The following is a 110,447-nucleotide window of genomic DNA, read 5'->3' as shown; positions in this document are numbered from 1 at the left end:
GGAGAGCATAGAGAAGAAACACTATGGTGCACGTGTAGCAGCAAAACTGGATGCCATCATCTGCCCCACCTGCAATAAAATCTGTTTCTCCCGTATCAATCTCTACAGCCATAGCAGCCACTGTAACTTTCCAATAGTTTGACTTTACCCCTGAAGGCACACTCTTCCATTGTCTCCTGAGACAGACAGATGCCAACAACAACAGTCTGCAGGAATGTCTTTTGACTGATCTAAATTATAATCTTGAAACTTGTAATTTGTTATGAATGCATATTATACTATTACGCACAGCTTGCATTCTGCAAGCTTAGATATGTTGTTGCCTGATGCCAAGAACTGCTTCTCCACTTCAGGATTATTCCTTTATTTATTACACTTATCTCCCACTTTTTTCTCCAGAGAACACAAGGTGGTGCTTATGCTTCTCGCCCTTTCTTTTTAATCCTCAAAACAACCTTGTGAGGAAGGTTAGGCTAAGAAATAGTGAGTGGCTTCTCCATGGGGAATGCAGAAGGCACGAGTCAGGCTAGGTCTGTTCTCATATGCTAAACCATTGTCTGAACACAGCCACTATATAGTGCTTACAGTCAGATATTTAATACACAACATGTTACAGTAATTCTACCTCTTGATGTATTTTGCTTTGGCAGCCATGTATGGGGGGATTTGGCTGTGGACATGGCATATTGGTGCTATGGCACCAATGTCTAAAGAAGGAACTTCCTGGATCATTTTGAAGTCCGTTTTAGGCCTTCTCTGTTTGTCTATATAGCACTCAACAATCAGAGCTGAAGCTGGAAACACTGGCTAAAAACACAAAAGGGTGGGAATGGGCTCATGCTTCATAATTTCATAGCTTTCTTCATTACTTTCATTCTGTACATGGTACCATCTTCCTTTTTTATTGTTATTGGAGTCTGCATCCTCCTCTCATTGGTCCTGGTCTTGTGCAGATATACTCCTATACCCCTCTCCTGGTGGCTCTGTTTGGATACCTTTAAGTTTACTGTGGAAGTCAGTACAGTCATACCATGGGTTGGGATAGCTGCGGGTTGCACGTTTTCGGGTTACAGACGCGCCAAACCCGGAAGTACTGCGCAGACGTGACGCTGCAGGTGTGAACGCTGTGGGTTGCGAACGTGCCTCCCACACAGATCACATTCGCAACCCGAGGTTCCACTGTATTATAATTGCAAACAACAGAAGGGAAGAGTTCATCACATTTATGTTAAATATAAAGCAACTTTAAACTGTTTTGTTGGCAATTATGCTCAAGAGAGAAATGCAGGCATCTTGCTTCTTCTTTGTGCTTGAACAATCTTGAGAGGGTGCCTTTGTACATAGAAAACAGCAAATTCAAGAGCCAGAAATGATTTTGCTGGAAGTGAGAGGTTGATGAAGAGTGGCAGGACAGTGGAAGTAAGATAATACTTGCTTAATTAGGATGCGGAACAAAGATCTAATTAAAAAGAATATCACTGAAGATCTCTGCATAGTAAAAGTATCTAGCACTCTATGTTCTGTTTTCCTATTTATGTTTCTATAAAAATAGGTACTTGTGCCACAGAGGAAAATTCTAAAGGTTATCTGTATAAGCCTCTCATCAAATTATCTCTACACTGCATCAAAGAGTGCAATGATGATGGTTGTTTATGCAAAATAGAACTTCGTAGGGAGGGGAAAACAAACCATCCAACTTGGAAAATGCTCACTCTTCAGATAAGGTCAAGAACAGCAATACTTTCCTCCTCCAATATAATTTATAGAATATTTCCTGAGCATGAATGTTGAGGAGAACTTGTCTTCTCCTCTTCCTACTCCCCCTGCTCTCTCAAATATTGGTATGTAAAACCAACCAACAAAAATCTCAGCATAGGTAGCTCAGCATGTCATCAGCAAAGAGTAAGCCAGGCTAGACTTTTGGAAACCGACTGTTGTGCCAGACAGTTGATTCCAAACTACAGCTTCTGATCCCGATCCTGGATGTCCCATTTTGGCTCCTGTGGTCTGGCCACACAGTCAGTTGTCTCGCGCCAGAGCGCAGGATAAAAAAACAGAATGAAATCTTACATTGCCCCTGCATGTCACCACTCTTCTTCCTACTTTCTGTGTGGTCCCAGCAGGGGAGAAGGCAGAGGCTTCCCCCTTGCTGAGGCTCCCCCCTAGGCCAGCATGGTGTTTACCAAGGCTGTGGAGGGGGAGGAGGAAGCTGCAGATAAAGGTAGGAGGGGGGGAGGCAGTGGTGAGCAGGCAAGGGTGGGAGGGGGGTGCCTCGATTTATTCTCCCAAAATGTTGGGAGGTATGCACTGACCTTAGGTTAAAGTCGTTATGTTTTTCATGCCATGCTTATTAACCAAGTTGTGGCCCATTTTAGTTCCAGTAATGTTTTCTCCCTCTATTCCCACAAGCAGGACATCAGCTCCATTGTTTACAGACTCTGCAGTGCCTTAAGAACACAGTATGGATGTATGTATATATGTATGTATGTATGTAATGCAGATTTCAGGGATCGCATGAGGAAAGTATAGAACCCACTAGGGGACACAATGTTTTGCATGTGAAAAGTCTCCATTTCAGTCATCTCCACTTCAAAGTGTCTCCTCAGGCTTTCAGAGGGATTTGGGACTAGGGAAACAAAACCCCGAGAGCCCAAAGAGCTACGGCCAATTAGGGTGGACACTATAGGATGAGCAGGTTGTACCACTGACTTATATCTGCACAAATATACAGAGAATGTCATGCAAATAGTGTGCGTAAATGTACCATTGCTCTCTTATTTATGCTACGGTCCCAAAGCATGTTAACAATTGAGCAGCTTTAGTTTTTGGGGTTGAGAAAATGTTCTGAAGGCACATGATATAGCAAGCGGTCTCCTGGGTGGCAGACAACCCAGGAATCCCTTGCAAGCTGTTTGGAAGTCTTTGGAGGATGAGCAGTGTATAAGGGTATAAATAAATAATAACTTCTGAATGGGGAACATTACTACAAGCTTTTCCATCGTCCTCCTGTGGGAAATACCCCCCCCCCCCAATGCACATTCATGTGCTCAGACTGATATTTCAGCATGCCCTGGAAAATGCTATCTTTCTATTGTTTTTGCATAATGTAGGTAACTATGCATTTCATCACAAGGGGCTGCATTCAGAAGAAGGGATAATGAAAGCCGGGAAACAACAACCTCTTGTGCTACCTTATAGTGATATTTTGCTGTTCCAAATAAGGAGGTAACTTAAACTTCAGACTTGGTTTGCCTACACTGGTGTCATGAACTGGCAGGACACTGAAGAGGAGGAAGAAGATCCTGGTGAGGCCATGATTGGTACACACTGGGACCAGGGGCGGAGGAAGGGGGTTGGGGCAGGCTGCCCTGGATGTCACCACTGAGGGGGGTGACAAAATGCCAGGCAGCATTCACTGCGGGGCCTGCAGCGTGCCTGAGCCATGTGTCTACTGGGAATGACACGGTGACTTGGGTGCCTGCTGGCTCTGTGCTGCCCCAAACAGTCTGCCTGCTGCCTCCCCCTCAGCCGTAGGGCAGTTGAGTGGGAGGATGCAGGCGGACTTCTCGGAGGCTCTGCAGAGCATTCTGCCCCGGCATGCCCTGCCCCGTAAGTGGCTGACCCTGCCCCTGGGTGCTGGGCATGCACTACCCCAGGTGCCCGATCGGCTTGCTCTGCCACTGACTGGGACAAGCTGAAAATGGGGAAGAGGAAGTTGGGGGCTTAGGAGGTATTCAGTGGACTTCAGAAGATGTTGAAGGGGCAACTGATAGTTCATGGGGGCCAGAGGAAGTCGAAACATCCCCAGAACTGGAGGTGACCCCTTCTTGGCAAACATGATGGGCTCTAAGGTGTGGTAAGTATGCTTTAAGGGACTGAGGCAGGCAAGAGCTGATGAGGTGAAGATTATGGGATTTGTTAGGTCTAGGAAGAGGTTTGTGATCACTCAGGTTGTTTAATCTCAGGGCAGGTGACAATCACAGGCTTTGTTAAGTGGAGAGACACAGCTACTCAGCTGGAGCAAGCTCAGGTGCCTCCAATAAGATTGGGAGGAACAAAAAGAGAAGCAAGGCAGAGACTCTGCCTGCTCAGTCTTTGCCATTGATAGACCACAGCTTGACTGTTTTGGGAGCTCCACTGGACTGCGATTTTGGGACTGACCCTAAGATTCCAACCCTGGATCTTCTTCAGAGATGGGAACCTGGCCTTACGGTTTGACTTTGAATCTTTCTCCTAGTATTGGACCTGAATGTGCATTTGATCACTGGAATGTCCGACTCCTCTCTAGCATTGTCCTTGGGACTGTTGTCATTAGCACCTTCTGCTTAGACTATGCGGCTTGCTGTGTGCACCATCAGGACTTATTTCTGACTACTCCCTTCCATTACAAGGTGCCCCTTTTATTTATCCTGCAGCTTTGATCTCTCAACCTCTAGTGGATGTTCAAGCTCATTTGATGGGGTCAAATTAAGCTTTCCTTTTTAGTAAAGGTAAAGATAAAGTGACCCCTGACCATTAGGTCCAGTCGTGGCCGATTCTGGGGTTGCGGCGCTCATCTCGCTTTACTGGCCGAGGGAGCCGGCGTACAGCTTCCGGGTCATGTGGCCAGCATGACTAAGCCGCTTCTCGCGAACCAGAGCAGTGCATGGAAATGCCATTTACCTTCCCGCTGGAGCAATACCTATTTATCTACTTGCACTTCGATGTGTTTTCGAACTGCTAGGTTGGCAGGATCAGGGACCGAGCAACGGGAGCTCACCCGGGGATTCGAACTGCCGACCTTCTGATCAGCAAGTCCTAGGCTCTGTGGTTTAACCCACAGCGCCACCCGCATCCTTTTTAGTAATGGTTTGCAATTTGCAATTTACATTCTGCATTGCTGCCACTCCAGTAATTTTGAAGGAACATTGAAAATTTGTAAACCAACACTTCCCAGGCTGCAGAAGGCCGCTTAAATATGTCACTAACCATTTGTAAACGTCATTGTGGGTGTATCCTTTCATACGCCCACACAGACGATTGAGTGATCACTGTCCCCCACCCCCTTAGTATAAGAAAATGTGTGCTTTCTGGGCAATGATTATTTTCTTCTAAAAGTGAATTACAGTAAGTTGAACAGATGTTTCACCAACTGTGTATGGAACTCATCTGAAAAAAGTGTATGAACCAGTATTTTTATTGTTTTAATAAAGCAATCATTATACCCACCGGTAAGGTTTGAAACTGGATTCTTAATAAGGGCATGTTCAACAGGCAAGGAGTAGATGGCATCACATGGTGCATTATGTTAGCATAATGAAAAATGTATCACTTAACATTGTTTGCATTATTCAGAGTTATACACATACAAGTGTCTGCTATAATCCCTTGCCAATATGTTGTCTTGGTAACCGGTTACCTGAACACCAGCTCAGCAGCTACAAGGAAACAAGTGTGGATAGTTATTGGCCACATTTAGTACAGAAATGGAAAACAAGCAATCTAACAAAAGATTAATATTTAATACACTTGCATATTCACTAACTTTGGTGTGCAAGTTTTGGTTGTATAAAGTAGAGCAGACTCTGCAATATGCAATACTTCCTTTCTATAAAAACATAGTCTGATTTGTAGCCAAGAGTTCCTTAAATGTATGATGAAAATTTTCTGGTAATGTGCATTTTAAAACCACCTTATGGTAAATTATCAAGAAAGCAGATTTTCCCCCAGTCCTTAGTAAGAATAGTGCAGCAGTTGCATTAATTTCTGTCCTTAATTAGTAACTGAATTCTGAGCCAGCAACTAGACTGGGTAAAGGAAGGGAACTTGCTAGAGACTAAAAAGCTTCTCTACTGGTTTTGAATTGACTTAACTTGCTGCTAAATATTTACCTCATGGCAGACAAATGGCCGCAAGTCACTATTAGCCAAGGCAAAACTTTCCCACATTAATAAAGCTGACATTATTTGAAATCTTCTTCAAGGAGATTTCAGAACTGACTGCTGAGGAAAAGAAATATTTCATTAGTGCATTTAAAAGCAAACTTTGGGAAAGACTGAGCTTAACAGTTTGCTCAGGATATGTGACCTTGGATTGTGTGTGCATGGGACACAGTGCCAGACCTTGCAAACATGGTCAAGGAGAGTATTTCCTGTGGTTCTGAGTAAGGTGCTAAAGATTAATGTGTCAGGGGGGCCACTAGGGGGCGCATCAGAAGATGGCTGACAATAACATCTCTCTGACCTACACGAGGTAATTTGGAGGCTGTGATGGGAGTAAATAGCCTCCCTACCCCCCCCCCAGGATTGTGGGGTGGGACTGCCCTTGCCTGCTGTGCCCTATACCACCCCCGAATTTGTGGGGATGGGGGCACTAGGCACAATGCCCTCCTGTGGGATTTCGGCACTCCTGGACGCCGTCTCTGATCCGCGCCACTAGCTGCAAGAACTTCAAAAGAAACAATTTGGATGAAGCGAATGCACATATTTCAAGGAAGAAGGGGGAGTAAAGACTGCTAACAGAAGAGATCTCTGATAAAACAAAAAGAGTCGAAGGAGCAAGTATAAATCACGAGAAGATACGCAAAGACTCGGTATGGCAAAGGGACTGATGGGGGAGGGGGAAAAAACCTTACTTTCTTTCTTATATGTGATTAAACAAGAACCCCCCCCCCACAAGTCAGAAATGTCGTTTTAAGGACTTAAGCTGTGGATTTAAGGCTGTGTGGAGATAAACTTTCAAACCAAAACATGTTTTGAGAAGAGCGTGGAATGTATAAGGGCTTTGGAATGACGCAGTTAAAAGTGCCGTCGCCATATTGGGAAGTTCTGTCGGAGGACTTAAGTCTGAGAGGAGAAATAGAGAAATAGAGCTGTTTTTATATTGTGGGTGAAATTCCTCAGTGGGACTTAAGAACGACAGTTCTGTAATTAATGATGGAAAGAGCGCTGTTATCTATGAAGGAGATGATATATGGAAACCATCTTGATTTGAGGATTGGAAGAACGGAAAAATTCACACAGGATTATTATTGGTGTTTATCGGCTTAAGGAGACTATCAGAAGAGATCATAAAGAAAAAAGAGAAAATATATGAACAAGAGGTGATGTGGAAACAGCAAGATAAGACTGGATAGAATTATGAACTTTGTTTGGACTGATTTGGACATTAACGCAGTAGCAAGAAGATGATCAGAATCCCCCTTCGGATCTTGAAATATGGGTCCCCTCAACAAAATTTAAAATTCGGCTTTGTAATTCGGAATTTATGTGATGTGATTTGATTTGATTTGATTGGCCGGTTAATAAAAATTATTTTAAAAAAAAGATTAATGTGTCACTGAAGGAGGAGTGAAAATACACCAACTAAAAATACTATTTCGGACACAGCACGTGCACATCTTGAGGCCACCTAGACCTTTTGACATGTAGTTTCGTGCTGATTGTTGCTAAGCAAATAGCCTGCGGGGGGCAAACTGGGCCAGAACCATGGTGCAGGGGAAGGGGGGGCATTAACACTTTGCCCCCACTGCACTCCTTACACTTGCTAGTCACAATGGGATGCAAGCTCCAATTCGTAGCAAGTTACGTGATGGCATCCTACATGACAATTTGGTATGCAAGCTACCCTAAGGAAAAACAAACATGACCTCCCTCATCGGTTGTAAACAGAACACAGGACTGGGTATTGACCCTTTAGCGTTAGTAGAGGGAAACCAGTGATTGGCAATACTGCATTTCCATCAGGACTGGAGAAAGGCTCTATATACAGCGTTGAAAGCCATTGCAAGGCAGCAAGGTGGTGGCATAGTATACACACATACTGTGCAGTGTCATGGGGATTAGTCCCAGGCACCCTAATGCCTACAAAATGATCTAGAGATGATGGGGGGGGGGGAGGCAGATGAGTTTTGAGAAGCTGGTTATGTCATTCCCAATAGGTCTGCCCAGTGCTTTTTTTCTTTTCTAAAAAAATGTTTAGGGCTACTCTCATTTTCCTACTCATATTGAAATACTGCCCCTCAATGAGGCCAAACTTAGATTCACAATTTTTTTAGGGATATGAGTACCCCTGTGTCCCCCCAGAAAAAAGCACTGGGTCTGCCCCACTAACATTGCAGAAGATGCTGCTGCTGTTGTCATCAGGGTACAGCCTCTCCCTGTGTCACAATGAGTGCAACATGTGTGAAGGCTCCCCTATGTAATACTGAATGCAAGTGAAGAGGGAAGGATGGGGGTGAGCAAAAGTTAAGGATGGGGGTTTGAGAGAGGACATTGTCAGTAAACAGCGCAGAGGGGAGCCATTTGTGGAATTTTCCACTGCAGAAAGAGAGGTTTTAAAAGGAGGTGAGTTTGCTAGAAAGAGTATTGAAGGGTGTTCAAGGTAAATGGAAAACACAGGATAGTGGCAAAAGGGAATACTGGGATCCAAATACGCAATAGGTTTGTGAAAAATTAGAAAAGGAGGAAAGAGAAGAAATACGGTAGTTCAGAGAAAGCGAGACCACCGCAGATGACTTCAGAGAAGCAACAACAGAAAAGGAAGGCTGGTGAGCGATTAAGCAATCAAATAAGGTTTTAGCAGTGAATAAAGGTGGGAAAAGGGGGAAATGCCCCAGTTTGTTGGGGGAAGAAAAGAGTCAGGATGACATACTGGAGAGGCATTGACCACAAGAAATGGTGTGTGTGTGTGGCTGCAGCTTGTGGGCGTATTGAAAGGAAAGATGAGACCTGTGCCTTTGCCATTCTCAGGCTGAGACAGAACATCCTAATGGGAATGCAAAAGAAACAGGGCGATGAAGGTGAAAGAGCAAGAGAAGTTATTAACATAAAGGTGACAGTGCGAAGAGAGGAGCACATATGAGCACCACCAGGGTGAATGCAGAATGGGAAACGCCGAGAGAGAGAGAAATAATGGGACTGTGCAGGACCATGATGCAATTCAGAAAGATGAAGATGAAGTGACGCTAAAATAGAAAAGGAATGGTGGCTTCTTGCCCTCTGCTTTCAATCATGCTCAGACACCCTCCTTCCCATTGTGGGATGGGGCAAAATGCCTCTGGGGTCTCACCTGCAGCATCCTTTGCAATGCATTCAGCCACCCTGTAAGCAAAGTCAAGTCACACACGATGTGCATTATATTGCCAAGAAGTAGAGAACTGCATGTAGAAAACTTTCCAGAAAACATCTGCCTATTTTAGAGATGGGAACATAACACTTAAACTTCAGAGATGTAATTATATATATCACCTACATATTAAAAAGCCTGAAAGACTGACTTACTGAATTCCAGGTGTGAGTTACAAGCAACAGTGAGATGCGATTAACTTTATGTCCCACTTGTAAACTTCACAGATGTATTTTAATTGATCTATGTTTCTATCTTGCTCAGTCTTCAAGGAACTCAGGGCAGTGTTCAAGGTTTTCCCTATGACTGCTTCAACTTCCTCAAACCAGTCTTAGGAAGTAGGTTAGGCTGCAAGTGAGTGAGTAGCTTATAGTCACCACCAAGCTCTACTGCCTTCCCTGCCACCACAGTCACTCCCCACACCGTCAGGAAGCTTACCAAGTGTTGGGTAGTGAGGCTTTTAGTCAAAAGGACTTTAGGACATTTGTTGTTGTTGTTCCTTGCCTTTTCTCCTGACAGGGACTCAAGGTGGCTTACAGATAAAATAGAAACAGTTAAAAACCTAGAAAAAGAAACCATAATTTAAAAATGTGTTTAGGTGGCTGGTTGACCCATTCTTTATTAGCTATAAATTTGGTATAGATAAGAATTAAGTTGAAATAATAAAATATTTTTTCTTTCTCTTTAGAAGTTCCAAAATGTTCAGGATTTTATGGACTCTAGGCTGGTTATAAACAACCTCTGCCTCTAATTGGATGTAGGCTTGTTTCTGTTCCTCAGATGCTGTGCTTAAAGTTATAGCAATACAGCCTGAAATGAGGTTTCAAATTTCTGTATGTGTGATTTTCTTTCTTTAAAAAGAGAATACTTCAAACAATGTTTGCAAATTGCTTGCTTAAAAAGCTGAAACATGCTCCAGGTCAACTGCTAGAGCAATTTCCCTTGTATTTTTTTGCCTCATGTATTTTGCCTAATTTCCCCTAGCTAATGAGGTTATGTGAGATTCCATCCTTCCCTGTATTTTCATTCTGGATCCAGAGCCTTGTGAGTGCTTGGATGTGCTAAATACATATGCACAAAGACCTCTGGGGTTTTTAATTGACATTTTGGAGTCTGAAACTGAAACAAGGAGAAATTAATTTTCTATGGAAATCTGTCTTCCTGGCTAGGAAACAGATTTAGTGAAATTAATCCTGCAGGTTATGCAGATCCCTGTCATGGCCAACCATACAGCCATTATAGTTCATACCTATGTTCGGGCTGAAGTGGGTAGCTGAAAGATGAAATGTTTCAACAACTTATTGGAGTGGTGCTCCCAATTTACCATTGCTAAACTTCTTTCTCCCCACCCCCCAACAAAGGGTATTTTCTGTGGGGTTTTTTTGGACCATCACTTCAAGCAACAGTGAAAACAACAGTATTAGCCTCCTGGTCACGATTTAGCACCCCCACATTGCCCTGAACTTAGCATTGTTCAGGGACATTGCAAGGAGCAATGTCATGGAAGCGGTGTTTCTTAAGATGAAAATGTGATGCTCCCTTGTTGTTTCTGCTGCTGGTTGCTGCATGTTGTTTCAGTAATCTGGTTATATTTATTGTATTGGATTGTGGTGGTTTTTTTTTTAAAGTATGTTATCATATTTGCTATTGTTTTGTTATAGTGTTATGAAATTGTTTTTTTACAGTGTTTGAAATACATCCCTGTTCCTTTGTCGCAAACCACTTGGAGCATGATTTTGTGTGTGTGGAAAACCAACTTCCAGATAAATGAACGACTGAGTGGGAAAATGGCGACCCCCACAAATAAAAAGCAGGGAAATTCTTATTTTATATATATATATAATATTTATTAAGGATTTTTTAATTACAACACACAAAACAAAACATACAAAAATGTCACATATCATAACATATTTTCTTGTCCTCTTTGGACTTCCTCACATCTCCCGCTCCTGCGTTCCAAATTTATAATAATTAAACCAGCAATTTATCGCCTTATCCTCACCCTGCAATCAATTTTTCCAATGTTATATCTTAAATTTTAGATATGTTTATTTCACTCTTTAATACATTAAACTTAGCCTAATAGTTATCTAAAAGTTTGATTTTTTCATGAATTTAACTTATCTTCATAATTCACTTCATCTGTTTTGATGGTGCCAAATTGTTTATGATCAAACATCCTGCTTAACATTCATACAATTTACAATATTTCTGCAAATAAATCTTAAATTTTCTCCAATCTTCTTCCACCGTCTCCTCTCCCAGGTCTCGGATTCTGCCCGTCATCTCGGCCAGTTCCATATAGTCTATCAGTTGCATCTGCCATTCTTCCAGTGTGGGTAGATCTTGAGTTTTCCAATGCTTGGCAACGAGTATCCTTGCTGCTGTTGTTGCATACATAAAAAATGTTCGATCCTTCTTTAACACCCCTTGGCCAACAATACCCAAAAGGAAGGCCTCTGGTTTCTTAAGGAAGGTATACTTAAATACCTTTTTCAGCTCATTATATATCATTTCCCAGAAAGCCTTCACTCTAGGGCAAGTCCACCAAAGGTGAAAGAACGTTCCTTCATTTTCCTTACATTTCCAACATTTATTATCAGACAAGTGGTATATTTTTGCAAGTTTGACTGGGGTCATGTACCATCTATATATCATTTTCATTACATTTTCTTTCAAAGCATTACATGCAGTGAAATTCAGCCCAGTAGTCCACAACTTTTCCCAGTCCTCAAACATAATATTATACCCAATATCCTGTGCCCACTTTATCATAGCCGATTTAACCGTTTCATCTTGTGTATTCCATTTTAACAGCAAGTTATACATTCTTGAAAGTACCTTAGTCTTAGGCTCTAACAGTTCCGTTTCTAACTTCGATTTTTCCACCTGGAATCCTAATTTTTTGTCAAGTTTAAAAACTTCTTTAATCTGAGCATAGTGTAACCAATCTCGCACTTTGTCTTTCATTTTCTCCTGACTCTGCAATTTCCAGTTGTCTCCGTCTTTTTCTAATATTTCCCAATACTTCGGCCATTTGGCCTCCATATTGAGTCTTTTCCGGGCCTTAGTTTCCAATGGTGAAAGCCACCTTGGAGTTTTGTTTTCCAATAAGTCTTTGTATTTTGTCCAGACATTAAACACTTCTTTTCTGACAATATGGTTCTTGAAATTCTTGTTAATCTTGACCTTGTCATACCATAAATATGCATGCCAACCAAACGCATTGTCAAAACCTTCCAAATCTAATACATCAGTGTCCTCGAGGAGCAGCCAATCTTTCAACCAGCAGAAAGCTGCTGATTCATAGTACAGCCTTAAGTCTGGCAGGGCAAAGCCCCCTCTTTCTTTCGCGTCAGTTAATATCTTAAACTTAATTCTGGGCTTTTTGCCCTGCCAGACAAATTTGGAAATGTCTCTCTGCCACTTCCGGAAACACTCTGTTTTGTCCACAATCTGTAATGTTTGAAATAAAAAGAGCATTTTTGGCAATACATTCATCTTTACAGCAGCGATTCGGCCTAACAAGGAAAGTTTCAACCTTGTCCAACTTTCTAAGTCTCTCTTAATTTCTGCCCAGCATTTCTCATAATTATCTTTAAATAGACTCAGATTTTTTGCTGTTATGTTTACCCCTAGGTATTTTACTTTTTTAACCACATTTAACTCTGTCTCTTTCTGAAACCGTTCTGACTCTGTAACTGTCAATTTTTTTCCCAATACCTTAGTTTTCTGCTTGTTTAGTTTAAATCCCGCTACCCGACCAAACTCTTGAATCAGTTGTAATACTTTTTTCGTACTAGATTCTGGCTCCTGTAGGGTCAAAACTAAGTCATCTGCAAACGCTTTAAGTTTATATTGCTTCGCTCCGACCTGAATTCCTTCAACCAGCCGGTCCCCTCTAATCATGTTCAAGAGCACCTCCAGGACCGAAATAAATAACAATGGGGAAATAGGACATCCTTGTCGTGTTCCTTTTTCAATTTTGAACTCTTCTGTAATCACATTGTTAACTATCAGTTTGGCCTTTTGTTCTGAATAAATTGCATCTATCCCATTTCCAAAACCCCGTCCCACTCCCATCCCTTCCAAATTTCCCTTCATAAATTTCCAGGAAATATTATCAAAGGCCTTCTCCGCATCTATAAAAATTAACACTGCTTTTGTATTGATATTTGTTTGCAAAAGTTCCAAAATATCAATAATGTTCCTTGTATTAGCAAACAAATGTCTGCCCGGGAGAAAGCCTGCCTGATCCTTGTGAATTACCTGATTCAAAACTTTTTAAAATCTACTTGCTAAAATGTCTGCAAATATTTTGTAATCCACATTTAGAAGGGAAATGGAGCGGTAGTTCTTAAGTTGAGTCTTTTCAGTTTCCAATTTTGGTATCAATGTGATAAACGCTTCTTTCCATGATTCCGGCGCCTTCTTCCCCTCCAAAATTTCGTTGCTAACCTCCAACAATGGTTGTATCAAATAGTCTTTCAATGTCTTATAGTACTTGGAGGTGAGCCCATCTGGCCCTGGAGATTTGCCCAATTGCATGTTCTGAATGGCTTGTTCAATCTCTTGTCGTGTTATTTTAGAGTTCAGGATTACTCTATTTTCTTGTGACAGTTTTGGTAGTCCATTCTTTATCAAAAATTGTTTTATCTCAGCCTCATCTTGCGGCCCTTGAGTATATAGTTTTTTGAAATATCTCTGGAAGCATTTTCTGATATCCACAGGGTTCTGAATGTTTCTTCCTTCAATCTCTAAATTTGTAACTGTGTTTAGTTTTTGTCTCTTCTTCAACTGCCATGCTAGCAGTTTCCCACATTTATTCGCCGATTCAAATGTTCTTTGTTTCATTAGTTTGACTTTCCACTCTATTTCCTGGTTTATCAATTTGGAATATTGAAAAAGCAGGGAAATTCTTTTTATGGGGGGCAGGGAGTTGAGGGGAAACAAATTGCAAAGAAATTATCAGAAAAATGACCTCTGAGTAATGTTGTCTCAGCTCATAGGATAAGTATTCCGATTACAGGGTGTGATTCCTCCTCATAGGCCTGAGCCTTTGGCACCTCTTGTTTCGGGGAAATAAGCACTAACCTTGAGGCGGGGGGAGGGGAATCATCATCACAAAATGTTGATGCTGATGGATGCCTTATTTATGTGCACTGTTGTCTTATGTAAATCTAGCTACAGCCCTTAATGGTGTGGTGCCACTTTGATTTACACTGTGAAAGCGAGTGTGTGGGAGTATGGCAGTGTTAAAAACTTTCTGGTAACAAACAGCAGGTTGCCTTATGTTACCAGCATTAGCATTTGAGTTCACTGCGGCTGAACTCAATTTGTATCAGTGGAGATTTATATCAAGCAGTGGGAAGGCAGGTCATATCCCACTGCCGTCTGGCAGAATTAGCATCAAGAATCTAGACCATTACAGCAACAAATAAAAGGTAGTTAGAGGAATAAGTCATGTTCTATCAACTCCTTGTAATGGTCATTCTAATGCTATGGTGTCTCCTAGACCTATTACTTTAGTTTTCAGAGAAAAATCAATCTCTCCAGATTATTTCATTATAACTTTCTTTTCTTTTTTCTTTTTTCTTTAAACAGTTTGGATCATGAAACTTCTTCACCGCTTATAGTAAAATGCCTTTAGGTTTAATTATCATGATGGAAGTACATCTTTATACTTTTTTATATATCAGTAGGAGTTAGTGTTCAATATTTCTTTTCTATATTGGGCAGCTTATCAGCTAAGCATTTTTTCAAATATGTGTTTATGATCCAGACTATATTTTATATGTATTCATTACATTTGTAGCCTATCTTTCATCCTAATGCATATAGGTTTGTACCTCCCCAAAGCCTCATTTAAGCTCAAAACATTCAAGATTCCCGTATGGACTCCTTATTTACCAGTTATAGATGTGAATAAAGAAGGATGTTTAACACTGCAATCCTATACATGTCTCTCAAAACGAAACCCTACAGAGTTCGATCGGAGTACTTAAAAATTACTTCAAGTGTTCTTCAGACTACAATATCTACTCAACAAAGTAAATAAATAGATCAGCAAAGCCACACAGTTTTCAAGGAATAATATACTACAGGGTAGACTTAGAAAAGAAAATGAGAGACCACCACTTTTCACTTACCGCTTCCAATTAAAAACACTCAAAACTATAATTAATGACCTACAGTTCATCCTGGACAATTTCCCTTTCACATACTGTGCATAGACCCAGATGTGACTCTGTCCCTATGTCTACTCTAGTAACATGATTGCAGAACCTAATAATGTCATCCAAAACATTGATCACTCACTTGTCTTCCATTCCTTCCTCTGCCAGCGATGTCCTTTGTCATTCTACATAGCACAAACTAGCCAGTCTGTACGCAAAAGAGTAAACAGAAACAAGTCTGGTATCAAAAATGGCAATACCCCCAAACTGGTGGGTGAATATTTCAGCCTCTTGGGATGCTCTGCAACTGACCTTAAGTTGGCCATACTGGAACAGAGGAACTTTCACAGGAGATTACCATGTGAAACTGCTGAATTAAAGTTACAGATAGGTAGCCGTGTTGGTCTGCCATAGTCAAAACAAAAAAAATTCCTTCCAGTAGCACCTTAAAGACCAACTAAGTTAGTTCTTGGTATGAGCTTTCGTGTGCATGCACACTTCTTCAGAAGTGTGCATGCACACGAAAGCTCATACCAAGAACTAACTTAGTTGGTCTTTAAGGTGCTACTGGAAGGAATTTTTTTTGTGCTGAATTAAAATTCATCAAGAGATTCAGTGTTATCTCTTGTGGATTGACATAAGTTAATTGCCTTAGCAATGACAGAATGTCTGTGCTAATTCTGCATTACAAAGATTTCTGCAAATGTGAATGAAGGCTGGCAATATGACCAGAGGAGGAATGACCACTGGGAGGAGCACAGAGAGAAGAAACGCTATGGTGCATCTTTGTAGTACCACAACTACTGGGCACCTTCATCTGCCCCAACTGCAACAAAACACGTCTCTCCCATATTGGTCTCTACAGCCAATATGGTCTGTGTTATTAGCAACAACTGGCTTGTGTGCGTGTGTGTTAACTAGTCACTGCTAATAATGTAATATCACTGTCTATACTTTTCCACAGGGACGCAGATGGCGCTTTGGTCTAAACCACTGAGCCTCTTGGGTTGGCCAATCAGAAGGTCGGCGGTTCAAATCCCTGCGACGGGGTGACCTCCCATTGCTCGGTCCCTGTTCCTGCCAACCTAGCAGTTCGAAAGCATGTCAGAGTGCAAGTAGATAAATAGGTACCGCTCCAGTGGGAAGGTAAACGGCATTTCCGTGCGCTGCTCTGGTTTCGCCAGAAGCGGCTTAGTCATGTTGGCCACATGACCCGGAAAAACTGTGGACAAAAGCCGGCTCCCTTGGCCTGTAAAGTGAGATGAGCGCCACAACCCCAGAGTTGTCTGTGACTGGACTTAACTGTCAGGGGTCCTTAACCTTTTTTAAAAAACAAAAAACAAAAAACCCAAAAACTTTCCCACATTTCCTTTCCTTCTGACTTCACTGTTTACAATCCCCCACCACATACACCTGCAACTTTGGATAATGGCTCATACATCTGGTGAAGTATACTGAAGTCCTCAAAACCTTATGTCACAATAAATTGTTTAGTCTTCAAGATGCTACAATACCATTTTTTTTCTGCAGTAGACTAACACAATTACAGTAGTCTTATGGAGACTAATTCAGAAGTAAGTATTCAGTTAGACTTACTCCTAAAGAAAATGTGTATAGTACTTCACGTTTAGTCTAGTTGGAGTTTATCACATGCTATCTTGAATTTAACATTACAGGGAGATTATATGAAGGGCAGAAGATACATTTTATGGAGAGAATCCTAGTAATTATTTTGCCTCAACCACTTATGCAACTTAGAAAGAAGCTGGATAAAATTCTAATTATGAAATTTGGAAACCTTTTTACTTGGCTGTGGGGGAGGATTCAAAAGAAAAGTATAAATATGCATGATATTTAGTGTCCATTAACATCATCCTACACCTGTCTAATTTACTGTAGCAATTATTATAGGTAAACTGAAAAAACCCTTTTTTTATAAAAAAAATAGTTATTAAAATTTTAAAGGTTACAGAAAGAAAAAGTGAAAATACCACATTAAACAAAAACAAAACAACACATCACAATATTAAAAAACAGAAAAATAAAATCCATTAAACAGAAACAAAAACACAAAGAAAAATACAGCAAATCTTCTCATTACTTATCTTTCATTAGCTTATTTCCTTGACCTCCTCACACCTCCCTTTTTTGTATTCTAGATCAATTATCCATTTCAGCAAATCCTTTCCCTCTTTTAAAATTTTAGTCCTGTAAATTATCTTAATATAATGTAACTTTACTTTTCCTCCTTTCACCAATTAACAGTCAGTTATTCCCAAATCCTTTATAGCATTCCTGCTAAAATCATATAATATTATTCCAACATCCTTCTAACAGTTGTTAATTTTACAATGTTTCTGTATATAGTCTTTAAATTTCTTCCAATCTTCCTCCACCAACTCTTCTCCCTGGTCTCGGATTCTGCCAGTCATTTCCGCCAGTTCCATGTAGTCCATCACCTTCATCTGCCATTCTTCCCGGGTGTGTAAATCTTGTGTCTTCCAGTACTTTGCAATAAGTATTCTTGCTGCTGTTGTGGCATACATAAAGAAAGTTCTGTCCTTCTTTGGCACCAATTGGCCGACCATGCCCAGGAGAAAGGCCTCTGGTTTCTTCAGAAAGGTATATTTAAATACCTTTTTCATTTCATTATAGATCATCTCCTAGAAAGTCTTAATCCTTGGGCACGTCCACCAGAGGTGAAAGAATGTACCTTCGGTCTCTTTACATTTCCAACATTTATTATCGGGCAGATGATAGATTTTTGCAAGCTTGACTGGTGTCATGTACCACCTGTATATCATTTTCATTATATTCTCTCTTAAGGCATTACATGCCGTGAACTTCATACCTGTGGTCCATAACTGTTCCCAGTCAGCCATCATAATATTATGTCCAACGTCTTGTGCCCATTTAATCATAACAGATTTCACCGTTTCATCCTGAGTATTCCATTTCAACAGCAAGTTATACATTCTTGACAAGTTCTTAATTTTAGGATCTAGCAGTTCTGTTTCCAATTTTGATTTTTCCACCTGGAAGCCATTTTTTTGTCCAAATTATATGCCTCCATTATCTGGTAATAATGAAGCCAATCTCACACTCTATTTTTTAATTTTTCAAAACTCTGCAATTTTAGTCTGTCTCCCTCTTGTTCCAAAATTTCCCAATATTTCGGCCATTTGGCCTCCATATTGAGCTTTTTCTGAGCCTTCACTTCCATTGGTGACAGCCACCTTGGGGTTTTATTTTCAAGCAAGTCCTTATATCTTATCCAAACATTAAACAGTGCTTTTCTGACAATATGGTTTTTAAACGCTTTATGTGCTTTGACCTTATCATACCACAAATATGTATGCCACCCCAAAACATTGTTAAAACCTTCTAAATCCAACACGTCAGTGTTCTCAAGAAGCATCCATTCTCTCAGCCAGCAAAATGCAGCTGATTCATAATAAAGAGGGCAAATCCACCTCTTTCTTTAGCATCAGTTAATATCTTAAATTTTATTCGAGGCTTCTTGCCCTGCCAGACAAATCTAGAAATATCTCTCTGCCACTTCTTGAAACACTCCATTTTATCCAAAATTTGCAATGTTTGAAACAAAAACAACATCCTTGGCAATACATTCATCTTTATCGCAGCAATTCGGCCTAGCAATGATAGCTTCAGGTTTGACCATATTTCTAAATCCTTTTTCACTTCCATCCAACATTTTTCATAGTTATCTGTCAGGGAACTGCCATCGGAGCTTAAGGTGGTGGAGAGGCTCTCGGATGCTGGGAGACCTTCTGATGCTGAGGAGGGAACCAGCAGGGGGAGAGGGAGAGCTTCCGCGGAAGCAGGAGGGGAGGCGGAGGAGACAGAGTCGGAGGTGAGGCTCAGAGACGCTTCCAGCGAGACCAGTGGGGAGAGCTCAGGACCTCCCCTGGGAACGCCTACTCTGCGCAGAAAGCTGTCATGTAGGGAATCAAGGAGGAGACTTTCTGTCAAAGAACTTTTATGCTGGAAGAAATTCAGGAAATGCCCACTGACGGATCCTGCCAGCGATTAAGGCAGCCATGCACTGATGGCTGCGCGGAGAGGGAGAGTTTTAAAACTAACTACAAAACTGTGAGAGTTTTAGCGCTCACGCACAAGCAGCCCCCCTTATCCCATTACATTATCCTTAAATAAGTTCACATTCTTAGCAGTCATGTTAACCCCTAGGTATTTCACTTTCTTAACCAGTGTTAATCCTCCTTCTGAAACCTCTCTCTCTTAGTCGCTGTTAAGTTTTTCTCTAAAACCTTAGTTTTCATCTTGTTCAACTTAAAACCCGCTACCTGGCCAAATTCTTGAATTAGTTCCAGTACTCTTTTAGTACTAGATTCTGGCTCCTGTAATGTCAATACCAAATCATCAGCAAATGCTTTCAGTTTGTACTGTTTGGCTCCAACTTGTATACCTTTAACTGTTTGGTCCCTTCTAATCATATTTAAAAGCACCTCCAGGACCGGTATAAAAAGCAATGGAGAGATTGGGCAACCTTGCCGTGTTCCTTTCTCTATCTTAAATTCTTCCATCACTACATTGTTCACAATTAATTTAGCCTTTTGTTCTGAATAAATTGCACCTATACCATTTTCAAAACCTTGACCAACCCCCACCCCCTGTAAATTTTTCTTCATAAAACTCCAAGAAATATTGTCAAAGGCTTTCTCCGCGTCCACAAATATCAAAACTGCTTTAGTATTGATATTCACTTGTAACTTTTCTAAAATGTTAATTATGTTCCTCGTGTTGTCAGACAAATGTCTGCCCGGGAGAAAGCCTGCTTGATCTTTATGAATTTCTTCTACTAGTACCTTTTTTAATCTTTTGGCCATAATATCTGCAAAAATTTTATAATCCACATTAAGCAAAGATATGGGGTGGTAGTTCTTAAGCTGTGTCTTCTCAGACTCTGTTTTCGGTATAAGTGTAATATAAGCTTCCTTCCACGACCCTGGTTCCCTTTTCCCTTCCAATATTTCATTACAAACTTCCTTTAATGGGTGTATTATCAATTCTTTCAGTGATCTATAGTATCTTGAAGTCAAACCGTCGGGTCCTGGAGATTTGCCTAATTGCATATTCTGGATGGCCCATTCTATCTCTTTCTCCGTTATTTTGTAATTCAACAATAGCTTATTTTCTTGAGAGATTTTTTGTAATCCATTTATTTTCAAGAAACGATCAATGTCCATTTGTTTCTGGGTTTCCTGTGTATATAGTTGTTTAAAATACCTCTGAAAGCACTTTCTAATCTCCGCTGGATTCTCTATATTTTTTTTCTTCTACTTCCAAATTTGTAATAGTGTTAAGTTTCTGTCTTTTTTTCATTTGCCAAGCCAGAAGTTTTCCACATTTATTTGCCGATTCAAATGTCTTTTGTCTCATCTGTTTAATTTTCCATTCTATTTCCTGGTTCATCATTTTCATATATTGTACTTGATGCAACTTTATCTCTTTCAGAATCTCCTGCGACTTTGGTTTTGCTCTCAATTTCTTCTCTCCTTCCTTTATTTTCTCCAAGATCTTATCTTTTTTCTCATTTTGAACTCTCTTTTGAATCGTATTCTGTTGTATCAAAAATCCCCAAATTACTCTTTTTTCTACAGTAGTGTTCATATTTATCTCAAAATAGTCTCTCAGATTTTTTTGGGCCTTCTTAGTCACTTCTTCATTCCTAAACAATGTGTCATTCATCCTCCATCTGAAGGAACCAATTGGTGTTAGTTTCAATTCCACCTTTACAGCATTATGGTCGGAGCAAGTTTTAGGGCATATTTCCACCTTTCTAGTCTTTGGAGCCAGCCCTCTAGTTACCCAAATTTGATCAATTCTTGTCCATGTCATTTTTGCCTCGGAGAAGAAGGTTCCCTCTCTTTCCAGAGGGTTTTTAATTCTCCAAATGTCAACTAAATCCATATTGTCAGTCATGTCAAAGAAAGTCTTTGGTAATCTACCATCCTTAGTGACTACCTGTCTCTGTGCCTTGTCCATGTTTGTAGACACCACTCCATTCATATCCCCCATCAAAATCATATTATAGTCCATATAGTCCATCAGAGTCTCATGTAACTTCTTAAAAAATTCCGATTTCCCCTCATATGGTGCATAAATGCCTAATATCAAAAATTTCTCTCCTTGTGATTGGATTTCAATTGCTACAAATCTTCCTTGGTCATCTTTAAAAAGAAATTTCGGTGATAGGCTCTCCTTTGCGTAAAGTACTACTCCTCTTTTTTTAACTTTGTCTGATGAAATGAACTCATGTCCCAATCTTTTATTTATCAATATTTTCCTATGTAGCCTTATCACATGTGTTTCTTGTAAACAAATTAAGTCCAATTGTTCTTTTTTTAATACATGAAAGACTCTTCATCTTTTTTCAGGGGAGTTCATCCCATTAACATTCCAACTTAATATTTGCAGTGCCATGATCTAGTTACTTTAAATCTCCTCCAACTGCGCCCAGTGCTTGCTGTTGTTCTGTCGGTGGTGCTGATATCCCTTTCACTGGGCAGTCCAGTCCAAAAGATAGCTTTGCTATGTCCAGTATAGGTGATCTTCTGTCCAGTACTCTTTGCTCTAGTCCTCTATCTGGTGATCGTCTGTCCGATACTCCTGGTTCTTTTCCAAGTCCCTTCCGTGGTTGCTCAGAAATTTTTCTTTGTCCTCAACTGATCTTATTTTTATTTTCCTTCCTTTAAAGCTAAAGGATAGGCCTTGGGGAAATTTCCATCTAAAGATGATTCTGTTCCTTCTCAGCAGAGCAACCAAATCTCCATAATTGGACCTAAGGTCCAAAAGGTATTTCGGAATATCTTTAAATATTTCCACTCTTGTCTGCAGTATTTCCAAAGTCTTCTGAAAGTGCCAACCCAAAATTTTATCTCTCTCTTCTTTAGATCAGAGGGTAATCAGTCTCTTACTCTATTCTTCTTCCCTCCTCTTCCAAGCCTAAAGGCACTCACAATTTTCACTCCTTCTTGTTCCAAATCCAAATTCCAAAACTCTGTCCTTCTCCAATTAAGGTACAGCTCTGATCCTCAAGTTCGTCTGTTTTTCCTTGAGCTCAATCATAGAAAGAATCAGCTTATGGTCCTCAACTTGTCTCTGTATATCTGGGACTCTCTTTGTTTCTAATTGAATTACCTTGACTTCCACAGCAGCCACTTTTTCCTTAGTTTCCTCTGCAATCTGACGGGTCGAAGCAGATTCCTGTATCAATTTCTGTATAGCTTCTATGTTGGTATTCACCTTTTGTCCCAAACTATTTATACTTTCTGTATTTATATCAATTTTGGTATTTGCAGCATCCACCTTCGCATTTGATGCATCCACTTTTACATTTGTCGCTTCTACCTTCCTGCTAAGATTTTCCAAAGCTTCATTTATCTTACCTAATGCAATCGCTAAAGCTTCTTCTGATGTCATTCCTCTTGGTTTAGGTTGTGTTGGTACAGCTGCAGGTGAGGCAGAAGGACCAGATGCTGACGCTCTTCGCTGCTAAGACTTCCCAGATCTTGTTGTTTTTTCTGGGAGTGACGAGTCTATTTTTTCTTTCCCATCTGCCATAACACTCAGAAAATCCAAGGTCAGTCCCACAGTCAAGCAGTTTTATCTTTCTAATGGAAAATTCCCCTGATCCAACTCTTATAACAGTTTCCAAAACTTCCTCTAGGGGGAAACCGTTACAATCCGTACTTATATTGATCCAAAATAACTCCTTTTAAAGCATAACTTAAGCAGGAGATTTAGTTTCAATTTTTAGTTACTTTCTTTCTCCCTTTAAAGTCAGAGGGGGACAGTTAGAAACAGTTGAATACAATGTATCTCTCTTTGGCAGCTAACAGTCAGATACAGCAGCCTTATTGTCCTATTTGCAGCCCGTTCCCAGGTTCTGAGCAATGGAATTTTAGCTTCCTTCCCTCTCTCTCACAGGTATAAATAGTCTGAAACTCCCCCCCTCTTCTCCTGCTTCCAGGGGGAGATTTACTATTTTTGGAGGTTGAAATTAATCCTTTCCAATCGGCTTTCCAAGACTCTAGCTTGCAGCCTCTTTGCTTTGTTCTATTTACAAAAGCGGAAGGCGGACTTCCTGTTTATGTCTCCCCGCTACAATTCCGAATTGAGTCTTTCTTCTGTTAAAAGTTTCCAATTTGTTCTACTCACGGGTAGTGTCTTTTAGAATCCAATTGTTCACAGGAAAAAGTCAGCGCTCTCCGGCAACGGCTGCGTGGCTTCACTCCGTGGGAAAAGCAGTCGATTCACAGCACCGCGCTGCTCACCCCACTTCACTCCGGAGACCCGAAAACGGGTTTCCCCGTGAGTAGGGGAGGCGCAAAGGGTGCCCGCCAAATCCCACGTTCACAGGCTTCACTCGCCTGTGATTTCTGAAGGGTCTCTGCCTTTGCCGTGACGGCTAGACCCGATTTTCACGGAGTAAATTCCTCCTAGTCAGAGGAATTCCGCCATTACCGATGGCGCTAACCCGGAAGTCGGTAAACTGAAAAAACCTGACCTATTGATTCTTACACCTTTTAGCATCCAGAAATAAATGAATAACATTTGAAAATGTTGAAATGTCTTCGTTTTTCACTGGGTTGCTGGGCAGTTTCAACAGTGGCTACATCTGGAAGATAGTGCTGTATTTCTCAAAAATATATGTTTTCTATTTTTTTCTGTTTTAAGATGCACATTACCAAGTTGCTTATATTGATTTGCTGGTCAGATTTAGGAAACCAGCTAATCTCGTTTCATAAGAACTTTGAAAAGGCCATGCTGTCACAAGACATCTAAATCAGCAATTCGCCGGTGACAGTGACCACTGCTATATGCTTGTGAGCTATCACAACTATCAGAATCATAAACTTTATAGACACACTGGACAATATACAAATGAGGCTGTAGTTTTTGTTCACTTTGCCTAAGACAATTTGCTCATCATGTTGTCCTAAGGTTTGTCTGGCTTGGTTTTGATACGGTTTTGATACTGTTTACCCTGCAGGTCTAACAACATAGAATCATTGGATTAAAGTTGGAAGGGGCTCTGGTGGTCCAACGCCACTCCAATGCCCTGCTCAATCTAGTAGTTTTACAGGTACAGCATCTCGTGTCTTAGATAAAAGATATACTGCTTTCGACAAAATGTCCACAGATGTGCTCTGAAGGCACCATCCAATATTGAAACTTCAGCTTCAGGGCCGGCAATCCCAGAGGAGCCACAGAAGCAACTCTAGTCCACATTGCTTAAAATTTTGGGGTCTAATAGACCCAATTTGAGTGGCATGACTCAAATTGATTAATTTTTTGGGGGGTATATATTTCAACAACCCCCAAGTTTGACAGTTAGTAGTACAGATGCTGTAAAGGTGTGGTGATCTGTCATGGAACAACCCCATTGAAGAAGATAACAGTGGTTACCCAGATCTCATTGCTGGTTGCGAAGGGGCCTTCATAAGAGTTCAAGATTCAGGGCCCCAAAAATGTAGGCTTGCCACTGCTCACCCCAACTGGACATCAGCCGTCCTCTCATACCATTCCCATTCTGTCACACTTCTAGGGATCATCACCAGCTTCACTCTTCCCTTGCTGTTCTTCAGCAGTACATCCACCCAAGGTGGTAGTGGGCAAAAACAGCCTTATCCACTGGAATAGAAATTCTGCACCTTTCTAAAAAGGCTTTCTTAGAAAAATGCCCTGGTAGCACACATTCACATGCACACATGTGAATTTTGGAAGTATTTTCTCCTCCTCCTCTGGGTTATACATAGGACAACAGGTTCATGTGCTACGCATCTTACAATCTAAAATTCAACACAGAATTATATAATTATAACACAGAAACTTGTACCCCCTAAAGAAAAGCACTATACAAAAATATTATTCTGCCCTGCACATCCTCTTTAACCACCCCACCCCTCTTGCCACTTTATTTGTGATTTTTCTGCCTTCTAATGTATTACATAATAAGTACCAACTGCAATGCTGAGGCAAGAAGTTTCAATACAATGTCACACTTTGTTAATTAAACAGCAAAGAGAAAATATAATTAGGTATGTTCTCTTACTTGGCTAATTAAGAATGATCCAGAATGCGAAATAATGATTTTAAACAACTGATGAATAGGGAGGAAAGTAATTTAGTTCAAATGGCAAAGCATGTGTCAGCCTTTGAACAGAAAGTGAGGTATTCAAGACAGGCTGACTTGCTTCTGTCTGCTTTGACATTTCTCATCTTGACTGTGCAAGGTTTCTTCAGCTTTTATTTCTTAAATAACAATGGATATAGAAGCAGTGATACTTGAAGTGGAAAGCTCCATGGAGAATCTCTAGCGTATTTTAATTGCACTTGTTTTAATATCTCAGTTAATAGTGGAACACAACGACTGTGGCGTGGTGTCCCTATTTACCAGGAATGTTCTGGATTTAGAGAAGTCATCCCGGTTTCTGAATTGATCCCGGAATGTCAGGCTTTTCCTTAGGACATCCCTATTTTCATCAGAGAAACGTTGGAGGGTATGGTAGGATGTCCCTATTTTCACTGGAGGGTATGGAGTTATCCAACCTCGAAGCCGTCTGACAGCAATCCTGTATATGGAAGTTTTTTTAAAAAATGTTTAATGTTTTATTATGTTTTTACATATGTTGGCAGCTGCCCAGATAGGCTGGGGCAACCCAGTAAGATTGTGGGGTATAAATAGTTAAATTATCATTATGGAATGGGATGTCCCTATTTTCATCAGAGAAATGTTGGAGAAATGCACTCCCCACATTAACCATGATCTAAAACTAAAGCTTGTTCTATGGCTTACAGCTTGTGGTTTGTCACAGAGGGCTAAACCATGAGCTGGAATTTGGATGACATGTTAAGCCAAACCATGACTTCGTGCAGCAGAAAGACTGGAGAGGAACAAAGTGGTCATAGTTTCCTCTCCTAGAATGTGTACGGCCGTGTGTCTGCACTATGCCATGGTTTGGCTTAAGTATAATGTGCAAAACAGGTCAATGTCTTTTTCCTGAGATATTAAACATACCGAACTCATTTGTCAAACATAATCAAGCAGTGGCACCATTATGCACTGAAAAGGTTTCAGTTGAAAGGAAATAATCAACAGATATCTTCTAATTTCTCGTTGGCTCTGATTTGGTGTATATCGATCAATTACCTTTGCAGATGTAGCCTAATTATTCAAAGTCACACAGGCCTTCCTGGATGTTAAGACTGATTTTCTTTACTGACAAAATGTCTAAAGATCACCAGGAGGTGCAACAACAACAAAAAAAATCTATTGTTCTACTGCGTTCCAATCCTGTTAAATCAACTTGCTGTTCGTGATAAATTAAGCCTGCACTGCAGGTCAGTGAATTTCTATTAACTGCTTATTATGGGAGAAAGTAAACTAGCACCATCAAGAACTTTGCACATCAACCAAGGCAAGCTGTCACTCTGTTTAACTTTTACAATAAATGCCCCTCAGACTCTCACATGTGAAGTAAGAAACACTATTTGGCATTTAAACTTTAGTTGCCAGCACACATTAAAGCAAATAATCAACGTGGATTGATTACACCTTCTGACATCAAAAGGTCAGAAATTGCTATGGTGCGTGCGTGTCTTAAAGTGATATATACTTAGTTGATTTATAAACCAATTGCTTTAAAGAATAATTTCCCCAGTTGTTTAATTTATATAATGAGCAGCCTCCTAAGATAAGAAGCAAGCAGCATTACAAATTGAAGCTACTCTTTTTACTCATTTTTTCTTCCTGCTAAATTCTTTTTTTTTTTTAATAATTTTTATTAACTGGCCAATCACATCAAATTAAATCACATCATATAAATTCCGAATTACAAAGCCAAATTTTTAAATTTTGTTGGGGGAACCCATACTTCAAGATCCAAAGGGGAATTCAGATCATCTTCTTATTACTGCGTTAATGTCCAAATCAGTCCCAATCAGTCCAAACAAAGTTCATAATTCTATCCAGTCTTATCTTGGTGTTGCCACATCATATCTTGTTCGTATAATTTCTCTTTTTCCTTTACGATCTCTTCTGTTAGTCTCCTTAAGCCGATAGCAAGTGTAATAATCCTGTGTGGATTTCCCGTTCCTTCTTCCTGCTAAATTCTTAACTGCTTCTGCTGTTACATATAAAATAAAAAATGTAAGAATTATGAAACTTATATAGAAACCCAAAATAATCCTGTTATTCATTCCAATTGGCAATGTTTTATGTTTTCTCTCATGTGTGGGGAATGGAAATAATTTAGAAGGTGATACAGCCATGCCTGTAACAGTGCCAGAAGCTAGGCAATAATCCTATATATGTCAATTTAAGTAAGTCGTAGAGAATTCAAAGGGACTTACTTCTAGGTTAGTGGATAAAGGTTTGCTACCTGGAAATATCTTACTACTGATAGCTGCTTCTCAAATGGAACATTACAAAAGGAAGCCTGAGATTCTATGAAAATGAAAATGTAGATCCTTCTTTATTGATTTTTTTGATCATTATTTGACTACACCTTTCAAGTTCTATAAAGTATATAAATAACCATACCCAATCTCGCATTCACCCCTTGCTCCTGTTTATGTATAAACTTGGAGTCAGGCCAAGCCAAGTTATATATTTTTAACAGTGTGGCTTGAACCTGAATTTGGGATGAAGACAGACAGATGTTCTAAGTCTGCAACACTATGCACATTTACCTGGGTATAAACTACCAGAAACAGTGAGGCTCTGGGCAGCAGTGTCCATTGAGGTGGTTCTCTGGTGGCCACCATTTGCCACCAATGCCTGTTCCAAGACCATCAAGAGGAGAAGGGCAAGCCCACACTTTCTAACAACCAATGGCAACAGAGTAAGCAGGGATTGACTCAGTCATCACAATGCAACATGTGGTTGCTGACTGGATGGAAGCTCCTGGCATGAGCATGGGCTGTTAGCTAATCAGCTAGCCAGTAACCAGCCACCAGTCACTACTGCAGGGCAATTCAAGTCCGCCCTCATCTGTCATCTTCCCCTCTACCTCCCAACAGTTCTGATATGGGCATGTTCCTTCCCTGCACCCTTCATTACAATACTGTGGTAATAGTGGTTCCAATCCAAGAACCAGCTCACCAGTGACAGAGGTTGCCAAGGTGATGGTATGTGTGTGACAGGAAAAGAGTGTATTTGGCAGCAGTGGCGCTGCTAGCCGCTCGGGTGCCCGGGGCGGCGCACGCACCCGGCACCTGGGGGCGGGGAGAGTTAGGGCAGGGCACACTGTGCAAAGCCTCTCCGCTGCTGCTGTAGGGCAGCTGAGGGAGAGGCGGTGAGCAGACGCAAGCCCCACGCTGCTGTTTCAGGCAGTGTGGAGCCTGCAGGCGACCAAGCCACCATGTCACTCCCAGGAGAGATGTCTGGCTTGGGCACGCTGCAGGCCCTGCAGTGTGGCACCCAGTGCCAGCCACGTTTTGTTGCGCTTGTTGACTGAACTAAAAAGTTTTGCAAGCCCATTTTTTTTTTAAAAAACCCAACTTCATATTTTTGCCATTTTGACACTCCCTCATTGATGACACCCGGTGCGGTTGACACCCACCACACCCACCCTTCCTACACCACTGTTTGGCAGGAGCCTTGAGTCTTTAGCTGGGAACAAGAGAGGAGCACCATTTCCGGCAGGCTGGGAGAGATGCCTTGGATTCCAGTGCAGCATTGCTCTGTGGAACAAGCCGTTCTTGAGAAGACCATGCTGTAAGATCTGTACCCCCTCCATCTAGTTTCAGGTGTAAATATATGAACAAATCATATCACTTAAAGCTACAACAGCCTCCACCAAGTCTTGATTCTCGAAAGACCACAAACCCTGGGTAAGTGCCTGGAAGTCATCCCCATATATTGCCACAGCTCAGCAGAGAGTGGGGATGGCACCCAACCTTTGTAAGAGTGTGTAAAAACTGGCATGATGCAGTCTGTCTATAGTCTGGAAAGAGGAAAGATGGATCATTGGCAATCCCTACAGGAGGACAGATAATGTCTTCAGTGATTTGAAAAACTGCACTGTGTTGCAGGAAGTTGTTTCATATAGAGAAGGACAAACAAGGTTATTCCGTTTTAACAAATGAACTTGTTTAGAGCTAAACAGTCAGGCAAACCTCATTTGCTAGCTAAGACATTTTGAGCCGCAGGCTGAAAACATAAGCGAGTTTCAAGGTACTTTTCCTCTGAGAGTAAACCTAAATGCATGCCTTTTGGTAATACGTACAACACATTCCCACTTACTCACCAGAGTAGCATCTTCCTGAAATGCATAAAAGTTCTTATCAGTAGATCTTTGTAAGATAAGAGAAAATACTGCCCACAACCGCCAGCATGATAATTATTTTGAATACACTATATGTAACTTGAGCTGCTTGTAGGTAATAAAAATGTATTCCTAGTAGTAGGTGCAGTGTAGCTTTGTGGAATTCAGAATTGTACACCTTCTCTAAATGCAGAAAGTCCATTGATTTCCATAGGAAAACATGGAGCAACTGAGTAATGAAATAAAAATGACATGTATAGGTTTGACTGTTGTTGAAATACAGCCATTATCCAAAACTATGCTTAGCTCTGATAGACATATAAAACAATTTGTACAAATTGAGTAATGGTGGGTTTGAATTGCTCCCTTACCAGAAATAGCATTAAAAAGCAAAAAGAGTCATGTTGTTCTATAGAAAAAGATCAAAAACCCACAGTTTGGGAATATCTTTGTTGGGATTGAGCAAAATGTCACAAGATAGTGGCACATCAGACACAGACACACAGAGGAAGAGAGAGAGAATGAGAGGGTGTTGGGGAAGACTGTTTTTGCTACTTCTGTCCAAATAACTTTTCTTTTTGTACTTCAGGTACTTTTCTTACAACTGGTAGAAATTAGATAAGACTTCCCTTACTTTAAACTTATCTATTTGTCTTTGGAAAAGTAATAAAACCCTATTTCCTTCTTAACCTGGTTTATGAAAGCACAGCTGTCACAATCACCTAGTATTAATAGTAGACTTTAATAAAAGAAGGAAGAGAGATGTTTGCTAGAAGTGTGCAATAGGCCAGGTAATTTGATTGTTAACTTTTTTGTACACTTAATTTTTTGGGAGTACTTTTTAATGCATAGCAAATTATGCATAACAACTTTTACTGCAGAAACATATATGCAATTATGTTGAAACAATTAACAAGTGGTAAAAGGGTGGGAAGAAGGATGTTAGCTAATCCATATTTAATAGGGAGTGGTGGTAAATATTTTAAATGAAACCATACTTTGAATTATGAACCTTTGTTTTTCCATGCTGCAGGATTATGAAATATTGTTATAATTGCAGATATAGTTTTGTTGCAATATTTTTCATGATGATATATAATTCCTGACAAATATATCTATTTCCAGGATATAATGACTGCATTAAAAACTGCTGAAACAATGTCATGTGAAATTCAAGGAAGCTGATGCATAATATTATTTCTTTAAAAAATATTCCATTTTTATCCCACTCTTTCTTCCAAGGAGTTCAGGATGACCTACAAGGGCTTTTCTTTCTCTCTTTTATCTTCACAACTGTCCTGTGACTGAGGTTGGCCAGGCTGAGACAGAGAATACTTGGTCCACAATCACCCCATGAACTTCATTGCTGAGTGAAGATGTGAACCTGGGTCTCCCTGCTTTTAAGTGCAGTATTCTCACAACTCTGCCACCCTGCTTGGCTGTGGATGCAAAACTGAAGCAAGCACACCACACTGGTAGAGTGAACAGTGTTACTAAGGTGTAGGTGGGTTCCCACAAGGCAAGACAAAGTGATAACAGCAAGAACCTTTACTGAATTATGGAACTGAACAACAGGGACAAAGCAACTGCTTATATACATTTCTGAAGGACTGGGCCACTCCCACTCCCAACATGATTGGCTGTCTAAACTTCCAAGCTGTGAATCATGAGTTTAAGGGCCAATGGCAGAGGCCCAAATCCTGAAATGTTTTGTGATTGGATATCATGTATCAAATCAGAACTCAGGAGCCCAGATTCCTTAGTCCAGACTCAAGCTCAGGCAGACACAGACCACTGAATACATAACAGTTACAGGCATATCAGAGAACATCAAATTCAATTTGATGCACATAGGTTTATTTAACATGAATCAGTCCCAGTGTGGTTTAAGCCAGATATGCTTCTTTGAGACAGTTTCAAAATCAACCAATAATATGTGTAGAATGATTTGTTTATACTGTGCTAAAGGAAAGTTCCTGGCATTGTTTGGAAAACAGGGGAGGGGGGGAATAGTGCGGTTTTGGAATCAGAGGTTAAAATCATTGCAGTTTTGAAAGGTTCAGTCCACTGTCTTGATTCAAAATAGCATCCAATTGTATCCAAATATAGACAAAGACCTGCTCTGTTATCTCAAGGACCAACACGCAGGATTTGGCTATAATATTTTAGGTAAAGGGTAAAGGGACCCCTGACCATTAGGTCCAGTCGTGGCCGACTGTGGGGTTGCGGTGCTCATCTCCCTTTATTGGCTGAGGGAGCTGGCGTACAGCTTCCGGGTCATGTGGCCAGCATGACTAAGCCACTTCTGGCAAACCAGAGCAGCTCATGGAAATGCCGTTTACCTTCCCGCTGGAGCGGTACCTATTTATCTACTTGCACATTGACCTGCTTTCAAACTGCTAGGTTGGCAGGAGCAAGGACCGAGCAACAGGAGCTCACCCCGTCGTGGGGATTCAAACCGCCAACCTTCTGATCGGCAAGTCCTAGGCTCTGTGGTTTAACCCACAGTGCCACCCTCGTCCCCTATAATATTTTAAGAGGGCTCTAAATGCATGGTGAACAAAGAGACAAATAACTTTCCAAAATATATAGTAGGCTAATTCAATGAAAATGTCAACTTCCAGACTTATTTGTCATGTTCATATACAGGTTCTATATTATTTAGAAGATAATTTCCTAAAGTTTAATTATCTGGCAAGAGTTTTTCACAATGGCATTTTACATGTGAGGAAAACAACCAGAAGCATGAGATTCTATGAAAATGAAAATGTAGATCCTTCTTTATTGATTTTTTTGATCGTTATTTGACTACACCTTTCAAGTTCTATAAAGTATATAAATAACCATACCCAATCTCGCATTCACCCCTTGCTCCTGTTTATGTATAAAGATGTATCAGAATTTATCCAAGTTCTTTGTTTCAAACTTTGCAGATTGTGGACAAGATGGATTGTTTCAAGAGGTGGCAGAGAGATATTTCTAAATTTGTCTGGCAGGGCAAAAAGCCCAGAATAAAATTTAAAATACTAACGGATGTAAAGGAAAGAGGAGGGTTTGCCCTGCCAGACATTAAGCTTTATTATGAATCAGCAGCATTCTGCTGGTTGAAAGAATGGCTACTTCTTGAGAACACTGACATTTTGGATTTGGAAGGTTTTAATAATGCTTTTGGGTGGCATGCATATCTATGGTACGACAAGGTTAAAGCTCATAGAGCATTCAAAAATCATATTGTCAGGAAAGTGGTGTTTAATGTCTGGACAAGATACAAAAACCTATTGGAAAGCAAAACCCCAAGGTGGTTGTCACCTTTGGAAGCTAAGGCTCTGAAAAGACTCAATATGGAGGCCAAGTGGCCAAAATATTGGGAGATACTAGAACAAGAAGGAGATACATTGAAATTGCAGAGATTCGAGAAATTAAAAGATAAAGTGCGAGATTGGCTTCATTATTATCAAATAAGAGAGGCCTACAATTTGGATAAAAAATTGGGCTTCCAGGTGGAGAAATCGAAATTGGAAACAGAACTGTTAGAACCTAAAACTAAGATTCTTTCAAGAATGTATAACTTGCTGTTGAAATGGAATACTCAGGATGAAACAGTTAAATCAGCTATGATTAAATGGGCACAGGACATAGGTCATAATATTATGTTTGCTGACTGGGAAAAGTTGTGGACCACCGGTATGAAATTTACGGCATGTAATGCCTTAAGAGAGAATATTATGAAAATGATCTATAGGTGGTACATGACCCCAGTCAAGCTTGCTAAAATTTATCATCTGCCTGATAACAAATGTTGGAAATGTAAAGAAACTGAAGGTACATTCTTTCACCTTTGGTGGACGAGCCCGAAGATTAAGGCTTTCTGGGAGATGATATATAATGAACTAAAAAAGGTATTTAAATATACCTTCCCTAAGAAACCAGAGGCCTTTCTCTTGGGCATAGTCGGCCAATTGGTGCTAAAGAAAGATAGAACGTTTTTTATGTATGTGACAACAGCAGCAAGAATACTCATCGCAAAGTACTGGAAGACACAAGATTTGCCCACTCTGGAAGAATGGCAGATGCAAGTAACGGACTATATGGAATTGGCAGAAATGACTGGCAGAATCCGAGACCTGGGAGAAGAAGTGGTGGAAGAGGACTGGAAGAAGTTTAAGATTTTTTTGCAGAAATACTGCAAGGTTTATGAATGTTAAAATGATGTTGGATATAAAAATAATATGGCATTGGTGATACAGTGTTAAAAAGTATGCAAAAATGTAATAGAAAAAGGGTGAAAGATTAAAGTTATATTATGTCAAAAGTAAACAATATATTAAAGGTGTTCAAACACAAGGAGGAAAGATCGGAGACATAATAGAAGTGATTTTAATAATTAGAAATGAGTTTTGAAAGAGGGTAAGGACTTGCTGTATCTGTTTGGACAAAGAGGAACACAGAAAAGGGAGGCGGGTGGAAGTCAAGGAAGATTGCTATGTAAACATGAATTTAAAAATTGGAGTTTTTATTTTTAATTTGTTTTTTTGTATTCTGATGTATGTTTGTGATTGGCTTTGTGGTTTTGAAATTCTTTCGCTTTTTGTAAAATCAAATAAATATATTTTTTTTAAAAAAGAATTTATCCAAGTTCAGTTAAATACCTCTCCAAGAAAGTAGACAATGGGTTAATAAATGTTTATTATATTGATAGTTTTTCTTTCTCATTTAGTGAATTGACAAAAAAACTTTATGTTAGGAACAAAATCCCATAAGTTTAGGACAATAAAACTTATGTTGGTTTAGTGTGTTATATCAATCACAAAACAAATGAAAAGAAAAATCTCTGTTTTAACTTTATTCTCTTCTTTTTATACATTCACGTACTCCTTTAAGTGGCCTGGTTCCCAAGCAGCTTAGGGCTTCAAAAATAGCCATAGTAGCATTTTAATTTGGGCATCAAAAGGCACTAGCAACCAGTAAAATAATATAACTGATTTATTTGCTAGTAACCATATAGCATTTGAATTCCTTCATGGTAGAACTTTGCATTCTCGCTCCCCTGCTCTGCTTGCCAGACAATGTTTGCCTCTAATCATTTGTCTTGAAAAAAGCTTTCCAGTCAGGCAGAGGCAACAGAGAACAGGTAGTGCTATTGTTTGGCATGATATTTTTCACAAAGAGAAATGACCATGGGAGTGAAGAATGAAAAGAAGAGGAGGATAAAGAACGGAAGGAATCAACAACTAAATAAAAAGAAGACTAGAGTCTTAGCAACAAACTGGGTTCAAAAGAGGTCATCACTATCGATAGTCTGGAGGTCACCAAGAGACCTATCCATGGTGTGGGAAGAAGGAAGGTGATAATTCTTTACTAACAGCTCAAGACACAGTGGGGGGAAAGGAGTTTATTAGAAATGGTTTGCTATAGCACCAATGACCAAACTATTAAAGTGTAATTTCATCAGCTACATACTTGGGAATTTGGAAAGAGAAAGTTATCCAGGTAGAAAAATGGTTTTTTGGACAAAGGCACTGTGCTGCTTTCTCCTCTGGGTACAAGACAGAAGCCATGTTTCAAGAAGTGATCCTCTTTAATAATGCCTTTTGCAACTCTGCTTTGATGCATTAAAAGTTTTCTGTAAGAGTTATTTGCCAAACAGTAGCAAGCCATGTAACCACAGAAGTTTTCCAGTATTTGGTGGATCTCTGCTCTGCCAGTGAGAACAGTATTAACTCCTTGTTTGGGGCCTGTTTTGATCCAGATTTACCCTTCCTTCCTTCCTTCCTTCCTTCCTTCCTTCCTTCCTTCCTTCCTTCCTCCCTCCCTCTCTTTCTTTCTTTCTTTCTTTCTTTCTTTCTTTCTTTCTTTCTTTCTTTCTTTCTTTGTTTTTTCTGTAGTTCTGCCCCCAGTTGTAGATTTGCAAATCTTTTTTATTATTGTTTCAAGAGACAGATACACACTATCTGTGAAAGTCATCCCATTGGATGGATGGGGTGTAGCCTGCTCTGGGTGGGGTTACATTCCCTCTGAAGGAGCAGGTAGCCTGGGGTACTTCTGAATCCCTTACTGGGACTCAAGTAGCCTCGGTGGTGCATAGTGCCTTCCATCAGCTTCGACTGGTGGCCCAGCTGTTCCACTATTAATTAATTTTATAATGAATGATTTTAGAGTGTTGTTTGTGCTGTACTTTTGTACTGTTTTATTGTTGTTAGCCGCCCTGAGCCCGGCTTCGGCTGGGGAGGGCAGGATATAAATAAAATTTATTTTATTATTATTATTATTATTATTATTATTATTATTATTATTATTATTTGGACAGAGACATCCTAACTACACTCTGGTAACCTCTAGGTTGGATTACTGCAATGTGTTCTTTGTGCGGCTCCCTTTGAAGATGATTCAGGATCTATAGCTGGTGCAGAATCGGGTGGCCAAATTGTTGACAGGGGAAGAATGGTCCCGACATATAGCACCTATTCAGGCACAATTGCACTGGCTACCAATTTGTTTCCATGCTGTTCCCCATTTCCACACTGTTCCCCATTCTCCCCCACCCCCACATGCAGCTAAGGACTCTGTGATCATCAACTGAGGCCCTTCTCTGCGTGTCCCTTCTGTGGGAGATCCAAACAGTGTCAACATGAAAATGCTCCTTTCCAGTGGTGGCTCGCTGCTTGTGGATTTCTCTTTCCAGGGAGGTACAGTATACTTGTCACAATCCTTATCTCTTTTTTTATCTATTTGTAGGCAAAAACATTTCTTTTTACCCAAACTTTTGGCACTTAATTTGAAAGGTTTGAGGTATTTGTGGCCTCTTTTTGCAAAGCAGGATCTGTAAGACCAGTCTTGTCTGTTTAGATGTGTTTTTAGACTTTCATTGGTTCTGTTTGTTATAACTGGTTTTAGTATTGTTTTTGTAAGTTGGCTTGGGTCACTTCTGTGAGAAAAGTGACTAATAAGTGTAATAGTAGTAGTAGTAGTACTATTTCCCAAACCTTTTGAACCCCTTTCTAGAGTTACTCAACTTTCTGGGCCCCTAAAATTCAGCACCTATGCAAATCCCTCCATGTGTTGAAAGCATGTTCATAGAGCACTTTGAGGACTTGCACTCACTTCCACACATCCCTGATGTCCTGCTGCCTAGTTTGGGTCCCTCCTTGTGTGTGGTGGTTTTACTCAAGCATCTCTCTCTCTGTGAAGCTCCTTCTGATGTCCACTGAACTGCCAGACAAGGAAGCATGAAAGTGGGGTGGACTAGCAGTGGCTAGCCCACTCAAAGGCAGTATGCAAGTTCCCACGACCACTTCTATGCAAACTCTCAAGGAGATTTGCATGAACCACCCACCTATAGTTGGTGCTGAACTGCGGGGGTCTAGAAGGTAGAGTAACTTTAGAAAGGGGTACAAAAATGACAGTGTGATGGACAGACATCTGTCCCTAGAAACAAAAGTGACAAAAATTTGCAAAACATCCACGAAGGACCAGGACTGAGTCTAGAACTGCACATCAAAGGTTTTGAAAAAAGAACAAGCAAACTCATTTTAAAAGCAAAATAAAGGGAACATTAGAAGAGCGGGAGCCGGGGGGGGGGGGGACATGCCACAGACATGATTAATAGTTTGAACACGTTTTGCTGTCATTTATAAGCACCTCGTGTTCAGCTGTTGCACTTTTTTTCCCCTTGAGTGTCATGATTGTCTTGCTCTTTCAAGAAAAATGATTTTTTGGGAAACACCGAGTCTTCATGCAAGGGAATGAATGTCATACATTTCAGTACATCTTTCATTCATGCCATGGAAACATTTGTTGCTTGTGGAATTTAATTGCTTCATCTTTATTTCGCTGTCTGCCTGCTTCTTGTTAGATGGCTTCCTCTCCACCTCCCAGAAACACAAAATAACTCCCCAGCACCAACAAGCAGCACATTAAGTACCAGATCCACACATCTCATCCTGCTTCATTCCTTGTAGTAAGCTATTGGCTTGGTGTGGCATTTGCTCCTGGCCCAGGAAAAGGGTTCTCTAAATTTGGAGCAGAGCAACATGTGGTATATAGGTTATTTGGTATAATATTGTTGGATTGTAGCACCCTGAATTGTAGCACCTCAATTCCATAGAGTTGGCAACAAACATGCCAGGACCAGAGCTGTTGTAAAAAATTCCCCTTCATTGATTCCAAGGTGGTGGTAGGGAACAAGGCATTTGACCTGTTCTCAAGCTGTTTTTCTTATTTATTTTGTAATTCTTTTTTGATTTGTTGGAAGCTGCCATGAACATTGTGGTCCCAATGGAAAGGCTGGTTATGTTGTTGTTGTTGTTTAGTCATTTAGTCGTGTCCAACTCTTCGTGACCCCATGGACCAGAGCACGCCAGGTACTCCTGTCTTCCACTGCCTCCCGCAGTTTGGTCAGACTCATGTTTGTAGCTTCGAGAACACTGTCCAACCATCTTGTCCTTTGTCGTCCCCTTCTCCTTGTGCCCGCCATCTTTCCCAACATCAGGGTCTTTTCCAGGGAGTCTTCTCTTCTCATGAGGTGGCCAAAGTATTGGAGCCTCAGCTTCAGGATCTGTCCTTCCAGTGAGCACTCAGGGCTGATTTCCTTAAGAATGGATATGTTTGAGCTTCTTGCAGTCCACGGGACTCTCAAGAGTCTCCTTCAGCACCATAATTCAAAAGCATCAATTCTTCGGCGATCAGCCTTCTTTATGGTCCAGCTCTCTATGGTCCAGGCTGGTTATACATTTACTTAAATAAACACATAAGAGTAAAGATTAACCTTAAAGGTTTTCTGCACACACACTTCCTTACAAGTAATTATTTTTGTAGTTCATAGGGATCAACCTTCATAAGGATCAATATGAATTTCAGCAAGGGTTTCATGGGCAGGAAGGCTAGCATTACGGAAGTTTTGTGCATATGCCTAGGAACAGCCTGATCAGCTGCTTGCTTGCCACCTGTGCGCATAGGCTCAATTTATATTCATAGCTCAATAAGATTTTATGGGTGGAAATGATATATGATTCACAGCACAGCCAATGTTACAAGCTGGACAAGCTATGATGCGTATTGTGGATGCCCAGGCAATTATGAATTTTGGTGCCATTTTTGTTTGTTTGGTTAATAAGTAGGATAAAAGCACGACATCCAGTCTTTACGTTTTCCAACCACTGTGGCCTATGCAAGACAGAAATTAAAAAATAAACACACAAATTCCTCTTTTTATGAACTTTGCATCATTTCCATGTCTCATGTAAGAAGCCTGAAATGCATACTTATTAAAAAAAAGAGGTATATTTAAATAATAGGTCGATATAATTATTCTCTATATTTCTTAAGATAACTGGTCATGAGTTTTTTTTAAAGAAATGTCCCAAACTAGCATTTTGCAATCCATTATACAGGAGGATCACGTTAGCATCCTGGTCGCCCTATGTATTTTAATGAAGAGGACAGATCTCTATGTGTAAAGAGAAGTGCAAGTGGATTCTGCTTTCTTTCCTGATAAGAGAGGCTGCTTCATTTGGAACTGGTTGCTAGATACAGGATAAAAGTCTTTGGCAATGCAGACGTTTACTCAGAATTAAGCCTCATAGACATCACCTTGCCAACAAAGGTCCGTATAGTTAAAGCTATGGTTTTCCCAGTAGTGATGTATGGAAGTGAGAGCTGGACCATAAAGAAGGCTGATAGCCGAAGAATTGATGCTTTTGAATTATGGTGCTGGAGGAGACTCTTGAGAGTCCCATGGACTGCAAGAAGATCAAACCTCTCCATTCTGAAGGAAATCAGCCCTGAGTGCTCACTGGAAGGACAGATTGTGAAGCTGAGGCTCCAGTACTTTGGCCACCTCATGAGAAGAGAAGACTCCCTGGAGAAGACCCTGATGTTGGGAAAGATGGAGGGCACAAGGAGAAGGGGGCGACAGAGGACGAGATGGTTGGATAGTGTTTTCGAGGTTACCAGCATGAGTCTGACCAAGCTGCGGGGGGCAGTGGAGGACAGGAGTGCCTGGCGTTCTCTGGTCCATGGGGTCACGAAGAGTCGGACACGACTAAACGACTAAACAACAACAACAAATTTTCGATGAACCTTCTGACCAGGTAAATGTGTACAGGATTGCAGTCTGATTTTCTTTGTTGTCTCAATCTTGTGCCTTAACTTGTAGAAAGGGGAGTGTGGAGAGGACTGCATTGGCTGCTTCACATTCTGCACAGGAGGTCACTGAAAGCAAAATTCAAACCAGGAACATGCCTCAGAGTGAGCATATTATCTCCCCCCCCCCAATTTTTAAAATTAATTTTCCAAATTATTACAAATCCAACCAAATTACTTTAATTTAATACAGTGTCTTAAAATCAGGTTTCCTGCCCCTGTTGCAAACATATGTTGATCGTTTCCTCCCAAAGCAGCATCATTTCTTATTTAGGGTTCAGTTGTCATCCGTCAATCTTCGTTACATCATTCTTGCAGCTGACCACATCTTCCTTCTTACAAACAGCACCTCTGTTACATCTTATAAGTATAAAATCCATTACACACGTTTAGTCCTTCATATACATTGTTGTTTCAGACCTGGCGTGCTGGGAGAATTAATTACTATCTTCCACTGTTCAGTTCTTTGCAGTGTTTATCTGGATGGTACAAGGTAACACATTCCATTAGAATGAGCATATTATCTTCAGGTACAGCTCATGTGAAGAATGGGGCCATAAAATCTTTATTTGCTGGCGACATTGCATAAAAACACTTGTGTATGTGTTTACATACACACATGTACATACATAGTGCTTTTTTTCTGGGGGGGATGCAGGGGTACATATACCCCTAAACATTTTGTGAATCTTAGTTTGGCCTCATTGAGGGGCAGTTTTTCAATATGAGTAGGAAAAGAGAATACCCCTAAACATTTTTAAAGAAAAAAAGCTCTGTACATACATACATAACACAAACAATAGCTTTTTTGGGGGGAGGGGATATTGGACAGGAAAAATGGCACCAGGAAAAGCTTTAAAGAGACATGGCCACCAGTCTAAGCATTTTAAAAACAAATGTGCTTAAATTATGTCCAGATTTGCCCTGTAGCTGCCTACAGCAAGTAGCACCCAGCCAGGAAGCACATAAAAGCACATAAAGGCACATAAAGGGAAGTAAGGGGTGTCCCCATCATCTGTTATTGGACTGTCATGGGACAGTCCACTGCCATGTGGCCCTCCAACTCCCCTCCCCCCAGTAGAATGAAAGGTGCTGGAAGAAAATGAGAGGAGTTAATGTACAATTGGGACGCAGGTGGCGCTGTGGGTTAAAGCCTCAGCACCTAGGACTTGCCGATCGAAAGGTCGGCGGTTCGAATCCCTGCGGCGGGGTGCGCTCCCGCTGCTCGGTCCCAGCGCCTGCCAACCTAGCAGTTCGAAAGCACCTCCGGGTGCAAGTAGATAAATAGGGACCGCTTACCAGCGGGAAGGTAAACGGCGTTTCCGTGTGCGCCTCTGGCTCTGGCTCTGGCTCTGGCCAGAGCAGCGATGTCACGCTGGCCACGTGACCCGGAAGTGTCTCCGGACAGCGCTGGCCCCTGGCCTCTTAAGTGAGATGGGCGCACAACCCCAGAGTCTGTCAAGACTGGCCCGTACGGGCAGGGGTACCTTTACCTTTTAATGTACAATTATTAGAGGATTGCGGATTGGGAAAGCAGTATCGAGCATACACAACACAAACACAGTAAGCCTCACAGAAAGTACAGGGAAGAAATGTGGGAATGTTAAGGATATTAGGCGAGGCTATATTGATTGAATATTATCCTTCCTTCACTCACGCTAGTGAGTCATGTAGCAGAGCAAATTCTCCTCAATACAGCAGGAAGCTAGTTTGCAGCTTCGTTTGAATCTCTTTAGTGAAGATTATTCCTGGTGTCCCCTTTTATCCCTCTTAACATAATAAAGACATAAGAGTCTTTCCTTAAAAGTAACAAGAAGTTTACTAACATTCGGTTCAGAGTATGATCCCTGAGGGCAGGCTTTAGCTAGTAGTTACAGAACAAATTGTGGGTTCATCCCATATGGGGACTGAGCCCATGAGCAAAATACATTAAGAGAACAGCATCAAGAGAAAAAAATGGCTTCAGAAGAGCAGCATGGCATCAAGAGAGACAGATGGCAGTGTGACTCGGCTCTTTTATGGAGTCAGCCAGGGTTGCGCCCATCTCCCTGGTCACATGCTGCAAGGGAAGGACACTCCAGACCTGTGAAACAGGAAGTTATACTGACTGGAGTAACATCCCCCTGCCTGTGTCCACTCTAGGGAAACAAGAATGTTGTATTTGACTGCTCCAATGGATTACATCCCACAAGAAAGACCATGAGAAAAAAAGCAGGGGCAAAAGAGTTGATTTCCAGCTTCCCAGAATATCATGTGATGTTTTCAGAAGTGGCTTTAGGGCAGTGTGACTGGTTCAGCTGCACTGGGTGCCATTACCAAAGGGGTTGGTGTAGAAATGGTGTCAAATTGAGCATGAGAAGCAAGGGGGCAGCAGCAAATTTTAGCATCGCATAGGGTGCTTTTGAAATTTGCGAGTCTGCCATTGATAATTTGCCCTAACAGTTCTTTCCGCAGGATCATTACCCTCCTTTTCTATCAAAGGCAGAAAGGGGAAGAGAAAACAGGCTGCACACTGCCTCTGAAGTGAGTTCTATAACCCTTGTAATGATTGCTGCTATTGACCCAGATCATATAATTTTTAATAACGTGATCTACCCTAATGTCTGATATTAAGCTATTTAAAGATTAATTCAGAGAGGACTTGCTTTATCTTAATTAAGAGTAGAAAATAAGTTGAGCAGGGCACTTGGTAATTCATTTTGCAGTTGACTCTGGTAAGGCTTGCTTTCATAAATTTGGCATATCTGAGAATTTATTATCTGGGTAGGAAGCAATCTATAGAGTTCTGCTCTCTTGTGAGCAATAAAATATTAGGTTCCTTTCAGCATGCACAACATTTGGGATGTTCAGTGATATAGCCTACATGTAAGGGAAGAGGTTCCTCAGCAAATATAGACTGGATTCCCCTAATTTCATGCCTTTGGCTGTGGCTAATGTAGTAAGTGGGTGCCACGTTATGGAAAGTTCATATTAGCACTGATGGATAGCTCAGCTCAAAGAGCATGTGACTCTTAATCTCAGGTTTGTGGGTTCAACTGCCACTGCAGGGAGTTGGACTAGATGATCCTCATGGCCCCTTTCCAACTCTACAATTCTATGTTTATGTCTATGAATGACTGCCAAGAGAGAGGTGAATTGGTCATAGAAAACCTAGGAGTTTGCTTTTCAGAAAGTAACCCAACATGGTTAGCAATAAGGTTTTCTTTCAGACAGTAGCACACTTGTTAACTCGTTTTGAGAAGTTACTTGTTTCAACCTCCCAACATGTTACAAAAATTGGCACTTAAAAATTGGCACCTGCGGCACTTCTAAAGGAATAAAATCCATTTGGGAATCTGGCAGCAGTTGAACAATATTTTTTTTAATAAACCCCAGTGGGGTGAATGTTTCCGTGTAGACCTATGAAATCCATTATTGCCAAGAGTTGAAGGTATTAACTAGCTAGCACCTTTAACCCTGTCAAGTTTCAAAAACTTATTCAACCTGTGATCCAACAGTTTGGAGTCGATATGGGGCTTGTATCCACATGTGATATTCATGTCCAGTTATTAATGTTATTGGAAGGCAAATGTTGAGGCTGAACATCACAGAACAAATAACTCATATGGATCTTAGAGGAGCATTACTGGATGGTTTTCCAGAAGACTAAGCAGAAGCATCATACAAGGAACTAGTTTATCATCTCCCCACAGAGCAGAAATCGCTGCATACTGGAAAGACCAAAACACAGCACAGGGATTCAATCGTGGTGCAGGCTATAATGGGGCCATCTTGTTATGGAACAACTAACTCACCATCAAAAATAATTTCTAAAGTCTGTCGAATACAGGAGTGGGAAACCTGTGGCCTTCCGGAAGTTGTTGGCTCCACCTCTTATCAGCCCTAGGCAGCAGAGACAAGCTGTCCATGAGGAGAAGTGAAGCAGCCTACCTCAGGCAGCGGAATCCCACATGGCAGCACCCCATGGGCACCTTGCCCACCCCCGTCACCACTGCCAGAGTTGCTTCTGGCAAGATCTCATGGAGCTCTGCAAGGTGCTGTGAGAGTTCTGTGAGACATCATGGAATCCCACTGGAAACTACCACATGACCCCGGTAAGCAAGACTTTGGTGATGGGGTGGCAGTGGGTGTGGCACCTTTCTGTTTTGCCTCAGGCAGCAAAACAGGTTTCACCAACGCCTAAGTGTGCCTCTGGCTTGGTGTTGCTTGGAGGTCCAGGCCAGGGGAAAATAGTTAAGCAGCACATGACAGATAATAGCAGTGAGCCCAATGGTGCCATGTGCTGATGCGCTGCTGTTTTCTTGGCACAACAGCAAGGAATAAGCAATCCCTATGCAATCTTAAGCCCTATGCAATCTTAAGCCCTATGCAATCTTAAGCCCTATGGAATCTTAAGGAAATCAGCCCTGAGTGATCACTGGAAGGACAGATCGTGAAGCTGAGGCTCCAATACTTTGGCCACCTCATGAGGAGAGAAGACTCCCTGGAAAAGACCCTGATGTTGGGAAAGATGGCGGGCACAAGGAGAAGGGGACGACAGAGGATGAGATGGTTGGACAGTGTTCTCGAAGCTACCAACATGAGTTTGACCAAACTGTGGGAGGCAGTGGAAGACAGGAGTGCCTGGCGTGCTCTGGTCCATGGGGTCACGAAGAGTCGGACACGACTAAACGACTAAACAACAACATGCAATCTTTCTTTTTTCAGGTGGGAGCGAAGGTTAGAGAGCTGGTGTAGCATTGAGGGTTGAAGGGAAAATGAAGATTGATGGGTCTGGGGAAGCCAGCCTTTCCAGGCTACTTTTGATTCCTGTGAATCATAAGAGATCATGTGCTTCCTTTGTAAACTTAAATATCAATATAATATCTGTGTTTTCCTTTGGCTGTTTGAACATGCTTATTAGCATTCTTTATCCTCCTGACTTTTCCTTTCTCTCTGACTCATGCACCTTTCAGAATTAAAGTATCTGAAAATTTGATATGAGCTTATGCAAGATAATTAGCTCCCATCGAGGTTAAGAGCAAGAAATTATTATAATTAAAAACAAAAAAAGCTTATAGTGTACTCTGAAGGGGACTAGGTGCTTATTTTCCTATTTAACACAAGGTGAATCAGGAATACTTCTGTCAGTTTTGAGAGAAAGCCTACTTGGAAATTGTATGTTGCGTTTACTTTTCCTTGTTCGCTGAGAAAATTACAACACATTTCCTGGATTTGCAGTGACATTATCATACAACAAATATAGGAACACCCACACAAAGGCATCCTTTGGAGTCCTGCACCTTGAGAAAAATATTACAATAGCATCTCTCCCCTTGACCTCCCCACAAAAACCCAAAGCTGATGATCCTGGCCTGAAAACTCCTCCTCCATCATTTGGCGAGAGTTGTATCTGCCTCCCTGTTCTTGCAAATTTACCTATCAGGTGCTCTTGGGGTGACTCCTACAATTCTTTCTTTTAGGATGCATTGCAGAGCACTTTGGAAGGTGATCTTATCTATGATTCCTCCAGTCAGAGTGCAGTCTGCAAGTTCCTCCTGGGATGTATCAGAGGAAAACACACTTTGTTGCATAAATTAAACATGCATTTTAAAAATTACATTAAATGCCAAGTCTGTTTCTGGCAACTTATTAGGATGCTGTTGTGGTTCCATATTCTGCTACAGATGATGAAATGTTTTTTTTTATTTTAAGGTTTAGTTCTCCCACCTCTGTTTTATATGCATTGCAGAAAAGTGCTTTTCAATGTATTTTGGAAAAACATTTTAGCAAAGGAAAACAAATTAAGTGTGTTACAAATGTTCTGCAGTCTTAAGCACTGTGGGGGTGTTTTTATTTCTTAACATAAATGTTTGGTCTTTAAAATCCACATTCGTAAAGTAAAGCTGTTTTGCAGTTTCCCATATTTATTTCATGCTGCTGTTTATGATCCTGTGAGAAGAAAGGATGAAATAAACAACAAAAAATACAAATTTGGCTTTAAAGAAATCCTCTTAGTTTTTTGGTTTTTTTTAAACTACCTCCAGTTCAGAACAGGGATGGGGGATTGGAAAATTAAGGGGAGGAGCCCTTCTGTGCAAAGGGGCCATTAGCATACTGGTGTATGTGGGGGGATATTTTCCCACAAAATATCAGAAATTTATGAACAACAGATGAATAATTCAGGATTTCTAAAACACATTATGTGACAATTTCATTTAACACCGCCCGCCACCCCACAATGATATCTGGAACGTTGTCCGGAGGAATTTGAAAAATCTGCTTACTAGAGTGTTAAGAACGGCTTTTTTTCAACCAGAACTCACCAGAAAGAGTGTATATTTGATGCTCAAAGGACAGATGTCATCATCCCTATTTAAAGTCATCCCTGCTTATTTTACTTAATGAACATTAATACCTTTAGCTTCTCGGAATACTTTACTGACACTTAGTGTTCTGTCCCAACATAAGTACTGGGTATCCTTGGGAAGTTATGGGGGTTATAGCTCTCCAGAAAACTCAGTCACGTACATCCCCCCTCACACCAATCAAACTCTTTCTGGTGTACTGATTAGCAACAGGCAGGTAGGATTATTTTCCATTTTAATTATCCTCAGTGCTTCAGAACAACACAATAGGGAGCCCATTGGGGTAAGTTAAAATGGTGCCACGGCTAAGAAGTTTAGGGCAGTTTGGAGTACAGTGGTACCTCGGGTTAAGAACTTAATTCGTTCTGGAGGTCCATTCTTAACCTGAAACTGTTCTTAACCTGAAGCACCACTTTAGCTAATGGGGCCTCCCGCTGCTGCCGTGCTGCCGGAGCACAATTTCGGTTCTCATCCTGAAGCAAAGTTCTTAACCCAAGGTACTATTTCTGGGTTAGCAGAGTCTGTAACCTGAAGCATCTGTAACCTGAAGTGTTTGTAACCTGAGGTACCACTGTACTGCTGTCCACTGCCAGTTAAGTCCACCGGGGCCCCCCAATGGCAGAGGGGTCCCACCAGAGGGAGCTTTCCTACGGTCTCCTCAACCTGGATCCTGCCCTATTTACTTTGATGAATACTTCATAAATGTTTGAGTAACAAAACCTTTCCCACAATTTCAAACTCATGCTTCCCTGCTCTAGATTTCCTGATCCCACAAGTCATAAGACCTTTCAGATGCCCATAGGGCTTGCATTGCGGCGCCCAAATATTTGAGGCTGCAACTCAGTGTGAATGAGATTCATTGTGATTGGCATGCCCTCTAATTGTGATGGAAGAGTCAATTTATTTTAAATTGTCTTGGCCTCAAATCCAACGAATAACTGCTGGATTTCTAAGCATCTGTCAATATAGATGGGGCATTGCCTAGCAATGTTTGTGATTAACAATAAATCAGAGCAGGGGTAGCCAACATGGTGCCCTCCAGATGTTGGCTACATTTTGCTAATAAACTAGTCCTAAACACTGTTTGATTTGTGCCATGGGCTGGCTTTCTTTCTGGCCATTAACCCCACACTTCCGCCATTATTTTCAGAACTACCTCTTCAAAAACAAAACAAAAGCAACCTGAATTTAAACAGAGATTGAAGCCGAAGGTAGGTGTGGCGAGTTTATAACCCCAGAACATGGCTACTCTTACTCCTATTTCAATGTTCTCTCCTTGAACTGATGTAATAGGGCTCCATTAAACTGATGGGAGTACATTTGAACAGATGCAATGATGCAAATGTTTTCCCCCCATCAATTTGCCTCCCAGTTGCAGGAGGAGGCAGTGCATATGCACAAGAATCACGTAAAGATTAAGTGATGATGCTTTTATCAGGGATATAAGGGATTTGCAATGCAATAGTAAGAGTGCGGGTATTGATTGGACGCATCCCTAGAGTGTGGCTGTTAAATGGCAGTTAAACAGCAACAATTTGGGGTATTATTGTTAAGTCAGGCTCTGTTATTTGGATAAATGGTTTTATGTGGATAAATCTTTTATTCACACCAAAAGGTGCTGGGATTCAGGCTGCTGCTGCTTATATACACACTTCCTTTTCTGCATTTCTTTTAGCACCTGCCATTGTGCATACATCTCACTGGAGTCTGCTGGACTGATGGCTGCTCTACAGACTTAGGCTGCAGTCGAAAGCCCATACAGGCAGTGGTTGAGCTGAATGGAGCAGCCCTGCCACCTATACTAGCAGAAGATGGCAGGCAGCCTATAGCTACACTAATCTTGAGCTCGTGTAGCAGTTGGGTCCACACTGGGCTTGAGCCAGTGCCACCACATGCAGTTCCCTGTGTGACCTGCTCAAAGTGTTCTGGGCGTGGGATGGTGGCCCCGTCCTGCAGGTAGAGGACAGTGACAGAACTGGGGGGAGAGACACTGGTGTCTGGTCCACCCCCTCTCTCATGGCCCAGCACAAAGGGGGAAGGGTTTGAAATTGCAGCCTCAATTCTTCTGGTTTGTGATTGGTTTTAAAATTATTTTGTGTTTTTAAATCCCTGCAACGTACCCTGGGACATTATAGTGAAGGGTGGGTAAGAAGTCAAATATCAATAAATCAGTAAACGAATGAATGAATGAATGAATGAATGAAACTATCTAACTCAAACTGGGTCTCAGACTGAAACTTTCGCCTCTCACATACAGAAAATGTGGGCATAGAGTAGCTTGCTTGTGTTCTGATTGGCTCTTGCATGCTAATAACTCCTTCCCCATTGGTCATGAGGGCTGCTTGTTTATTGAGAAGCAAGACCAGCTTGCAGTGGGTGGGTTGAGGTGACAGGCATCTTGGATCAATTCATAATACAGTGACTAAGAAAAATGATGACTTGGCAAAGGATCTTTAATAATTGACAGTTAACAATTAAATCTTCAGTTTTTAATTTTTTTAAAAAGAAGTCCTGCCTCAGCATTTCAGTGTGAATTTCTCCGAATACATTTTCTATCCCATTTTTCCTGATATGCAATTTTTGCAAAGCAATTTCCCACAATATGATATCATTCCCCTAATAAAATTTCCACAATGTCTATAATCATTTGTATATTATTTTCATTAATATATGCATTTTTATTCACACTTTATCCTCGTATATGCATTTTTGTATACATTTTTTGAATAGAGAACTGCATTACAAAATTCGGAGAAGTGCAAATTTTGAATGAGAGGCGCCTTTTGAATTGTGTGTTGTTTTGGACTGTTTGTGATTAGATCAGTTTGCCTTAATATGAGAATTTAATCTAATTTATTCTCCATCCTCTGGCCTTCCAGAGGTTTTGGACTACAACTCCCTTCAGTCTCAGCCAGTAATCCAAAACCTCTGTAGGGCACCATCGATGTTCTATAGTGTCTGAGTTATCACTGCCTCAGTGAAACTTCTTCACAAACTTGTTAGGTTATGAATGATATTTGAAAGATGACGATGTTAGACTGACTGAAACCTAAACTCCTTGTATATTTAAGTCTCCCTGAGTATCTGCTCTTTTTTCCTTTTTCCTTTGCAAACTAGGGAGACGAAATACTTCTCTTCTTCTCATCCTCATGGGGCAGACAAGCTCACAAGATGTCTATGTGAAACCTCTGCTTTCCTTCATAGACGGATTCAAAGCTCTATCTAAGGTAAGCTAAATTCTTCTTATTAATTTTTAAAAATTTAATTATTTAATGTGTTTGGGATAACTTTGTTCTAGGCAACTTTTAAAATATAATGACTTGCTTTCCAGATCTGATTATGGATAAATAAATCAGAGTGATTGTGGTTTCATATATATTGTACCAATCCTGTTAAATAAAACTGAAGCTTTTGAGTGCCATGCAGTGTTTTCATTAGTCAAAGGTTGTGAGTCAGTTAATTATACGACATGAGGTGCAAACTCTTTCTTCCCTATGACTCATATAACAGAAGCATCCTGATTAATATTTCATTGGTGAAACAGTATTTTTCAGAAATATTTATGGCCTGAAAGACTTTTCTCATCAAGCTACAATTCTCTGTGATATGAGATTTTTAATCCTGAAATCCTGAGTGACTCCTTTGAAATTGTTGATGGAATGAATTAATATACAGGGCAAGCACAGATACCATGTACCATGCCAAATAATAAAAAGCAGTTCTCAGAATAGCATGAAAAAATTAACCTTGCAAATGAACAGATAATCTGAACACTGATTTTCTTCAATAGTATTTGATTAAGGAGCTTTTCAGATGAATGCCTAATCAAAAAATTATATAGCAATAGCCTGCTTATTAAAACATTCACATTATTTTGAAAAATTAATTATGGAAGTTGAAGAGATACTAAATTTACATTGGTAAATGTTAACATGAGGGCTCCCCCACCCAAAAAAATAGCCCCAGGCCTTGGTCTGTTGAAAGTGAGTGTTTTGAAAAGATTTTTCACTGTTCTGTGTGCAGAAGACTGATCCTTGTTGCCCACCTAACACCTTTTGCCATTATGTTGATTGGCAGCTGTCCTGTTGGGAGCAATTTGCCTGATCTGCCAGGGGGTAAAAAGTATGGCAGTGCATTGGCAGCTGTTAACTAGGACGACAAAGCCAAAAACAGTGGAGGGAGATGGAATATATTATATCAATGTTTTAAAATCACACACAAACAAATGACACCTCGGTGTCACTGTATTTTTTTTAATAAAGCAGTGAAATCTACAAAGATTGTGTGTCTTTTTCTAAGTAATCTTTTGTGGCAGCTGGATTGGCGTTGCACTTTTTTAAAGAACTGAGTCATGCACTTCTACACACACACACAGACACACACACTTCACATTTTTTGATATTCCAAATAGTATTCTTCAACATTTGTGTTCTGGTCCCAAGGAAAATTGCAATCCCTGTGAACTCTCCACCCCTGGAAGCTGCTGTTTCTTCAGGAAAGGAGGCTGCCATGGCCACAAATCCAGCTTCCTTCTGGGAAGAAGAATACAGTGGTACCTCGGGTTAAGTACTTAATTTGTTCCGGAGGTTAGTTCTTAACCTGAAACTGTTCTTAACCTGAAGCACCACTTTAGCTAATGGGGGCCTCCCGCTGCCGCCGCGGTGCCAAAGCACGATTTCTGTTCTCATCCTGAAGCAAAGTTCTTAACCTGAGGTAATATTTCTGGGTTAGCAGAGTCTGTAACCTGAAGCGTATGTAACCTGAGGTACCACTGTAGTAGCTCCAAGGGGAAGGGGTTTTCACCAGAACTGTGGCACAGAGAGGGCAGAGTTAAACCTCCCCCCTCTGTGCATCCTGTATCCAGTAACTCCTCCAAACTAAAAAGTGTTACTTTAATAAGCAAGGGGAAGGGCCAGGGCTAGCACACTCATAAGACAAGGTGAGCTAAGATCCTCAGTTGGCAGGATCCTGAGGCAGCAGATCTGGCCTCCAAGGAATGCATTGCCCATGGCAGCTGCCATCGTGGCAGTGACAGCTGTGGTGAGCTCCTTGGGGGTTGGATCTGCCACCTCCTCGGCAGCCCTTCCCCCTCATGCCGCCTCTACAATGACCTATTGATGGATAGGAAGCTCTGCTGGTCTGAGCCCCCAATGTAGATCCTTATTCCTCCCTTGTTACCCCTGTAGATCTCTGCTCACCCCTTCTTGCATGGCTGGGGAGGAGGGAGATGCCATTTTGTGGTTTGCCTCAGATGCCAAAATGTCTTGGGCTGGCCCTGGGAAGGGTTGTACCTCGGCTGTAGAGCATCTGCTTTGCACACAGAAGGTCCCAGGTTCAATCCTGACATCCTGTCCCCTGTCTGAAATCCTGGGAAAGGTGCTACCAGTTAGTATAAGGAATTCTGAGTTAGGTAGACCCATGGTCTGACCTATAAAAGGCAGCTCCCAACGTTCCTATGGATTTGGTGTATTGTTTACTTTGGTCCCCACTTTGATTGTGGGGTTACATGGAGGCTAGGGATGTGTGGATCTGCCAGTTTTGGTTTCTCTCTGTATCTTCTTTTTCCAGTCTTCAGCTCTTCACATTTTGCATTTTAAAGTGCTCGTTTCAGTGCTCATTCCTCCTCATATATTTGTATACAATTTTGGCTCAGATGCACATTTTTTGCAAAGCAATCTTCCCTGTATATAATGTATGTCGTTTTCACCAACATATGCAGAACTGCATTGCAAGATACAAAGAAGTGTGAATTTTGAAGGACAGCTGTGTTTTGTTTTGCATTTTATTTTGGAAAGTGTGAATTATGTAGGTTCACCTTTAAATGCCAGCTGAATTGAATTTCTCTCTCATCTGTAATTGAGGCTCAACATGAAATATATGAGATGCTGATGTGATGGCACCGAGCAAGGTTTTGCATTCCATACAAATGGTCTAAGCCAATGGTGTCTGTAAGTGGGGTGGGGCAGCAGTGAGCCAAATGAGGGCTTAGAACATGCTGCAGAGTACAGTGGTACCTCGGATTACATATGCTTCAGGTTACATACGCTTCAGGTTACACACTCCACTAACCCAGAAATAGTGCTTCAGGTTAAGAACTTTGCTTCAGGGTAAGAACAGAAATCGTGCTCTGGCGGCACGGCAGCAGCAGGAAGCCCCATTAGCTAAAGTGGTGCTCAGGTTAAGAACAGTTTCAGGTTAAGTATGGACCTCCAGAACAAATTAAGTACTTAACCCAAGGTACCACTGTACTGCATAGCAAACAGGGATCCTCAGCAGATGTTCAGGGTTTCTTCACGATTTGATGTGGAAAGGATTGCCTGAAGGCTTTGGACAATTTTGACAGAGTTAAAAGAACTTCAATTAAAATTATGAATAATATTTGAAGACACACTCATAGGACTACCTAATTGAAAACAGATATAATTTCCCTCCTTTTGCCGTTTCCTTGTGGTATTTTTACACTGTATTGATTTTGTGACATGGTGAAAAATAACAACACAGAGCTTTGGACAATGTATAGTTTGTCCAACAGCAAGCAAGAAGAATGCTGTGGCTCTGTTATCTCCTTTGCAAAGAAACTTTCTGAGTTATAAATAGATTGCTAATGACTGTCAGGTTCTTCATCTCTGAAACTTCCTTGTAGGTATCTCATTACAGAGCTAACATCATTAATAAAATAGATGGAATATTTCACAAGGGCAGGATTTTTTAAATTCTTTTTTACCTCAGTAGCTGTGAGGAATATACCTAGCATATGCATAATTTTGAAGGCCATTTTAAAACTGTAATTCATCATAATTATCTCCATATTTTAATGGCAAAACACATTTAATTGCTTTTGACTGGGCTGGCATCATGATACAAAAGAGAAGTAATGGCAGATGGTCCTACTGTCAAATCTGCTACTCTTAACCCACAATAAAAAGTAGAACATGTTTCTGTGTCCCTGATGTGCTTTTTAGTACATGCATGGCCCAAAGTATACATTGTATGCAAATGCCTTTAACTGTAGCCCAAATGACCCGTTTGCTCCAGATTGCCCTCACCACAAATAGCTTTTCTTTGCTCAAACTGCTTGTGGTGAGGGCAATCTGGAGTGGAGGAAGAACGTTACTCATTCCCCACTTTCCATTTCCCCCGTTAGAATTGTCTCCACAAAGCAATTGAACCTGGTAGACCATGTGACAGCGGGCACAATCAGACTGGCTGGCTAAACCAGGTGAGGTAGCAGATGGGCCTCAAACCCTCAGTGAGTTAGGGACTTCCCATGGATGTGAAGACAGGGTCTGGTGGATTGATCAGACAAGACCAGTCGTGGGTCCCACAGTCAAGAAGATGGTTTCTGCACATTCTGTAGAAGGAAGCGAGGGGCAGATGGGGCTCATCAACCTGGGAAGATTATTCATCTAGGAGAAGGAAAGCTTTGATCCTAAACCTCCACAGCCGTGTGGTATACTCATTCGTGAGAAAGACTTCAGGAGTAAACTCTTTTACTGGAACTTAAGAGAACTAAGTTGTATGATCAAGAAAAGTCAATTCAATCACTTCAGAATCTACAGAAGAAATGCTGGCCCTTGAACTTAAATGACAGCAACACTCGTCTTACCCCAAATAATCCAAAATGCAATTTATGATTGTTTAGTGGAAGTGGGTGTGGCAATAGTAAAAACAAGATCATTTATAGACAGCTTTAATTGACTAATATCAAAACAAATCTTCCATCAGTGTGACATTATTCACCACCCACAGCAGTGTGGCAGCTGTAACTTCTTTTTGTTAATATTAATTGGTTAATCATTTTTATTTATATAGCTCTTAACTGGTGCCTGAAGCACTTTACATAAAAATAATTCAGTGAAATGTCATTTACAAAGTCTATTTAAAATTAACTTTTGAAGAGAAAAGAAAAGTAGAGTAAAGGGGGGAAAGATACACTACAGAGAATTCCCAGAGGGGAGATTATGTTAGTTGATTGATGCAAAAACACCACAGACTCATGAGGCACCTCAAAGCCCAATTAATTTATTATGGAGTAATCTTTTGTGGGCTACAGTTCACTTCATCAGGTGTATTGTGTGTTATCCTGAGTTGTATCTTACAAACACCTGCTAACTCAAGGTAACGTTCCATGCATCTGATGAAGTAGGCTGTAGTCCACAAATGTTGATGCCACACAAATGGAAGTAGAACAGAGTTTTTGGTGTTGAGGGCTCCATTCCATTTTAGGTAATCTGAGATATGTTTGAGCATTAGAGATAAGGCTATTGGTGACTTGCCATCATGGATATGTTGTACATCCACAGTCAGAGGCAGTGTGCCTATGGATGCCAGTTGCTGACAAGTGCAAGTGAGGAGAGTGCTATTGAAGCCATACCCTGCTTGTGGGCTACCCATGGGCATCTGACTGGTCACTGTGAGAACAGGATGCTGAATTAAATGGGCCTTTGACCTGGTCCAGCAGGGCTCTTCTTACGTAATCTGTTGGGGGCCACTTTCTGGCAGTGTGTTGAGACTAAAGCCAATTGTGGGTGGGGTCCAAGGTCCAAAGTGGTTGGATGGCATCCCCACTACCTTTTCTTGTTGGATCTTCCTGCATCTGGCATCACATGAACAGATGCCACATGATGTTGAACGTAAAGACAATTTCCCCAAGACAGAGTGTTGTTGGTTGACCGTAATAAACCTTGGCCTGACTGATTATAGAAAAGGAGCCCTACATGCAGAAAACATTTAGCTAACATGGATGTGCATTTCATACCTGTTATGCTCTGCTCATCAGTGCACCATTGAACTGGCTGCTGGCTTTGAGATGCAAATACGGATGTATATCATTACCAGTCATGTGAGCTTTTGTTGGTGGGTTAACCTGGATTGGGGATTGTAAATCATAGTGTTTAGATGATCATAGTTCAATAAGTGGAAATATGAAGCAACCTTTTGCCCAGGCATGCAGCACCATCAACTCTCCCTTCATGGTGCAAGCAAACAAACTAGAAAATAACCATAGTTTTCCATTTTGGCCGAAGTGGGAACTCGTTGCCAGCCTCAGAACATGCAGGGATATTAAACCATGGTTCGAAGTCGGTTTAATCTTGTGAGCTCTTTGAAAGCTAGTAACCATAGTTTTGCAGTAATTAAATACTTGCTGGTTTGTTCACTCATGCTACAAAGTGGAAAGACTTGTTCATATCTTGGCTTATCAAGTTGAGATATGTTTAGCCAAACCATCTCTGAAAAAATAACAAATTTAATTGTTTACATTCATTAGTTTCAATCATATAAAGAATGATTGATTGAAAATGAAGTGAAATTGAAAAAAGGGGCAAATGGCAATCTGAAGTAAATAGAAATGTTAGAAGAAATTCATATAAGTATTTTATTGAGGTATGTCTGCTTTTGGCAGTGTTCTCTGGATAATGGCAGTGCAATTATTTCTCAAAATCAGTAACCACTTGCCAATTATAGTCAATTCCATGACTAGTGCCAGCAACAAATTAGGTTTAGTGTGCTTACATTTGCCCTCAGCTTCACGCTCCACATTTTGTCAGTGTTTTGACATGTTGTAGAAGGAACCATAATGCAGATATATTGCTTAATACCCTCTCCCATGATAGTCAGTAGGTGTGCATAGCACACATTTTAAATTTATATGTTATGCCATACTGTTGAAACATTTCACTAGCAATATCATGAATAATTTTAGTAGAAGGTAGCAATTAAGTAATTATAAAAAGTGTGAGTCTCAGAGAATTTCTGCTGAAGCAAGTCCTTTAAAATTAATAAAGCATTTCAAGATTTCCATTGTTAATTCCCACAATTGCAAAAGAAACCTTAGCTGGTTACTGATTTTCTCTGTTAATTTCCACAATCGCAACCCCCCCCCCCCAAAAAAAAACACCTTAGCTGGTTACTGTTTTTAGTCATCATTAAAGGCTCATAATTTCTCCAATCCATTTTTTATGGAGTTGTTTTAAAATGTTGTAAATGAAGCCACAAGCAACCTAACACCAGTTAGAATACAACAGAATACTGTTGTGCATAAGGCAATAATGCATTTCCACTAACAAATTAGAAGCCAAAACATAGACAAAACTTGTGCCTTTTTTATTTGCCTAGTTAGCAGCCAGCAACCTCAGAAAGTTATAAAGATGTTATCTAGTGGTACAAATGGATTGTGTGTTATCCTGCTATAACTTAGACCATCTTCACATTGCTGCAGGTGTCTGGGCTGTTTCACTAGAATGGAGCTTCATTAACTTCCCATTGCCACCCAACTGCTAGAGGGACTGCACTGACTGAGACGTCTACCTCTACATGCAGTGACTTTGTCCCAATGTACTCACTTTTGCAATTCTATCTGCAACCACATCCCCAGATTACACGCCAACCAGTTCCCAAGTCTTCTTCCTTAGTTCTTCTCTCTGTTTTTTTTACTATAAACAACTTCATAAGGATCTCTTTATATTTCTCCTTGTGCCCACCAGAATGACTGTAGCAGGACATTGGGAAAGGTCTCCTGACTTCTCCAATAACAACTGGTGCAGCTGCATTTGGCACCTGGCTTTAATGGAAAGGTGACAACACCAAACTTGATGCATTTGTCACAGTCTGGTTTCCACTTTTGACTTTTATAAACATGATAACTAAAGGCATCCAATCTGGTTTTTGGAGAGGCTGTGGATGATAATTTCTCCATTTGAAATGCTGTATCCTTCCTTTGATGCTTTCTGAATGCCGTATTTACTGTAACAGTACATTTAAGACGAGATACTGTTTATTCGGTAACGTTTATTGTATGATTCAATATGAAACTACACCCACACACCCACACCCACATCACACAATATATATAATATAAAAAGGCCGACCCAAATGCGAAGACTTGGAAGGGTATTCATTAGCAAACTTGAAACTGTGGAATCTGGCCTTGACAAACTCTGGGAATTTCTAGTTCAAAGGGCTGGGGAAGACAATTGCCTCCTTTATGTGTTGATTCACACATTGTTATATATAGTCATCAGAAGTAGCTACTTGTCGGGAGAGAGTAACACCCATACTGCTCCAATTTTTCACTCATTTTATTGAATTCTGTTTTTCATTTGTGTTCTGCATAGTAGTAGCATACAATTCCCAAGCTTGCTTTGAACTCAGATCTTTAGATTACTTCATTTTCAAATAGTATGGCTTCATGCGCACATCTCAGTTGTGAAAGTTTTAGTTGATATTGTTATATTAAAAAAATCCATGGTCTTTCAGGCTTATGGACTTGTACATGACAGACAGCAGATTTCAGCAATGCGCACAACCACACAATGCTTTCTAGCTTGAGTTTTCTCCAGGAACAGTAAGGCTCCAAAAACCTGTGTTGACAGGTAATGAGATTTAATTCACAGGAGAGGGGAGAATAAAACATCCATATTCATTACTTAATCAAATAAAAATACTTTCAGAGAATTCTGGGAATTCTCAACAGTTGCTTTGAAAGTCTCTCTTTGATAGCTGTAAACAAATTACCTTACGAATAACTTCTTAATCAAGGAAGAGCGGAGCTACTCTCTACTTGATCTTTCCCTTTGGGTGGTCCCAGTCAGAGCTGCAGTCCTGTGCCTGATGGCTTGGCTCCTGAAAAGCCGTATAGTATTATGCTGACAGCTGTAGACCTCTTTTTGTTAGGGATAACAGACATCCTGTGCTGAGGACAGCATCAAGCCCAGCTTGCAGTATGCCCAATTAGAGAAGCTAAAATCTCATTTGCTTCACCATGGGAGCCTCTGAAAGTACACCGTTTGGGCCTCATTACAGTATTTTTAACTTTACAAAAACAATTTCATTATGGAAATTAAAGGAAGCTTATTTGGTCTCTGTATTTACACTGAAGTGAATATGCTCTACAAAAAAATCCAACCCACCTATCATCTCGAGTCCACCCCCTCCCCCGCTTTATCACAAAGTTTCTTTGAGAAACCGTTTTGCCCTCTAGCTTCAGTAAGAAAGCAACCATTTTGAAACCAACTGGCTAGTATTAACACTGGAGACATCAAATAGGCAAGCTGCTGTTTGCCACACTGGGAAGCTGAAAGTTCTCTTTTAAGACTAAGGCAGTGCTTTAATTTCCTCTCCAAGAATGTAATTGTTTTGGAACCTCTCCCAGTGGCAAGGGGTTGGGTGAGCAACCCCAAGGGAGGGAAGCAAGCTTGCAGAAGTGTGAGATGAAACAGGCAGTCAAGAGGAAGCAGGAGCCAGTAACCAAAGGAACCAGGTGGGAGTGCAGCCCAAACTCTAGGATACAAACAACATCACTCTCTAGCATGTAGCCTCCAGCAACTGGTACAGTGGTACCTCGGGTTAAGAAATTTGTTCCGGAGGTCCGTTCTTAACCTGAAACTGTTCTTAACCTGAGGTACCACTTTAGCTAATGGGGCCTCCTGCTGCCGCCACGCCACTGGAGCACGTTTTCTGTTCTCATCCTGAAGCAAAGTTCTTAACCCGACGTACTATTTCTGGATTAGTGGAGTCTGTAACCTGAAGCGTCTGTAACCTGAAGCATCTGTAACCTGAAGTGTCTGTAACCCGAGGTAGCACTGTATTTGGAAGCAGAGCAGAGCCATCTGAGTTAGTAGCCATTGGCAGTCTTCTCTATGAATTTGTCTAATACTCTTTTAAAGCCATCTAGGTGACCATGTGCTGAGTGAAGAAGCACTTTCTTTTATTTGTCCAGAATCTTTCAACATTGTGCTTCATTGGCTTTCCATGTCTTTCGACTTTCCCAGCTCCTCTCAAGACATACAACAAATTCTGTTTTCAAATCTGTCCAAATTCTGTGATATTCAATGACCAGAAATCTTACAAACTTATCCTCTTACAGTAGAGTCAGGAAAACTAATAAAAACAGGCTTCAATTTGATTCCTACAGCAACCATTATCACAATTACAAAGAAAATCTCAGGTCCGCTGAATACCATAAGGATAACATGCCCTGTAATTTAGAGTTTAAATTGGTGTCTGGGTGGTTGATGTGTTCAGGACAAGCTTGAGAGTGGTTGTTTTGTTTGCTGGGGAGCATTATGGTTTATAAATACTGTTATTTCCTGCAGAATATATCAATCTGTAGCCCTTTGTTGGAATGATCTTCTACCCATTAACCTGTGAACATGTTCAATGCAGCTGAGCAAAGCAAATTAATTTACAAGACTATGTTGAAACAAAATCTATATTTTATTTGGGAATCAGTGAGAGAGTGATATATCTGTTGAAATTGCAGTGTCCCAAGCACAGCGGAATGATGAGGAGTACGTGCCACATACTCTATATTACTTTATTTACACTTCAAAGCTGGTAGATTACAGAAAAACATCTTGCCTCTGCCGGAGCAGAGAAAGCATCCTCTCTCCTCTAAAGCACGGAGAGAACACTGTGAGAACAGTGAAAAACAGGAAACCAGTGTACGTCACATCCAGTCTCCTTTCCCGTGAGAAACTCCAACAGCAACTCTGACTGGAATGTAAACATTGTCTTGTGACAAGCATTTCGCTGCACAGTGAAGAGAGCAGAAACCAACAATATCAGTAGTATGGGAGTTTAGACACCCCTAATTCTCAGTGCCAGAATTGCTTTTTGCTCCAGATTTAGCTACATTCTTCCTCTTTTATTTTCTCTTGCATCACATTAAGTAGCTTTAAAAGTATATAAATAGGACTGGCACCAAATGATCTTTCTACTTTGTAGAAGCTTCAATATTTCCTCCATCCCCCCCCCCTTATTAGGCTCCCTCTTTGATTGGAGACGCTGAAAGGTTGTTAATCATAATGAGTTTCTGCTTTCATGGCAACACATCTGTCTTTATCTTCAGAAGGTGCTAGCTGGTGTTCAGCATTTAAGAATACATAACTATATATTGTGTTTTGCCCAGGGATAATAATCTAGTGGGTCATCATCACTGGCAAAACCTTCATAGAAGTTGAGTTAGTATAACAAGCATGAAAATTATGTCCCTTCTTCCATTTCTCATTTATTTCTCCACATGCAACACGCTTATGAGCTGATTTTTAATGAACTTTTACAAATGACCAAAGTTGTCTCCAAAACAAGAGCAAAAGACTTCTGCATACTTGAGCTCAGAGGACTTCTGAATAAACATGTTTAGGATCAAGGTATTAGCTCTCCATTATGTTGACTGAATGTATCATGATAGAACAGTGCTAAATAAAGCTGTGTGCAAATGTACTCTCAAAGTTCTGGCTCCATTGGCTTAAACCGAATAGAAGAAATCTGATATTTTTTCTAGTTCTCACCCAAGAAAAGGAAGGGCACATTGTAGAATTTTCTCTGAATATTCTTCATCATCTTTTGTGTGTGTGACAGTGCCATTTTCCTGTCCCTGCAGTGCCCTGAAACAATACCATGTGCAGGGCATTGTGTCAGATGCAAATATTGATGTACTATTTCCTCAGTTTGCTTTCAGGGAATCTGGGTAGCAACTCTGATCTGGACAGCTGCAACAGCCTCAAAATCTGTGGTGGAAGAAGAACTCTTTCTGAAATATAAGCTTAGTATGACAGGGCTCTTATTACACCTATGATCTCCATATAACAGTAAATTCAACTGCAATTTTTATTATGTTTTTTTACATGTTAAGATGTATGTGTTAGGGAAATGATAGCAATGATACGTATTTACTGGACACTAGGGTTTCGTATGCACAATATTTTATTCTAGAATCAATGGAGACTCAGTACTTGCTTTTTTCCATGTAGTCCACACACAATCTAGAGCTATTGCATATTTTTTGGCCCTGAAAAGCTCTTTTTGAGAAGCTGGTCTCCTTGTGGCTTCAGGTACAGTAAAGCCATGGGGTGGAGGAGCAGGTGGTAAAGACCAAGACACCAAGTGTTGGATTAAAATTAGGCCACAACTTTGTTGTTTACAGAAGAATAAGTTTGGCATGGGCATTGGGCACATATCAAATGATCAACCAGCCTGCTTGATATGCTGCCAGTTCATGGATGAGAGTTGGCCAAAATTTGGAGTCCCCTTATGGTACAAACTGCTTCCCATTGACCCTGTCAGGTCAATGGTAACAAGTGCTATGACCCGTCACCCCCTGACTGGGATTATGGGCAGAAAGCACCACCTAATGGTGATCCCCTGATGGGATGGGGCAGGCTATCCTTTCTCTTCTCTTCCCTGCCTCCTAAGGATCCAGCCCAGTGCCTCTCCCGCCACAAGAGTTGAGGGGAATGCCCCAACTCACTGCCACATCTGAAGCTCCTGTAACCATCCACACAGACCACTGTGAATGTCCACCAACCAGGCCTCATTGCCTGCCCCAGAGAGATGCACATTGCCCAATTAATCTCTTCTGAATTATACTGATGGATGTTGTCTCACCGGTTAGTTCTCTGAGAACTAGCAGCTTCCAATGAATCATTTTGTTGACCTTCTCCCCCAGCCCCAACCCCTGAGGAGTTCCAGCCTGATGACCACCATCTGTGGGAATTCAGCTTTCATGGTGTCCAATTAGCATGTAAGGCTAAGGATGATTCCCTTTTGCCTGCCTAGATCATTTTCACCAAGTTGTATGATGATATAATGAGAAGGCTCTTGGCTGTAATACATGACATGACTGATAGCATGAATTCGTCCCCCATCATGTCTCAAATTCCATTCCACCCTCTCACTCAAATGGTGTAGACACCACCCACATGACAGCGTGTAACCACTGTGCCCACAAATCCATATTGATCTGTGTGCCAGGCCTCTAGGAGGAAGAATTTAACAAAGAGTAAGCTTCTGAACCCATCTCTGAACTGCCCGGATCCTGGGGGTGGGGGCACTCTACTCTCCTGCCAACATGGCTGCCCCATGGCTACCTGACCAGACAATCACATTCTTGCTCTAGAGTTCCCAGTTTGGGGTGATGAAATAAACTCAGGAATCTCTGTAATAATTTAAAGGTATGTTGAAGTGACCTTTAACTACAATAAAGGAAAGGGGGGATTTTATCAGGTCAATCTAGAGTGGAAGAGGTTGCTATGCTATTATTCAAATTCTGGCGTGTGTTTTTTTAAGGAATTTGACAACTGAAATGGTCTTCAGTAAACCATTTAGTATTCTGCCTGACTGACAGAAAATAGTCTTCCTTTCTGTATAACTTGGCAAATTATTCTGGAAAAGCACCGTCTCTTCAGTTTTCTGAAAGAAACACTTTTGGTCTGTAAAGTGAAATAAGATAATTCCAGATAAGTTATAGGTCAGACAGATGTAAGGATATAACCTTGAACAGCACTCAATCCTTTTTTATGATATAATAAAATGTCAACATGAAGTTTATGAATCAAGCAATTTTATCATTGTAGAGAGTGGGAGTGAAGCAGGCATTTAATTTGAAATAGAGATAGCATGCACATAGAATATTCCAGAATGCTGTGATGTTTTTTATGTTTCCTCTGAACCCCTTTAAGTGTTAAGTCAACAGTAGTCTACACAAATGGATTATCAGATCTGAGCAACAGCAAGAAAAACTCTGCATAGATATGGTGGAGACTTAGGAGAAGTGAGATGTAGAGCTGAAAATCCTGCCTGTGAGATAAGATGTTATCCTTTAGTATTAAGGGAATCTGTAGTTCTGTCAAAGGGCCAACGATCTTCTCAGTTTTTAATAAGACCAAGTTTTGTCTTTCTAGAAAAAGGGTCCCATGCTTCAAACAGCAAATATCATAAAATGAAAGGGAAGCAGACTGGGAAAAATTGATAAACATCTTCCCATAGAAAGATTGCAGTTGAATAGTGTAACAGAACTTTTCCAAGGAGTAGGTCCCAGTTACAAACTGTAATGCCAAACTGGAAGAGAGGTTGGGGAAGAATCTTGGTTTTACACAGTCTTACATTCTCCACTGTAATGGTTCCAGGTCTGATTATTGGAGTTTTCAATTAAATATTAACTAAGAATGTTGAGAATGTGTGGCTAGATAGACCACCATTCAGAATCAGTTTATGGTCAGATTCAGATCATACAATTGAAATCTTTCAGGTTTTCCCACATTCAAAGGCATTAATAGGAAAAGTCTTGCTGATCAGACTAAATACAAATGAAGTATCCTGTTCCCCACAACAGCTAACCTAACATGAGAGGAGTAGCCCTTTCCTATGTATTTTTTCTCAGCCTCCTAAGATGGTGGTTGCATATAACGTCAGGATTAGTAGCCAATGTTAGCCTTATTTTCAGTGTATTTGATCCACTTTCAAACTAGTAGAAGTTAGTGGCTATCATCACATATTGTGGCAGTGAACCCCATTAGTTTATTGTGTACTATGTGAAAAAGTAGATTCTAGAGGCAGCTTATAGGCAAATTGAGTAATAACCATTGATAGCTTGATGATCTTTGAATTTGTCTAATTCTCTTTTGAAACCATAGTTCAGCTATGTGCTAGTGCTATGTCCAAGAATCACAGCAGACGTAGATCACAAAGACTTTATTCTAAAATAAGAAGCAACAACCATAGCAACACTGAACAAGTATGCCTAGACCAATTAATTCTCCATTGTTACTTCTTTTTATAGACCTGACTTCCTTCAGCCGGCTATTATTCCCAGCTGTCTTAAGAGAAGATGTAAAGGGCAACTTCATACTATATCACCATAGCCAGGTATGCTCTGTGAAGTGTGCCTTCTCAAGAGTATCAGTGGTTGGTGATGGCTCAGAGGAATGTTCACCTGGTGGACTGAATGAGATTTACTGAATGAGATTTCCCCTCACATTCCCTTGTGTGTTTATGTCTTTTCCATTGCTTCAGCTTTGCTGTGCTGAGCTTTGTTTGATGGATGACTGGCTACAAAGCAGTTTGTCTGATTACTTGAGAGGTGAGGGAAAGGGGTAGTCAATCCAGTTGATCCAGAAGAAGACATGTTCTCTTTTTCCTGGTTCTCTCACACGAGGTACTTGGCCTCACATGACCAGGCGTGGGGCAGATCAGCTGAACTCTGCTTCCTTTTATTTCATAGGACAGTTGGTTTTATATAATCACTGTGGTGGTGTGAGCGTGGGATACAGACCAGATGAATCAGGCGAAGGTGTGTGATGGTGTATTTACTGCTTCTTTTGGTTCTTTCTCACAGAGGAATTGGCCTTCAATGGCCCTTGTGGGGCTCGGGGAAACAATTTGCCTTGGAGTTCCTGTTAGCTTTAATACCTTGGAATTTGGGAGATGATATATTCAACATCCAGGTAGAACTTATCTCTGGGGGACATGTGAGTTCATGTGAAAATTAATAGGATATAAACCTAAAGCCAGCTGTTAAGGTGGAACAAGTGAAGCCACCATTAACCTATTTATAAAGTGCTTCAACAAAATTATCCAGATTCTTCATCCAGAGTTTCCTTCAGAGTTTATTGAAAGTTTCATTATTTTGTTCCCCACTGGTCACTGAAAGATTTCTGTCCACAGGCTCTGTCAAAAATGAAGAGTTGCTTTGCCCCTGGATTCTCAGTGGTGGCAAAGAGATTGCAAACCTATTATTATATTATCTCAGCAGCTTATTACATCCCTTCTGGTATAGTCAGTCTAAACTAAACAGGCAAAGACATTCACTCAAGAGTCAAGGATGGTGCAGCAGAGATGCTACCACAGAGCTGAATTCAAGCTGCATTGCAGTCATTTTTTGTTCTGATGTATCATAGCCAAGTCCCTGTTTTCCCTACTGCTTTCAATCATGGTGATAATTGAATGTTTTCTAGCAATATAATGGGTATTGTGAGCAGTAGTTGGGACTCACTGTTTCTTTCCTTCTTCCTATTTGGTTCTTTTAAAATATTTGCGTGTGTGAAAAAGATATATTTTTGGTATATATTTGGTATATATTGTTATAGGTAGAGTTTGGAGGGTTTCTATTGGTTTGTCTACCTGAGAAAACCAGGCAGTTTCCAAACTTCACCATTATTCATAATAAACAAGAAAAAAATGATAGGCTACCTTTATGGCAGTAATAGTGTGTGTGTGTGTGTGTGTGTGTTTGTGTGTATGTATGTGTGTGTGTTTATGGGAGGAGGAAGAATAGGATATAATACCTGTGTCTGCTGTTTATATTTACGGTATTTCTTAATTTTCTATCCCACCATTCCTCCCAAACAACCCCAGGGTATCAAACAATAAAACAGCAAACCAGTACAAAATATATTTTTTTAGAAAGCAACAACAATCAAATATCCTATGTTCATGGTTAAACAATTTCAACTTTGCTTTGTTGTTGTTTAGTCGTTTAGTCGTGTCCGACTCTTCGTGACCCCATGGATCAGAGCACGCCAGGCACTTCTGTCTTCCACTGCCTCCCGCAGTTTGGTCAGACTCATGTTTGTAGCTTCGAAGACACTATCCAACCATCTCGTCCTCTGTTGTCCCCTTCTCCTTGTGCCCTCCATCTTTCCCAACATCTGGGTCTTTTCCAGGGAGTCTTTTCTTCTCATGAGGTGGCCAAAGTATTGGAGCCTCAGCTTCAGGATCTGTCCTTCCAGTGAGCACTCAGGGCTGATTTCCTTAAGAATGGATAGGTTTGATCTTCTTGCAGTCCATGGGACTCTCAAGAGTCTCCTCCAGCACCATAATTCAAAAGCATCAATTCTTCGGCGATCAGCCTTCTTTATGGTCCAGCTCTCACTTCCATACATCACTACTGGGAAAACCATAGCTTTTACTATACGGACCTTTGTTGGCAAGGTGATGTCTCTACTTTTTAAGATGCTGTCTAGGTTTGTCATTGCTTTCCTCCCAAGAAGCAGGCGTCTCTTAATTTCGTGGCTGCTATCACCATCTGCAGTGATCATGGAGCCCAAGAAAGTAAAATCTCTCACTGCCTCCATTTCTTCCCCTTCTATTTGCCAGGAGGTGATGGGACCAGTGGCCATGATCTTCGTTTTTTTGATGTTGAGCTTCAGACCATATTTTGCGCTCTCCTCTTTCACCCTCAATAAAAGGTTCTTTAATTCCTCCTCACTTTCTGCCATCAAGGTTGTGTCATCTGCATATCTGAGGTTGTTGATATTTCTTCCAGCAATCTTAATTCCAGCTTCGGATTCATCCAACACAGCCTTTCGCATGATGAATTCTGCATATAAGTTAAATAAACAGGGAGACATAATACAGCCTTGTCGTACTCCTTTCCCAATTTTGAACCAATCAGGTGTTCCATATCCAGTTCTAACTGTAGCTTCTTGACCCACATAGAGATTTCTCAGGAGACAGATGAGGTGATCAGGCACTCCCATTTCTTTAAGAACTTGCCATAGTTTGCTGTGGTCAACGCAGTCAAAGGCTTTTGCATAGTCAATGAAGCAGAAGTAGATGTCTTTCTGGAACTCTCTAGCTTTCTCCATAATCCAGCGCATGTTTGCAATTTGGTCTCTGGTTCCTCTGCCTCTTCTAAATCCAGCTTGCACTTCTGGGAGTCAGCTTTGCTAGAACCAGTATATTTTAGCCATCAAATGCCTGGGTGAACATTTACCTTTAAAATTCTGCCCAAATGCTGATGATACTACTCTTTGGGCCGTATTTAGCAATGCAGCTCTGCTGATGCAATGAACTTCCATGTGCACAATGAAACCTCCTCTTCCTCACCTGTTCCCTCCTTCAAATCAGGTCCCGGGAGTTTGGGGGATCATCTAGGGTAGATTTGGGGTGTATGAGGAGGGGGAGGAGAGGAAACACAAGTCCTGTTGCAGCAGTGGAACTATGTGTACATAGCACTGCCTACAACCATTTATTTTTACTCTTTGTATTTACCCACCCAGCTAATTCACACGATAGCCCTGCGAGAGACAATGGCTTCATCTGCACTATACATTTAAAGCTGTATCATACTACTTTAAACAGTCAAAGACTCAAAGGATCCTGGGAATTGCAGCTTGCTAAGGGTGCTGAGTGTTGTCAGGAAACCCCATTCGCTTCACAGAGCCACTCCCTGCCAGTGGATCTATAGCAGGGTTTTGGAAGGCTCTATAGAAACTTTTTTCTTGGTCGATATTTTACTGGCTGCACCATGGATACTATTGTTGTGGGGGAAAATGTTTTAATTGACCAAGTATGTTTTTACTGGTAGGGACACAGGTGGCGCTGTGGGTTAAAGCCTCAGCGTCTAGGACTTGCCGATTGAAAGGTCGGCGGTTCGAATCCCTGCGGCGGGGTGCGCTCCCGCTGCTCGGTCCCAGCGCCTGCCAACCTAGCAGTTCGAAAGCACCTCCGCGTGCAAGTAGATAAATAGGGACCGCTTACCAGCGGGAAGGTAAACGGCGTTTCCGTGTGCGGCTCTGGCTCGCCAGATGCAGCTTTGTTACGCTGGCCACGTGACCCGGAAGTGTCTCCGGACAGCGCTGGCCCCTAGCCTCTTAAGTGAGATGGGCGCACAACCCCAGAGTCTGTCAAGACTGGCCCGTACGGGCAGGGGTACCTTTACCTTTACCTTTTTATGTTTTTACTGCATTTTATTTTGGTGGGAGGGAGTGGACTTGATGGTTTCATATTTGTATTTTTATTGGTTTGGGCTGCCTTCGACAAGCATTGCCTGAAAAGGCGGCCTACAAAGAGTTTAAAACAAATAAATAGAAATAAAGAATGCTGAACTTAAATCTACTTTTCTGCAAGTTTAGCCCATTAGCTGTAATCCTGCCCTCTGAGATAGCAGAGAACAGGGATTTGACCTCAACTGTGTGACCATAGCTGTCAACCTTCCCCTTTTTTGCGGGAAATTCCCTTATTCCAGCGCTGTTTCCCGCTGCTATCCCGGATTGTTAGATATCCCGTAGACTGTCCCCAGAATAGGTGAGGCTGCTGATCCCTTATTTTTGAGGCTGCTGATCCCTTATTTTCAAATCTGAAAGTTGATAGCTATGTGTGCTCTTCAGATATGGAAAGAATACTATCATGTCCCCCTTGGTCTTCTCTTCACCAGGCTAAACAGCCTTTAGAACCTATTTTTCATACCGCTGGCAATCTTTGCTGTTCTTCTCTGAACCTGTTCGAGTTTGTTTATATCCTTATTAAAACAGTGCCCAGATAGTGGAGAGAATACTCTAGATGATGTCTGACTAGTGCATTCTTGACATTGAGAATACAATGTACAGGTAGCAAATTCCAAGGAGTGATATTTTGGAAACCCTCTATCATATTTTGCTATGCTGAGCGTGAAGAGGCACCCCATTAAAACAGGCTATCAGTGCAATAATCTAAAGATGAGAGGCAGCTGACTTGGGAGTTGCTTATAAAACCTGGACATCCAAGATTATAAGCTTCTTATAAAGTTGGAATATCAAGCCTCGAAGCCAGCACATTCAATAATCTTGAGATATGTCAGGAAGAAATAATGGAGCAATAGTTCTCTTCATAAATCTATCACGGATGAAGAGATTTTTGTATCCCCCCCCCATGACATTGAGAAATACCAGTTTTCATATATAGAATCTTGAGTCAAAATGTATAGAAAAGCAAAAACCATATATAATAAACCACCATAAATTGACACAAACTAATACTATAATGTCAAAGTATGAATCTATAACTGCAACATAACTTGACAGTCATCCATCCCAAAGAGCCCTCAAAAATTACACGAAATGTATTTTTAAAAGGGTTATGGAAGGTGTGGGGGAAGTAACCTAAGGAAGTCTGAAAAGATTTGATTTAGAAAACAAAATGAGTACTCAGTGAATCAAAAGAATTAATGACTCATCATGGTAATGGCTTTCAATATGTGATTTCAACGCAAGACCTACACTTATTCCTGGAATCCGTCACAGGTTAGACTTGGTGCATATGTTGTATGTGTCAAAAACAGTCTCCTTGTGGCAAATATAGGTAAAGGTAAAGGGACCCCTGACCATTAGGTCCACTTGTGGCCGACTCTGGGGTTGCGGTGCTCATCTCATTTTATTGGCCGAGGGAGCCGGCGTACAGCTTCCGGGTCATGTGGCCAGCATGACTAAGCCACTTCTGGCGAACCAGAGCAACGCATGGAAATGCCGTTTACCTTCCCGCCAGAGTGGTACCTATTTATCTACTTGAACTTTGACGTGCTTTTGAACTGCTAGGTTGGCAGGAGCAGGGACTGAGCAACGGGAGCTCACCCCGTCGCGGGGATTCGAACTGCTGACCTTCTGATCGGCAAGTCCTAGGCTCTGTGGTTTAACCCACAGTGCCACCCATGTCACTTGTGGCAAATATATGTAGCACTACTAATATAGAGTGGTTTATTACCTGGTTTGCTGCCATTGTGAAGAATGTATCAGGTCCAAACTGGACCTGATATGAACGTGCATCCTTTTTGTTATGTAAATTGCAGCCATGGGAAAACCTGCACAATTTCAGGGGCCCCATACCACAATCCTGACAAAAATTGCATCTTTAAATATATTTGCATTTTGAGGGAAGCCTACATGGATGCCTATGCAAACAGGAGCTACGGAGAGGTATTTTTTTTGTCCAGGTGTACAGGATATAGGAATGCAGCAGATTGGGTGCATCAAACTGAAAAAAGCAACATAGCAATACATATACATAGCTTGTTGTCTGTTTATTGTTTGTGGAATAATGATGTAAGTTGTTTTAAATGCTTGGAATGTTTTGAACACTAATTACATGCAATTTCATTTTTGGAAAATGAAACAGCTATTGTATATAAGAAACCCTCTGAATGGGATATTTTAGTGGAAAAGCTGTTGTAAATGGTTTGAATATGGGAGGTATATTATAAGTATTTGAAAATCCAAAAATCTTTTACCTTATCCACAGAAGCTGGAACCCTTTTCCATACTGCAGTGTGACTCTAACAGGACACCTGGAAATCAATTATTTTCCTGAAATGAAAGGGTAGTAAGCAACCCACAGTTTCTGGAAAACTCAAATCCTTTTCCAGATTGTGTTCAATAGCACTGAAAAAAATCACATGATAATTAAAGCTTGGTGCCGTTTCTTTACTTCCTCTACTATAAATGAGTGTCTTCATATTTTCTCTTGTTCTTCCTGGGAAGTTTAATTTTTCTAGCTTGTTCGGAGCATGATTGAATTGTTGGTAGTTCTTTATTAATGATAGATAAAGTAAGAATGCAATCTCTTTAATACATCTATGAATCTTTATCTATATACAATGATACTTTGTATTTTAAGAATGCATTTCTCTATTATGTCCATTGAGGGTTATGTTTCACGCAGCGTGTTTTCATTGTTGTAGAGTATTATAAATTAAAAGCTATTTACACCAATGCCTCAGTAAACCGTTAGTTGTGGAATTACTCCAGATCTTAATATAATTTACATGCTGACATCCTAGCATCTGTTTCCTGCTATGAATTGCTTGTTTGTTCCCATTTCTGCTTAAGCAGGCAAATGTACTAAATACCAATATTTGATTTATAAGAACCATCATAGCTAACGCTCTGTTTTCCAGAGCCTTCCAGCCGATTCCCCCAGCAAGCATGCTGAAAGTCACATGCCTCGTCAAGTTTATTCCACATTTTATGACAGTGCTGAAAACATGATTATTTTTATAGTCCCAAACCTCTGATTAGTAAGAGGAACAAAAGTGCCTTTGGTATTACTGATACTATCATATGCCGACAGCAAGACCATTAATAAATTAAAAACATTGCAACTTGCCTTTGCATAATTGAGCATTTTGAAGGTGGCTTAAATGGGAAAACATCATGATGGGCTGAAATCTAATTCTGGGATTTACACAGGTTTTATGCACGTAAAGGAAAGGCAATTAGCACTAGCTGAGAATTTTTATTTTCACCGCTATATTATGAGCATCCTTGGAGTTATCAAGTTAAAAATAGCAACTTGGAAAAGCTGGTAATGAGCACTGTTATAACAACTACCCAATGAAAGCTGAAACCTTTTCTTCTAAATCCACTTTTCTTTCTCTCTTTCTTTAAAAACAAAAGAAGAAAAAGTGTACATTCTCTCCCTGTAGCTATTCTTTGTACAGAAGGTCCTATCTCTGAGGAGGGCTGTTACTAATGGTCTTTGAAATGAAGGTTTTCTGAATGGTGAAAAAGGACTCTCTGTCTTTCTCTTTTAATGGCTAGCTGGACCTTGAAAGAAAATCTAGAATTTTCCTCTAACAATCAGAGGTGAAATTCAGTTAGGCAGCAAAATTTCATAACAAAAGCCCCACAAACTGCAAAGTAGTGCATAGCTTTCGGTGTGACTTTCTTTGTCAGCTTTTTGCATTGTTGATCAATTTGCTGTCCTGCTGCGGTCAGTGCTTTACTAATAGTCTAGTAAGATCCCATGACTGGCATTCTGCCTTTTTAAAAACCATCTCCATTGCTACAGTTAAGAATCTGAATTTCTAAATCAGCTGTGATAGCTGTTGGCTTCTTTTATTATTAGTATTATTCATGCGCTGGTAGGAAAGGAAGAATATTGAACCGTAATTAGGAGCTGGTAAAATGCTACTGGAACAAACTTGAAAAGGTCAGTTTCCAGGCAAGAAGCATTTCAAAGACAGTGTCTTAATTTTTCTTCTTTTTTCTTGTGTCTTAATCGTTGTTGTTATAGCAATGTTTCAATTCCTTGTTCTTAACTGGGGAGGAAGCAGTAATTGTGTGAGAATCCCATTGCAGTGCAAAATGGTAATGCTAACCTTTCTAATTTGTTGTTACTGTTAGATTTTAATTATTGAGTGCAAAGGGAAAGCTTTTGAATAGTGTGAAACATCGTTGTAAAGAAGCAGTGTACATATTCTCTAAATTCAGCATTTAAACTTTAAGGAGTGTTTTTAAAAGGTCTCTGTTTAAGCTGTTGTGAAAGAAATTGGGAAATGTGAGAAAATGAGTGTGCAAATAGTAAAGTGCAGCTTTAAAGAAAAGAAAAATCACCTGATCTTCTGCTTGTGGAAGTACTAATATAGTATAGATAAATTTCCTCCAAATGAGACACTCTTGTAGGAATTGTGGGGTGATACTCAGCTTAGTCATAATCAGATAAGACCTATTGAAATGAATGGACTTAAATAACACCCACATGGGTGTAGGTTAATTAAGTAATTATAACCAATATTTTCCCTCAAACATTTGTACTTAGAAATAAAAGGATAACTGAACTTAGTGGGTTTTGTGTGTTTATACAATGGGCAGTGTAAATATTGATGGATTAGGATACAGTCTTCCTCTGTCTGCCTATATGCCTTCATTCTTATTTTTAAAAGACAACTGAAAGTAACATCAAGCTTATCTTATGTGCATGATTGTTGATAGGAGATTCATACTGTATGTATGTATTTATGTATGTGGCACCCAACTGGAGGTTGAATATTAATGAAGATGGAGTTGTTTGAACCCCCTAAGAAACTGCAGCTGTTTAATTAATTGAATTTTTCTGGATGCTAAGGGATTTCCTAAGGTCATGTCTATGTTCAAGAAGGAATTGCTTCTTATTGAATAACAGACTGGCTGAAAAGGTGTTCTGATGCTTTCTTGATGCATCTATATTTGTTTGAGTACTTAAACAGAGATTCCCCACCCAGCTATCCACTTTAGCATAGCTATTTATTGACCTGCAACAGCTGTCTGTGTGCAGATCTGTATAACGGATGATATGGGTTACATTTCCTGGAACAGTTTATGTTTCAAGAAGCCTTTCTCATTGCAGGCGGGTTGAATATACCTCATCATCAGGTCCTTCAAGCCATCCAGTTCTACATCCACATGTCTTTCCTGACATGATAAAAACAAGGCTGACTTGGAATTGCCCTCTTCCTCTAACACAGAATGGGTTTTTGATTTTCCAGCATTGCCTGCAGCTAGTGTTGAGCAAGAGTAGTGATGAAGGAAAGAGCTGATCCTATAGTTACATAACAGTGGGCTGTGAGAGGGGTTTGGTGGGCCAGTGGGATTACAGCTGATGCCTGTGTGGAAAAGCTGAAGTTGTGAGAACCCTCCGAGTCATTCATAAATCTCATGTGTATACTTACACTGTTGGATATTTCCAGTATTTTCGTGTTTGCTTGTTTTGTTATTTTTGCTTTGAAAGCATACCTAAGGAAGGCTTATTCAAGATGGAGTTACTCTCTACATTAGGTGTGCCATGCTGATTTGCATAGCCAAAAATTGCAATCCTGTGTAGGCCAATTTTTAAGCCCCTGACATGAGTTGGAACATTGGCTTCTACCAATAGAGGTGAGGAATCCCACATCATGATGGCATCAGATTATTTTGTGTGTGTATTTAAAATGTGCTTTGCAATTATAGAGAGGATTATCTTGCTGAGGACAGTGTGGGGTATGCTTGCAAACTTTGAGGAAACTATTAGGTATTGATATGCCCATGCCTCAACATAAAGCCCCATTGAAATTGATGTTGGCAGCACAATAATTCTTTTTTAAAAATAGACATAGCACTGGGGGAGTCAGAGACATCTAAATCCCAGCATCCTGATCACCGCCTCCTTGGTCATCAAATCAGTCTTTTAATGAGCATGGAGGTGCAATAATGTGTCTTACTCAGCTTATCTATATGTATGTCAAATGTGTGTGCATGTGTGAGTGGGGGGTGGTCATATCCACCACTGACATGTGGACCCTGGAGAGTTGGCAGAGAACAAATGTGGCCCTTGGGGCAGAAAAGCTTAGCCACCCCTGCATTACATAGCAACCCACCACTTTGTGAGCATTAAAGTCATCTTATGTAAAAGTAAATTAAACATCCTTTGTGATCTTTTTCATGGTCCTCATAGGGGACCCAAACTAATTGCTTGAAAAAGCACATCAGACTCCAAAACAAGGAGTTATAATGGTATATGTGTAATTAATAGAATGTTGGCACATTCGGTCATGTGTGCATTAAAACATTTGCTGTTGATTTACGTTCATCTGCAGAAAGATGAGCAATGATTTTCGTGTGTGTGTGTTTTCCCTTACTATTGAGAAATCCTGACTCTGATTCAAGAATAGTAAAATTTGTTCTAGAATTTGGTCCAACTGGCTTTCCCCTGTTTTTAATTTATTTTGTTGGGTGGGTTTGAATTAAATCATTTGCATATCTAAGGAGCATTGTGTTGTCTACTCTTTGCCTGCATTCGGGTTGTTTTGCTTTTTAATGACTGTTTTCACTAGGCTGGAGTGATTGTAGAAGCTTTTACTAGACTTGCCTTCAAGACCATCTGCAGCTGTTTTCTCTGTCTTAGGAAATTGAGGATGTTATTTAGTACTAGTAGGAATGTGAGAATTTGTCCATTGATTACATCATTTTGCTGCTTAAGGCCTCAATGAATTGTGCTGTAAATCTGTGGTACCTAATAGTCACTTAACAATGATGTATTATTTTAATATTGGAAGAAACCATTTGGCTGCATTTTGGAAATGCCTGAAATATGCATTCCGGAGTGTATTTCATATGACTGGATTCAGCGACTCAGGTTTGAAAATGAGTCTCTTCTATAATTAGAAATAATTTATCTTGAAAGCTAGTTGTTATGTGACTTTCCAGGGCAAAAGCCATTAACTGTGTGTTGTGGTTATTGCTATTTTAAAGGCCACTGTTGCTAAGTTCCACACCCTGAAAATATTGGGTGAAATCCAGTGCTACTATTCTCCTTGTTGAATGACTTTTGATCTAGTGTAAGAGTCTGAACACATAAGAGAAGGGGAGCCATTTTTCCCAACTCTGCCCTGCAGCCCACTGTGCCATCTTCCAGGCTATTTGGAGTGGACGAGGCTGCAAAAGGAAGGGGACTCTGTGAAAATTGCCTCTTCTTCTCTTAACTAGCACATGCCTTGGCCAGATTAAATGATGCTCTGCTCACTTTGGATTTTGCCCAATATTACCAAAAGTGCAGGAAGTTGAGTTACCAAGAACAAGTGGTTGTTGCTCAGCTGGCAAAATTAACTTTTTGAGTAACATGACGTAAAAGCAAGAAGGATGGATTCTCACGCTCCAAGCTACAGTACTTCAGCAATAAAATAAAAACAATAAGAATCGCAACCTAGTTAGGAATCTATCTACAATTTTCTGAAGTGGCCATTGATTCAAGAAGCCAACAAGTTCATGTTGTCCAGAGTGCTGGGATCAGTTTTCCTTACTCCCTCAGGATCATTACTGCTAGTGGCCAAGGCAACCCAGACAGATGGGCAGGGTATGAAAATAAAATAAAATAAAATAAAATAAAATAAAATAAAATAAAATAAAATAAAATAAAATAAAATAAAATAAAATAAAATAAAATAAAATAAAATAAAATAAAATAATTATCCAAATGTATTGGGTTAAACCACAGAGCCTAGGACTTGCTGATCAGAAGGTCAGTGGTTCGAATCCCTGCGACGGGGTGAGCTCCCGTTGCTCGGTCCCTGCTCCTGCCAACCTAGCCGTTCAAAAGCACATCAAAGTGCAAGTAGATAAATAGGTACTGCTCCAGTGGGAAGGTAAACGGCGTTTCCGTGCGCTGCTCTGGTTCGCCAGAAGTGGCTTAGTCATGCTGGCCACATGACCTGGAAGCTGTATGCCAGCTCCCTCGGCCAATAAAGCGAGATGAGCGCTGCAACCCCAGAGTCGGCCACGTCTGGACCTAATGGTCAGGGGTCCCTTTAGCTTTATTAGTACTTCTCAGCAGAAGGGATAAATAATTGCTCAAAACCAGCCATGGTAGTGAAAGACTCCTCTCTCTTTCCCTCCCCCCTCATTCTTCTTCCCCTTCTCCTCCTCCTCCGAATATAGCTAACATTGATTGCAGGTTTAGCACCACAACCACTGGTGTACACTTTATCAGCTTAAAACACGTTAACATGTTTGGATGTGTTTTAAGTGCCCTAAGTGCACTAATGATGCTTGTTCTACTTGGAAGAGAGCTGAGAAATATTTCTGCCTTTGTCTATAATGAATACCTGATTGATTACACATACATTGAAAACATTACCTATTCTCAATCCATAAGCTGCAGGAAGGGTTAAAAACCATTTCCCAGGCCTTCTCTGAGTTACATTGTGTTTAGTTTGGCAGATAACTAACTGATCTGACCCAGGTAGCCTAAATAATAGAGAGGAAAGGTAAATGAACAAGGGTTTATTTCATCTCCTCTGACTCATATTGGTCTTCTGAAATTCGGTCAGGTTGTTCAAGCCCTCCTTATTGTAAAGCAACAGAAACTGAGATTCTTCTGTAGTGATTGCACAGGTATTAAAAGACACAAAGTCTTCAAATTGATACATTGCGGTATGGATGTTCATAGGCAACTTCTTGCTTCATCACATGAGTGAAATGGACTGAAAAAGAGATGTCTATACATGTGGGGTTGAGGAGGTACAGTGAAGAACAGCCCAAGTTAACAACGTGAAAACCATAGATAATGTGAATCAGTGCTGAAGCACTAAACATATAAAGAATGTTACCAGATTATACTTAAAATAGAAAACTCTTGTTTTTCTAGTGATAAAATATAACCCATAATCCTTGTTAAAAACCCTGGGAAATAAAATCGAACACTGGAATGAATTTCAATTGCCCTCTGAAATGGTCTTGTTAAGTAGAGTGACCTTAAGGTCAGAAAGGGAATGTTTGGGGAGATTGAAAATGTTCCCTGACTCGTGTCTGTACATTTCTATTCTGAAAGTCAGATTACTGCCCGTTTATTCTTGTGCAGAGTGACTTTCTTGTTTGGCTGATGAAAACTCCTGAAGGGCATTGATGGCAAGTGATAGTGTACATGGCATGCTGGTGTTTGGAATGTGGATGGAATGGTCAATGATCTTAAGTGTACAGTATTACTAAGGTAGCATAAGGAACAGAGAGGACACTTGTTTACCCGTTGGTGGCCTAGGAGTGTTGGTGGATAGTGATTTCTGAGTGGCCTAAAATGAAGGGTGGTCCCTTCCTCTACGGCCTTCTTGAGAAGATCATTTCCTAGATCACTTGAAAGTCCCTGCTGGAAGGTTTTTCCTCTGTTGCAATCTGTCTGAGGACAACAGAGTACATTTTCAAGTACAATGGCAATAATGAGCACTAAGCTTGGATTCATACACCAGATAATTATGAGGGACAGAATGCTAAGTATCTGCTTAACCTCTTGTAATTAACCAAGCTGAAGGGAGGCCAAGCTTAGACACCCTGCATAGCACACACATGCTCCTATGCTGAGCATATCCAGAAGGCACTGAGAATAAAACACAAGCTTGGGGATGCAGATATATGGAAATGGATCTTTCTTGACATCCTTATATTAAGGAAAAGAAAAATGCTACTGTTTTCCAACATGTGTGACAAACCTCATAAAAGCTGTTCACTTGACTCCCCGTGGCAAGTAACAGTTGCCACCAGACAATTAGGCAATTGACAAATAATAACTAAGCAATCCTAAACCTACAAAGAACAAGTCCTCACTGAATTTAGTGGGACTTACTTTTGAGTAGGCATGCTTAGGATTACACTGCAAGGCTGCAGCCATACGTACACCTAATTTGGAGCAAACCCCATTGAACATAGCAAGACTTATTTTTGAGTAAAAATTCATTGTTACTTTTGTGCCTTATTTGCAAAGCTCATACACATTGCAACCTGTTTATTCATTGTTTTCCTGCCCTTGTGAAAGTTGGTTGGGTGAAAGTCAGGCTTTAAAGTTGCACTCTGGTGTAATAACTTTATATGTTGGGCTTTCACTTATTGGCATTCCTCATGAAAGATACTATTAACACGTGCTTTGAAATAATGACAGATATATTTTGTATAGAAAAAGCTACTTGATCTCAGTTCAGAATAATACACATAGACCAATCATGTTTTATCCTTTTATTTCTGTTCAAGTCCAAATTCTGGAGAAAGCATGGAGCATGAAGGAACAAACATGTAATACTGTCAGTAAAGAAAGGTCACTAGTTCTTTACATGTACTGTAAAATTCAATGCAAATGTGTTTAAGTGATTCTCCTGTTTGTTCTTGCCCCCCTTTAAAAATGGATATATCATTATGATCAGATATGTGGTGTTCAGAAAAGTGGTACAAACCACGTCTCTCTGGTTTGCACCAAAAATAGTACCATAGTACTTTAAAGGGAGACACGTGTCTAAAAATACATGCTCTGGCAATTATTGTAACACGTAGAAGCATGTTTCCTTTGTGACTGCAGGCACATAAAGGTAAAGGTAAAGGTACCCCTGCCCATACGGGCCAGTCTTGACAGACTCTGGGGTTGTGCGCCCATCTCACTTAAGAGGCCAGGGGCCAGCGCTGTCCGGAGACACTTCCGGGTCACGTGGCCAGCGTGACATCGCTGCTCTGGCGAGCCAGAGACGCACACGGAAACGCCGTTTACCTTCCCTCTGGTAAGCGGTCCCTATTTATCTACTTGCACCCGGAGGTGCTTTCGAACTGCTAGGTTGGCAGGCGCTGGAACCGAGCAGCGGGAGCGCACCCCGCCGCAGGGATTCGAACCGCCGACCTTTCGATCGGCAAGTCCTAGGCGCTGAGGCTGCAGGCACATATTCCCCTTCAAATATCATGGAGTTCATCACAATAATGTAATGTAATGTAATGTAATGTAATGTAATGTAATGCCCCCTAAGTGACAGAGTAGCCTCTGGGCATAGATACCAGGTCCTAGGGGCTGAGGCATTTTCTCCCCCAGCCATTTTTAAGGGGGGCAGCCCCCTTCAATGTTCAAAGGGCATTTGGTCCTACCTCCTGGTTCCTTGTGATGTCAGAACATTGTGGCAGGGCCCCTCAGTCATCTTGTAAAGTTGGTGCCTCTGCCTCTGGGCAAAGAAACTGGGTGGGGGAGGACATATTCTCCAACAGTTTTGTGGGAGATGGGGCTCACCATTAGCATGGACAGTAGTATAGCTCTCTTGTTCCTCCCCCTCAAACCTTTTAGTTTTATTTTATTGTGACTACACTTGTTCCTAAATGATCTAGAATTAGGAGTCAGCAGTGAGATGGCCAAGTTTGCTCATAATGCTAGATTGTTCAGGGTTGTTAAACCAAAAAGAGATTGTGAAGAGCTCCGAAAGAGCCTCTCCAAGCTCTGTGAATGGGTGGGAAAATGACAAGTGCAATTCAGTGTAAACAAGTAGAACATGCATGTTGGGGCAAAATATATATATCTTAATTTCACATATACACTCATGGGGTCTAAACTGGCAGTCGTTGACCAGGAATGAGACCTTGGGGTTATAGTAGATAGCTTGATGAAGATGTTGACCCAGTGTGTGGCAGCCATGAAAAAGGCAAATTCCATGCTAGGTAACATTAGGAAAGGAACTGAAAATAAAACTGCTGATATCATAATGCTGTTATACAAATCAATGGTGTGACCGTATTTGCTGCGTGCTGTTATCTCACCTCCAAAATGATAGCGTGTTGCTGCAAAAGGTTCACTGAAGGGCAAACAGAACAACCATGGGTGTGGAATATGAGGGAAGGTTGCAGCGTTTGGGACCTTTTAGCTTGGAGAAAAGGTGAATAAGAGGTGACATGACAGAATTTAAAATTCTACCTGGCATAGAGAAAGTGGATAAAGAAGAGCTTTTCTCCCTCTTTCATAATACTAGTACTTGTAGACGCTGAATGAACCTGAATGATGGAAGATGTAGGACAAATAAAAGTGTCTAGTTAAACTATGGAACTTGCTCCTATAGCAGGAAGTGATGGCAACTGACTTGGGCAGCTTTCAAGGAAGGATAGACAAAATCATGGATGATAAGGGATGTTCTGTCCCCATGGTCAGAGGCTGTAATGCTTCTGAATACCAGTTACTTGAAACTACAGGAGGGGGAGGAGGCTGTTGCTTGTGGGTTTTCTAGCTGGCCTCAGGATGCTTGTCTAGATGGATCACTGTCTTGCTTCAACAGGTTCTTATGTTCTTACGTTACATATGACAGCAGCAGCAACTGTGTTTGTAGTCTAGTGACCATTTCTGCATTCTCCACAGTGCCCTGGACTTCGCAACATGGTGGAGCGCTGCGGCAGAACAAATGGTGGCAGCCACAAAAAGTGGTGGGGAATATTCAGGGAAATTCTGTAGAGTGGGCTTCTTTTGGGGGAGTCAAAAAAGAGGAAAAATCCAAACCTTTTTTTTTTAGTAAAAAATGTCTTCTAAGAATTCTCATCTCATCTCAAGGTAGGTAGGTAGTAGATGCTGAGGGAGGGGACCTAAGGTATTACAAGGATGGGTTAAAAATACACAAATATCTCTGTTTTCATTGTGAAATATTTCAAGCTTTTGGGGGGGTATATTTCTATATTAAAGTTTTCCTTTTTTGTAACCTTTAAAAATAAGATTCTACAGGGCTTTAACAATGCCAGCCAGACCTTCATCCACACATAAAGGAAATGTGCATGTTGCAACATCTCTCCTTTGAGAAGAAAAATCAGTAAACATAATAAAAGGGAAAGTGTGTTCTGTTGTTCTCTGACCTGTTCCCATTCTGCAGCAGAGTGCTAGAAATGTTTCTTCCTTCATTACATAAATTGTTAATTGGCCTTTGAGTTCTGGTTTTGATCCAATTCCATTAAATCTGGCTGGCAACATGCCCCCCCCCTTCTTAATTAAAAGCTGCATTAGATCTTAAGGTGCTTGCCTTCAGTAGCTAATAAATTCTGGCTACATGACTTGTGGTCAGACAGCGATCTCGTTTTAACTAGATTTAGAAATTGCCCAGTAATTTAACTTGGCCTTTTCATATATAATAGTAAAATAAATAAATAAACACATTAACAAAAACAGCATTGGTTAATAATATACATTAAATTATCTCTCTTTCGTTTATGGCTCTGAGTGATCTTGTTCCAGTATACTGTACAGAAATTGATTTGATATGTCCAGACTTTTAATGATTACTTTTAAAGGTGTTGTGCCTTTATAACTGCAGTTGATGTGGTTACTAGTTTGTCCCATTAGAGTTTCTGTACTCTGACTCTCATGACTTGAATTATGTTCAAGGAGAAAGCAGGAAAAGGTTACTAGAAAGATGGTGGATGGACAAGGAAATACTATTAGACTAAGTTTCTTGTTCTGAATCCAACTCAGGAAGTAGTTACCAAGAAGATGACTATTTTGGAAGATTTCTTTAACTGTACAGTGGTACCTCAGGTTAAGTACTTAATTCGTTCCGGAGGTCCGTACTTAACCTGAAACTGTTCTTAACCTGAAGCACCACTTTAGCTAATGGGGCCTCCTGCTGCCGCCACGCCGCTGTAGCACGATTTCTGTTATCATCCTGAAGCAAAGTTCTTAACCTGAAGCACTATTTCTTGGTTAGCGGAGTCTGTAACCTGAAGCGTATGTAACCTGAAGCGTATGTAACCCGAGGTACCACTGTACCTCTGTCTTCTTATCCTACCAGATTCTTAAAAAATATGTTGTCCTAAAGAGAATTGGGAGAAAGGGGGAAAGCAGAAGGGACTATGTAGCTACAACGGTGTGACAAGCCAGAGGCCCAAGTCTTCATGCTCTTATACATGAATTATCCTTTTAAGTTGCATTGAGTTGGTTCTGGATTATTTGTTGATTAATTAACCATCTAATCCTTTGCAAACGTAGGACCTGTTGAGTTCAGTGAGATGTGCTTCCAGGCAAGTGTATAAATAATGCAGCCTTTTGTAGCAATCCTATACCCAGTTTCATGTGAGTAAGCCCATTTGGTCATGAGTCACATGCCTTTTTCATTGCTTATAGAACAGAAACATATTTGTCTGTTTACTTAAGTGCACACACAACTTACTTGAAGCCCATATGATATTTCCTTGGAAGTTGGTCCCATTTGAACCATGTGCACATACTTCTGAATAAACATGCAATAACTTGGTTCAAGTACAAGGTTGCCAGCATTATAACTGTATCCTGTGTCTTTTTACAGAAGCACAGGAAGCAGGCCTGTTAAAACGTTGATAGCTCTGCTGAGATTTATCTTCATTCAGGACCTGCAACTTCACTCAGGTATTTGACAAAGCAGAATGGGCAGTAGGTTCTAGAATACCATGTGCTTCTGCATTCTTAAATGATAATTGATAAGATGCATCCTCATGTTTTGCTAATTAACTGTCAAAACTTCAGACTTCATGGAGCTAACTATGAGCTAAACTTAAGACAGAGTTGATAGGTCTAGACCCTGAGAGGACTTTCTGTCTTCTTATCCTACCTATTAAATAATCATTATGGCAAATGAAAAAATACAATAAACTATGTTCTAATAAACTCCAAATTTAAAAATGTAGAAGTTAAAGCAACTAAAAAATCAGGCACATTGAAAGGCTAGCAGTCATATTAAAACTGGAGAATGCCATTGGAAAAAGTACATATTAGGTGCTCATAAAAAATTCAGACTATGGTTCTTTTTGTACTTAAAACAGATAGATAGATATCTTTATTGTCATTGTCCCATACAGAACAATGAAAGTGAAAAATAGCCCTTCAAATAGAGGACTGTACCCTATAAAGTAGGGCCCATGGCCCCCCTGAGCATCCAAGTGCTGTGATGTTCTGAGAAACTGCCTGGTGGAATTTCCACCTTTCATTCCACTTTTTTACAGGAGCCTTGTAGACCCAGCAACCTGGCACAATGCATTCATTCATATGAATGTAGACCCAGCAGTCTGGCACAATGCATTCATTCATATGGGAAACCTATTGAGTTACAGAGTTTGGTAACAAACAGGTCAAGAGACTCTCTGGCATCCTCCATTTTGTGGTGTTTCACAGTCAGCTACCAGTAGGTGGCCAATTGAGAAGATGAAGCCTGCTGGTCTCTCTCTTTCCTTTGTTGTCATATATAATTGGCATGAGGAATCACAGTTGTGCTGGAGGTGTTGGCACCCCTGTGCTCCCCTCTTCGGCAGCAGTCACTTGTGAGGTGTGATGCCTGGTTTCTGCTGCCTTTTGATTTGCTCCCTGGCTGCCTTGCTGTCAGCTACTGTATGAACTTTGCAGGGCTGTGGGGCTCAAATTATTAAAATTCAGAGATACCTCATTAATTTGTGCTGCTTCGGATGCTGGACTCGGTGACCTGCCTGAACTGAGATTGCAAGCAAATCTTTCTGACCCCCTCAAAATTGTTTGGAAAAGGAAGTTAGGCATATATTGTTAACTTGCCTGTGGAAAAGTAACTACTGCTCAAACATGCCCCTTACTGCTGTAAGACATTGCAAAAATAAAAATAAAAATAAAAAATGTATTAACAGTAGGCCAGCAGACAGCTATGAAATTTCATTTGCATAAATTGCCCGTTCTCATTTTCGATATTCTTATGTGACTCAGTATTAAAAATTACTAGCCTAGTTTTGCTAATATTAGCAGTAGAGCCCTTTCCGAGTAATCTAAAAATGTTCCAAGGGGCTGAATAATTCAAATTGCCTCAGGTCTACACACACACACACCTGGTGAAATGAGTGCATCTTCATTGTCTAAGAAAATGGATGAGGAATAGGAGGTCATCCGAAGCCTCTCATTTATATGATAATTACAAATAAGCAGTGGCTAGTGATTCAGGATACAAATCATTTGCTCCTATGAGACCAGTGTGTTTGCTAAACAGGAAGTATGTGATTATGTCTTGCTAATTAGTTTCCAGGTGATGGGAAGAATGCAGTGCATAAGAGGCCCAGTTCACACTGCACAGCCCCACTATTTCTCTGTAAGGCAGTTATCTTGTAATTGAATTACTGCCTTTAATTAATACATGCATCTAAATTAAGAACATGTGTATGTTGTGTGGAGATGCAGAGCGGAACACTGATAGTTATGTATATGCCTGTCTGTATTTCCATCTAGGTAGGACATCATAGGAGATTAATGACAGAGCAAAATGCAGAGCTAATGAAGAATCTGAAACCATATTTGTGGAAAGGTGTGCAAGTTAGCCTGTTTTCCAAGTCAAGGAGATGGAGAAATCGGAGGGCAAAAAGCCATGCTCTGAAATAATGGAGTAATACTTGCAGGCAAATAGAAAGTTGACTAAAATAGAAAGCGAATAAAGAACCTTGTTGAAAAGGAAAGGGATAGTCATATAGAACAGACAAGGAAGGACAGGAGAAAAGTGAAAAATAATGAGAGATTCTATTGTAAGAGAAGTCTATTATTAATCTAGGGCAATGATGGAGCACAGACTAATGAATTTATGTCCCACCTGTTGTTTTTAATCTTTCAGGTGTCCAGGCAGCCTCCTTTTAAAGGTGCAAGCAGAATGGCATTATCATTTGAAATGCAATGAAAAACAGTAAAATGGGAACAATCATTACTTTAACTGCTTCATGATCGCCCTGGCATTTGTATTTCAGTCTGTGGCTTCCTGAATATGTGCCACAAGGTATTTCTGACAAATAATGCAGTTAAGTGTATTGCTAGAAAGGCAAGAGATTCAATGTAACGCAAAACCTGCAGACTTCTAGATATTAGTAATGTCAAGAAAGAAGGCAGATTTTAATATGTCTTAAGAGCCCTGGGGGAAATGTAGATATTATGACAAGCCTACACTAAGATTCTACAGGCTATGTGATATGTTATCAGAAAGAATGCCTCCATAATAGAAAATTAAGACTAGCAAAGAGGTAAAATGCACTTTACAATTTTAATCTGGAAGCTTTCACTGTGCAAAGCATCTATATAAACAAAGTGCTTTTCAATGTGACAGTTTATATACAGCCCCAGCCTGCTACAAAAAGAGGAAGAAAATGAGATGTGGTTGATAGTCCTTGCCTGGCAGCAGTTACTCTTAAGGAGTGTGTCTGTGTGTTAAGTTACAGTCCTCTTCACTCTTAGCTGGGAGTTGCGAGCAAGCACCATTGAATTCAATCGACATATATAGGATTGTGTTCTTAATTTACAAAATGTAGTCTATGTGTTATGACGCATTGCACCTAGTCCATCCTGTGGCCCCAATATTCGGCCTCTGGATCAGGCCAATTCACCATATGCTGCCTTGGGATCTACTCACCCCAAATCTGTCCCCAAATTCATTTGGGGGTAATGGTGCTAAGGGGTTTCAAAGGTTTTTCTTTTTTCTTTTTTGAAAAAGGTGGGGTGCACTAGCACCCCACAGGACCAGATCCACTCACTTAAGAGTAGGTGGATCCTGTACAGTACTGGTTGCTGCACCTTTGTGAGTGGTTTCCCATGCATGCAAGGTAGATCTGATTCTGCAAAGGGAGCAAGAACATGAAGGAATAGAGGCCTGCTGGGAAAGGCACTCAACCTTCTCCTGTGAAGATGCAGCCATCCAATTGTCCTCACCTTTCCGCAGTTTCTCGACCCTTTTCTCACTTATGCCAGGCCCTCCTTCTTGCCTGACATCCTGCCCCAAGAGAGCCTTGGGTGGGACACTCAAACTGGGCTGCAGCAATCTGAGGCTGTGCCAACCTGACTTGAACAAGGCCGGAATCCGTCTGAATAGGCCTGATCAGGCTTTGGATTTGGACCTTGGCTAAATCTGGTGCATAGTTCAGTCCTCCATAGAACTGGAGATAATATAGCCATAATTAATAGTACCCATAGTTAGTTTATCTTTCATGAATTTGTATTCTGACATAGGGATAGACTCCTGTTCCTTTAGAAATTTTAATGGGTTTGACCTGCCCTGCATTCCATACCTGAATTCTAGTTTGACTAGGAGAATGTTCAGATTAATTCAAAAAGTGGAACATGCCACACTTTTCAGTCTCTTTGTAAACCCCCTCCCCACTTCTGTTACCAATAGGGATGGGGGAGAAATTCAAATCAGTTTACATGTAAAGGTGAACCTACATAATTGGTGCAGCTAAACGAATTAGGATGCCTGAAACACAGGCATCCTTTGAAATTTGCACCTCTCTGAATTTTGCAATGCAGTTCTGTAGTCAAGTAGCATGTACAAAAAAATGCATATACTGGGGTAAGGTGTGCATAAAATAGAATATATTAGTGAAAATAACATACAAAAATACATTATACTGGGCAAGATTACATGAAGAAATGAAGAAAGTTCTACTAAACTTCATGCAGACTTAAAAATAATCACAAACAGATATAGAAATGTGCTGATTCCATGGGAAAGACCCACCCACATGGTCCTGGTATTCGTACGAGAGCCCAGCAGCTTGCAATCATCATGGTACAGGGTATATTAGTTCTTTTGGCAGTACAGGGATAGATGAGCTGCTTGTCTGACTCATATAAAGCAACACTTCTTACCATAAGATTATGCTTGGTCCTCAAAAGGGTCACTAGATTGCCACATAATGAAACCTGGTCTCCTCCTCCTGTCTTTCAATTTATTGCTGTTTATTACATTTATATCCAACTTCCGTACAATGAGGCCAAGTTGTCTGCTTGCACCTCCCAATTTATTCTCATAACAAGGCTTGTGGTAGGTGTGAGATAATGACTGGATTCTAATGTGAGTTTTATGACTGAATGAGGTTTTGAACCTGGGTCTCCCACTTGTAGTCCCAACACTCTGTTACTACCCTGCACTGGCTGTTACAATGGTTGAATTCTCCCTGCATTAAAGAAGGGGAGCTCTAATGTCCGAATGAGCCCAACTCCTGCTTACAGTGCGATTCCACAATGGATTGCATTGGTGAAGGAGACTAGCAAGTAATCTTACCTCCTGTGTATTGCAGAGTCAGCAGCTCATTGCCTACCTACCTTGGTATATTTGGTATGCTTGGTAAGCCTTTTAAGACTGCTTGTGTCTTGGCCGGTCATTTTGCAGTTTGGCCATTGTATTTCTAATTTAGGCTTTAGTTAATATGGGCCATTTGGAAGTTTCCGCTGTCATGTAGACTGAAGTAAAATGTAGCGAAGTGACACAGTATTCAAGCAGTCAGTGCAATATGATTGGGGAACAGAAAGTGGATGATGAGAAATGCTTCCTTGGTAAGCTTTTTATTTGTTTGCTTGCTTGTTGAAATGACTTGGATTGAAATGGCTTCGAAAGAGCACTTCTTAGATAATCCTAAAGTGGCTATTCAATGATGGTTCAGGAATGGCATGGTCCCCTTGAAGTAAGTAGCTGTTGAATTGCTGCTTGAGGCAGGTCCAAGCCTTTGTTAAAATAATCTTTTCCTGCGTGTCACTGTGATTATGACACCCTTCATCTTGAGTGCATGCATCATGTGGCATGCTCGGTCCCTTTCAACCTGATCTTGGGCTCTCTACCCAAAGGCTCCATTTTAGATTTCAGAATGAGAACAACTTTCAACGAAGCTGCAGCCATTTTAGTGTGCAGGGAAACAAATATAAGCTACAACGACAAGCTCGGCAGGAAAGGAGAATGCCAGGAGAAATGGGAGATATGAGTCCCAACCTTGGAAAACTGAATGCAAATAAAGAGAAGCAATAGAAATCAGAACCAGGAGCAGGGAACAGGATCTGGATGGCAGATCTGCAGTGACATCAGGTGACCTTGTTTTGTCTGCATGGTTTCAAAAAATAATCAAATTTTCAGGTAAAGGCACAGAACTTTGACCAGCTGATCATCAGGGCTTGCAAAGCCCCTTTTTACTGAGCTTTGCAGCTGCTTCTGATCAGGTGATTAAGGGTGCCTGGAAGCTCCCTTTTGGCCCAGCTGTGTCTTTACCTACTTTGTCACCCATTTCTCTCTCCTTTGTATGCATGCAAGAACTCTAGTACCAAAGAGACCCCTTCCGGAGCTAATGACCCTCCAACTGTAGCCAGGATAATTTGGTCCTGGTGTTACATGATCTGGCAACCTCATGGTTGGATTATTACAAGGTGTCATATGTAAAGCTGCTCTTGGAGACAACCCAGAAGCTTCAGGAATGTGGCTGCCAGGGTGTTGACTGGCCATATTCCACTGTGCCTGGACCCAATTATAATTAAGAGACCTAAAATGGCTTGACATCCAAATATCTGAAAGGGATCCTCGGCTGATACACCCTTTCAGGTGCCTCCTCTACAGGAAGTACAGTACTGAACAATGAAGGAGGCTTTTTTTCGTGGTGGTGACCCATCTTTGGAGCATGCTCCCTAGAGCTGCCTGTCTGGCACCAAAGCTACAATGCCAGGTAATGTTTTGTTTTTACAGGCGTTTTAAAGTGATTTTATTGTTTGCATTGATTGTACAGTCGTACCTTGGAAGTCAAACAGAATCCGTTCCAAAAGGCCATTCAACTTCCAAAAAGTTTGTAAACCAAAGTGCAGCTTCTGATTGGCTGCAGGAAGCTCCTGCAGCCAATCAGAAGCTGTGGAAGCCCCGTTGGATGTTTGGGTTCCAAAGAATGTTTGCAAACTGGAACAATCACTTCTGCGTTTGTGGTGTTTGGGAGTCAAAATGTCTGATTACCAAGGCATTCGGGATCCAAGGTACAACTGTATTGTTCTTATATTTATTGACTGTATAGCACCCAGAAATCCCAAAAGAGACAAAGGAGTGTATTAAAATGATTTAAATCAATCAAAGTTCATCATATAGTTTACCAGGGAATAGACTAGGAATAGAAACACATACATATATCTGGACATGCAGTGTGATGTATGTAGCACATGGAGCAACAATGTTGTTCTGGTTCTTGTGGCACCATGGATGTCCCATCATTGCACCCAGTCATGTTAACTGCATCCAGGCATCCCACCCTTTGCCTTGTTCATTAGGATGATTGTCAGTGTCCAGTAGTTATTGCTTCACATCACTTAGAATCATAGGATTGTAGCGTTGGAAAGGACCCCAAGGGTCACCTAGCCCAACCCATGCAATTCCACTTTGTCAGACTCTCTTCCCTTTCTATCCTCCATTTTGTGCAGCCCAGCAAGCCGTAATTTGGGGGAGTAGGCGCAGGTTTGGGGAGACTAAGGAAGAGCTTTGACAACCAAAGGTGCCCTCCTTTCTTTTTTCGATACTGTTTTGTTTCAGGTATTTGAATGTTAATGTGAAATATAGTAATTGTAAAAATGAATGGTAGCATCCTTAAAGTAATGTAGATTGTCTCGCAGTCCCTTCAGTATTGCAAAATGGGATCTATCCTGAGTTCCTGAGGATATGGACATGTGTTTATATTTAATGGTTTAATTAGTTAATTGGGGGGGGGGGGAGGAAGGCAGGTGATTAATAATCACTCACTATTCCTACTTGTTCCTACTTTTTTGGGCATTCGGTGCTGATTCAGTTTCTCCTTTGGCTCCTTACCACCCATGTTTTGAGCATTTTCATCTGAGCAAAAAGCAATGAAAGGAACAAGGTGAAATGTGCATAATTCTTGCTTCTCTCCCCCCAAATAGGCAGTGTTTATGTGCCTATGGCTTCCTAAAGCACCCTGCCTGACAGAATGAATAGCTAAATAAAATGTAACACAGAGCTATACTCTTAGGGATAATTTTTCAAATGTTATCAAAGCATTTGTGTTATATATATATATATATATATATATATATATATATATATATATATATTGTTATATATATATATATATGTATATATATATATTCTCATTCTTCTGCAGGTTCCCAGTATTCAGCATGCCCGAGCCATAGGCACAGTTTTATAATACCAAATAATCTGTTAAACTGTGTTTTAATGCCTGGAGTTCTTTTTAACTTTGAAACACAATTTTCAAAGCTGTTCTGTTATTAATGCCTTCCAACCCCATACTTCCTCTGTTATTTACTGCTAATTGTTGAAAATGAGTAAGTGGCAGTAAGGATATACTTCATAATAGGATATATTACAGGCACAAATAAAACCCTCTGGGAGTGTCTTTCATACTCACTTGCGCTTGATAACTGTTTTAATTCACAAATTCTAGCGCCAATGCTTAATACAAATAGAGCATAGCTGACACTCTTTTGCCTTCAGAATTTCCAGAAAGCCCTTTTGGCCAAACAAATTAATAATACATTTCTTTCCTTTTTTTTTTAAGAAAGAAAGAAAGAGTGAAAGAAAAAAGAACACGAACTTAAATCTGGATATCTAGTGAGGATTTTGAATACCACCTCTTAGAAGGCAAGTCACTTATTTCAAAGACAATTCAATGCAAGCAGACCAGTGATGGATGAATCTGTCAGTTTCTGTTTCTCAATTTCCAAGTCTTTAGTTCAGTTCTTCATATTTCTGCATTAGTTTATGCTTCATGAAAATTCACCAGCACTTTAGTGCTATCCATGGCATGGAGATCTCAGGCTTATGCCCTGAGCGGACACCAAGGGACGTGTCCAAGAATGCCACAACCTCGGGTGGGTGGGTAGGAACCACATTGCTTATCCCTGTTGGAGGCAGTTATTGATGATTCCTTAAATTCAAAGTTGATTGCATTTGTGGCAAGAAAGGAAGCTCTTCTTCCAGTAGCACGATCAGATTTGGAGTAGACCCGACCAGACAAATGCATAGAACATAAGCATATGAATAGAGGTTTGCTAAGAATGGCAGAGAATGAATCTTCACACAGTTAAGGCTGATGAAACCTTGAAAGAAGCAACAGGGGACCTTGTGTTCCTATGGTCTGTTGTGCTTCACTCAGTTTAAATAACTGAAATTATTATTATATTGCAAATTTTTGTCCTCCTGCCAAAAACGGCATCCAAAGCAGCCAGCACAAAATAATTAAAAAGTAAAGCGACCGCACCAACATTATAAAATAAAAATGTAATCAAATACAAGTCATAAACATTTATACATACATAGTAAGAATAAAAGCTGCAGTAATACCAACCAGTAGCCGAACAAATCAACCCAAAGGCAGGCTAATTCACTCCCTAAACTAACAAAGGAAACTACAAATTTAATTACCAAAAGCATGAATATGGAGCCTCAGGAGTAGGAACAAAGGCACCCAGAGACTTGTCTAGAAGACTTCCTTAGAAGGTAGCTTCATAACAGTTAGGACTCAGGCACAGGAAGGACCTTGAGTCCAATAACCACCTCAAGCAGAAGCACCAGAGAAGGGCTTAAATTAATATCTGAACTACTGGACAGGTTCCTGTAGGTACAGGCAATCCATGCAGCCCCACACAATTTAGTAGAGATGTGCACAGCTCCGGAGATTTGCCTTGTATCTGAGCATTTTTATTTACTTATTTTGAAAACCTGACCTGTTTCTGAGGTGCCCTGTGGTCTCTCTGTTTTAATCTCTGTTCACGGTTCTGAGCCACTCTGTAAAACGAAGCAAAACCTTTGCCATACTCTTAGTACCATACTTTTCTCATGTCACCTATTGCATGATGCTTGGGAGCCCCTATGTGGCAGCCCCTATGTTGTGAAACTTCCCACAGAGTTGTGCCTGGCACCTTCATTATACAGTTTTTGGTGAACGATGAGGACACACTTCTTTATCTTGGCTTTTGGCAACTGAGATGGAAATTTTTAGGACCCACCTATTTATGAATTTTGATTTAAACTGTTTTGTATATTGTGTAATGCTGTGTTTTCATATTAATGGTGTTTTAATTGGCGCCAACCCTGGAACCTCAGGATAAAGGGCAGGTAATAAACTATAATAATACATACAAACATAATATATATTTGTAAAAATAATTTATCCACTGTTCAAAAGGGGAAAAACACATCTCACTCCCAAAGGCACACTCCTCCATTGTCTCCTGAGACAGACGGATGCCAGCATTGTCTGAACCATGAGCTTAAGGCTGTAATTTTATGCCCACTTACTCAAGAGTTAGTCCCAACAAACTCTGTTTGCATGCTAACCTCCTTCACTGACCAACTAAATATGCCTAGGACTGCACTGTAAATTTTTGGCTTTCTGAAGGTTTGACTCGTGCAAATTTTGCTCCACACCTCCCGCTGAAAGTAGGGGAAGTGAAAAAGAGTCATGGTGTAGAAAACAAATATAGACCTCAAGCTGAAATCCGCTGTCATCTAAATCTCTTGAATACGCTAACATTGTACAGTATGTTGGCATAGAACCTTGGGCTTAATTTGCTGTGACACTTTCGCCGTAGTGTTATTTTAACAAAATAATCTCTTGCAACCTCTTTAATATTGGATGTTGTAACATTTCTCCCCCTTTGAGACTGCGGTAGACAGAGTAACATTGATCTGTCTTGATGGCTGTAACAAAGCTAGGCTACCACTACAATATTTTATTGTCTTTTGGTTTCCTTGAGGAACCGGGAAATTGTGATGTGTGAAGACTTCGAATGCTTAAGGCCAAAAATGTTTTTCCTACCAATAATGTGTCCTCCCTTAATTTTCAAATGGTATTATAATGTTCAATCTGCATCTTCTCTTTTGAATGGAAAAGTTGACGCCAAGGATCCTAATGTGTCTTAGTATCGGAGTTATCCATGCATTTATTGTAAAAAGCATTTGGAAGGCCACAGCTTACCCAGATGCTTACTGACACTTCTACCAATTTTATATTGTAAAATGAAGTGCCGTTTGCATATTTATGCCACGTCAGGTATATATGCATGGGTTTCTGAATACTCCTAGGAATGGAATTGCTGTTCCCTTTGGGATGCTTGCCCTGCTAGAAGATGGAAGGATGCAACCTAAAACAGTTTATGACAACTCAGTGTATCTTGATGTATTAAGTTATTCTTTTGTTTTCCTCCATATAATGGGGCATAGAGGTAAAACAGATTTTAAAACAGTTACAGCAGTGCGGAGCAAAGTAAGTAAAATAAATTGTGGAGTGTTTTGAACTGTAATGACCTCTTGTGAAAGCCTGAGTGCTAATGGATGCATATTAAATGTCTGGAGTGAAGGATTCCTAAAGGGGGTCTAGACTGACTGAGTAATCAGCATCATGAGGCATGTGGGGAACATTGCATCAGTTTTCCTCATTGTAGTACAGTGGTACCTCGGGTTACATACGCTTCAGGTTACAGACTCCGCTAACCCAGAAATAGTGCTTCAGGTTAAGAACTTTGCTTCAGGATAAGAACAGAAATCAGGCTCCGGTGGCGTGGCGGCAGCAGGAGGCCCCATTAGCTAAAGTGGTGCTTCAGGTTAAGAACAGTTTCAGGTTAAGAACGGACCTCTGGAACGAATTAAGTACTTAACCCGTGGTACCACTGTACTTCTGTCCCATTTCCCGATGTTCCTTTCACATTGCAGGGCCTGTTGCATTATGGAAGTGTTGCTTTTTGACAGATTTACTGGCACATCACGTTAAGAATTTTTCACACCAGTGGGAGCGGTGCGACACGACCTTGAACATAATTGAAAAACGTCGCTACTCCCCACCCTTTCCACACATCTGTGCCATGAAAATGACAGGGAGGAGCTGTCGGCTGGCATACCTCCCCAAATTTTGTCACTTCCCTCCTGTGATTTTCTGGTTCAGTATGGTTGCAAATGTTGTTGTTTTTTTAAACCAGCTCAGCTAGAAATTAGCACTAAACTTCCTGCACATTCTGCTAGATTTCTGGAAGTGGCTTTTATATCATGTGAAATCCAGAAATTAACAGTTAGGGAAACATTGGGAAATGGAATATAATGCCATGTGAATGCAGCCAGAAAGTGAATGTATAATTTTTCACTATAAGATTGCATTGATCACTTTCCGAACTGAGCATGCTCAGTAGCCATAGAATGTTGAATGTCAAGTAGAAAAGTAGAATGGAAGAGACGGGTAGTGGAATGGAGTGTATGGCTGAACAGCAACACACCTGTTAGGAAAGGAATAAGGAACCTCTGGCCTTCTAGAAGTTATTGGGCTCATGTCATGCCTAGTCAGTGTGGCCAATGGTCAGGGGTGAGGGGAGCTGAAGTTCAACAACATTTGATAGGAGGTGAGGATACGCTACAACATTTTGTTGAAGAGTCTCACTAGTAGTAGAGAATGAAGCTGATGAGGTTCCATGAGGCAAGAAGCTATGGCATACCACGCATATGGATCAACACAAACTGTTTTAGATCATAGAGAATTTCTTAATATGACACAGATGTGAGTCATATTAGCCTGATGCTATGATTTATGACAAAGTCAACTACATGTGTATTGTCTAGTCACTTAAAATTAGAGAATGACTTGCCCAGATTTTGTTACAAGCTGTCATGCTACTCAAGGATCAAATAGTTTCATCAGTTACAGAATTCACTTAGATCTTCTCAAGATGAAAAACACCTCCCCACCCCCAGCTTCAGGTTGAGGGAGATAATTCAATTTGGAAAATGGCACAGATGGAGAAGACTTACACACACACACACACACACAGAGAGAGAGAGAGAGAGAGAGAGAGAGAGAGAGAGTTTGACCTTCAGTTTAGCACTCTGAATTGAATGGTTCTCAATATACATTCGCAACCTGATGGGGCTTGGGAGAGGAGCTTAGATGATGATTTAAACTACAACCCTAGTCCCACATAGCTGTGAGAAAGCTCCATGGAATTCAGTGGGACTTACTTCTGAGCAGACGTGGTTAGGATTGCAAGCTTAGAGTGGAGTAATGGCACATAGGGAAAGAATTAGACATCCTCTTACTTCTTCACTTCAAATCTCTCCCTCCCAAAGTGATTTTTCCCCGGGAAAGAAAATAAGGGTCATAAGGTTTCGGCTGCACTCATTTGCATGTAAGATGGGTTAGGTCCTAAGGGTTGCATCCTGTGTGTTGTATGCTATAGGGTTCTTTTAGAGTACAGGAAATGAGCAAAATGTGCTATCCGCTGTAGAACTTCAGCTTTTTCTTTTTTTCCTTTTTATAAAAAAATGCCTGTCTCTTGCTCTTGTGGCGGCAAAGATGTTCTTGAAGGTTTATAGGCCATGTCTGCTGGAATCTTAACAAGCCAGAAGAGAGATGGAATCCTATGGTTGGGGCAGAATTTCAGTGCCCTTTATAGCTTCTCATGACTAGCAAAACAGGAACACGTTATGCAAAACTTTTATTATAATAGCAGATTAAGGTAAAAGGAATGAGACAAACCTGCTCAGTCTGCATCTTTTCAGAAGTTCGGTATTTCTCACTGTACCAGTTGTGGGCTAGTATGGTTTCAGTTTGGGGTTATCTGGCAAGAACTAGCATATGCCCTGAAAGTAAGCCCCATTGACATATTTCTATACATGTATTATAGGTCTGTTATGTGAGATAAATGTAAGAGTGGTTGGTGGTTGCGAAAAATTACTACATCTAAATTTTAGTTTTGATGCCAATTTAGCTGCTTGATGCTTTTTCTGTTTATTAAATGAATATCCAGTCCTTTCTCCTAATGGAGCCCAGTTCTTGATCTAATCAGTTCCCATGGTTTGTGTACACTGGAGAAAAATTAAATCACTATAGTAGAACTTTTGGAGTTTTTATTATTGTACTCCACTTCTGTTATGTTTGTTGTAGATGAATTAATGCATAGTGAATGCTACAAATGTATGATGCAGTCCATTTTTTAAACCCAAATTTGGGCAAAGACCATGATGTTCAGATTCCTGAGTGGTAAGTTTTAGATTAATTGATGCGCAGAGCAAAATAGTATTAAAATATCAAAAAGATCTTGACTAGAACCCCCCCACCAAATATCCAAAAGGTTTTTCTTTCAAAACCTAGCAGCATGTGCACTCTCTCTTTCTTTCTCTCTCTCTCTTTCTCACACACAAACACGAATCATCATTGTTAGGCTGACTAGGCACAACAAATTTCAGTGCAAAAGGTAATTTTTAAAAGAAAATTGTAAGCCTTGAAAATAGAGGCTTAGAATGGAATGGCCATCTCAACCATAACTGCAGTATATAGCACTGCTGCTGAAACACTAATAAAAAGGTAAGCACAGAGGATATTTGTTAGATTACTTTTACCATGGTTGACAGTAATACCATGATTGCTTTTCACAGAACTCCAGGAGAAGAAAAGTAATGTTTATATGTAAGGAGATTTCAAGCTGAATTTTATCACTGGTGTTGGGCTATAAAATCGTGTCAGCAGTATTCCTGAAATATGGAATTCTTTTTTTTTTTTTTTTGGCTTGCAAAATGACAGAGTTTTCTTTGATCAGCAAGATAGCAGCAGGAGAAGCCCATTTATCCTTCATATCACTACATTTCCACAACACATAAAGGCAGGAGGCATGTTTTGCCTTTAAAATGTCAAGAGATCATTTAAAAGTGGAGGGACCAAAACAGCACACTCTCTAACAGTGCCACTCTATTCTTGTATGCTTAGACAAAGGTCCTATTTAGCTCAAAGAGGATGAATCTCATGTACCTGGGAGTGAGTCCTGGTGAATTCCGTAGGGCTTATTTCTGAGTAAACCTCAGTAGAATTGTACTGTACATGTTCTAATACTGAAATAGAGTTAAAAATAGAGAAAACACGCACACCACTCAAGGAAAAATTGAACACATTTCTTAATGTATCATGCTTACGTGACAACTGGTCCTGCCAACCTAGCAGTTCGAAAGCACGTCAAAGTGCAAGTAGATAAATAGGTACCGCTCCGGCGGGAAGGTAAACGGCATTTCCGTGTGCTGCTCTGGTTTGCCAGAAGCAGCTTAGTCATGCTGGCCACATGACCCGGAAGCTGTACGCCGGCTCCCTCGGCCAATAAAGCGAGATGAGCACCGCAACCCCAGAGTCGGTCAGGGGTCTCTTTACCTTTACCATTACATGACAACTAGCTCATTAACTATCATAGGTTTATATATCTATATCTATAGGCATTTGAACTTGACTGTTGGCCCAGGCTCCTGGGTGTAAGTTCCATTGACTTCAGTGCAATTTACTTTTGAGTAGACATGCACAGTATTATGATAGATATAAATATTTAAAGAAATAGTGAAGGTTCAGAGCATAAGCACACCTTGTGGCACTGTGTGATGTGATAGCCATGATCCAAAATACTTCTGAATAAAGGGCTGCATAATTCTCTTCATTGGGGTGGGGTGGGGTCATTGTGAACTGAAATTTTTGCACCCGTCCCATTTCATAAAAAAGCAAAGAAAAAACTATGATAAGGGGTGGTAAAAATTAACAGATAAGGAAATGCAGTGTTGATGAAAATTATTCCATGGCTAAAGAAATCTCACTGAGTGCACACACAAACACAAATGTTGTCATGGGGCTGTTGCATTTACTTTGCTAGGGCAAAAATGCAGGCACGAACTTCATACTTTTGGTTTTGTTGAAATCCACTCTGGAAGAATTCCCTCCCTGCCCCAGATGCCCACAAAACGGAAAAATATGTTTGAGTTTTAAGTTTTCAGTGAGAAGAGAACGTAAATGATGTCTAAGAAAGCTAATCTGAAAGACAACTGCACAGACCAGACATGGCAGTGTTTGAAAGAAGCAATCATTCCCAGCCTCTGACTGGATAAGCCATTTGCAGGTTAACAAAAGACATCAGATCTTTTCTACAAATGTTTTGATATTAGAGTACTCCAATTCAGATCAGGTTTAAAAGTACAGAGTTGTCAGCCTATGTTGAATCTTCCAAGATATTAGAATCTTAAGAGTCAAGCATAAAAAGGTAAAAAGTAAATGGACCCCTGACTGTTAGTTCCAGTCGTGACCGACTCTGGGGTTGCGGCACTCATCTCACTTTATTGGCGAAGGGAGCCGGCATACAGCTTCTTGGTCATGTGGCCAGCATGACTAAGTCGCTTCTGGCGAACCAGAGCAGCGCACAGAAACACCGTTTACCTTCCTGCTGGAGTCGTACCTATTTATCTACTTGCACTTTGATGTGCTTTCGAACTGCTAGGTTGGCAGGAGCAGGGACCGAGCAACGGGAGCTCACCCCATCGTGGGGATTCAAACCGCCGACCTTCTGATCATCAAGTCCTAGGCTCTGTGGTTTAACCCACAGCAGCACCCACGTCCCAATAGTCAAGCATAAAGGTAAAGGTACCCCTGCCCGTACGGGCCAGTCTTGACAGACTCTGGGGTTGTGCGCCCATCTCACTTAAGAGGCCAGGGGCCAGCGCTGTCCGGAGACACTTCCGGGTCACGTGGCCAGCGTGACATCGCTGCTCTGGCCAGAGCCAGAGCCAGAGCCACACACGGAAACGCCGTTTACCTTCCCGCTGGTAAGCGGTCCCTATTTATCTACTTGCACCTGGAGGTGCTTTCGAACTGCTAGGTTGGCAGGCGCTGGGACCGAACAGCGGGAGCGCACCCCGCCGCAGGCATTCGAACCGCCGACCTTTCGATCGGCAAGCCCTAGGCGCTGAGGCTTTAACCCACAGCGCCACCTGCGTCCCTATAGTCAAGCATAGGTTGTGTCAAATAGTGGGACATTCTGTTGATGACGTGTCAATGTCTCATTCTCTTCACCAACACTTATGAGCATCTCAAGATGGGGAAGAACTGTAGCTCAGTGGTGGTACATCTGCTTTGCATGCAGAAGGTCCCAGGTTCAACCCCTGGCATCTCTAGGGCTAGAAGAGAACCCTGCCTGTATCCTGGAGACCTACTGCGAGTCTGCTGAAACAATGCTGAGCTAGATGAACCAATGGACAGATTCAGTTCCTACATCTAAAGATGCACAGATGAAGCAAGACTCAAAACTAATCTGGGCAAAGTGGTTTTTGCTTCTGGACAAAACATCCAAATCTTTGGTACAGATTTCTCTCAACAGGAGCTTTCCATTAAGAATGCATTTAGTTGATGGAGACATATGGCATCCATAGTGCACAGAATCCCTAATGGCACTATTGGCCTCTTCTTACTCTAATGAAGAAATGAAAAATCTCTGTTGCTTTGCAGTATGTGATGGTGCTGATGGTGGTGTGAACTGCCTTCTAAATATTCAGTGCTAAGGAATTATTTTCTCACACAATGCACAGTTAGGGAACAACTGATTAATTCAATGCAATCTGGATTCATGAATTCAGGTTGAGCAGCTTTAAGAACAGATTTTGATCCTCCCCTTTTTGGATACCCATCTCTGAGGAAGCCACAAAGTTCCCCTGCCTCTAAGTTTCACATCTTTCAATGAGTGGTACCTACTTTTACCTGTCCTGTAGAGCAGCGCTGTCACCACCTGTGAGAGCAGCACTCATAGATACTTGGGATGGATGGATCTGGATAGCACTTGTCTGGGTATGGCTAGAAGGGCTGCTTTCTGAGAAGCTGTCATGGCCCATACTATTTATGAGGAGAATACTGTTTCTTTTATTCAAACAAGCTCATAGTGTTACTTTGAATGTTTGCAATCTGCAAGATCTCCTTCACTCATTTTCATTTGCAACCAAATACAATGTGTGTGGTGTACAGTTTCAGAGCCACAAGGCATAGGGAGGGAAGCAAGGAGAGAATGGTTCCATTAGCATATAATGCCATGCCAAGCCAAATCAAACCATGGCTTAGGACATATGTGTGGATTCCTGGAGAAGAGATCACAGCTGCTTTGTGTCTCCTGTGACCTTCTAGCTGCTGTCCTTCCCAGGGCTAGCCATGCTTTGGCTTAGCATGCTGACTGAACCCTGGGCTCATGGTTTGCCTTCTCCAGACAAACAATGAGCTCTGACAAAACAAATTGTGAGCCTAGGGTGGGACAGCATGCTAAATCAAACCATGGCTTAGTCTCTGGTAGCACAACAGCAGAGGACCATGGGAGAAGCACAGCAGCTGCAGTCTCCTCTCTGGGAAGCTGCACATTCACATGTTTGCAGCAAGTGATGGTTTAGCATTGCGCATGAAACAGGAATCTGTAAATGAAAGCTGCTATTGGTTGCTGCTTGGCACACCAGCCTTATTCCTTTCCTTGACATCTGAACCATTCTTCATCCATCATGTTCTAGCATCAGGAAAGCATTTTCTAAGATAGTAAGGGGATGAGCCCCATTCCTAACATATGTTAAGATGGTCATCCTGTATGCTTGAAAGTAGTATTGGTGTTAGTGGCATCTTGCCAGAAGCAATGGCAAAGTTAAGTACAATTGCTGAGGGACAATGACCTGTGACATTTATGGAGAATTCTATCCCATGCTCTTGTTTCCAAAGTTGTGACTTCTTTTTAAAATTCCAGAATCTTAGGTGAAGGTCAGTCTATTGGGGAAAGAATATTATTCTTCCATATGGTGTGGTCAACAGAACTTGATTAAAAAGAAAAGAAAAGAACTAACCAAGTTGATTGCATTTATAGATTTGCGCTCGTTTTACAGTGCACATTCTCTCCAAATTAGATTGGATCTGTAACGATTCTCGGTATTTCTTCAGCATTCCTATAATCTCTGCAATGAACTAGGGTTCCCCCCTCCCAATTTTCTCTTTTTGAAAGATTGTATAAAGGTCAGACTTATAACGAGGCTCTCAAACAATCCTCTTTTTGATCTCTTGAAGTCTTGCAACTTGAAGTTTTTCATCATCAAACTCCTGTCTCCCTTGCACAATTTATTATTGGACCTGCCATTCTTCCCAGTCAAAAAACAATATCAATCTTCTCAAAAACTATGATTGGCTCTCCCTTCCCTACCTCAAAACCAGTGACAGCATTTAAAGGGTTGGGTGTTAACCACAAGTATTTTTTTCCTTACTAGAAAAGAAACAGGTTCACATGACATACCTAATTTGCTATTATACAACTATGCAAGTGGCTATATAGTTAAAGCAGTCAGCCTTTTCAATGCTCCGCCATGATAAACCCTAGGAATTCTATTCAATATTCAGTCAAGACAATGTATTATTCTGCTTTGTAGTTGAGTATCTACTGAGCTAGGGGCAAAAATTTCCCAATCATCCCTCTGAAGGACTCTGAGGGGCAATTCTGTAGTTCCACCATGCTCCAGTGACTCCAGTTTGATTATACTGGAGCCGAGAGTGAGGGAAGAAGTAAACTGGGGGTAAATGAAGGGCTGAGTGTCTTCATGCAAAAATAGATTTGGTTTTTCAAGTGTTTATGCTGAATGCACAGTATCCTGGATGGGAGTTTCAAGTGTACACTCAAAAAGCAAACTATAGCTTCTGCTCCCCCAAACACCAAAATAAAAAAAGCTTCACCTTGAGGAGGGAGGTGCCTACAGGCAGTGAGGGATCTCATGGAGACAGAAGAGTCCCTCTTATGAGCTGGAATGGGGGAAAACATCTGAAGTGAAAGCAGAAGCAGAGCTTTTTTAAAACGGCATGGAGTAGAAACTTGAGTGAAAATAACAGGGAGTGACAAGAGTGGAAAGTTCCCACTTTACTTCCTTGTGAAATTATTCCTACTTGTCTGCAAGGTAGGTGTCATTATTTAATTTTATTTATATATTGCTTCATATTTGAACAGTGGTTTACAAATCCCAACAAAAATGAATCTACATAAGAAATAAATTACAAATTACACATTTTAGCTCATTGTGCTGTCTTGTCCATTTCAGTATTACATAGCCATGAGTGTGGAGCTGGTTGATGATTTTTAGTTAATTGTTATGGCTTGATAAACAGCCAATTGCAGAGTAGGGTGTGGGCAGCATGCTATCTGTGCCATCTTAATCTTCAAATTTACATCCCATTGGTTGTGATGTAGGACCATACAGGAACCGTCAACGCTCATCACAGATCGGTGTATGAAAGCTAGTTCACAGTATGTCAATAACAAGCACTATTCTGCTCCATTACTGACTTGGGTTGCTTCTAGAAGCTTCTCACACTTGAAACTGGTGGACCTCCAGGTTAATAGGATTCCAGAAGTGTGGGGTGTATCCAAGCATGTCTGTGTTTGGCATTCACATTTAGTGCACAAATAATGATTATGGGCTACAGGGAATGACTATCTTAAGCAAATGTATGGGCTTATCTTACATGGAGCTTAAGAGAGCCATAATCAGTACATTTCATGAAGTTGTAAGAATGTAGACTGTAGCAGAATATAGCAGTCTTCTAGGAGCCAGGTAAGTGCCTTAACAATTCACAAGTAAGGGTGGATTGGGTCCTGCTTAAACTCCATGTCAGCTTTATTGGGGGCTACTAATTCAAGGTTATCTACATAAACAGGACAAAGGCAAACTTCAGGTACTTAAAGTTCAATTTTGTGCTCTAATTCATGCTTAGTATGTGTGCATTCATTCCATTGTAAAGAAGGTGTGCCAAGGTCTTGCCTGACTCCATGCAGTAGCACTTCAGTTTCTTGGGGAAAGCACTAGCAAAGGAAGCTTGCTAAGCTTACTTTAACTTCTCCTGCAGTGCTAACATATTCAGACAAACGAATGTCTGAATTATCTGAATGTATGGTGGGAAGGATTCCTGTCTAAGCATGTGAAGCAGAAAGATTTGTTTCACATTCATAAATACCATCTCCCTCTGTTTCTTTCAGAAGCATCTGATGATCACATATGGTGCTTATGGCTGCGTAATTATGTTTTGACTTTCTCACTTTCATATTTCCATTTGTTTTTTATATTATCGGGTGACTTCTGCTTATTTATCCATTCGTCTTCATGTAGACCTTGTGTTCTTTCTTCAGTTTGGTTATTATTTTCATTAATCCACTCTTAAATGAAAATAATTTATAGAAAAGTCGCAGTGTGAGTGAGATAGGATTGGAGGGGAATCCAGCTTCACTTTGGAAAGAAAGGATCCAAAGAAGTGGGGAGCTGAAACCCACAGCCTACATATTGGACATGCCCATGTTCTAAAGAATAAATTTAAAGTACATTCTAGAAAACCATTATTGGCAACTAAAAAGAGAAAAGTAAAATAAACCTTTAGGATATCACAGGGGTTACCACTATGATGTTCTGTGAGATATGAAAAGTATTGACACATGTATGTGATATTGGAATCATTACATGAATGCTCATCCTAACAAATACCATAGATAGATAGATAGATAGATAGATAGATAGATAGATAGATAGATATTCTCCAATATTCATTGTTGTGATTCATGCTTGTATGATAAAAAGTTGTCCTTGAAAAATTCTCTCCTAGGTGTCTGTAATCACATGTACATAATTTTATTCAATAAGCTTTTTTAAAAATCAGAAGGAAAATAATGAATAAAGGCCTGGTTTTCATAGGTTTCTGTGTGGCATGGGTCCATTTGCCCATTCCATTCATGCACACAATTTTACTCATTGTGGAAGAGGAGCTGTCCAGCAGGCCCAGAACATCCAAAGACCGAGCCATTCAGGGAGCTGTCCAGCCTTGTAGTAAAGAAAGCAAGGGATGAAGTAGGGGAAATGCTGCACTGGTTAGGTCTTGGCTGCTACTGAGGACTTCTGAAGAACCAAGTCCTGATAAGACTTTACCTGCAAGGATTGTAATGAGAGAGCAGGAATAGGAGGAGGGGAGACTGTGTCTCCCACACCTGTTTTATGGTTTCAATGGCATGCTTCCCTTCTGCTTTATTTATATGGTTTCCCTTGTTTGTACCATTGCTTTAGTTATTTTTGTTTCATTTCATATATGGATTTTAAAAAAATTGTTACGAGCTGTCTTGGAAACTAAAATTGAGAGGTAGGATATAAATACTTCAGCTATATATATTTTTAATGTTAATTTTAATTTTTGACAAAGTAATAATCATAAATAAAAATGTTCACCCCACCACTGAGGACCATTCCATTGTAACTATCCAAGCTCCTGAAATTTCAACACCTCTTGCGATGGTTTTCCCCCTTCCATTTTAACAGTACGCATTTGACAAACACCCTCCAAATCATTGCTCCTGCATATTCCCTGTCTTACCTTAATGGTACATGTTAATTTATCATTAATAACTATATCCCACACCTCTTTATAAGCTATAATATTGAGGGCTACACAGAGACGGAGGGCAGTCAGAGCGTAATTGGGTTTCCAGCTTCAGGCTGTTTTGTGGGTGGGGCTTCCTCAAAGCCCAGAATCCTAGATTTCCCACCTGTAGCTAATCCATTAGAAAGTGTGCAAAAGATTCCTCCTTTCTGTAAGCATATGACTCCATTGCAGCAGCCAGTGCCAGACACCCCTGTTTGAACTGCAGCAAGTAAACCAGACTAATGAGACTGAGCTAAAATATATAAGGGGGAAATTATGGCATGTTTCATGGCAGCTCTCTTTGTTCACTCTGTGGATCAAACCTGTGCCACAAGCAAGCTTCAAAGCCTGAAACCAATTGTTCATTACCTGACAGATCTATGCAAAGGAAAATCATTTTTATATAAAGGAAGACAAAAGATTCTCTTCCTTCTAAGTTGGAGGGAGCAGCTGTTTCAATAATTCCACAGAGGAGTAACAATGACCAACTGACTTGAATGTTTTAAGGGGGAAAATGATATCTTCTCCTCTGAGAATGCCATATGCTCTGTGCTTTGAGGCAAGCTGCCAGCAGTACATAGCAATTAGGCAGAGCAGAGACTGTATGGAAATTTGATCCAAAATGCCATCAGAGAAGGATCTCTCTAGGCAATTTAATAACTAATAGAGACGCAGATCAACTTTTCAGATTTATTGTATCACAAAATAAGTTCGATACAGAGCAAATGCTTATCTGTAAAATGCTTGCTTGTAAATAAAACCACTTTTCCTATAGTCTGTTATATGAATGGCTGTTGCCTGGTTGCTATCTATGTAGAGTTTTGGATTAATCAACCTCTCAAGCATATGTGTCCCAACTATTTTTTGTTGTTGGTTTTCCTAAGTTTTAAACCTGCCATTACTGCCACTGGGAAATTGGGCAAGTCTTAGTTCCAGAAAGCTTTATATAACTATTCATTAATATGGTGAAGAGTGATAGGGGGTGTGAAGCTGGTAATTCATTCAGACAGCTGGATTTACAGTTGGGTATTAAATCACTCTGCCTTATGTAACTTCAGTATCATTGATTTATCATATGATCCCTATTCAACAGAGCTTTGTAATTTTGCATAGATTTAATTGATTCAGCAACAAGTATAGATTCAAACAGGACCCAAATTGTTTCTTAAATTTGTATGGCACTATATTATTTACATACAATTTGTGCTTTGTTTCCTCTGCTTTCCTTCCCTGTCTTCCTTGGTCTGTCCCAAATATTAATCCACTGACATTTAGACTGTAAGCACATAAGAACGCACAAGCTCTACTGGTACAGACCAAAGATCTATCTTGTTCATTACATCATGCCTTAGGACACAAACATTGTTTCCCTTATATATAATGCTGTCAAGTGCTGAATGAATAAATATATCATATGGTGTCAACAGAGTGCTAGATGCTGTACAGAAAGCTCTGCAGAAATCTGTGCATGTTGAATTTACTAGTCTCACAGACTCTGTCTATAAACAGAACATATATAGCCTCTGAAGATATGGCTGGGAAACCTGAAAAAGGGCTCCCCATCACACCAAAGAGCCCATGCATGTCCTCTTTTGAGGGATTTAGGTTCTGAGCAGACAGTACACTGAAGGTGTGTAGGCTAAGGATGGGGCCTGCTTTTCTATGATTAGTCATCATGCTAGATATATGTTACCTCCATGCATGTAAATACCAGTAGTTTGGGATCATGGGCTGTTGAGCCCATGCCCTGCTTCTGGGTTTCTCATAGGCATGTGGTGGGCAACTGTGGAATGCAGGATGCTTTACCACATAGGCATTTGGTCTGATCCTCCAGGGCTGTTCTTAAGTTCTTATTCTTATGCTCCCTTCCTTCACATGTGCATCCAGTCTACGTCAACTGAACGTCTAGGGAGAGATCAGGAAATGACAATGATTAATGGAGATGGTTTGGTGCAGGGCTACATATGCTTTTGGCTAACCAACCAAGGGGCCTCATGCCAGCTGTCTCTGTCTGTCTGTCTGTCTGTCTGTCTGTCTGTCTGTCTGTCTGTGTCTCACTCTCACACAGCAGACATATCTCCTTCTACTGCTGAATTAAATCTTCATCACAGTGTTGAGATGGGAAGAGAGGTTTAGCCTAGTGCTGTGATAGAACATCAGATCGCCCCAAGCCTGCTTAAATAAGTGCTGCCATTTAATCAAGATATATTAGGAAAGGCATCTCATACTTTGGGAATCAAGAAAGTTGATCATTCTGCCATATATAATCAGGAACTAGTTTTCTTGAAAGGTCTTTTTCAGATAAGAGCAGGGGGTACTATCAGCGACTAATTCTTCTAACCTCTAAACTGGCATATCAACAGTTTTGTTGCCACAGTCACTTTCACTTCACTTCTTCTAGCACCCCTCTTGATGGTAGATTTGACCCAAAGGCCTGGGTTTTTGGCATAAACTGTTTTAAACAAGACATTTAAAATATTTTCTAGATGTGCAATCTAGAATTTAATGGACTAGGCAAGGTAAGTAGATTTTATTTTGCTGGACAATTTCCTTATACCCAACCTGATTAATATAAAATACTTTGATCCCACTATTTCCCATCAACATTAGTGGAACTCACAACCTGACCCTAAACTTGTTTACTTGGAAGTAAGCCCCATCGATTTCTGTTTAGCTTTGGCCCCAGTAAACACACATTGGGTCTTAAACAGTTTCAGCTTCATTGGAGTTGAATGCAAGCTTCCTAGTTAGCGTAGCAGCACTTAAGCCAGCATTCAAGCAAGAAAGCAATTCCACTGCGTTAGGGTTGCTGCTCACAGGTACTTTGCTGAATGTGGTCCTTCTGCATCTTGGTGAGAGCAGAATAGCAAATAGTTTGCCTCAAACATTATGCATATGGGAATGTGTGTGTTTTAGATTTTTTTTAAAAAAAACCATATAAGGTTTGATATCTTTATAATCCAGTGGGATTAGATATAGTGCTGTTTTATGTCAGAATTGTGGTTGGGGATACCTCTTTAAAATCTCCATTTTTATAGCAAGCTTAGAGGTAGCAGGCATCTCAGACTACAAGGTCACCTTCAGGACATTTAATTTGAAGGGAAAGATTAAAGTTTTTCGAGCCGCAGCAACAACAGCACTGTTCTGTTTTTAAAGGTGATTGACACTGTGTGTGTCTGCAGTGGCACTGAGTTTTAGTTTCAACCTTTCCCCTAGCAATTCCTAATTTTGAATTTGCCTTTTATGCTGCCATAGCACACTGAAGGTCAGGCTAGATGTGATGCTCAGTGTGACACTGTCATTCTCAGGGAAGTTTCAATACACGTTTCTCCTTTCTGGGCAAAGTCATGAGAAATTTGTCTCCTGAACCTTCTAGTGTGGAAAGATCCATTGGGAATTCTACAGAACTTTTTTGTTGGATTTTCATTACTTAGAATAGCCTGCAAATCTGGCTTCACTGTTCATTCCTGACTCTCAGTCAGCTATAAATATGTTTAAAAGCAACGGTCCATGGAGGCTCCTTCTTTTGACTTCCTGCTATTGTGAAACCTCTTCATTTATCTCCACCTTCTGTGCAGGAAGGAATACTGCCTCCACCCTATTTTTAAATCTGGTCACAGATCCTAGTCGCTGGTGTCAATTATCTATTGACATTTAAAATTTTAGAATGACGTTCATTTTAAGCCTTGGATAAAATGGCTCAAAACAGTGTTGCCCAAAATATTTGGGCTCCTCTCCAATATTGGGGCAGCATCTTCCCATGGGGCTGCTTTACTGAGCATGCAGGATGGCAAATTTCATTTTGTTCCCAAATACATTGCCTGATTTCTCAGGATAGATAATTGGACACAAGTCTCATTTCAAACAGAGGGATACATTCTCTGTCCATAAGAAAGAGGAAAAGAAAAGAAAAGAAAGGCAAAGTGGAAAGCAAAAACAATTTCATTCTTTTTCTATGGCTAAGAAGCGAGCCATAAACATTAGGAAGTCTGAGACAGAGATGGGGATTTGACTGGTAAAAGTTATTACTGATAGGATAGTAGTCGCTGAGACGGAAGATGTGAAAATCATAATAGCTTCTCAGGTGCATATTCATGATATGAGCTGTGTTACCGAGCAGGTCAAGCAATCAGTTTTACATTCATATCCTGAGCTTCAGTCATTTTTGTTAGAATGCTCTCCTGTGATCAGCTAATTCTTCTGGGGCATAGAAATTTATTCTTGTGTGAAGACTGTCTTATTTAGCAAAGGTGGAAGGAAATTCAAAACTGTCCGTGACCTAATTCTAGATGACCAAGATAATGCTCTTTTTAGTCTACTTGTCTTTGTATGTTAGCTTATTTGCTAAGGTAGAAGTTTGGTGTTGTGTTTGGGTATGTTTGCTACTTCAAAGAAGAGAGATTTTGGAGGTTTTACTATTTATTTGTTTATTGCATTTATATTCCACTTTTTCCTCTAAGGAGCTCAAAGTGGTGTACATGGTTCTCTCTTTTTTAATTTATTCCCCACAACAACCCTGTGACGTAGGTTAGGCTGAGAGGCAGTGACTGGGGAAATCACAAACACCAACCTATTTATATGGCTAGGGATTGCTGAGGCTTACTGATCCACGACTGTTGCTGTGAATCAACAGCATTAATTCACAAATATTTCCTGGGTAGTTCTGAAACATCTCTTCATTCACAGTCTTGGGATATTTACAGTTCACTAACTGCTTGCATTGAATTCTGAATCCTGAACAATTCTACTCACCTAAGATGTGGGACACGGGTGGCACCATGGTCTAAACCACAGAGCCTAGGGCTTGTCGATCAGAAGGTTGGCGGTTCAAATCCCTGTGACAGGGTGAGCTCCTGTTGCTCAGTCCCAGCTCCTGCCAACCTAGCAGTTTGAAAACATGTCAAAGTGCAAGTAGATAAAGAGGTACCGCTCCGGCGAGAAGGTAAACGGCGTTTCCGTGCACTGCTCTGGTTCGCCAGAAGCTGCTTAGTCATGCTGGCCACATGACCCGGAAGCTGTACCCCGGCTCCCTCGGCCAATAAATCGAGATGAGTGCCGCAACCCCAGAGTCGTCTGTGACTGGATCTAACAGTCAGGAGTCCCTTTACCTTTACCTTTAGGATAATGGCTAGTCATACCTTCCAACAGGGATGGAGCCAGGCAACTCCCATCAACCCGAGACAGCATGACTAATGGTGGGAATTATAGTACAACTTCTATTGGGCCACAGGTTCCCCATCCCTGCATTACAAAGTAATTATCTTGAAGTGAAACAGCATTGAATCGAGTTTCTGGGGTCTCATTGCTATTTTTGCAGTTGCTAATTGGCTAGTCACCCTGGCATGAATACAGGCTGTCAATGTAAGCAGGGAAGACTCTCTAGGCCACAACTGTGCTCAGTACCTCCTGCCTTCTCCCACTGCTTAAATTTTGATTAGGACAATTTTGATGGCCATGCAGTGGCTACTTGCAGTTTGACCCACTGGCTAACTCTGCACATAGTCACGCTAGGGAAGGTTCTGGATTTGCTCTTTCAATTCTAGTAATCTCTTTTCTTCGGCTAGCAAATGAGGTATCATTGTATTGGAAAACTGAATGTCTGACACTTAGTAAAAAATTACATAATTGCATACTCGCACCCCATTTTAAACCTGCTTTCAGCCTGTATTTAATTTTAAGCTAATTAGCTTTCTGACCGTTTTCATGATTTTTTTTTATTTTGTTTTGCTTTTGCATTCCCAAACAGTGTAGTAGAATACCAGTTAGCAAGAACCTGCCTGTACATGCATCAGCCAGTGCTGATTTTGTGATGTTTCAAAGGACCTGCCTTGTAGATTCAAGGCTGAAGATCTGCACAAGGATGCTGTATGACTCACACCTTTGTCTTTATTTCTTGTGCTTGTTTGCAAATAGAGAAGCATGTGTAATAATGCTAATAATGGCAAAGAGTACATGTTGTCTTACTGAAACTACAAAGCTTATAAGAATTTGGACAGAGCAGGACAGGGCTGTTTCTCTATATAAATGAAGGACTGAGTTGTTATGGATCAAAACTGCAGTAGCTTTTGAGCATCCTCTAGTGGGGTTACACATATTGAAAACTGAGTCTATTGTTGCAAGCCAAAGTCCAAGAAGATTTTACTTATATTTTTAATATACGTCATCTTTATGTGCCAAAACAAAAATATACAAATTAGCTTTGCAATGTGTTTTTTTTTTTAAAGAGCTTGAAGGTAAGAATTTCAGAAATGGGCATAGGAGAGAACAAAGTGGAATAGTGAGATCAGTAAAAGCTTTCACTTCATCTGGTCAAATGCCCACCCCCTCAAAAATCTTAAGAAGGGGGACAGGTGAGCTTCCCCAGGACTACAGAGAAGGTTGCAATGTATGTCTCTGCCAGCAACTCTTCAGTCCACAATGTGGAACAAGAAATGAATCATATTAAACTCAACTGGCTATACTTCTGAGTAAACATGGATGCCTTTGGTTTTGATGTAAAGCAGAGACCTTTGGCCCTCCGGATGTTGCTGAATGGCAACTCCAGTGAGCCTGAGCAAACATGGTAAATGGCTAGGGATGATGGGAGTTGTAGTTCAGCAAGATTTGGAGGGAATTTTAAAAATCTATTTCTGGGCTTTCCCTGGCATCCACCCCCTGGCTCCCACCCTTGGCTTCTCTGTGTGCCCTTTTGTCAGGGTTGGATCTAGCTTTAGGGGAAGACTTGGGCAAAAGGCTCCCTTTCTTGGTACCCCATCCCCTTCTCCTTGTGGCTTTTGTTGCTGCCATGCTGTGCCTCTGAGCCCAATCTGCCCAGGAAGGGAGAGGAAGGAGGGCAATGTGAGCAGAGGCTGCTGCTGCTGC

The 110,447-nt window shown here is 40.7% G+C and overlaps 2 long non-coding RNA genes across 6 annotated transcripts; one reads left to right on the top strand and one right to left on the bottom strand.

Annotated features, from left to right (window-relative positions):
• Nucleotides 1–5,211: 5,211 nt before the first annotated feature.
• Nucleotides 5,212–28,270, bottom strand: LOC307224815. Of its 2 annotated transcripts, none has more exons than XR_013842760.1 (4): nt 28,023–28,270; nt 15,427–15,492; nt 9,544–9,667; nt 5,212–5,417 (listed from the first exon to the last, which is right to left on the bottom strand). It is a non-coding gene; the product is annotated as an uncharacterized lncRNA (long non-coding RNA). The 2 variants fall into 2 exon arrangements; XR_013842761.1 differs by lacking the exon at nt 5,212–5,417 and adding an exon at nt 5,731–5,981.
• Nucleotides 8,199–84,352, top strand: LOC307224809. 4 transcript variants are annotated; one of them, XR_013842753.1, is made up of 7 exons: nt 8,199–8,324; nt 9,370–9,459; nt 14,713–14,778; nt 26,490–26,672; nt 49,204–49,313; nt 81,914–81,993; nt 84,200–84,352. It is a non-coding gene; the product is annotated as an uncharacterized lncRNA (long non-coding RNA). The 4 variants fall into 4 exon arrangements; XR_013842754.1 differs by lacking the exon at nt 84,200–84,352 and adding an exon at nt 83,824–83,899; XR_013842752.1 differs by lacking the exon at nt 14,713–14,778.
• The last annotated feature ends 26,095 nt before the right edge of the window (nt 84,353–110,447 follow it).

The sequence above is a fragment of the Podarcis cretensis genome, assembly GCF_951804945.1.
Source record: "Podarcis cretensis genome assembly, chromosome: 10".
In the NCBI taxonomy this organism is placed as follows: Eukaryota; Metazoa; Chordata; class Lepidosauria; order Squamata; family Lacertidae; genus Podarcis; species Podarcis cretensis.
The sequence above is the reverse complement of the archived record's forward strand: the minus strand, read 5'-3'. Positions and strand labels throughout refer to the sequence as shown.